This window comes from Carcharodon carcharias, chromosome 21 (genome assembly GCF_017639515.1).
Source record: "Carcharodon carcharias isolate sCarCar2 chromosome 21, sCarCar2.pri, whole genome shotgun sequence".
NCBI classification, from domain to species: domain Eukaryota; kingdom Metazoa; phylum Chordata; class Chondrichthyes; order Lamniformes; family Lamnidae; genus Carcharodon; species Carcharodon carcharias.
The window spans coordinates 34781925-34926103 of NC_054487.1; the positions used below are offsets into that span (position 1 = coordinate 34781925).

General features: G+C 43.0%; 1 protein-coding gene across 4 annotated transcripts; it reads right to left on the reverse strand.

The window, feature by feature from the left end:
- Positions 1–2049: 2049 nt before the first annotated feature.
- Positions 2050–107627, reverse strand: prr5b (proline rich 5b (renal)). Of its 4 annotated transcripts, XM_041215836.1 has the most exons (10): positions 107242–107627; positions 94695–94755; positions 63549–63662; positions 58933–59013; positions 55951–55999; positions 47229–47286; positions 45752–45843; positions 38880–39020; positions 6929–7067; positions 2050–5117 (listed from the first exon to the last, which is right to left on the reverse strand). In XM_041215836.1, exons 3-10 carry the CDS (start codon positions 63650–63652, stop codon positions 4525–4527), a joined length of 1257 nt encoding a protein of 418 aa, XP_041071770.1. In that variant the 5' UTR covers positions 63653–63662; positions 94695–94755; positions 107242–107627; the 3' UTR covers positions 2050–4524. The 4 variants fall into 4 exon arrangements, with proteins under 4 accessions (XP_041071770.1, XP_041071769.1, XP_041071771.1 ...); XM_041215835.1 differs by lacking the exon at positions 94695–94755 and having other exon boundaries at positions 107242–107626; XM_041215837.1 differs by lacking the exons at positions 94695–94755; positions 107242–107627 and adding an exon at positions 84686–84770.
- Between the last annotated feature and the right edge of the window lie 36552 nt (positions 107628–144179).

The window sequence follows — 144179 nt, forward strand, 5'->3', positions numbered from 1 at the left end:
ATTCACATGCACCCTCATCCTTTTGCCCTCTTGCGCTCATGTCTCACGGTCACCCTCCACAAATATTGTCCTTCCCTGCTACCTATACAAGCCATCTTTAACAGTCATAAATCTCTGCTTTCTCTCCTTGCAGAAGCAACACATAACCTCAGGGAGAAACAGAGACAGGGAGGAATGAGGGATGTCATGCCCTCCAGTGGCAGTGCATGCCGACCTGTCCACTGGGACGGAGGTCTTGTTCCAGGAGGCTGCAGATGTTAGCATCTTGCCATTTAACCCCAAGTCTCCTGAGGTGGTGACTCACACATGTCAAGTCGGTTTGTTGACCGTGTTAGGGGATCTCACCACCTCCTTGGAGTTTGATCTCTGTGTCCATCCCAACTCCACTGGGCAGATACATGTGGCTGAGCAGAAGGCAACTGCTGCTATAGATCTGCTGTCTGTTTGATGCAGAATCTTTGGATAAAGCAGGAGTTAGTTGCTTGTTATAATATTTAAATACCTTACCTGGCAGCCACAGGGGGTCCCCTGTTCATCTTTAATCCCACCCTGGTGAAAGTTGAAAGTGGCAGGACGAAATCAGATCCCAACCTAACATCACTTTTAGGTAATTTAACTCTTATGTACACACCCTAACCTGCCTCGCCTTCACTGGGAAATCTCTCCCCAATGCTTAATGCCACTTACGTTTCATTAGAACTGGAAGACATTAAGAGACTCAACAGTTTTTTGGCCTAGCCAATGACACCCACATTCTGTGAACGGATAGAAAAGAAATAACTTTTTAAACCAATAAAGTGCCAGGGAAAAGGGTGGGGGAGAAGTCAAAGAAGAAAGAAGGTCTGTGATAGGGTGGAGGGCAGGACTTATGAAATGATAAAAAAGCAATGGCAAAAATAAGTAGTAATGCACCCAAAAAAGGAACAAAAGACAGGCTCAGAGTAGATAAGTGAATTTGGCAGAATTGCATACTGGGAGAGAAGCATGGACAATCTAGCAAAGGCTCAAGATGGCTAAATTCCCAGGCTGGGCATCACTGGCCAGGTACCAATAGGGGATTCCAACCTCAGTGGCTGTGGTGCAGCTATCCAAATTTGCATAAGATCACAAATGAACAGTAGCTACCTGGCAAGATAGTGGAGAGCTGCAGGTACGCGTAAAATGATACCTCTGGGTGAGTCATTCCCTTCAGGAAAAGTCAAAAGTGACAATTAAATAAAAATATAAGCAAAATAAAGCCACTTGGGAGTCTTCACTTTAAAAATTGTTTTTATGTCAGTTGTGGATTTTGCTATGCTTGTTTCTTTTTTAGTTTTAAGTAAATTGCTTTTGTTTTGCCAGTTTTAGTGACAGTTTAGAAGACATGAAGAATGAAGGGAGCAGGAGTGTAATGAGTTTATAGAGGGGGATACGAATTTTAGTTCCAACAAGAGAAGTTCATTCCGATGTAGTTCACATCTCCTCCTCCAATCACATTTCCCTGACAATGCCGTCAGTATCTACTGTTCAAAGAAAATTAAAGATTGAAGTCAACAAAACAAACATCAATAGAGGAAGGTTGGTAAGATTTTTTGTGCGTGTTTAATTAACACCCTTTCTGTAGTAGTGATACAATTAATTGATCTCAGTGTTCCGAAGGAGGGGAAAGAGCATCCAAAATTCCTGTTCCTCATTACTTTTCAATGATCAATGTTGGACAGAGTGCGTGTGCGTGTGCGTACGTGCCCCCCCACAACTAAATAGCCTATCAACATTCTCTGAAGACCACTTGCTTGAGTAGAGGGTGCCCATGGAAATTTACACTCTAACATGAACCATGAAAGGGGGAAAAATTAACATGCATCCAGCAAATAAAGGGGGATATCTTTACTTGCATCAGTGCAAGCTCTGTTAAATAAAAATAAATCTTCAGACCATTCCAGCCTAAACAATAAACTTGCACTTCTGCATGATAAAATAACATATAATACAGGTAGGACATTTCAATAGCAGCCTCATATGAAGTCAGTTGTCTAAGAGTGTATTGATCAAATAGACTGTTCTTAAATGAAGAAAATTAAGATTTACTGTTCATTAATATTCATGGATCTTGTGGTATTATATCTACAGAACAGTTTACAATTGTAAATACAAGTATGTAAGCCTCATAATGGAGCGCACCCACGTTAAGGAAAACACACACATATCCTATATCCAATGGTTCTATTGAACAAATCTTGTAGAATGCAATGGGAATAAACAAAGGTTCCTTAAACTATTATTTTCATTAACAGTGTCTGTTAACTGGTCTCTACTGCATTTATTTATTGTAACAGATTTCTACTGAATAGGATGAGTGGTAGGTCATGCAACTTCAGTGTAGTAGAATAAAATAGTGTCAGACAACAGAAAAAAATAGTTGCCAAAATCTAAGTGTACGCCTACACGGTGCAGTCAACAATGGCATCAAGACTCCATTACCCACTCTACTGATGGCTCAGCAAGTTTAACCAGTGAACAGTGCAGTCAGACGAGCCAGGAGAGTTCCAGGTTTGATTTGCAGTCTCAGCTGAGTTAAATGATTTTAATTGGTGTAATTGTATCCAGTTGGGATTAGCACCTCTAGATTGTGTTCTTGATTGCCATCTATACCTGGTGAGACAGCGATGGGGTTGGTGGTAATGCCTCCATTGTCAAGTAGGCTGAAATGAATTATGTATCAGAGGCTGCCTGGCACTGAGAAAACAGTCAACACCTTCAGAGAGTACAGCGTAGGAGGTGAACAGGATAAAAAAGAATGATTAAGAAATGAATAGGGGTTCCTGTTTATAACCTTTAGAGGCAAAAAATGATAAAGCAAGTTACGGAAAATTTTGAATGTAGAGTCTCCAAGAAAAGGATGAGATGGTAAAATGCTATCTCTGTGTGGCATGGTAATCAACCCACATCCCTTCCCAACTGCTCCCCACTGCTGAATTGACAGACTTAATTATTGCTTTAGTAACTGCTCTTATTGGTTGGTGCACCAGAATCAATGCTTGATTGTGTTCAGGTTTTCTGTATTGCCTTATGGATTAATAAATTATCCAGGTTATCTTTATATATTGGCCTTTGCTTTGGGGATGGCTGAGCAGGGTAAAACTGGACTGACCCATTTCTAGATTCTTGCTCAAAATTCCGTGAACAAAACCTGTGTGGGGAATTGTTCTCTTTCCTCACCCTTATGTTACATTCAAATTACAAAGAGTTTTTTCACGTGGGTAATCCATGTGGGATCCCTCAGCACTGAAACAGAATCTTCAAACTACAGCCGCAATGAGATTAGCACTTCAAAACAGGAGAAGCCGATTCTATTGATTTCTTCTGTAAAGAGAAATATCAGAGCACATATCAGCATCTTTCAACCCCCCTTGTTACTGAATGGCTGGTTAAGTCTGGAACACTCAATTTGTACAGGACTTCCTTTATGTTAATTCCTCAGTCCGACAGGTCCCATTCGTGAAGCTGGTGTAAAGCAAATCATGATGTTGCCCTCAAGCAGCTTCTAACCAGCAATTTAAAAGTTTCAAACACTAACAGCTCAGATATCTCTTGGTGTAAGATTTCCCAGGCAGTTCAGTAGATTTTAATCACCGGCTCAGCACTCAGTTTTTTCTTAATAGTCACAATTCACGCAATAGGTTTATCCAGATAGATGGCTACTTAAATTTATCGCATAAATCACGAGCATTAAAAAAATCCACAAATCAAAGATCTAAAGCATGAATCATTGCAGACTATGTGAAATACATGGTAAATGAGGGCATCTTTTGTGATTTGCAATGGGTAAAGGAACGTGACATGTGAATGCACATTGTTCACAAAATGTCTAAATTGGGAAACATCATCTGAATATTATTTTTAAAATCAACACCATTGGCTCTTAGTACTCAATGGTGCTATTATTGAGAAGTAGGAAATTTAACTCTTTGAATCCTGTTTTTTAAAAAATTACTTCATTCATATTTTCACCTCTTTCTGTCACTTAAGATCTACTGCTCTGCTTCTCTGTAAAGCTGCCATAAGCTGCAAATGTAGCAACAACACAGATCCAGAGAAAGCAATAACTCATGGTAACCTAAAACAATATTATCAGAGACTGTGTACTGCAGAAATACTTCTGCAGTCTTTAGCAGCCCTGCAAAGCCAAAGATTAATGGAGTGTCGAGGGGAAAGAAATGAGAAAATGAGGAGTTTGCCCCTCTATGTTGGATCAGGCTGGATGTGGTGCTGCCATTCAATATATAAATTATAACAAGTGTATCTTAAGCGCAAGTAAATTTGCTGCAGACATTAAATGTTGCTGGTCTTAACAATACATTCTAGGATTCTAGGTTCATACTTCAAATTCGGATCATATATCAGAAATGTTCCTTCCCTTCAATTTGATGAATTTAAAAACACTTCAGCGTTTAATAACTGGCAGTGCAACAGTTACAGCTTGGCTGTGATTTTGGGGGTTTCTTTTATTGCAGCACTACATTATTAGTTTTGCTGTTTTTAATGTCACACCACACTTTGTCTGCTCATTTCTCTGCTGTATGTTGGCGTCTCTGAACATCTATGGCCAAAATCAAGAAAAATCCCCTCTGAGTCTGTACCGACTGATTCCAAAATGTTGTCTCCTGTGCTTTCAGGGCTGGATGATGCTGCAGGTATCAAGGAGGGGCTACTTGACAACTCAAAGGCATTGTCTTGGTCATCTCTGGGATCCTGAACATGGAAAAGATCCTGCTGTTGGCTGATGATGGGTTCGCTCATAGTCTTGCACTGGAGAAGTTCACTTATTGTTCGTATGCTAGCTCGCTCTTGCTCTCCAGGCAAGTGGTTCCGTGCTGCTGTGGCAGTCATGACAGACATTGGGTCTATAGTGGGGGTAGTGACACAGGGGCTGAGATTTAAAAAGCCTTCAGACTCGATGCAAGTTGTCATTTCTGATACAGAGTGCCTTCTGATACTTGTGCCATTGACCAGACTTCCTTCGCTTTCATATTCTGCAACTGGGGTTAACATTGGATTGTTGTAGCTCTTTGAGCGCACCACTGGATTCTTGGTCAGAATTTCATTTGATTTCGAACAGCGTGGATAGAATCGTTTCTCTGTTAAAGAGAAATATATAATTGTTATTTTAACAACAACAACAAAATCAGTAATGGCAAACAAGGCCGCTGCCAAGACTGAGATCTAGGAGGAGAAATAACTAGCAAACCTGACTGCAAACTCACTTAAACATACACAGTTGTGCCTACTGAAATAAATCAATTCTGACAGCCAAAATGAATGAATGCCAGTTCAAATGAGTGAGACCTAACAGGTCTCAGAAGTACTTCAGGTTTCAGTGAGGCCTATTGAAATAATAGTTTGTTCTTGTGTTATATTCACTCAACAACTCAATTTTATTAACATAAAATGGCAAGTTTCTTATTAAAAGTATCATCTCCAGCTTGCTTTTCACTAGGTCTCCTCTACATTTGCTCTGATTTTTGGAAGAGGTTAGAGGACCAGATTATGGTTATCTATTATAACTTGCCTCTCACAATGAATACAACACCATTAGCATGTTAACAGGTGAGTATAACATAAAACAGAATGGCTTCCAAGAGCCAAAGGTGAATAACATTATCATGTCCAGATTATTCAAAAATAATACCTTTATTTCACCTTTTTTAAAATCTACTTTTGATGTAGGGGATAACATATTACCACGGATAGAAGATTGGCTGGCTGGCAGAAAACAGAGTATGCATAAATAGGTTTCTTTCTGATTGGCAGGATGTGATGAGTAGAGTCCTGCAGGGATCTGTGCTGGGGCCTCAACTTTTTACAATTTATATCAATGATCAATGATGAGGTGAATGAAGGTATGGTAGCTAAATTTGCAGATGACACAAAGATAGGTAAGAAAGTACGTTGTGAAGAGGACATAAGGAGATTGCAGGTGGATATAGATAGGTTGAGTGAGTGGGCAAAAATCTGGCAGATGGAATATAATGTGGGAAAATGTGAAGTTGTTCACTTTGGCAGGAAGAGTAAAAAAAAGAGTATTACTTAAATGGAGAACAGCTGCAGAATTCCGAGGTGCAGAGGGATCTAGGTGTGCTAGCGCATGTGTCATAAAAAGTTAGTATGCAAGTACAGCAAGTAATTAGGCAGCTAATGGAATACTATCCTTTATTAGGAAAGGAATTGAACATAAAAGTAAGGATGTTATGCTTCAGTTATTAGGGCATTGGTGAAACCACATCACAAATATTGTGTGCAGTTTTTGTCTCCTTATTTAAGGAAGGATGAAAAAGCGTTAGAGGTGGTTTGGAGGAGGTTTACTAGACTGATACCTGGAATGAGCAGGTTGTCTTATGACGAAATATTAGACGGACTGGGCTTGTTTCCACTGGGGTTTAGAAGAGTGAGGGGTGATTTGATTGAAGTACATAAGATCCTGAACGGACTCGACAAGGTGGATGTGGAAAGGATGTTTCCCCTTGTGGGTGAGTCCAGATCTAGGGGGCACAGTTTAAAAATTAGGGGTCGCCCTTTTAGGACAGAGATGAAGAGAATTTTTTTCTCTGAGGTGATGGAGGCAAGGTCATTGAATATTTTTAAGGCTGAGGTTGATAGATTCTCGTTAGGCAAGGGAATCAAAGATTATCGGACGTAGATGGGAATGTGAAATTTGAAACACAAACAGATAGGCCATGTTCTTATTGAATGGCAGAGCAGGCTCCAGGGGCCGAATGGCTTACTTCTGCTCCTATTTTGTATGTTCGTATTAATACCTTTTATCTAGTGAATGGTTTTGTTTCCTTTTCCAAACTTCACGCCCTCCAATTACATTCAACAGAACCTTTTGACACTTTAAATGATTTGTAGTTTGTAATTTGAGTGGAAAACTGGTTATGAATGTTCTTACCCAGAAAACATGCTGAGTGTGTAACATGTTCGTCCCCTGTGTGCAAACCGTATGTTCCCAGGTATGGAGCCACCACCTTCTGTATCAACAACTCCAATCGCAGATAATCTCCTGACACTCCCTTAGATTCATGAACTCCCTGGAATAGAAGAAGTCAGTTCATTAACCTGGTCATGCTAGAACAATTACTATTCACAAGCTCTGAACAAGAGAAAAAGAACTGATATTTGAATTAGGCTTTCCGTGTACATATTTAAGTTAGTTGTTGCTGTTGAGAGTGGAGGAGAAAATCATTGTTTTTGAAAGCCCAGGATGTATTGTTTACAATGCCTTGTATCACAGTTCTGTACAAATTTATCTTTATCATTGTCACAAGGATTTTTTTTTTGGTACAATTTCTAATGTCTTTTTTCTGGCTGGATTTTAATAAACTATAAACCCATGAAAACAATGGAAAGAATGCAAGCCAGCAGAATATACAACTTGAATTCCAACCCAAGTGGGATGCAAAGGAACAGGCTCTCAAACCACACCCCCGAGGGAGCATGAAAGACATCATCTCCTGTTGATTTATACACTATTACTCTTCAAAGGTTTCTGAGATGAGACATCAAAAATGTGATTACCTGTTCTACAACACATCAACTGTAAACGTAAATATGTCGAGTGAGGACAAAATTGAGCTTTATTGTGTCTTTTATCAATATTGCAATTCACCCTCCTTTTCCCATTTCCCTGACCTTTCTAAAAATCATTTGGCCTGAAATATTTAGCTCTCAACCATGTCCAGGTCTCTGTAATGGTTATTACATTGTACACTTTAAGCTGCATCTGTGTACACAACTCTTACTTGGGAAGCTGTCCCCATTCTTCTCATACATCCTGCTGGCGTTTTTCTCACACTTCTGACTTACTGTGTGGGTTTTCCAATGCTGTGCATTTCCAGCTTTTGTTTTTTTTTCTGCTTTTCGCTACTGCTTATAGTTGATGAGGGAGTCAGATAAAGCAAAGAAGATTCACTGTTTTGCCATTTGATGGAGAAAGGAATGTAAATAGGCTCAATGGGAAGAGGTGACAAAGGAAAAATATTGTGACAAAGTCCCAAACACAACTGCAAAGTGATCTGGAGTAAACAGCCAAGAGAGGAACGCTACTGTGGAACACTTCAAGAGAAACAGTAGCTGCACAATATGAGGGAGTCAACGTCCCAATGAAAAGGAAGTGGCGAGATATCTTTGTTCCTGTTGAAAAAGTGTTTTGCAGCTTTTTGTTGAGTATAGCCGAGTGCAGCAAAACCAAAGAAAGATGACTCACCTGAAACTTTAAAATGTGGTTGACGTTACTGAATTAGGCTTTGCTCTCAAGATAGCTAACATTGGAATGGACACTGATGGCATGAATAATTTTTAAGTCACTCTATCAAGTCACTACTTCAAAATAAAGATAACTACTGGGTTGAATTTTCATTTTTGGAACAGCATCCTGATGTCAGGATTATTTCTGCATTCTGACCTTGCATTGTATTAGCGCCTGACACAATTTACCAAGAAGATGGCCAGTTAACAGCCAAATGGCATATTTGCCATCCAATTAAGGACGGTGAGCAGGATTCCAAGGCTGCAGGGCAATAGGTAGCTAAAAGATCAGCAGCCCCACCATCCGAGGTGGGCCTTGCTGGTGTAGGTAGATGAAAGAGATGGTGCCTGAAGATGGAGCCACTGCCTGAAGAATCTTCAAAATGCTAAAATAAAAGGTGGCCACAGATGCCAGACCATCACTGCAGAGGGAGAAACACCTTCACAGGGTGCCCTGTGGCTGCAGCTGTCCCCTATGGTTATTGCCACTGCTGGTTGCCAGGTGGGGGATCACTTTAACCATGGAGTGTTGGTCTCCTCCCCACCCCTGACTGCCGGCCAGGAGGCTGCCTCCTTGGTTAGGTTTAGGCTTCAGCAGGGAGCTCGCATGCTGACTGAAAAATTCTGCCTGTTTCTGTCCAAAATGTATTTATTCCCTCAATTTTCTAACTTGCTCTTTCCTGCAATTTGCATGCAGTTGTGGTCCTTACTGCTGTTTACAATAACGTGAGTGTGAGTGAGTGAGTGCGCGCCTGGAAGAGTATGAAGCTCGAATCCACCACTCCACAAAAATAGGTGTATAATCAGTACTTGAGTGGTGAAGCTGCAGGTTTCTGGTTTCGCATGTCCAAGCAAATGCAAATTCTGTTTATCAGGGCCAAAAGCAGACTTTCAAACAGGTGTGTCTCATTAGCGCAGCGCTAATTAATGTCTGTTTTCACCCTTTGGCCAAAATAACCCTCTAAAAAATCTCGACAGAAATTTAGAAGAGAAAAGAAATTAATTAACAAAAAATATTTTGCTTCATCCGGACAAATCAGAGTCACCACTGATTTGTGATTATGTATTGCACTGAATTACACTTAATCACAACACCACCAATTTTAAGATGATACTTGTGTTGAGGGCTGTACACATCCAGTGAAGCTAAATAGTATTTAATGTGCATGCACTTTACTACCTCACACTTCTTTCAGTGGAGACGCAATTGTTTCACCATAGAAACGGCAGCAAAGCCTATTCTAATGGAGGAAGGCTTTGTACATAAAGAACAGAAAGCTGAACAGGAGAGAGAGGGAAGTGTTAAGAAACCTAATTTCCTTGGTTCCGCACAATGGTTCCTGTGTGAGAGAACAGTGAGGGGCCTGCAAACATTCCCTCAATCTCTGCCAAGCTCCTTCTGAGACTAATTGTTAGGAGCAACGTGAAATGCAGCTCAAAGACACTGATGACTTTTGCTGGTTTCATGCTCATCATGGTAGCTGAGCTTAACACTACACAGACCAGGGTGGGGGAAAGAGGGGAAATGCTTGGGAGGGCAGGGGGGGGGGGGGTGTGGGGATTTGGTGGTGAGAGGCTAAATGGGCAGAACCCAAGTGGTGAACACCATTTAAAATCAGGTCCGGTAGTCCATGGTGCAATGGGTTAACAAGTTGTGCCTCCATGTTATTGAAGTTTTAACATAAAACTCAAGATTTTACACTTCGCACAGCGCTCGCTGCTGACCTCAAGGAAAGCGACCCACAATAACCTAGTGATCTCTGTAGTGTGGATCTCCCTTTGCCCACTGTTAGCTTGAATCCAAGGGGATCAAGACAAGGGGATCTCACGCATCCAGCAACAGCGATGACATCATGCAAGATAAGCAGTTAATCACATTGAAGTATTCTCAAAGACAGCAAATCAGTAAGTAAAATGCACTGATTATCCTTCACTTTTTCATAAAATTTAAAGAGGAGATAAATGATTAGGGCATGTACATTAGAAGCTGCAATGTCATAAACAAACTTTTAAAAACTTGGAATTGTGTAAGTACATACAATTAGTTTTCCAAGGCTAGAGAAATTCTTTAGCAGTAATTAGGGCGTTGTATACTATTTTTAAAAAGTTACACCTCATTAACAGGGTGTCATAGGGGTTTCAACAGCAGTATTACACTAAAAAAGGAAGTTTAGAATCACTGACAGAAACTTCCAGATTTTTGCATTTGACTTGCATGTCAGACTCTAGAAGTTGCTGTCAGTTTCAGAAGGGTAATGATGGTGAATGCGTGACAGTTTCACTGTCACGATAATTGCAAAATATGATCCACAATCTGTGCATAAATAATAAAAATGTTGGCTTCACTTGGGACTCCTGAGATCCACTGAACAGAAATGTTACATGAAATACAGCTGTGATATTATACTATTGTAATCTTCCTGCCCCGCTTGAACTAACAGGATACATGTGTGCGTGTGTGAGTAATGAGGTAAGGGCCTCCTGAGAACACTACAAGGTGTAATGAAACAATAAAGTGTACATGCAGTAATGGAGTGACTAAATCCTCCACTGGAATATGGCACCTTGAGAGCAATTGACTCCAGTTTCTTATCACTATGTGATGTTTAAGTGAACAGATCAGCAGAAAGCTGAGGATGCAGGCAGGCAACTTGCGCCCAATCCTCAGCCAATGCCACTTTTGAGGTGGCAAATACATGACAGTAGCCTTGGCAGTTTTTTATCCATCCTCCCTGATCTCTACCTGGCCCTGTTCTGGCTGTTCACATGAAAATACCTGAGGAAAAATGTGTCAGGGCATCAGTACATTATGACACCTCGAAGTTTACTCAAACTCTATGTAATGTCAGACGAGCTGTTCCCCACTATCCAATCATGCTGACTCACTTACATGCTACTCCATTGCCAATGCCAATATTAGCACCATTCTGGGATTCACTCATGATAGAAGGCTCACTCGTAGTGGTAAGTTCAACTTTGTCTGGTGTTCGACCCACTCATTTGAGCACTGAACGCTGCTATATTCTCTCTGGGAAGGAATCACTTGAATGCACTTTCAGGTAGACCATAGGTTTTCAAACTGACTAGTGCAATCCTAGCAGCTTATCAATGGTATCCTGGGGGGTGAGCAGATTTCTGGAATTTTCTGAATTCAATATATTTCCCGCAGTTATAGCACTGTTTTCCTTGTGGCTAGCACTGTTTCCTGTGCAAGTCCAACAGATATGGGAATTCCTGTCATATACTATTAATATAGCTCAGCAATATCCAAAATGCAGGTCCACCTGCTACAAACCCCCTCCTTGGCCCTCACTCCAATCCCTCAGCCGACAGCCAGAAAGTACTGAGTAAACCTCAACATTACAGACAGGTTAAAACTTAAAGACACAATCTGACCTCCAGCCTGTGGGTTAATCCCACCCCTCCAACCCAATCCCAACCACCCAGGAGGCCTCTGGCTGTGGGATCTCAGGGCAGGCCATGGCATCATGTTTTTCAGGCATCCTGAACTAGGACACGCAGCCAAAGGCCCCACTTAAAAATGAAGTCAGGAACAATCCATTGTGCCTCATTGAAAGCGTCTGACGGATCAGCTCTAAACCTGTTTCATTCCACCCCCAGAAGAAAAACCTCGGGGATAATGCAGAATGGGTGGAAAACTAGCATAACACACCTTGATCCTACTTTCTGATATTTGCACCTGGGGGGTCTGTGTGTTATGTCAGGAAAATTGTCCCTGTGATGTCTGGGATGAAATTAAGACAGTTAGTCATAATATTTAGCATATCTAATTATAATTCATCCTCCAGTAACATTAGGAAGCAATGTGGCATAGCTGCCCAAGTCCAACAGTCTCCTGAAACTTATTATCCATGTTAATGTGTGAAAAATGACCATGTACTAGCTTGCTAGTGATGCCATTGACTTGTTTTGCACTAGGAGTCGCCACACTCAAGGTAGGCCTGGTGAAACAAGAAAACAGAAAGAAATAATTGATTAAATTATTGCCTTGTTTTAAAATTAACAGAAAACCTTTGCTGGCTGTGCAGAATCTGCATGTTCCCAGGTTGCAGCCTTCTACCACCTTACATTGTAATCATTCTCCTCTGTTAAGAAACTAGCAACCCATGAAAAGGGAGAGAAAAAAAATCAGCACCTAGAAATAATCACCATAGTTCTTCCATTCAGGGAAGCTTGTCAATCTTGGTTATTTAGCTGTTTGCTTGTGGTGCAGAAGGTAATGAGTGACTAAAGACTTTAAAGAAGCGTACTGAGATTATGAGTGTAGATGTAAGAAAACGTTCACACCAAAAGGCATGAAATGGTGCATTTCTCTCAACCCATTTCTTTATGATGACTCTTGAACCTGCAGGTTGCAGCTGCCAACTACAGACCACCTAAACAGGTTTGCATATTCCACCAAGGACCAAATCCCAGTGGAATTCCAATGGTTCCGCCAAGAGAAACTGCTCCTGTGTGTCTATCAAAGACCACTGAGGTGCATTCTGTGGGATCCTGTAGTTACTCCAATGTGCACTCAAAGCAGAAAGAGAATTCTTTACAATTTTGATTGAAAGATATGAATGAAACTGCAACATGAAGTGAAGATTGAGTTAGCAAATTCAGCTGACACAGTATCATTACAGGAGCACATCTCAATCACTCAGGTTCAAAAATAACTGTAGGCACTTATGTTTTATTTAAGAGATTATGGATTGGATTTTGTGCCCCCCCAGCTAGGTGTGTTTTGGGGGCGGGGGGGAAGGGGGCACATCAAGTACGAGTGGCTAACCCACCACCTTCCTGCCCAACCTGGCTCTCATAAAATGGCAGGTGGGCCTGCCATTTAAAAACAATTAATGCCAATTGAGTTCGTTCACAAGCCAACTGATGTGAATATTATGTTGCCCATGTCATAATATGGTTGGCGTGGGCAGGAGTGTGTAGGCCATTTTTTAAAAACCCAACTGGTTAAAAGGTGGGAAGGAAGGGGGTGGGAGTACGTCCTTCATGGGGTGCCCAGTGTGTTTCAGGGCAACCCATATGAGATGATACCCTCCTATTATGCTTCCCCACTTGGTCTCCAAATCCCGTCACCCTATTCCACCTCGCCCACCCCCAACACCTACGGTGCCCGATCCCTTCTCACTTTAAAATCCTGGGACTTACCTTAGTCCACTACTGAGTTCTGACACTGCTGGGGCCGCTGGAGCTGTCAGCCAATCAGATTGGGTGGCAGCTCCTGAAGGCAGTACCCTCCCAACGAGGGGCTGAAGTCCTATTCTCTGCTTGTTTTGCCCACCCGCAGTGTGTTATTGCTGTGGGGTTTGAAAACAACTTTTGTAACAATTGTTGGGGGGGTGGGAGAGAGGCTGGCTGGGCAATACCACCCTGTCTCCTGTAAAATTCAACCCTATAATTTTCCTAGAGTGCCTGGGCAGAATTTCCTATTCCCAACTCAGGTTCTGCCCAATGGTTGGAGAACTTAATTGGTCAGTGTCAGCCCTTCCCGGGATTTAGGACCCTGAGGCAGAAATCTGACCTGCTGAGAGCTGCTGGATAATCTGGCTGCACTAGTGAAAATGGTGGATGCTGCAGGTAGTGCCCCAGGGGCTTCACCAGGGATTGTCACTGGATCCCTGGACTTGGGTGAGGGTGCGATGGGGATTGCAGGGAGGGGGTCGCAGGAGGATCGGAGACAAGGGCCAATTGGTGGCTTTCAGCCACCACCCCCCCTTCCTGATGCCAAGTCCCTCAATTAGCACCGAATGCCTAACCATGAGGGACTGCTCTGCTCCTATTAGGCTGCTGGTGTTTGCTGGATGGTCTTTGGGAGGCTTGGGAAAGCCATGGAACTCCCATTTAATCCCTGGGTCACCACTAACTTCTGTGGGGCTCAGGGATAAATGGTGTCAATTGGCTCACAATGAGCCTAATTGACAATCTCGCTCAAGTGGGTGAGTTTCCTGCATGGCCTCCTTCCTGCCTTCAACTTAATTACAGGAGGTTTTCCTGTCGCAGGGAAACTGAAGCGTGACCTCTCCTATGATTAAGTGGGCACAGCTGCCATTTTTCCCACCGTGACAGGCTGTGATAACCAATGAGTTGCACTGGATCAGTCAATGAATTAGAGGCAGGGCAGGACTTACGGTAGGCCTCTCAGGAAATTCTAGTTTACTCAATAATCTGATACTGTTTAAACAGCATGCTGCAGCAAACAAGTCCACAGAGTCTATTTAAAAAAGTCTCCAAGGACTATGGCAAAAAAGGCTCATGAATAAAACTGCGACAGTGTCTTCCAATAAAACTAGGGTGATTTCTTTGAAAAACTGCAGTGAATGGAGATAGTTTAGACAAATTCTTTGCCCAGTCACATACAGCAGTGCAGTCTCCAGACATGTGTGATGAATTCTGCAGTTTTCAAAAAGCCTGAATTTTTGAGACAGTCCCTAGAGCCAAAAGTGAAGCTTAGCCTCTGAAAAGGGATGTGTAATTAGAACTCCTGGCTGTGAGGTCTTTTGTGGGAAATGGCCTGGTACCTTGAGGTTGATATTGAAATGAAAGCTAGGTAACCAAAAAAGGCAAACAACAACTAATTCGGAACATTGGATTTCAGCCTGTTGTGCTGCAGTAGAACATGATGTTCAGGAGAAGCAAGCAGAGCTCTCTATGATAAAGATCAGTTTTTCTATCTGGCCGGAAAGTGGACATAAAGGAGCTTTTGGTGAGGCAATGTACAATCTGGCAAAAAGAGGCTGAAACCTAAAAGCGATGAGAATAGCTCAGGCACACTAACGAGCTAGATATTTATACCAGAGGGCACCAGACCATGAACCGAGATATTGTTGGTTGGTCAGCTGAAAAGGAACTTTGGAAAGCTATGCCATGTGACAGGGGGTTTGTTGAAGTGCGCCTTGATGTTGTTAACGGTATCTAGGGAACGCAGATGGAATAAAGCTGCTGGTGAAAGTGACTCGAGGGAAAAAAAAAGCGAGTGGGAAAAGTGAAACCCTCTATGTACTAGAGGCAGGGTTTAAAGGACTTTGAGACCAGCATGTGGTGCCACATGTGTGCTGGAAGTGGTGCCGAGACATTTGTGAGAAGTATCTTTGTTTCATTGACTATTTAAAGAGAAATTCATTATTACTATTGAAATATCATTTGTCTGTTTTAATGCATGCTTAATTTATGTTGATTTTGGGTTTGATTGTTACAGTAGAGGTTTTCAAATGTGAAATCTTGTCCATTGGTTCCTTCCTTTGGGGTCATTTGGGGATTTATTTCTTTTAAGGTAATTGGTCTCTACTGGCATGATAGCACGATTGAAGGGGAATTATCTGATCATCTCCATTCTGGCTGGGAATACTAGTCTCAGACCCATTCTTCTCTCCCTCAAACTGAATGTAAAATTCAATCATATTATGATCACTGCTACCTTGGGGTGCCTTCACTCAGAGCTCATTAATTAATCCTATCTTGTTGCTCAATACCAGGTCAAATATAGCCCGGTCTGTTTGGTGTCAGTGCTGTTCTAAAAAACTATCCCAAAAACATCCATGAATATCTCATCTAGGCTACCTTTGCTCATCTGATTTTCCCAGTCTATATGCACAGTAAGCTCCTTCTCCCTGTCCAGTGACCCCTGTGTGAGACAGAGAGGGTAAATCATGAGTTTGCCCTGCTCCACTTTGGGGTGCTGAAGCCAATTCAAACAATACAACTGTTAACATAGCAGAAATGAGCCCATTAACACAAACAGGGATATCCTATCTGTGATCTTCCCCTTCTTATGGCTTATCCTTACATCAGAACACTAATTAGCTACAGAAGATTAAGAGGCAAACTTTAAGCTACCAAAATAACAGCAAATTAGTACCAAACGCCATTGCTGAATTAACTCAGTATGCCCAACAAGTGCAAGGTAACAGGAGGCAAAATAAGCTTGACACTGGGTTATATTCTCCTCAATAATTGAAGTTCAAATCCCCAGAAGTGATTCTCAAGCTTTCCGATGCTCTGTTTAGGCTGCCCCTGGAATACTGAGTGGAACCTTACTCACTGGTACACAAGTCCTTGAGGTAGTGTGGATAAGAACAATGAAGTGAATTCCCCAATGTTAAAGTAATCAGCTAGGAGGAATAACGCGTTAGCTTTCACTACTCGGGCTCAAAATAAGGGGTAGCAAAAGGTATCTTATAGGTTTTAACAGGATAGAGAAAATCAAATTTAAAACGGATATGCCAGAGTACCAGGTTCATGGGTGTGAATGGCAAGGTTCAGGACTAATGTCAGGAAGTATTTCCTTACACTAGTTGATCACTTCATGTGCATAAGGGTAGTTGAACTCAGATCACTGGACAAATTTAGCAGTAGGTGTATTGGGGAAATAAGATGGCTGGCAATATGTAAGCAAGTCAAAGGGGCTGCATGGCCTTCTTTATCTTGTGAATGACAGAAATCCAGGATTTAAGTGACTAAATCTGTTTTTGTGCATTTGTCATGGATTTTTTTCCCTTTATTGATACATAAGGTCCACATTTCATGATGTGTAAAATAAGTTTCATTCTTCCGTCAGCAGTGAGACAGCCTAGCCTGTGCATGGCATGGTATATGTCAGGAACTGAGTGGAGCGATTGTTTCACCCCGTCTCCAATTGATCTAATGGTCAATGCCATTGTGCAGGCAAAAATTTTCATCTTTTAATGAATGTAAAGGGGTGTGTAAAGTTGAAGTTTGCTCAACTTTTGAACCTTCTGATCAATGAGGTAGAAAGCTGGATTACAACTGAAGGATGACCGCCAGTGGAACTGTATAGCAAGGTATTCAGGAGAAAAAGCCAGCACATCATCTATGTGGGGGAAGTGAAAATGTGGAGTTCCTCAGGAAGGGGAGTGTACATGAGCTACATGTCCCAGCCACTCCAAATAACCCAACACAATAAATCAAATTCAGATGGTGATGGACGGCAAGTTGAATTTTACATCCATGGTGTCAGGTCTGTTGAATTCCAATTAGCAACTAACTACACAAAGGAATTTCTGACTGTGGGAACACTGAAAGAAAGCAACATTTTTTTCATTTTCAAACACCACTTCTCCCAATCACCAAAAAATACTTTTGTTTTTGCTTTGTTCCATTCCTAGTTTTACTGCCCATGCCCAGTGATTTCTTCCCCTTTTTCCTAAGTCGCATGCCAGACCAAACGTTTCAGTCATGCCTTTTCAGGATTAATTTTCTATGGTTAACAGTCAAAGGAGCAAGTTTGTACTCATGAAGGTAAGTTAAGAAAAGAAACCTGCTCACCTGGTAACGATTTAAAAGAATTCCTAACATAGCTTTGTCAGTAAGCTTGATTTGTGGGAGCATCATTCACATACTTGGGAACACAAGTGAGTTCTGCCAATTTACTCGAGTAAAGGGAAAGCCTTAGGTTTAGGCAGGGATTTTCTGGCCCCGTTGTGGGCAGAACCCGCCGCGGGTGAGGCAGTGCCTCAGCCAGAAGTTCACTGACTTGTAGTGGGACAAGAAAATCGTGGCAGTGGGCGGGTGTGGAAAATCCCACTGTTAGTGTCCCGTAGGCACGACAGACCCTGGGTGCAGATGAATCTCAAGCTACACCGTTCTTACCAATTTGAGAGTTCCAGAGTTTCTTTCTGGAACGTTCCAGAGTCTCAATGAAACTTATGTCTGTGCAGGCCTGTGTCAGGACATCATCATTACAGATTTAACTTGAAATGCACCAATGGCTGAATGAGGACTGCAGAAATATTATCTGAGGACTGCAGTTAGAGAAGAATAGAACATTTAAATTAATTCAACAGAAAATGGGCCAGGAAAATACTCTGTGTTAAGTATTATTTTTAATTTGGTACATTTTTAAATGGGTGGCCCATTATTCTGAAACTAATCCTAGATTCCTCTATGAGGGGAAACATCTTCTCCGCACGTACCCTGTCAAGTCCCCTCTGGATCTTATACGTTTCAATAAGACCATGTCTCATTCTTCTAAACTTCAATGAGTATAGGTGAAAATATGGTCTGTGTTTTGACAATATTTCATTAATCCCCATCCTGTCCCATTCCATCCTTCCCATGCCATATCTCTCATGTCCCATCCCTTTCCTCCCTCTCATATCATTCCCCCCCTCCCTGCTGCACCTCCATGCTATTTCCCCCTCATCCCATCCACGCCATCCCTCCTTTCACTCACAAATCCCTCCAGCCAAAATAACTGTTGCTGGGCTTCCCTTACCTTCTGCTGTTCTTTCTCTCCACCACCACACACCCATCCTGCTCCAGCCACATGTGCCTCGCGCTCACGTCCACGCTCCTTAGGCTCCACACAACAAATAATCCACTGACCAATCAGAGAAGTAACAACTGCATGTATTATTACAGATGATCTTTCTTCCCCCAGAGGAAACAACTTATCCAACCTATAAGAATTGGCAATTCTGGTCCTGTTTTTGAATTACTCAAGCAATAAACAGTTGACACTTTGGGCACCATTCACCCACACTTTCGTTGCCATTGATATTGTGCCTCCCTGAACACTTCCCAGCTGCCATGTCTCAGCAGGATGCTCTACTGATACTTTCCCACTACTTTACCTTATCTGGCTTGATTCCTGCTTTTCATCTTTTCTATTGAATTGTAAATTTATTGTACATGTCCTAAAACATAAAAGGTAATTTTCTAAGTACTGTACACAATGATGGCAGCTTCCTCACTACCCAGCTGGAAAATGAAGGTTATATTCTTCTCATTAGTCTGTTAGAGGTTGACAAATACTTGGCAATCTGAAAGTTGTTTTTCAATGTGCCCAGGAATAAACTATCTTTAAAATATGAATATAAGTTCTGCAAGAATAGAGGTGCCCTTTCTTAAATAAATCAGGAGATGAACATTCCGAAGAATGACTCCAATCTTGACAGGGGTGCATTTACTAAGCCAGGGTTAAGGGTGAAGATGTGGTTGTAAAATCCGGAAGTCTGAGATTTTCCCCACCGCCGTAGAGTTTTAATTCTGCAGTCTGTGTCTTTGTTTGTCAGCAGGGTTCCCTGCCTGGAAGTCAACCTGGTTGGAAGCCTTGGCTCCATCTGTTGGGGAATGTTCCAAAGGAAGCTTCACTTGGGATACCGATATCATAAGGCTGGGGGTTCTCTTTCTTGAAGTGGGGACGCTGGGTGAGGGGGTGAGATGGGTCAATGGTCCTGGAGGTGGTCAGGTTTGGCAGGGAGCCCAATCGGTGAAGGGAGCAGGGCTAGGTGTGACCCATTAGATCAAAATGCAGGCAAAGAGGCTCTATTGATAGGTAAAGGGCTCTAGAAAGGAAGAAAATGTTACTGGTTAACTTACCAATGAAGGACAACTTATTAATACAATACTTGGAACTCCAAGGACAAATGCATAGTACAAAGCCTGGATTGGATATGAATATTGTTTGTACAGACGCACTGAGACATTTATATGAATGTTGCCTTTGACAGACGTCCAAAAATGTTTGCAAAAAGCTTGTGCCAGATTCATAAACAAATCATATATTGGCTATAAAGTCACCAATATGAATGAATTGAGAATGTATTGCCAACAATTATTCACTGTGCCCTGTAACCCTACATTCTGTGCGCTGTCAGTAATGCTTATTAATAAAATAGATTTGGAAAGCAAGTAGGAGTATGTTTCACTGAGATTCAGCCAATTATAAATACTGTTGATAACATCTTATGACACTAATAAAACGTGAACAAGGAATAGAGGCTAAAATAAGTTCAACCTAGTACACATTACTATAAATTTACCCACCTGGAAACATCAGCAAAATCTTACTGTCCTTTCCTCTAATCAGAATTTGTATAAATGTCACAATGTCTAGTAGAACCGAGGAGGTTTAATTACCTCTTTCCATTACTTTTCATATTGCAACAACATTATTCCAGTAAAGCAAGAAATCCCAATATTTGCTAATATTATTCACTAATGTAACTAATATTTCTGCATATTTTAACAAAATCAAATTTAGTGAAAAGATGTTTACATTTGAAAAGTCTCAAATTCCTACCTCATTATTTAAAATAAAAATGTATACTATTGAACAATTTTTGATACATTTTGCTAATTACTCTTTAAAGAATCATCAGAAATCTTGTTAAGTAACAAGAATTGCTATCTATGTACTGTGAAATGGTGAAAATTTGAACTTTGATGTGTGTTGCTGAGAGAGAGAGAGAGAGAGAGAGTGAATGTGTGTGTGAATGGGGACTGACAGATGGGGAGAGACAGAGACAACCCCAAGAAAGACAAAGGTAGTAGATGCATGAGAACCCACCACTTACGAGTTCCCCTCCAAGTCACATATTAATTTGACTTGGAAATATATCATCATCCCTCACTGTCATTGGGTCAAAAGCCTTGAACTCCCTCTCTAACAGCTCTTTGGGTGTACCTACACCACACAGACGCAAGCGATCCAACAGGTGGCTCACCATTACCTTCTAAGGGCATTTAGGAATGAATACCAAAATAATACTATTTGGATATAACTAACCTTGCTTGAAACCTTTCTTGTTAATTTAGCTGAAATGTTAAACATTAGGCAGGAGATTTTCAAAAAATATCACACAATGATTTCACTCAATGATTTTTGTACTTTTGGAACTGGCAATTATACATTTCCTGAAGGTGATGATAATTGGCAGAGGTGTGGTTCTGCAATATGGCTGCCCTCCAGAACATCACTATCACAGAGCTGGATTTTCACCTATAGGTGGCTAGCGAGAGTCGGGAAATTTCATAGCTCAGCACGCCTGGCTTGGGAAAAAGTACCTGCAAAGGCAAAGTTCTCATTCCATGGTTTGGGGTGGGGGCTTGCTAACTGGAATTGGGCCTGCTGGCTCTGGAAACAGTTCGAAGGCAACCACAGGAGCTGCCAAGTGCCAAGGTGGACTTGTGAAAAGGTCTGTCTTGGTGCTTTGGGACTTTGTCCCAGTTATTTTATTTAATATTCAGCCCTTAAGCTCTCACGCCCCCAACATATACCCCATGCCCCATCCATGCAAACACTTGTGATGCCATGGCAAGGCTATGGGCCTAGTGCTGGAAAATGGGATTAGAATAGTTAGGTACTTGTTTGACTGGCGCAGACCCGATGGGCCGAAAGGCCTTTTTCTGTGCTGTAGACCTCCATGACTCTAAGACATGCCTCGCCATCCACCTCCAATGGCCCCTCACACCCTCCATGCCAACTCATGCCCTTCCACCCACCTCCAATGGCCCCTCACACCCTCCATTCCAACTCATGTCCCTCCACCCACCTCCAATGGCCCCTCACACCCTCCATGCCATGCTATGGCACTTCTATGTTCATTCGCCATACACTGTACAAAACCAATAAACCCTACAGTGACAATATCATATGTGGAAAAGCTTTAAACAAGTCATTCATTCATAACTTTCTTTCAAAAACTGCTTATACTTGTTAGGAAATAGAGATAGTTTAAGTAAGTTATATTTGTAGTTGTTGGTGTTAGGAATGAGTTTTAGTCTTAAAGTTTCAGTTTGATTTGTATTTCTGTGGCCAGGATTTTCTGGTGGTCCGGCCAGGAAAGCGACCATCGCCCAACTGCGAGACGTGTGCTGCAGCGCTGCCTGGGGTATGGGGAAAGAGGGTGAGCATGGTAGCTCGTGAGTGTGCGTGCAGGAAAAGCTTCCTGAGGCTCAGAGCTGCCTCAGGGAGATGAAGATTTTTGAAAATAAAAAAGAATGATTTGAAAAACCTCAATAAGATGTTCCCTCATGTGACCCTGTCCCATGAGCACTGACATGTTAGAAATTAGTTTGAATTTCTTTTTTTATTTAAATGATTGATCGAAACCTCATCCCACCAATGAATGACGTTTCACAAAAAAATCCAAAGGCCGCTTAGCCTTTTTGCCTGCCAGCCAACCGTAAGGTTGAACGGGCAGTGAAAAGTTTCATGTAATTAGATCATTAAAGGCCCTAATAGGCCTGTTAATTGGTCAGAGAGGCATCCTTAATAGGCCAGGGAAGCGGCCTAGAAGAGACTGATAGCTAGCTCCAAGTTAAAGGTGGTTGAAAGTAGCTGCCAGGAGAGATTGGAGAAGAGGACAGATTGCCAGTCCCAAGTTAAAGAAAAGACCCTAAAATCCAGGAGTGGAACACAAGAAAGTCTCAAGAAGACCTTCTAGTCAAAGGAAGGACAGGAACCTGGAAAAGATCCTGTTAAGTGAAGCTAAGAGTGAGAGGCAGAGAAAGGCTCCAAGCTTCAAGTTTAAAGCTTCAAGCTTAAAGAAATAAAGGCTTGAGAACAGGCAAGAAGGTCCAGGGAGACAATTGAAGGTCTGGAACTCTTTGCTATGGGCATTTGAAGCAGTGGTGTACCATTGACAGTTGAGTCAGTGAGAGAGAGAGAGAGAGAGAGAGAGAGAGAGTGGGTGTGTGTGGAAGACAGCTTGAATGCATGTGGTGACCCAGGGAAGAGGAACATCAGAAGGAGAGTATGAAATCATGGAGGTGAACCCTTGTGGAAGGCATCTGAGAGAAAGTGTCATTTTGGGAGAAGATTCCAAGGCGAGGTCTTGGAGACTGGAGATTAGAAACCCTCGTGTGAAAGACGGAGTGCAGTGAGACTGGTTGGCTCACAGTGTGACAAGCACCTGGGGGAGTTGAGGAGAGATCCATGGCATCTGGTTGAAGTGGCATCTGTCACTTGGTTTCAGAGTGTGGTGCGTCTGACCACAGGGTGCCATAGATTTACATGGATTGTGTACTTACTGTGAACAGTAGAGTATAAGAGATAGCTTTTGTAACTCGTGCTATCCTTACCAATCTGTATAATTGTGGGTGAAGGAGTATTGTAATATAGTTCATATTTTCTTGTTTAATAAATGTTTTGTGTTTTTGTTAAAAGTTCATCAGTTGACTCCTGTGAGCTACACTCCACGTATCTAAACAAATAAAAGTTAGGATCTGTCAAACTGGGCTCCATCCTGGGATCATGCTTGCCCAGTCATAACCTCAGCTGGGGATCATAACATACTGCAGCCCTATAAATGTGTCAGTCACCCAGACCTTTAAGGTATCAATAGCAGACACAAGTACTTGACACCTCTTTATCTTGTGTAAATAAACATTGTGCAATTGACAAAACAGGTTTAAGAGAAAGAGCTGTCAATCAAGCAATGTATCCCCTTGTGTACAGCTGTTTCAACAAACTAATGGATGCCTGGGCTCTCAGCCAAGAATGCATGAGATTGCCCTGGTGAGATCTGAACTCATCTTCCCAGTGCATTAGTCAGAGCCTCTGGATTACTAGTCCAACAACACCTACCTGAGAAGGCAGACAGGGCATCAGCTTAATGTCTCATCCAAAAGACAGCACCTCTGACAGTTTAGCAGATACTCAATGCTGCACTGGAGTGGCAGCTGTGATTTTTGTGCTCACGCCTTGGAATAGGACTTCAACCTGTATCCTTATGACTCAGAAGGAAGTATGCTACCAACTAGGCCACAGCTGATGCATGCACTAGAATGTTAGTGGAGCCACATTTATCCTTGATCTGTGATTTGTCTAATATGTCTAGATCATGTCTGCATTCGTGAATTAGTCTAGGCTCCTACAAATAATTGCCTATTTTCTTAAAAACATTATTAAAACACTCTGTATTGAGTATTACAATTTATCTTGGAGGTCTGTGATTATTAATCTATTTGAAAAGCGGCCCTTAAAATAAAGATATTTGAGAACAGTGGAATAGGATGTTGAGGTTGAAAACAATCTAATTCAACTAGAGATAACGGCTAAGCATGGGGGCTAGAATCAGTGCGGAGGATGTGTGTTTTTTGGCGGAGGTCAAAGCCATGACTTTGGTTGTCTTAATATTTAAACTGGAGAATTGCAGCTCATGCAAAACTGAATGTTGGACAAGCAGTCTAGTAGCACAAAGGAAGTGGTGGTGGGAAGTTGTAGGAGGGGACAGGGCGGATAGGATAGGTGTTGGAGAGATTGAAATGGGCATCTTCAATGTACACGTGGAAGCTGACTCCATGTCTGTAATGTTGCCCAGCATTATTATTTGTAATGTATTCAAATGCACAATTAGCAGCCAAAACCATCTATATATACGCTATTTTTTCTTACTGGCTTGATTTATTTCGAAGTGATGTTTTGTTCACATTGACATGCCATGAGTAATCAATGAATGCCATATTTTAAGCTCTCAAATTTTACATTCTATAATCTTTTTTAATACTTCATTTCTATTGTATTTGGCATCAATTTTGTTGCTCTCCTGTGTTTTGGGATAACTTTCCATATTCCTTTGTAATTTAAAAAAAAAAAATCCTCTCTATGTTCCTGGCTTGGTTGGAAGATCTGCTCTCAGGTGATGTCAGTGCCTCTGAGAGCTGGTAGCCAGGAAGCATCAAGGAAACCCTTGTTTTCCCCCAACTACCACACCACCAGCCCCCCCCACCACCCCCCCCCCCCACCCCCCCCCCGCCCCCGCACCCCCACTGCAGCTGATCCTCCAATTCTCTCCCTTTCTGTCTGCCAGGCTTTATTGGCTTGCATTGCACCCGAATGGCACACCAGCATTGGCCCTTTTGTGTGGCACTTTCTTCCAAATGCAAATTTCACTTGGAACGTCTTTACGTTTTGGGGCTATTCAATAAAATAAAGCAATCGTGACAGACTAAAATCTCCTCCTACAGGAATGTATCTAAGGAGCCAGCGCCAATATTGGATTTCCGCTTCAGTGTGCATTCACAGTAAGTAACCAGTTAGGTGGTGTAGTGGGGTTGGGGGGGTGGGGTGGAGAAAGAAGCTTCAATTGCAGAAGCCTGATGAAGCTGGCTGCAAACTGCTGCGTTCTGGCCTCTTTCCCATCTACACCGAGCAGCTGACAGCTCCACTGGGCTCTGACCCAATTTACAGACTCGCTCAAACTCAGCTTAAAAATGTCAATGGGAATTTCCTGCTGAGATGAAGGAAGACAAGCTCAGGCAAGCAAGAACAGGCCTTACATTGATGAAAGCTATTAATAAATAATAAGGGTCTGCCAGCATTTTAAAGGTGACCTTAACAACAGTTTCCTTCTCCACTACTTGAGATTTCAATTCCGTTTTCAACAAAGAGCAAACACCTGCAACGAGTGAAGATTTTCATCCGTGCACAGAATTCTCCCTCTCAGGATATAAGAAAATAAAAAAAAGGCATGGTATACTATCTTTGAAGATGTGCCTCCCCCACTTGGCCAATTCCATCCATTGTTTTATTCGGAGATAAGGAGAATAAAAGATTTTTCAAAAACACAGGAAAGCAACAGGGATACAATTCAAACATAAAAGTCAGCATTTTTCAGTATGCACCCAAATTGTAACAATACATGGTTCAGGGTTTTTAGAGTGTTAAGATACCCAAGTCTTGGATGAGCCTCTTAACTGGAGGAGTAGAAATTCAGCCACACCCATCCATCCACCACTACCAACACCCTCCGCACTCAACTCCCAATGATGCTGATCATCTTCTAGGGTCACACATGAAGAATGACCACTTGGGTGGATGGTACATGAGATGAGCTTAGGAATCACTGTAAATTCTTCTGTAGGGCTGAATAAATTTCCAATGAATCACAGAATTGGCCAATGGGCTATAAATTTCATCCTGACTAACAGTCCCAAGTGGCTCAGAGCAGGATGAACAGTGTATGGATATTTGACTAAAAATGGGCCTTGCATACAACATAAGGTTTGAATTATACATCTATTATGTGGTGGAGGCTGGTGTGCACAAATCCACACTTGCATTCAAATATGAATCCATAGACCACAGAAGCCATATTGCTACTAACAATATGGCTTCCTTTATTTGAGACTGGAACCAAAGTATTTTTAAAACATGGGCCTCAATCTCATTCTTCAGGCATGTTCTGAGGGAGTGGAATTAGGACCTGAAACCCAGAATTACACACTTCTCAAATGTCCTGCATTTTTTAAATTGCAGAAATCTTAATTATTTTCTGTAGTTTTTTTTCCCCCACAGTAGCCTGATCAATAGGCCACTTGCCTGTTAGGCTGGAGAGCCTGCAGCTCCCCCACACACCCTTTATACATGGACAGAACAGAAAAAATTAACAAGACCTATTATTGGGCCATTCTTAAACACCTCCTCTGGGTCTGTTCAGTATTATTGGTTAGCTCCCCAGCTGCTTGAGCTCAACCGGGGCACGTCTGAAAGACTGAGGGGAAAATGGGAGGTGTATAATTTTCTTTAAAAGTACAAATCAGTAGGTGCAGGTTCTGGACCTTTCATCTGTCATCCAAAATCCCAAAGGACCCAAAAACTGGCTACATTTGAAGCTGGCACCCTGGGAAACAATTTGAATAAAACCCTTTTATTCTTTATTTTTCATGCTTTATTTTTTGTATTATGAGTACATGCTAGGCCTAGGACTTAAAACCTATAAAATCCCCAAATCTGGCACACGTCTGGTCCTGAGCTTCCCAAATACAGTGTCCTTTACCTGTATATAAAATCATTTGAAAAAAGAACATTGGATTGAGAATTGGATATTTTTTATTGGAATAGATTAAAGGGTCAACATTGATTCTCATTCCCAATGGAAATAAAAGGATTTCTTCATCTTGCAATCCCTTTATTCAACTGATTTATTTACTGAATGAATATATACCTTTGGAGGAGGAAAGCAAGGCAAACTGCTTCCTCACTTTGTTACAGCTTTAATTTGGAAGTGACTCATTTCATTTTCTTGGACTAGACTGGTAACATTTTAATTCTTCCTCCAATAGAGAAAAAAAAATCTTGCAATTAATCAGTGGCTTTCATGAACTCAGGAGGACTTAAAGCATATTATTGCCAATGATAGAATTTTGAGTATTGCTGAAAGGACAATGTTTGGCAATTAGCTGCCAGTCACCATCAATTAGTGCATTCAACAAGGCAATGCCTTTACTTGCCAACCAATCTGCACTGTCTTCTCACATAGTGTAAATACATTATTGTTTCTTCCAAATTGTCCTGATGAGTGCAAGATGAAAAGTTGACAAAAAATGTCTCTTTTTTTCAACAATACTCAAGTTCTGTACTACCAAGTGACTATTTATACAATTTTTAATTGTAGTCACCGTTGTCATGTAGGAAATGCAGCAAGTAATATGCCCACAACAAGGCTCTACAAGCGGTAATGTGATAATAACCAAAGAATCTGTCCTGGTGATGTTGGAGGAGGAATAAATATTGACCAAGTCACCAGGGAGCACTTCCTATTCTTCAAAGTGGTGCCACCCCATCTTTCATGTCCAGGGGATGATACTTTGCTCCCTCCAATCAGGCATCGATAGCATGCCTGCCTCTTCAAAGTTCACTTGGCCTCAGTATGAACCTGTTAGACCTCCCACTGAACCAGATAACTGTTTGCCAAGCTGTTTCACTGCAACCACAATAATGGCTTAAAGCCAATCAGAATTTTATTACCGTGGACATTGATTTCTCTTCTAAAAACAAGATAGAGCACACTGTGGAGAAAAAATACGCACAGTGGATGCTGTTAAGAAGTGAAAATAAGTCTAGATCTGGAAATCTGAAAAAAATATAGAAATTCTCAGTGGTCTAGTCAGCATCTTTAGAGGGAAAGCAGAGGGTGTGATATTTTGGCTGTTTATCTTTGTTTGGAACATCTTTCCTCTCTAAATTCTGACCCTTTGTGGATTACCCACATTTCCTATTTTTATTATTATATTGATACATGCTGTAATACTTATTGAATGTTACAAACTGAGGCCTTGAGAGGGAATGATTGAAACAAAAGTTACTTTGAAATGCAGTAACTATCGTTAGGTAGAACATAATGATCCCACAGTAATGAGGTGAATGATTTGTTAACATCTTTTAGTTGTGTTGGTTGAGGGAGAAAACATGAGCCAAGTAACCGTTGAGCAAGGGAACTGTAAGATTGGAAATAAGCTGCAAGCAATTAAGTGGTTTTTAAAGGCTTGGTGTTTTAACTTAATAAATATTAATGCATAAGGGAATTCAGGGCTGCAACAAGCCAGAAACTGTTTCTGAGATGCAAAAATAACTCAGAAACTCAGAAATGCAAGCTCCATGGTTTAGAACATATTCCTCTAAAGAACCAAGTGCTCACACAAAGCCTTCAATTGATGTGGCTTGTGTAATTATTTCTTTACTGACACCAAACTTAACATAAATCCATGGGGTTCCTTTAACCAGAAACTCCAGGAGAGATCAAAAGATGTTAAACCTCAAAATCAATACCAGAGAACTGAAAATCTTTTCTCAAGCTAGGAGGAACCAAGCCCCACCCAAACCAAAAATGACCCTAGTTTGGTGTTTAATGCAGGGACGGTTGTCTTACAGATTGTTGACTTCCAAGTCAAAAACTCTTTCCTTCGAAAACAAACCACCTCAATAAGCTGTGTGTTTTCTAAGATCATTCCAGAAAGCACAAAGTCTGAAGAATTGAATGATACACACAGTCTTCATGCAGAAGCATCTCTACAGATTGCTCAGAGTTAAATTAAAGAAAACGCTGCAGAAATCAAAGGGCTGAATGCAGAAGGTTTGCCATACGCCATGTTGACGAATGTGAAGTGTGATGCAGGCCCAGTTTGTGTGATACCAGCTTAAATAGGGCAAAGTATTTCTGTAACTGTTCAAACATTTACAGCCATCTTCAGCCAGAAGCCAGATGGATGATCCATCTCGCCCCCCACCACGCTCCCCCACCCCCTCCCCCACCCCTCCGGAGGTCCCCAGCATCACAGATGCCAGTCCTCAGCCAACTCGATTCACTCCACGTGTTATCAAAAAACGGCTGAAGGCACTGGATATTGCAAAGGTTATGGGCCCTGACAATGTTCTGGCAATAGTACTGAAGACTTGTGCCCCAGAACCAGCTGCGCCCTTAGCCCAACTGTTCCAGTACAGCTACAACACTGGCATCTATCCAGCAATGTAGAAATTGCCCAGGTATGTCCTGTACACAAGAAGCAGGACAAATCCAACCTGACCAATTACCGCCCCATCATTCTACTTTCAATCATCAGTAAAGTGATGGAAGGCATCAGCAACATCAAGTGGGACTTCGAGCAATAAACTGCTCACTGATGCACAGTTTGGGTTCTACCAGGACCACTCACCTCCTGAACTCATTGTAGCTTTGGTCCAAAGGAGGACCAAAGAGCATAACTCAAGAGGTGAGGTGAGAGTGACTGCCCTTGACATCAAGGCAGCATTTGACCGAGTGTGGCATCAAAGAGCCCTAGCATAACTGAAGCCAATGGTAATCAAGCAGAAAACTCTCTGCCGGTTGGAGTCACACCTTGCACAAAGGAAGATGGTTGTGGTTGTTGGAGGTCAATCATCGCAGTCCTGGGACATCACTGCAGGAATTCCTCAGGGTAGTGTCCTAGGCGCAACCATCTTCAGCTGTTTTACCCATGACCTTCCTTCCATCATAAGGTCAGAAGTGGGGATGTTCGCTGATGATTGAACAATGTTTAGCACCATTCGTGACGACTCATACTGAAGCAGCCCATGCAGCAAGATCTGAACAATATTCAGGCTTGGGCTGACAAGTGTCAGGCAATGGCTATCTCCAACAAGAGAGAATCCAAACATCTCCCTTTGACATTCGATGGCATTACCATCTATCAATATTCTGGGGGTTACTACTGACCAGAAACTGAACTGGATCAGCAATATAAATACCACGGTTACAAGAGCAGGTCTGAAGCTGGGAATTCTGTGGCGAGTAACTCATCTCCTGGCTCCCCAAAGCCTGTCCATGATCTACAAGACACAAGTCAGGAGTGTGATGGAATTCTCTCCACTTGCCTGCAGAAGTGCAGCTCCAACAACACTCAAGAAGCTCGTCACCAGCCTGGACAAAGCAGCTCATTTGGGCTTGAACTCAACAGCAGCGCAAATTTATTTAAAACCAGTTTTAAATCAGGCAAACTGGCTCCAAACGTAAAGATAGATTTTTGAATCTATCCATAGATAGAGGGCCCAAACACTTTTGACATTATTAAACAGAATCCTTTACAACCTTTGACATAGACAGCATGGACTCAACTATCAATGAATTCACATTATTGTAACAGGGAAGTCTTTGACTTTCTAACAAAGCTATCACTTGGTCATTTACATGATCTTTGTGAAAGTTTCTGCACAAGGTTGTTGACAATTACTGAAACCACACAGCTATTTATTTTATACTTTGAACTACCCTCTCTGAAATTCACATTCTTCCAAGAAGCTCAAACTGGATATCTGCACATCACAGTCCTGAGTCATTTTTCTTCTAAATCAGATACAACATATTGAAAATTAAATGACAAACACAGCAGTGAGTGTACTCATTAAAAGGTTCATTGGCATTTCTGGGATGGTGAAAACAACAACTATTCTTTGTGTGTATCACACGCAAAGGCGACAATATTTTTCCAATGTGAATAATATTTTCATAGCCGCCTCATTTCTGCTTTGTATCTCAGAAGCCAAGACACTTGTGTGGTGACAGGCACAAACACAAGGACAACCCTAGTGCATTGTGCCCATGGTGCACAGATGTCCTACATCCAATTTGGAATATATAGATCTACGCTGCAGTTAATAAAGCATAAAGGAACAAATGACCTTTATCATTTCAAACAGCTTTTTCAAGAGGTTAGAGATTTCTTTGTTCCTTCTAAAGGCCATCTATTAAATAAACTGAGCTTTTCAAACATTAAATGCATAGCTCTGCTGCTTTGCATAGAGTTTACATGAACTCAAGTGCTTGGGAATGTGATTAACCAGAATGAGTATGCAGGATCTATTTGCACTGCTCTTGAAATGGTTACTGTAACTAGTACAGAGTGCCTGGTGTGCTGCAACAGCTTCTAATCTTATATGCAGAACAGAAGGATTGCTGAGAATATTTCACTAGGGACACATGTTTATTGTACCCTCATTAAAGTGTGAACTACGTGTACTGAATTTAAAAACTCAGTGGGAAACTGATTGGCAACTGGATTAAGCCCACAGCCCTTTCACCTCTAGGACCGGATTCACATCCAACTCAGACTGATGAGATCAGAGCCATCTTTCAGTTCTGTTGAAAGGACATAAGGACTTGAAACGTCAACTCTTTTCTTCTCTGCTGATGCTGCCAGACCTGCTGAGTTTTTCCAGGTAATTCTGTTTTTGTTTTGGATTTCCAGTGTCCGCAGTTTTTTGTTTTTATTTCCATCTTTCATTTGTTAGGTGCAAGGATCCAACGTGAATCGAGTTTGGGCAGTCTCAACCCAAGTCCCAGCAGGCAAGAGTCTGCAATTTAAATCTGCTCCTGTCAATCTCACCCAGAGATTCAAGGAAAATAGAACTGCAACACTGATGCAGAGAGTATTCTTCTGCGCTCAAGGCCCAAAGGGCAATGTTGAAACACAGAAGAACGCTGCATTTCACTATGCAATACCTGACTCAAAAACACCTGAGGGCAGAATCTTCTCGACTTAGTTCCTGCAGGAACAGCCGGATCATTTTCACGTTGGAAAACCAATTTCCTAATAAGGGCTTTGCCAAGGCTCTTTCCCAGACAATGGGTTTAGTATTCAGCCTCTGGATTCCCCCACCAATCAGGGGAGGTGGGCAACATCATGAATTTTGTCAAAGGAAGGATGTCTAACTAAAAGAACAACGTGGAGTACAAAAAGATAAAAACAAAAAACTGCGCATGCTGGAAATCCAAAACAAAAACAGACTTAACTGGAAAAACTCAGCAGGTCTGGCAGCATTGGCAGACAAGAAAAGAGTTGACGTTTCGAGTCCTCATGACCCTTCAGCAGAACTGGGTGAATCCAAGGAGAGGGGTGAAATATAAGCTGGTTTAAGGTGGGGTGGGGAGAGAGAAGTGGAGGGGGGTGGTGTGGTTGTAGGGACAAGCAAGCAGTGATAGGAGCAGATAATCAAAAGATGTCACAGACAAAAGAACAAAAGAACACAGAAGTGTTGAAGTTGGTGATATTATCTAAACGAATGTGCTAATTAAGAATGGATGGTAGGGCACTCAAGGTACAGCTCTAGTGGGGGTGGGGGGCATAAAAGATTTAAAAATAATGGAAATAGGTGGGAAAAGAAAAATCTATATAAATTATTGGAAAAAACAAAAGGAAGGGAGAAGAAACAGAAAGGGGGTGGGGATGGAGGAGGGAGTTCAAGATCTAAAGTTGTTGAATTCAACATTCAGTCCGGAAGGCTGTAAAAAGTGCCTAGTTGGAAGATGAGGTGCTGTTCCTCCAGTTTGCGTTGGGCTTCACTGGAACAATGCAGTAAGCCAAGGACAGACATGTGGGCAAGAGAGCAGGGTGGAGTGTTAAAATGGCAAGTGACAGGAAGGTTTGGGTCATTCTTGCGGACAGACCGCAGGTGTTCTGCAAAGCGGTTGCCCAGTTTACATTTGGTTTCTCCAACGTAGAGGAGACTGCATTGGGAGCAACGAGTACAGTAGACTAAGTTGAGGGAAATGCAAGTGAAATGCTGCTTCACTTGAAAGGAGTGTTTGGGCCCTTGGACGGTGAGGAGAGAGGAAGTGAAGGGGCAGGTGTTGCATCTTTTGCGTGGGCATGGGGAGGTGCCATAGGTGGGGGTTGAGGAGTAGGGGGTGATGGAGGACTGGACCAGGGTGGCATGGAGGGAACGATCCCTACGGAATGCCGCTGGGGGATGTGAAGGGAAGATGTTTTTGGTGGTGGCATCATGCTGGAGTTGGCGGAAATGGCGGAGGATGATCCTTTGAATGCGGAGGCTGGTGGGGTGATAAGTGAGGACAAGGGGGACCCTATCATGTTTCTGGGAGGGAGGAGAAGGCGTGAGGGCGGATGTGCGGGAGATGCGCCAGACACGGTTGAGGGCCCTGTCAACGACCGTGGGTGGAAAACCTCGGTTAAGGAAGAAGGAGGACATGTCAGAGGAACTGTTTTTGAAGGTAGCATCATCGGAACAGATGTGACGGAGGCGAAGGAACTGAGAGAATGGGATGGAGTCCTTACAGGAAGCAGGGTGTGAGGAGCTGTAGTCGAGGTAGCTGTGGGAGTCGGTAGGCTTGTAATGGATATTGGTGGATAGTCTATCACCAGAGATTGAGACAGAGAGGTCAACGAAGGGAAGGGAAGTGTCAGAGATGGACCACGTGAAAATGATGGAGGGGTGGAGATTGGAAGCAAAATTAATACATTTTTCCAAGTCCCAACGAGAGCATGAAGCAGCACCGAAGTAATCATCGATGTACCGGAGAAAGAGTTGTGGAAGGGGGCCGGAGTAGGACTGGAACAAGGAATGTTCCACATACCCTATAAAGAGACAGGCATAGCTGGGGCCCATGCAGGTAAAATTTATTAATTTTGCTTCCAATCTCCACCCTCCATCATTTTCACATGGTCCATCTCTGACACTTCCCTTCCTTTCCTTGACCTCTCTGTCTCAATCTCTGGTGATAGACTGTCCACCAATATCCATTACAAGCCTACCGACTCCCACAGCTACCTCGACTACAGCTCCTCACACCCCGCTTCCTGTAAGGACTCCATCCCATTCTCTCAGTTCCTTCGCCTCCATTGCATCTGTTCTGATGATGCTACCTTCAAAAACGGTTCCTCTGACATGTCCTCCTTCTTCCTTAACCGAGGTTTTCCACCCACAGTCGTTGACAGGGCCTTCAACCGTGTCCGGCCCATCTCCCGCACATCCACCCTCATGCATTCTCCTCCATCCCAGAAACATGATAGGGTCCCCCTTGTCCTCACTTATCACCCCACCAGCCTCCACATTCAAATGATCATCCTCCGCCATTTCCGCCAACTCCAGCATGATGCCACCACCAGACACATCTTCCCTCACCCCCCCGGCGGCATTCCGTAGGGATCGTTCCCTCCGGGACACCCTGGTCCAGTCCTCCATTACCCCCTACTCCTCAACCCCCACCTACGGCACCTCCCCATGCCCACGCAAAAGATGCAACACCTGCCCCTTCACTTCCTCTCTCCTCACCGTCCAAGGGCCCAAATACTCCTTTCAAGTGAAGCAGCATTTCACTTGCATTTCCCCCAACTTAGTCTACTGCATTCGTTGCTCCCAATGCGGTCTCCTCTACATTGGAGAGACCAAACGTAAACTGGGCGACCGCTTTGCAGAACACCTGCGGTCTGTCTACAAGAATGACCCTAACCTTCCTGTCAATTGCCATTTTAACACTCCACCCTGCTCTCTTGCCCACATGTCTGTCCTTGGCTTGCTGCATTGTTCCAGTGAAGCCCAACGCAAACTGGAGGAACAGCATCTCATCTTCCGACTAGGCACTTAACAGCCTTCCGGACTGAATGTTGAATTCAACAACTTTAGATCATGAACTCTCTCCTCCATCCCCACCCCCTGTTTCTTCCCCCTTCCTTTTGATTTTTCCAATAATTTATATAGATTTTTCTTTTCCCACCTATTTCCATTATTTTTAAAACTTTTATGCCCCCCCACCCCCACTAGAGCTGTACCTTGAGTGCCCTACCATCCATTCTTAATTAGCACATTCATTTAGATAATATCACCAACTTCAACACTTCTGTGTTCTTTTGTTCTTTTGTCTGTGACATCTTTTGATTATCTGCTCCTATCACTGCTTGCTTGTCCCTACAACTACACCACCCCCGTCCACTTCTCTCCCCCCACCTTAAACCATCTTATACTTCACCCCTCTCCTTGGATTCACCCAGTTCTGTTGAAGGGTCATGAGGATTCGACACGTCAACTCTTTTCCTCTCTGCTGATGCTGCCAGTTTTTCCAGGTAATTCTGTTTAACGTGGAGTACAATCTCTCACCAGCATTTGGATTTTTGAGGCTGCAGCAGCCACAGGAACAGATCGGTGATCTGGTAAGGTGATCCTGCAGGTCTTACACTCTAGCCCAGAGGTCAGGCTGCAGAATCTGAGGGGCTGCAGTGAGATGATCTCTCCCAAGGACAGAAGAAAGGGACAGCCTTGCAAAGATTGCAGGTGTGGATGGAAATGGATAAGGAACTTAGCAGCAGAGCTGTGATCTCTCCAACCCGGGGACAGAGGACCAGGAAGATCCAAGGCTCGGAAGAACATGACAGGAAAGTGGCATAACACTGCTATGCCAAGCCCACACTCTGACTTGCCCAGCATTCTCCTGCACAGCACTCCTCAGGCTAACACACCTTGCAGCTCCATTCATTCCTCTCCCTGCAGCCACTTTACATTCCGACCCAAACAGCCAGCAATGACATGCACCCTTATTTATTACCTTCTCATACCCATGCCTTAGTGTCATGCTCCATAAATGGTGTCCTTCCCTCCTCTCTACACAAGCCATTACAAACATTCATGCCTTTTTGCTTTCTCTCTTTGCAGAAGTAAATGCACAATTTGGCGAGAGGCAGAGACCTGCTGGGGAGGTGGTGGTCAATTGGGGCGGGCGCTGGCTCTCCAGTGATGGGCACTTTGGCCATGGCAATGTGGGCCCACCTGGTCTACTGGGAAAGAGGTCTTGTTGCAAGAGCCTGCAGATGTCAGCAGCAACTTGTCATGATAGCCTGAACATCCTGATGCACTGGTGCTCAGGCATGATGAGAGAGCTGATCCTTTGCCTGTAGGCCCTGTTATAGGGGGTCATACCTCCCTCCAGATGGATCTCCATTCCATTCACCTTGTGTAAGGGTATGTGGCTGAGGAGAAGACAGCTGGTGCCGTTATTGCCACTGGTATAGTCTCTGCTCGTGACCCTCAGCAGAGGTGAAAGGTGCATAAGTTGTCCCCATGCCATGCTGGCAGCAAAAAGTGCAGCTGAAGGTTACTGAAGTGCTAGACAGGTGAAGTGTTTTCCAAGAAGTTGACAATCACCTGACAAGCAGTGAAAGCACTCTCTGAGAGGAGAGTTTTGAACAGCAGCCTCTCACCTGGCCATGGCTGCAACTCTTCATCATAACTGATCAAAGCATTCACAGCTTGTCAGTTTTATTGAAGAGGCTCTTGCTGCTGAGCACTCACCTCAATGACCCAGACAAGGTGCAGATAAAGTGTAGAAGCCGTTTGGAAAGAAGGAATTCATGGTTAAAAAGGCTCAATTACCTTTTTAATCACCTCGATTGCTTTCCTGCAGACTTACAAAGTTTCTCAACTAGGAACCCGCCCTGAGGAAAGCCAGAAATGGGCAGGATGATGTCAGCATCCCAACCAGCCGCCATTTTCCAGGACTTGACCACCCTGCGCGCATCCCACCCTGCACCGTGCCCCGCCCTGCACACGCTGCATCCCACGGCGCGCAGCACGCCCCACAGGGCGCGCACCACCCTGCACGCCCCACCCTGTGTGCACCGCACCCCAACCCCACCCTGTGTGCACTACCCTGCACGCACTGCGCCCCATCCCTCACCTGTGCGCACCGCCCTGCACCCGACAGCGCATACCGCGCTCCACCCTGCACACACCGCGCCCCACCCCCACCCTGTGTGCACTACCCTGCGCTCACCGCGCCCCACCCCCACCCTGTGTGCACCACCCTGCACCCCACCCCCCACCTGTGCGCACCGCCTTGCACCCGACACAGCGCATACCGTGCTCCACCGTGTGCACCACCCTGCACGCACCGCGTCCCACCTCCACCCTGTGCACACCACCCTGCACGCACTGTGCCCCATCCCCCACCTGTGTGCACCGCCCTGCGCCCCATCCCCCACCTGTGCGCACCACCCTGCGCCCGACACAGTGCATAACGCGCTCCACCCTGCACACACCGTGCCCTACCTCCACCTGCCTCTGAAAATTCTGCTCCAAGTATCTGATACGCGGAAACATATGCTTTTCCTTAGATAAGCACAAAAAAACAGCAATTATAAGTTAACTTGAGTAGATTACGTACAAGGTTACACACTTCCAGGTTATTACATAGCTCCAAGTCAACTATTTATGATTGTACTTAAACTATGTCCCCGGTTTACCGAGCAAGCGGTTTCCTTACGTCAGTAGAGATGCAATGATTAACCCAAAATACCTTGTGATTTCATTTGAACATGTTCATTCTGCTCCCACACTCTGCACAGCTTCCCAGAATGTCAGCCACAGTCAACATTGAAAATAAGTCAGCTTTCTTTCAAATCATTATTTGTACACGACCTTTTCAAGAAATTAAGTGCTGATAGAGGGATTCATTCTTGAAGAAAAAGAGCCATTGCAAAAATTGAAACCTCAACTGCATACCCAGTAAGCAAATTACTGTCTGGTGTCTGTGCACATGTACAGTTCCTCTCCCCACCCTCCCCCAACTTCCCCTTCTTTTGTTCATTTTTAACTGCTGAACTGGAACACCTTCCAGTTCTGATAAAGGTGTCACACTTGGAGTGCCGACAGATGCCTGATGCACTGCTGAATACTTCCTGCACTTTCTATTTCAGATTTACAGCATCCTCTGTATTTTTACTTTATAATTACATCTACAATGGTTTTCCAGAACTTTTTTTTTTAAATTCTCCCACAGGATTTGGGTATCGTTGGCAAGGCCAGCATTTGTTGCCCACCTCTAATTGCCCTAGAACTGAGTGGACATTTCAGAAGGCAGTTAAGAGTCAACCACATTGGTGTGGGTCTGGAGCCACATGAGAATATGCTGACATGCAGGTCAGACCAGGTAAGGATGGCAGATTTCCTTCCCTAAAGGACATTAGTGAACCAGATGAGTTTAATTAATAATAGTTTCATGGTCATCATTACTGACCACAGCTTTCAATTCTAGCTTTTATTAAATTCCACCAGCTGCCATGATGGGATTTGAAACCATGTCCCTCCCAATTACTAATCTAGTGATGTTACCACAATGCCATCATCTCCCCTAAACTATTCCATTATATATGATACACATCCCAATTTGACTGGTTGGTCATAAAAGTTCAACTGCTTCAATAAATAAGGTTATGTTAAATCTTAGCTTGGTCATGGCTCTACAGTGTTTGTTCTCCTGTTTTAGTTAATTCACAACACAGAAATTAACAGAATGCTCTAGACAGGAGTAGTTGGCTCCATTTGCTTTTAGTGCAGCATTAATCATTACAATCAAACAACTTTGCAACAGGTTTGGGCATAGTGCTGATTTGATATTTCAGAAATCATGGTGTTCTAATTAGATGAGATGTATTGAGGCTATTGCAGTGAGCTAGAGATTTGCAGTTGAGCACTAAATGTTAAAAATAATTGGAGTACGTTTTCTTGGGAGCTTGTGCCAATAATATATATTGTTTTACAAAATTAATGCTGTTTCCAATTACCAATAGCCTTGGGTTTGTTTTTAATTCAAACCATTGTGTATTGACTATATAAATGTTAGGTTCCACATCACTCAGTTTTACCACATCCGTAGTTAAAAAGAAGATTGCATGAGACTATTTAAACCACATGCTAATGTGCAAAAGGTCAGAGACAGAAGAATTAAGAGTTTCATAATTCATTTCAAACTCCCCTTTCCAGACAGTTAAAAGATTGAGTTCAAGGCTACCTGCAATATAAGCAGCATCTGAATGAGTGAAGGTGGGACCCTTGCACGTGGCCGGGACAAAGCGTCTTCTAGTTTCACGTTTAACGTGATCACATTCCTGAAATGCAGCAGAGCTATCTGTCGGACAGTGGGTTCCTTTCCCTGTAATAGCAAGAAAAAATGTAACAGTTAGAAGGAAGAATGTAGGATGAAAAACAAAGGGTTAGCTTTATTTGACCACACTAAATATTTTTGTACAAACCTGAGGCAAGATTTATACCAGACTCTCAATTGCACCATGTAATGAAATCAAATATCACAACATCCCCAACGTAGTCCTTGCTCCCAGTTTAGGATGCATTTTCAACCTTTAATTGTTCAAAGGATCAAATAAGGATATGTAATGTGCTACTTCCCGGGCTCTGACAAGTATGTACATGGTTATATGAAAATCTGCAACCAAGTTGTGGGTTAAGCCACTTGATAACAAGTATGTGACTCGACGATATGTTTCAAACTACAGTGAAACCATATCAGCAAATCCACATTACAGTGATGATTGTTTCCCCAAAAGGCAAGGGCAATAATGCAGCTCAATACACAATGGCTCCAGGTTGCTCATCTCCAATAAAATCTTCCTGACATGATCATCTGTCAACCTGCACAACTCAAAAAGCCATTTTTTAAAAATTCTTTAAGGAGCGTGGGCATCGCTGGCAAGGCCAGCACTTGTTGCCCATCTCCAACTACCCTCGAGAAGGTGGTGGTGAATGATACAGATTTCTAAGATAGTGGGACAGGTTTTTATTGTTGGATGGTAAACTCAGGGTTCAGATCAGACACATATTATCCATCCTGCCAAAGTCAATGGAAAAGATGGTCACACAAGGTGTAAAATAGGTCAGCTGATCTGTCAAATGTACCACAGTGCGAACACGGAAATCTTCCCCCAATAAGTACTGCCTAATTTAATCAAAGCTGACAATTCTCCCTTACTACTATTTAATATACAGTAGTGCTATAATAATCATCTCAATCATGGTCGACTTATTTTTAATTCATTCATGGGATGGGGCATTGCTGGTAAGGCCACTATTTATTTCCCATGAAAAGATGCTGGTGAGTTTCCTTATTGAACTACTGAATCCATTGTTGTGTAGGTGCTGTTGGTAGGGACTTCCAGGATTTTGATCCAGTGACACAGAGGGAATGACAATCTATTTCGAGGTCAGGATAGTATGTAATTTGGAGGATGGGGTGTTCACATGTGCCTGATTCCCTTGCCCTTCTAGTCAAGGGCAGTCATTCTCACCTCAGCTCTGGAATTCAGTTCTTTTGTCCATGATTGGACCAAGGCAGTAATGAGGTCTGGAGTGGCTAATGTTCAATCCTTGCTCTTTGTTTTGTACTTCAGAAGTAGACATTAATCTGGAAGTTCAAACTTGAATTCTGTCATCCTTTATAAATGAGCCCAAATCATATAAAACAAAATCATCTTCAATATAGTTAATGTTAATTTTAGCGATGTGGGAATCACATCCAGCAATTATTGTTCATCCCTGATAACCAAGGAGATGGTAGGGAGTCTTCTTCTTGAAGCAACTGAGTGACTTGCTAGGTCACTTCCGAGAGCAGTTAAAAGTCAACTATGCTAGTGTGCGGTTGGAGTTATGTATAGGCCAGATTGGCACGTTTTCTTTCCTAAAGGGTATTAAGGACACCAGTTGGGTTTTTACAACAATTCTACATGTTTGTAATCACCGTTAATGATGCCATCTTTTATTTGAAGATGTTTTATTAAAACTGAACTCAAACCTTCAAACTTCAGTGGTGAGGTTTGAATTCCATTTTCTGGGTTATTACTCAAAGCCTTTGGAATACTAGTTCAGTAACATAGCACCAACAATCAGATGCCCCTAACATCTCCCTTCATTGTACTTGTAAATATATGACACAAAACTTTGTTGGGCATTGCTTATTTTGCACCTAAGGTATAGTAACTTTACAATAATTCCTATGAATCATACTTCACGTTTAAGAAGACACAAGTAGCCTAGGTGAATCATTTGGATTGAACAGATTGAGACATATGATAACGATATAGGATGGTGAGTCTGGAGGTTTCTTCATAAAGTTTACAGCAATCAACAGATGGAGTCTATGAAATGACAGAGCTGTGCCTCATTATCCCGTTTGCTAATTATTTGCCCCCAGTATTGTTAATCCTGATCCAAAGTTGCGAGGGCACTGAAAAGTGGTAATGACACCTAAATTTGTAGAGTAGGTGTCCAAACTAATGCCCTAAACCCTGGGAACTCTGTTACATTGTTTGCGACTGGTTGTACAGCACTGTAGCCTCAATGGTGGATAAATCATTAAACAGAACTCCTAGATGGTGGCAACAACTCGAGATCAATCCAACTGAATAGAACATGGATTTAAACCTTTTAAAAAATGGCTTCTATGATTTCTAGGTCCCTGGGAAGGCCTGGAAAATCAAACGCTAAGCATTAGTGGAAAATAATCCCTGCCCAAAACCAACATTTCAAACTTCTCAGTGCATACACATTTGGATGCAAAGTGAATAATATCTTTTATAAATATTTATTTATATAAAAACCCAGCAACATGACCATTGCTACTGCTAAAGTGACACACCCAGCCCTTTTTTTAAAAAAATTTTCTTTTTGGGATGTGGCTGTCAGTAACACATTTGTTGCCCTTGAACTGCTTGCTTGTCCATTTCAGAGGGTAGCTGATAGTTAACCACATTGCTATGGGTCTGGAGTCACATATAACCCAGACCAGGTAAAGATGGCAGATTTCATTCCCTAAAGGACATGCGTGAATCAGATGGATTTTTACGACAATCAACAATAGCTTCATTACTGAAACTAGCTTTAAATTCCAGATGTATTAATTGAACTTAAATTCCACCAGCTGTCATGGTGGGATTTGAATTTGTGTCCACAGATCATTAGCCTGGGCCTTTGGACTTCTGGTCCAGTGACACTGCCAGTACGCCACCATCTTACCAGCCATGACACTGAGGTCGCACTGGTCAAGAAGGGCCCTCCCTCTCAATCCTCCGAGCTCCTGTGCACAAGCCTGGAAGGCCTCAGGCTTCGGCATAACGAGCACTGCAACTCCGCATGGCTGGGAAGTGCACCCTCTACAGTTGCAGTATCACCAAACACAGCCATGAAAAAATAGACACTCGGGACTTTGAGACCAAGAGCATGCTCAATGGACAAGAACCTGGCCTGATTCATTAACAAGTTCAACAAGAGTCAGCTAGCATCTATTGTTGGTATCATTTCCTACATTTACATCGATCAAAGATAACTGGATAGTGAGGGCAACTCTCTGTTTGAAGTATTAACGCATTCAATTATACAGATTGGAGAAATAGATGAATTTATATTCTCTAATGACTACACCATCAAGTTGATGTTTGGGAGGAAGACAGTGTGAACACTAATACTTGTGACATAGAGAACTATTTTGTGTAAATCCCTCACCTAGCTGCTTAATTTGTCCCAAATAGATCATCTGGATGTTGTGGGCTCCCAAAATTGAACTGTGAACTGTTTGATTTTTTTATTGGGAATTACAAAAATATTTCATTCAGGAGTCCTGCAGAAGAAATATATTCCACAAAAAATATTCTAATCATTTGTAGACTGATCTAGATTTATTGCCTTAAATACTATACTTAAGTCTTTGCTATGAACTATGCTTATATGTAATATCTTATAAATCTATTAGTTTTAGCCCATGTGCATTGGTCAGAATGGCATATTTACCAATTTATGTGAACACAGGAGAACATGGTGGTCAACTCACACCATTATGGCATACTATCCCACTTAAGATATATTGCAAGGGTGAGGGTTTTGGGTCATAAGAGACTTTGACTAGTAACTGGCAAAACCAATGGATGAAAATCAAGCAAGTTCTATGATGGGTGGACAAACCACTCCACCAACTTACTGGCCAAACTGTAAATCTAACCCTTGGTTTACATATGGAGATAGCCTTTAGGAAGGAATCTTAAATGATAACAATGTCTTCCTCTCCTCCCAATACTGCTCATTGTGACCTCTTCCCAAGGTTAAAGTATCTTAATTAAACAAATATAACAGTCCTCCATTCCCCACTCCTCAAGCTAGGGTATGATTTCTTTTTCATTGAAAATCTATGTATGTTCTATCAATAAGAGAGGAAGTCAAACTGTGTATAAATTTCATTTTGTGGTTTAGCCACCATGGTGCTCACACCCAAAAGGTATCTGCAAAATTCTTCACCTTCAGTGAACCGGCTTGATGCTACAAAGAACAGGCCCACTCTTAGGGGCTCATTTTGCTGCTCCTAGAGGGCATGCATTTCCATCAACGAGCAAAGCTGACCAGAATTAAAGTAACGGTCTTCAATGACCAATCTCAAAAGAAAAATGTACTAGCCTTCCTTATCCACAGAGTGCACACACACAACCCAATTAACTGATTGAGACCAAGAAGTTCACAACATACTGGGTTGGTCTGGCTCTACTTTTCTCCCATTCCTTCTAGCACAGCAACACACAGAGTTCAGCTCTACCCCAAGTTTCCATTCAGATAGAACACTTGTAGCATTCCCCCATGGATCCACAAAACTAAAGAGAAACAGATAATGACCCCATCTAATTGGCTAGTGATTGAAATAGAATTTAACAGACTTTAAGCCCCACAAATCCTCCTCCAAATTTAACAGTTGGCCTTACAATCACAGCTACTCATGGGAAGGGCCTACAACATTCTCCAGACTGACTACATTCCAAATGTTCAGAAATATTCTAGCTCCTACACAGGGCATGCAATTAAAATAGCAATTCTCTCTTTAGGGATCCCAATTTCTTTACCTACATAATAAACAAAATCAGCTTCAGAATAATAATGTACCATGAGGTTGGCCCACTGCCTTGCTTGAGAAAGCAGGGAGGCTGAGGGGACTGGAAAGCAAGTAGTTTGCTTGGGCAATTCACTCAAGGCTGAGAGATTTGGTATAAGCCTACCAGTGGCATTTTGAATAGGACACCAAGAGATGCACAACTGCAGCCAACAACAGACTGTGCCAACATGGCTCCATTGGTAGTATTCTCAATGCCAGAAAATGCTGGAATCCAAGCTATACAACAGGACCCAAGCACAAATTCTATACTGAGAGTCCAGCATTGGCAGAAGTGAGATCCTTGGGATGAAACAAGGTTTAAGGCCTGTCCAGATTGACCCAGGAAATCCTAAGACACTATTTGAAGAATTGGGAGGTCTCCCTGTATTCTTGTCAATATTGCTTCATCGGCGAGCACCACCACTTTGTCACTGGACTAGTGATCCGGAGGCCTAGGCTCTGGGGACCTGGGTTCAAATTGCACTTCACTGCAATTATTTACATTTGAACCACTTTTGAGATGTTTCAGAGTAATTGTTAAGGCACTACATAAACGCAAGTCATCCATTCTACTCCTTGATTTGCTTTCCCATACTTCCTCACCCCAGACACACCAAAGAAATCTGGCTAGCAGCTCAAATTTAATGGAACATGTCAATTTGCTACATTTACTGGCAATATTGTTTCAACCATTGCAAGATAAGGGGGTAAGAATGATCTGGCTAGTCCCACTCTCCTGCTCTTTCCCCATGTCCCCATTTTAACTCCTTCAAGTATATACCCAATTCCATTTTAAAGGCTACTATTGAATCTATATCCACCGCCCTATCAGGCTCTGCGTTCCAAAGTCCAATAACTCTTTGCGTAAAAACAGTTTTTCTCATATTGCCTCTGGGTCTTCTGTCAATCACCTTAAATGTTTGTCAAGCAAAAATAAAGTGAACAGAAACCAAATGTAGCTGCAGGCAATGGATTTTGTGGGCATCATAACCAAGCAGTGTGCCAGCATCTCATCCTTTGAACACTAGAAAAACAGGTGCTCTGCTGCTCGACAGGTGCCAGAAAGACAGCTACATTTGACACTCCAGGGTTATCGGGAGGTAATAGTTAGGCTCCGTGTATCCAATAAAATCATTCTAATAAAATCGACGCCTGCACTATGATGCTACCTCCTGGAAGCAGTTTTGCGCCCTGTCATGTTGATGGGGTAGATTGTGTGTGCGGACCAGAAGTCAGGTGACCAGTAATTTAGCCAAGACGATACATAACCCATGCAGATGATTTACTTACGTAATCCACTCAAATAAAATAAAACAATAAAGAAATGAGCAGAACCAATAAAAGTAAAAATAGATCCAAGGAATATTTGAATTTAGCAAAGCTTAAAAAGATACATTCCTAAACTTTACCTACAATCCCCTTCTGCCCTTATTGCAAAATAAAACCCTACTAATAAAATAAATACTTTCTCATCTTATGATGTCCATGCTCCATTCTGGAAGTTGTCATTCTCATAGATACTGCATGATTCCATGGTTTCAGCATCATGTAGCAAGGCCAGATTAGAGGTTATATCCCCTCCCCATGACACAACTATTTTCATATAACAATTCCTCATTTCTTACAGTCTTTGAACCCACTAAATTACTTCATGTGCTGCATTAGCAACATGCTTAATGTGCTTTGAAGCTAAAACACATCTGCCACCAATTTAGTTTTGTTTTTTCATTTCAGAGCCACTTAGGGAGTTAGGTTTTTAGCTGCTGAGTGTTAATCTGCCTCTGTTGAGAAGTGTAATGTTAGTTATTCATCAGCACCAGAATAGAATCACCATTTCTCCTTTTCATGATTCCATTTGAGAGATGAATTTAAGCAACTAAAAAATGAAATTGACAAGACTGTTTTGGAAGTGAGTAGAACAGGAGATAGGAACATTTTATTGAAACAAAGAACAAACAGCCTACCTGGACAGGGTAAAATATTGCCTGGAGCATAGGAAGGATGTCACAAAAGAAGAAATCCCAAATTTCAGCTACGGTGTCGAGTAATTTCTGTCCTATATACAAAAAATGCATAATCTAAGAAATAGAAAGGATTAGCAGTACAAAAAGTTCCTCATCGTTCATCAGTTCCTTTGGCTTTAATTTATTATCTACATGTTACCATGGTGAACGAAGTCGTACTACATCTACACAATAATCCACATTTGTTTACACAGCAAGATATATCCCCATTCAGTAGTGTTTAGTATTTATAACTATAAACTGCAAAAGTAATGTGTGAGCATTTTCAGAGATATTTGGTTATAATAAATTGTCTTAAGGCAAAATATAGTTATCATAATGTCTTATTACCAATGTAAAAGTTGTGCATTGACATCTGGGCCAGGATTTCCCCGTTAGCAAGCAGGGGGCAGGGCCTGCTCACTGACGCGGGATGACGTTGGGCGGAACTCCCAACATCACCGCATCCCATTTCAATTTTCAGGTTGGCGGGGGCTCAGGGAATCCCCCCACTCCCCACCCTCACAGGGAGCGCATCACACTTCCTTGTGGAAGTCACGCTGGGTGGGCCTTAATTGGCTCGCCCATGTAAAATGGTGGCAGGCCCCCAATTGGGGGTGCCGATCAGAGGCGTGCCCGCTCCTGAACTTCCCCCCTCAACAGGGGGAAAACTATGCCCCTGATCTTTTCTATTCATTAGAAGGTTCATTCAACCAAACATTTGAAAATGTACAGGCTTTTTCAATACTGGATGCTATCTGATGAATGACTTCCCAAAAATATCAGCAAAATTTTGTCAAAGAACATCTTCCAAAATATTTAGTAGGCAGAAAATATAACTCAATGAGTAAGGAATTATTTCTTCACACTCTGCTGCACCTTCCCGCTTCCCTTCATTTTGATTCTCCCCAGCTAATACAGCAGGTGGTAGATAGGGTTGTACATGCATTTATGGTGGTACATGATTTAGTAGCTCTAGTTGTAGCATCATGCATTTTTCATCAACTAACTCAGAATTGGAGCAGTGGAGAGGGAAAGGGGGAGTAACGCTCACAGGATCACATCTAATTCAAAAGCTTCATTTCCATCAATCAATTATCGAACAATATTAATAGTTGCTACGGTAAAGTCCACACCCAAGACTGCACCCTCCTGGTTTTTGGGATGGGATAAGGTAGTGGTAGCAGTGTTGGTGTTTTAAGTATAGCAGGAGTAGAAAGGTTAACTTGTTTATGCACACCATGGTCTGATTAGATATTTTAGTCAAAGGCATGGAGGCTACCCTGTGTTTTGATTAGGAAGCTTGCTTCAGAAGAGGTCTCAGTGAATATTTCCATCTGGCATCAGCAGCAATATTCTCAGTTGGTCAGGAGTAGCAAAACAATTTCTGAATGATGATGCACACACAACAAAGCGTTAAAGTAAACTGTCTTCTTACCTTCATAAAATCGAATTTTGTCCCTCAAAATCACCATGCCTTTGGTTAGGAGCTGATTCTACACAAGGAAATAAACAAAAAATCTGCCAAAGTTCACTATATTTACAAATGCACTGATTCCTATATTCAGGATCACAATCATATGTTCCATCATTTGAATTCCAGGTTTCAACTGCGCCACATTGAGGAGATGCTGAGTGTCAGCCAAGCATTACTCCACGGGGTGGGGGGGGGGGAGAAAATCAGACAGCCAATCACCCTAGGATTGCTCCTGCGCACCTCTTAAATGTACCTGTATATTTGCGTCCAATCTTCAGAATACTGATGCTCAAATAGAGGCCATGATCTCTGGTGCCTCATTCCCCTAGTTTTAACATTCCTGTTTACCTTCAGCAATGTTAGCAAAGGCCTAAGATCAAGTGTCCAGCCTGTGCTTTCAGTTTGGGAAAGTGCACTGTGCGGATAGAATATCAGAGGAGAAAAACAGGAGGCAGAAAATAATTTCTTATTTTCAAATCTGTTTTTATAAATGAAAAATAATGATGTTTCTTTTGTTACTGCTAAACAGAAAATGGGTTCATGGGTACAGAAACACTAGATTGGAAGGGTTAATTAAGTAGACTGTGATGCAGCAGAAATCAATATAATACAGACATTAATCTGGGGGACTTTATCTTTCACTAACAATATCAAAAATGTGGCTGTTTTTGGATACAATGAAGCCATATACAAAATAATGTGCCATTGTATAAAGGACAACCTAAGGAGTTTGACATACTTGATCTGTCAACTTTTTGGAGTCAGTCTGATGACAGGTGATTTGTAGTAGCTCTCAGACACAACTATTTAATAACAAATCAGGTACTATCTGCTCCACTGGTAACTAAGCACTCAGCTACAAAGCTGAACCCAGCTGAGCTTGGGCTTGGATTAGTTAGCACAGATGGAGTAGCACCTAAAGGAGCAGTCTCAGACCTATGAAGCACCATGTAAGTAAGGCACTTAATATTTAGCAAGAGTGTGCATATATTATACATTTCTGATACAAATATTGAGATAATGCAACACAAAATATCAGGGAAACATCTGTGCTGCTGTTGCTTGACTTAACTCTCCCAACCCCATCCCCCACCCCCCCCATCAGTAACCATGGATACATTTTATGGAACGTGCCAATAATTGCCTGCTCTAGAAAAACTGGAGAAACTGTAAAACTGTTTACAAAGACACAAATCCTCATTTCAAAAACAGCGAGGTTTAGGGATCTTGTTAAAAAGGCAGAGTCTCTATTCTTCCAATGAATAAAATCTGTGATCTGGGGATTGAGGGAGGATGGACATTTTTGCAGTGGAACCAAGTCCTGGTTCACTGACTCGGCTGCTTCTGCAGTTAAACACGTTGCTTAAATTTGTGAACAGCCTGTGTGGAACTGAAGAAGTCCAACAGTGTCATGATTTAGTAACAATCCTCTCCAGAGTTTTAAACATAAATGTGAACAGATATTTTCCTGGGCATATCCTGTTCATTGTTGGCATCCAGTGTCATTTAGCAATTGTACACGTTGAAAATACATCAAACTCAGTGTTGTTAGGATCAGTGTTACTTTTTAGTAGTTTAACCTAATGCATTTTGAATATCAGGTTTATATCATGCAAAGGAATTAGCAACTTCTGCTTTTATTGTGAATCCATCAAAGTACTTAAATACAAAAGCAAAAGGCAACACTAGAATCCCCTAAAAGGTGCTAAAATATTCACTGAGGTTGAAACTATGCTGTGTAATTTAAGCATTTTAATGTGTTTCTATTAAATTTCTTTGTTTGCTATTTTAACAAAAGGTGTATATGTGTTAGAACATAGAGCTTTACAAAGACCCATTTGGATGTCCTGAGGCACTATAAAAATGGAAGCTTGTTTCTTCAATCAAGATAAAAGTGAAGCATTCTTATCTAAAATTTAGAACAGTATTGAACTCTTTTAATACAGTTACTGTATACAAGAGGTTATAAACCAGCTTCACTCTCAGATATAATGTGCCAGCTTAGCTCAATATAATTGTTGTAACAATAGCTTAATTTGTAGGATGCTGGTTCATTAGACAGAGTAGAAAGCACGCCATTTAATTGAAATACAAACATCTTTTGGGATGGTCAAACTTTGCTTTATAACACTTGTTTGTTCCAATGTGTTTTTGTTTACAGCTTATTTAATTAACAGTTATACTCATAGACGTTTACAGCAGGGGAGGAGGCCATTCAGCCCATCATGTCCGTGCTGGTCAACAAAGATCTGACTACACTAATCTCACTTTCCAGTGCTTGGCCCATAGCCCTGGACGCTATGGCAATGCAAGTGAATATCTAAATAATTCTTAAATGTTAAGAGTTTCTGACTCAACCACCCTTTCAGGCAGTGAGTTCCAGTCTCCCACCATCCTCTGGGTGATAAAAATTTCTCCTCAACTCTGCTCTTAGCCTTCTACCTTTTACCTTAAATCTATGCCCCCTGTTTATTGACCCTTTCATTAATGGAAAAAATGCCTTCCTATCCACCCTACCTCTGCCCTTCATACTCTTATACACCTATATCAGGTCTCCTATCAACCTGCGCTGCTCCAAGGCTCAGGTTCTCCAGCCCAGGCAGCATCCTGGTAAATCTCCTCTGCACATTCTCCAGTGCAATCACAGCCTTCGTATAATGTGGTGACCAGAACTACGCACAGTACTCCAGTTGTGGCCTAACCAATGTTTTATACAGTTCCAGCATAACCTCCCTGCTCCTGTATTCTGTGCCTCGGCTAATAAGGGAAGTATCCCATATGCCTTCTTAACTACCTTATCTACCTGCCCTGCTACCTTCAGGGATTTGTGGATATGCACACCAAGGTCCCTCTGATCTTCAGTACTTTCCAGGGTTCTACCATTCATAATGTAATCCCTTGCCTTGTTAGCCCTCCCTAAGAGAATTATCTCACACTTTTCCAGGTTGAATTCCATTTGCCACTGCTCTGCCCACCTTACCAGTTTATGGCTATCCTCCTCACTATTCACCTCCTACCAATTTTTGTGTCATCCGTGAACTTCTTGATCATACCCCTTACATTAAGTCCAAATCATTTACGTACACCACAAACAGCAAGGGCCCCGGCACCGAAAGGACCACAGGGGTAATCTGTGTGTGGACCCAGAAGACGTGGGTGCTGTCCTCAATGAATACTTTGCGTCGGCCTTCACAATGGGAAGGGACGATGCAGGTATAGACATCAGGGTGGAGGACTGTGAAATATTAGAGGAAATTAACAGAGAGAGGAGGTACTAGTGGGTTTAGTGGCCTTAAAAATGCATAAATCCGCAGGACTGGATAATATGTATCCCAGGCTGTTCAGGGAGGCAAGGGGCGGGTTTGGAATCCCACTGGAAACAGACTTCCAGTCACACCCTCTGCTTCCTGCCTCTCAGCCAATTTTGGATCCAACATGCCACTTTGCCTTAGATAGCATGGGCTCTTATTTTCTTGACTAGTTTGCCATGAGGGACCTTATCAAAAGCCTTGTTAAGGTCCATGTGGACCACATCAAACGTAACACGCCTGGTTACCTCAAAAAAATTGGATCAAATTTGTCAAACACAACCTTTCCTTAACAAATCCATGCTGACTATTCCTGATTAATCCATGTCTCTCCAAGTGCAGATATATTCTGTCCCTCAGAATTATTTCTAGTAACTTACCCACACTGAGGTTAGACTGACTGGCCTGTAATTTCCTGGTCTATCCTTTCCTCCCTTTTTTAATAATGGGACAACGTTAGACGTCATCCAGTCCTCTGGGACCTCACCTGTGATCAGAGGGGATTTGAAAATTACTGCCAGGGCCCCGATATCTCTTCCCTTGCCTCCCTCAACAGCTTGGGATACATTTTATCTGGGCCTGCAGATTTATCCACTTTTAAGGCAGCTAAACCCGCTAGTACCTCCACTCTCTGTCAATTTCCTCTAATATTTCACAGTCCTCCACCCTGACGTCTATATCTCCATCGTCCTTTTCCATTGTGAAGGCCGACGCAAAGTATCCATTGAGGACTGTACCCATGTCCTCCATGTCCACACACAGACTACCTCTAAGGTCCCTAATTGGCCCTACACTTACCCTAGTCATTCTCTTGCTATTTATTTTAAAAAAACCCACGGGTTTTCCTTTATTCTACCCACCGATGCTTTCTCATGCACTCTCTTAGCTTTCCTAATTTCCTTTTTAAGTCCCCCCCCCCGCACTTTTTATGCTCCTGTAAAGACTCTGCTGTATTGAGCCCTCTGTATCTGCCATATGCTTATCTTTTTTTCTTAATCCTAACCTTTCTGTCCTTTGATATCCAGGGTTCTTTGGACTTGGTCCCTCTTTTGTCTTTATGGGAACATATTTGCCCTGTACTCTCACTATTTCCTCCTTGAAAGCCTCCCATTGCTCTGACACAGTTTTCTGTGTAAGAAGCTGCTTCCAGTCCACTTGGTCCAAATCGTATCTCACCTTAGTAAAATTAGCCTTTCCCCAGTTTAGAACTTTTATTCCCAGCCCAACCTTATCCTTTTCCATTAACTATCCTAAATCTAACTGAGGTATGGTCACTATCTCCAAAATGCTCCCCTCCTGAGATGCCTTCCACCTGCCTGGGCTCATTTCTGAATATTAGGTTCAGAACTGCCCCCTCCCTTGTTGGGCTTTCTACGTACTAGCTAAAAAAGTTCTCATGGATGCAACTTAAGGATTTTGTTCCCTCCCTTATTTTGCATATTAAAGCTATCCCAGTTAATATTTGAGTAGTTAAAATCCCCTACTAATACTGCCCTATTCTTCTTATACTTCTCTGAAATTTGATTACATATTTGATCCTCTATCTCTGCCTGAATGGGGGCCTATAGTACACACCTAACAGCGTGTTTGCCCCTTTTGTATTTTTTACCTCTCCCCATATGGCCTCATTTGATGATTCTTCCAAGATATAATCCCTCCTCACTGCTATAATTGATTCCTGGATCAACATTGCAACCCATCCCCCCCACCCGCCCCACCCCCCAACTCTATCTTGTCTGAACACCCTATAACCAGGAAAGTTGAGCTGCCAATCTTGCTCTTCTTTTAGCCAAGCCTCGGTCATAGCTATGATATCAAACTCCCACATGCCTATCTGTGCCTTCGTCTGTCTTGTCCCTCAGGCTCCTTGCTTTAAATTTATTCTATTTAGCCTTGCTAAACTCACTTCTTTCCTTATCTAGCCTATGTTTCCTCTGCCTTCCAGACTCACTTACTAGCGTTTTAACTTCTATTTCCATCTCAGCTTTTCTCCCCTCATCTTCAATACTCATTAATCTCTCGTTCAAATGAGTTTGTCAAAAGCTTTCAAAGAGAGTCAGCCAGGTGACTTCCATAGGTGGTAGGAAAAATAATGAATCATTGCACAAGAATATTATTTACATCATACTTAGCACAGCAGTCACAAACTACTTAGTTTCTATTACATGAGGAGCTAGCTAAGCTCATCAATGATTGTGTTATTGCTACTGTTCACTTGTTCCTTGACAACTTATTAAATTTGTTTGGCTGTTAAAGATAAAATCAAGTGCACCCTAATGTTATTCTACACAACTGTTGAAAACAAGGATGATCATGCGGAAAGCATAAAATCAAAACAGTAGCTGAAACAAACAGAACAGGGCACTCTGTTCCCTTGGCATTAACCAAAAACAAGTCTCTCTGGGTTACAGAACAGCACTGAATACAGAAGTCAAAAATATCTAGAGTACAAGAGCAAAGAAAACCCCAAATCAAACACTAACATCAAACAGTATGAATTTAGTAGAATAATATGGTTCAGTGACCACTTATGGTCTGCTTTCATATTTGTTGTCTTGGGATTTCCATGATTTAACAGGCCCAAAACCTGGCCAGTGATTACAGAAGGTCAGATGTTTTGAAATTTACTTCACTGCTGACAAAAATTAAAAATCTTGATAGCTTCATAAGTTACTGCCTCCACATAATGAGTCTATTTACAAAAATATAGATTTTCATAGTTCAGTTTACCTCTTAAGCATTTCCACACAACACGTTTAAACTGACAAACCTGTGACCATCAATGATAGAGACTCCAACATGAGAAGTTATCAGAGTTCAAATTCAAAATTGATTCCTTTGTTTATTTTCATGCTCATGAAATATGTGAACAATATCCTGTTAAAAAGCAGGGCTACATAAACCTCCCTAGAATAAGCAACAAGATTTATACAATAGTAGTAGAAACAACTTGCATTTATATAGCACCATTAATGTCATTAAACATCCCGAGGCACTTCACAACTGGCTGCAAGAAAGTAATGTGCCAGAAAGGAGAAATTAAGAGGGTTGGTTTAAAGCTTGGTAAACAGATGGGCTTTGAGGATTATATTAAGATGGAACAAGGGAAAGAGGGCGAGATTTAGATGGGACTTCCAAACAGTAGGATGAAGATGAGTAAATGTCTTGTCACGAAAGATAGGGCAAAGAGGGGGTGAAATTCATTGGAAGCCGGAGTCAGAGAACAATGTTCAGCAATGGATATAGGACTAGACAGAGTTGTATGTAGGATGAGGCAAGGTCATGGAGAGATTTATAAATGAGGACCTCAAGGATTTTTTACTGTGATATGTTGGGGAATTGGGAGCCGGGATGGTTTGTCAGCTAAACAGCAGTGTCCAAAATGATATGTACAGCAGTGCCTTTGACAAATTGGATTTTATGAAGGGTGGAGGATGGAAGAACAAAAACAGTGTTGCAACTCTTAGGTGTAGAGATAGAAGAAACGGGTGGTGAATGTCAAGAAACTGCTGTGAGAAGGTTGACAAAGAATTGCAAAGAGACGAATGTCCTGTGATATGGAATGGATAGGAAACTACAGAAGGCAACCAAAATTCATGTAGCCCACGAAGTATACTTGAAGCCATCTCAGGAGCTCAGTGTGTAATAAGTTATAGGTACACATCCAGATTCCAGCTCCCTGCATTGAGGAATTCCTGACTGTGGCCCTGATGGAAAACAATGCAGGCCATTGGACAGGATGTTCTGTATTGAGGAAACCGTAACCTTCCTAAACCATTTCTATAAGCAAGAAATGAACCAAGAAAAGCTGATAAAGTGGTACAAATATGCAGTGTTACAGAGATTTCTTCAGTGCAATTGTGCATTTGTCAAAGGAAGGTTTTCTTTTTTAAAATGTGTAAAAACAATGTTAATTGCATAGTAGTTCTTCTCTCACACAATGCCATCAATTTGGAAAATTCCCAGTTCCTGAAATAATTTCCATTCACAATCTATAATGAGACCTTCTGGAGAATAGCTATACTTCCTCCCATCCCTCCCAATGTGCTTCACTTCTCTTTTATCCTTCATAATATGTACAAAATGTCACAATAAGCTCAATATTACCAACACGCACGCAGTGTCACTAAAGCCTTGTGAAGGTTCTTGAGGAACCCCAGGTTTCAGATAGTAAAACCACTTCCTCCTCACCCTCAGAAGGGGCCATGTGTACACTGTTGCTAGATTTTGACTTGTTTCATATGGGGGCAGAGATCACAATGACAGGAAATTGTGACTGAGTGAGATCTAACTATAACTTCACCAGCTAACCAAAAATATACTGAACTGTTTAAAAAGAACCAGCTTTTTAAAAAAAAAATTCATGAAGACACTGACCAAAGATGACTACCACCTGTCACCTGGGAATTTCCTATATGGATTGCACCTCAGACCTGCCCTGACATGTTGCATGGAATTTCACACCTGGAGGGGGCGTCAATGTCCACTTCAAAAAGGGACTCTTGAAAGGAGGGCGTAAAAGTGCAGAATTTAAAATCAACAGTAAAGACAATGGGAATCATTAACTAGCCAGGTCACACCCAATGCCAGGTCACACCCAATAAGCACTCAAAGCTCCATTGTGGAGGACAAGATAACCCCATCTCTTGTTGGTTTCTACCATCTTGAAATGTATCAAAGGTTTCTGGGGTGAAAGATCAAAAATGTAAGTACGTGTTCTACAACAATGACTGCAAGACACATTAGTTGAACTCTTTTCTTGGAATATACAGACAGGAAGTTTAAGAACTGGTTTTGCCAAGCCAGATGCAGAAAGAAGACATCAAAGTCATCTGGAAAAATTGCTGAAGGAAGCAGTAAGGAATCTCTCTCTCTCTATCTGAAGCTAAGATTGGCTCCAGCAAAGTGCAGTTACCTGAACTTCAGTACAACTCTAGGATTTTAAAGGAAACCAGCCAGTTTCAAACTGCCACAATGTTCAACAAGCTACACCTCAAGGACAAGCAAAGGACTTAATTGCATATGCTTAGCTTTTATTTGGACTCTAACTTTTCTTACTTCTGAGGTGTGTTTGTGTGATCACGTCATTTGTTATTACTTCTCGGATTTAGTAACTAATAAACTTGCTGTTTGATTCAAGAAAACCTGGTTTGATTGGCTCCTTATTAAAAAGTAAATACATCTGGCTTGGAAAAAACATTCACGGGGGAGCGGGGGGGAGAACTCAAAAACCTTTGTTGTGACCAACTGAGGAAGTTGAATAAAGGGAAGCTATTCACTCTTCTTCACCTGGTCGTGACAAAATGTTAAAAAAAATCCAAGTCTGTACATTAACATTTCAGAATGGTGACTGTGGAAAAATACATGATACTGACCTGAAGATATTCAGTGAAAAATGATCCAAGCTCAGTTTTCAACAATTGCCTATACCAAGAAAGAGAAGGAAAAAATAAGCAAGATCAGAAACAAGTTGGGGCAGTCTAAACCGGTTGCTACTTGGCACGGATCCACAGTTCAAAGCTGCCCGTAACTAATAAGTTCACTCAAAGGCCATATGAGGATGGTGTGAGAAATAAACAATGTTACATTGGTACGGCAAGTGGTGCTTTTCTAAGTTTATGGCCAAGACCCATTTTCTGGGCAGAGTAGGGTGTGCGTTACTTTGCTTCTAGCTATGATATACCTGATCTTAGGCATTGTGGATCATTTTAATCATACTTGCCAGGAAATCCATTGGGTGATTAAAATTGGCAGGGTGTAAAAGCAGTGTTGCATTTGATCCTGTCAGTTAGGTTAAAATTGTGCCACCTTTTCCTGCCACCACTGATGGTCTGAAGTTGCAAGTGTTCCCACACAACAGGGTGGAAAACCTAAATGAGTAAACAATCATCAGCTTAAAAGTCACTCAGGTAAAAAAAAATACCACTTCAACCTAATAGGGACACTATGTCCCTGATTCAAGTTGCCCCATTTTAAGTCATTCCACTTTAACATTGAGGATATAATGGGGCTGACATGTGCACTTTCTGCCAGGATGTCCATTTTATTGTTGTTTCGTGCCAGGCTAATGTATTGATACTTGGCCCAATCGGTGCCATTTTTGGGTGGCCTCTCCCACTTGCTGCCCATTCTGCTTCATCACTGACCATCTCACTTGCAGCTCCCCTCACTCGCTTCCTTCTTCTCACCACCCAGCTCACTGCAAGGGTTCGGGAGAGGGAAGCAGTGCGTGTGAGGGTCAGGAAGTGGGAGGTAAGTAGAAAGAGTTAGCACATTTTTATATTTTAAAATTTATTTTATTTTACAATTTATTTCATTTACAAATATAGGAATTTAGGAATGTACAGCATTTTAACTTATAGCATATAATGTTTTTTTTCCTGACGAGCAAGGTTTGACCTAACTACAGCTTTTACATTGATTGGAATGGGAAAATCTGATTTGCTTAAGGTTGTTTCATTTAAAGTTGCACTTTTCAGGGCCACAACAACAATATTAAGCAAGGACTTATTGTAGTCATTTAGCCCCTTGAGCCTGTTCTGCCATGCAATGAAATAATGGCTGATCTGAATTTAGTACTGCTTTAAAAGAAACAAAAACAAAAAGATGGACTGAAGCAGGATAAAGTCACTGAAAACCAGCTACACACCAAGTGCAAACACACAATGCAGTAAACACAGTTCAGAATGTGTTGAAGAACACAACACAGTGTGGGTTTCAGGTGGTTTTGGACAAATCTCCCAGTGTCACTTTTATGGTCTAACACAATTTTAACCTCCTGGTTTGTTACTGTCATGTGAAACACTCTGCTGTGCTTTGCTTTGTATTTATCAACTGTCTTTTGTTATTTCAGTCTCTGCTTTCTAAATATTTCAGCTCAAATATCAGTTACTAAGGAACCTCCAACAAGTGTCTGATCATACAGAAAAGAAAACTGGGAAAAAAAATAACCATAACTGTTTATGGTACAATCTAGAGTTCAAACTAGGGTTTGAAGTGACTGTCGAGCTCAACAAAGTGCACCTTTACTGAAGTTAACTTAATAGACAGGTCTTAAGTTACATGACTTTAAGCATTCCCATATCAGTTCACCAGTATTGTCATCAGCACTGTTTAAACTGAATACTCTAAGAAAACAGACAGTAGAGCAGAACAATACGTATTATTCATAGTTTGTAAGTGTTCACTTTCCTGTGGATAAAAGGACAATGAGGTGTGCTTGTGAATCATACAGCAGGAAGGTCCAGGTTCAGTCTATGGTTAATGCTGGGTTAGTTGACCTGTCAGGGTATGACTAATAACTACAAAGGTGGGGTAGTACTTGGCTAGGAAAGCATAAATAAGTTGTGCAGTATTAACTGGCAGTGCTGGAATTCATTTTTTTTTAAATACAGTGCAACAACAATATTTTCAGAGATGAATCCTACTGATTTGACATAACCCCTCTGCAAACCTTGCCCCACACACACCATTTGATGGCAGGTTGAAAGCTCTGCTGGTGGACTGACAGAGAATTATGATTTGGAATATCACAGAGAAAGGAAACAAGTCCCATTCCTGGTACATGTTGAGTTGTCCCATTTCAGCCAGGGGTGTAATTGAAACATTAGAGTTGTTGTGAGGAAGCATTCATCATTCCTGCCCTGCTTGTTATCTGATTACTACTGGAAATTCAGTGGTGGACATCAGAATCTAGTTTAGCTGTGAAGAGCCACTGTCAAATGGTTCACCTTTCCACATTACCCAAGCTTGACTTCTTTTTTTAAATTGCCATTTTAGATGAGTTACTGAGGGCACATAGCTGTCTTCAGAGCATATCCAAGTAAGATTTGTTATCTTGAGAATAAGAGGGGTAGGATGAAAACAGGTGGAAGAAATATGTATCTTTAAAGGTTAATGTACCAAAATGTTCCAATTTGGACACTCCCCAGCCTTGATTTCAGAGTAAGAAAGATTGGCGACCAGCATTGGTCCCACGAAACAGCTTTCTTGATACGTCTCATGGATGACACAAGTGAATCAGTTAATAGGCACACAGAGACTTGAAAATATTGGTCACTGGGAGAAGGGGAACAGACAATTAAAGCTCTATTACTCTATGCCACATAGGTTTACTTTATTTTTACATGCCCTAGCTGGAGATAGTACTTAATTGTAGCAAGCACCATTTTCCCTTACTGAAACTTAGCTTCTCCATCAAAAAGAATTCCCCAAATGATTTGCTGATCAGTGGATCAATTTATTTATAGGAATTGTTTATTTTGGGTCCTTCTTAAATCAGGCACACTCAATTAAAGAGTCCAACATTTCAACAACAAAAAGGTTCACTTCAAAGACAGAAATTCTTGCCTGCTCACCTGACTCCCTCGTTGAGATTATAAAGTTCATTATCGGGTAAACCTTTCCGCTGGAACACAGCGATTACAGCATGCTGTATGCTGGAAAACAAAGATTCAGCATTTGTCTAAAACTTGACCAATTTAATATAGTCATGAGACTTCATACTGGTACTGCCTGTTAGGATACTGCAGTGACTGGTGATCAGTCAGACGTTTGCATTTCAGGTTAGTAGTGGACAGTAAATATTAAATTTCACCCAGGCTCATTTTATAAGTTATTTGTCCTCTCGACTTCAATCAAATTAAACCAATCTTGGAATTGTGTGGAAGGTGGCAAAGCAGTTGCCAGCTGTGGGTTAAAGTGCAGTTAATTTCCTTTATTAATAAAGATCTGGTGGTTTCCACTAATTAGTTTAAAAGGGGTGACGAACATTACAGTAAATAGACCAGGGCTAGATCACACAATAAAGACAGACCTTAACTTTGGAAGAAGGATTCTGAATATACTTCTACAAATGCCGGGTGGCAGTAAACAAGCTTTGCATTAAGTTGTCTTCTCAAATGTGCTGCTTCTCAACATTAATAATGGTAGGAAATTATTTCACTTATTTAAAGCAAACTTATTGCAAGCATTAGATTAATAGTAAACACCTGCCTTTCATAAACACATGTCTCAGAGTTTAAATCATTATTCTACAGAGAAACTAATTCCAAAGCACCTGTTACTGGCCCTGGATCAGGGGGATGCTGATCTCCCTGGCTGGAGGTGACAGTCTCCTCGGTATGGTTTACTGGTGGTGGAGAGGCTTTGGGGAGTCAGGAGTTGAGTTACTTGTCACACAACTCCTAGCCTCTGACCTGCTCTTATAGCCACAGTGTTTATAGGGCTGGTCCAGTTCGGTTTCTGGTCAATGGTAACCCCAGAATTTTGAGTGTCGGGGATTCAGTGATGGTAATGCCTTTGAACATCAAGGGGCCATGATTAGAACCTCTCTAATTGTGGTCATTGCCTCACACTTGTGTGGCATGAATGTTACTTGCCACTTGTCAGCTGAAGCCCAGATATTGCCCAGGTCTTGCTGTATTTGGACATGGACTGCTTCAGTATCTGGAGGAGTCACAAATGGTGCTGTCTGTTGTGCAATCATCAGTGAACATCCCCACTTCTGACCTTATGATGGAAAAAAGGTCATTGATGAAGCAGCTGAAGATGGTTGGCGCTAGAACACTACCCTGAGGAACTCCTACAGTGATGTCCTGGAGCTGAGATGACTTGACCAGCAATAACTACAACTATCTTCTTTTGTGCTAGATATGAATCCAATCAGCGGAGGGTTTTCTCCCATTGACTCCAGTTTCACTAGGGCTCCTTGATGTCACACTCTTGCCAAATGCTGCCTTAATGTCAAGGGCAGTCACGCTCACCGTACCTCGGGAGTTCAGGAGGACTGGAGAATGGCCAATGTTGTTCCATTGTTTAAGAAGGGTAGCAGAGATAATCCAAGAAATTACAGGCAGGTGAGCCTTACATCAGTGGTAGGGAAATTATTGGAGAAGGTTCTTCGTGACAGGATTTACAACCATTTGGAAGCAAATGGGCGTATTAGTGAGAGGCAGCAAGGTTTTGTGAAGGGGAGGTCGTGTCTCACTAACTTGATCGAGTTTTTCGAGGAAGTGACAAAGATGATTGATGATGGAAGGGCAGTGGATATTATATACATGGATTTCAGTAAGGCCTTTGACAAGGTCCCTCATGGCAAACTGGTACAGAAGGTAAAGTTGCACAGGATCAGAGGTGAGCTGGCAGGATGGATACAGAATTGGCTTGGTCATAGAAGACAGAGGGTAGTAGTGGAAGGGTGCTTTTCTGAATGGAGAGCTGTGACTAGTGGAGTGCTGCAGGGATCAGTGCTGGGGCCTTTGCTGTTTGTAGTATACATAAATGATTTAGAGGAAAATGTAACTGGGCTAATTAGTAAGTTTGCAGACGACAGTAAGGTTGGAGGAGTTGCAGATAGTGAAGAGGATTGTCAAAGGATACAATGGGATATAGATCGGTTGGAGACTTGGGCAGAGAAATGGCAGATGGAGTTTAATCCGGACAAATGCGAGGAAATGCATTTTGGAAAGTCTAATACAGGCAGGAATTATACAGTAAATGGCAGAAATCTTTAGTGCATTGACGGGCAGAGGGATTTGGGTGTACAGGTCCACACGTCACTGAATGTGGCAATGCAGGTGGATAAGGTAGTCAGGAAGGCAAATGGCATGCTTGCCTTCATTGGCAGGGGTATTGAGTATAAAAGCTGGGAAGTCATGCTGCAGCTGTATAGAACCTTGGTTAGGCCACACTTGGAATATTGCGTGCAATTCTGGTCGCCACATTACCAGAAGGATATGGAGGCGTTGGAGAGGGTGCAGAGGAGGTTTACCAGGATGCTGCCTGGTCTGGAGGTTATTAGCTATGAGGAGAGGTTGGAGAAACTCAGATTGTTCTCACTAGAGCGACAGAGATTGAGGGGCGACTTGATAGAAGTTTACAAAATTATGAGTGGCATGGACAGAGTAGATAGTCAGAAACTTTTTCCCCGGGTGGAAGAGTCAATTACTAGGGGGCATAGATTTAAGGTGAGAGGAGAAAACTATAGAGGAGATGTGTGGGGCAAGTTTTTTTACGCAGAGGGTAGTGAGTGTCTGGAATTCGCTGCCAGAGGTGGTGGTGGAAGCAGGTACGATAGTGGTGTTTAAGAGGCAGCTTGACATACATGAATAGGATGGGAATAGAGGGATACGGACCCCGGGAGTGCAAAATGTTTTAGTTGACGGGCAATATGATCGGTGCAGGCTTGGAGGGCCGAAGGGCCTGTTCCTGTGCTGTACTTTTCTTTGTTCTTTGTTTGTTCTAACTCGGGAGACCCACGGTTTTCAGCATGTCCCACAATTTAAAATCTGTATGAGGAGCTCTGACATGAATGATCCAGCTGCAGATTATGCCAAAGCTAGCTGTACACAGTCAATGATCACTGCTTTATAGACTGTTTACACAAATCATTTGCAAATTAGGTGCTATTTTTGTATTTACATACACAGCCTTGGGTTATTACTACATGTTTTATGATATGCATATATTATATAAATTCTATAGCTTCTTTGCAGATATTGCTTAGTAAATAAACAGTGTAGCTGACACCTCAGCCTGAATGTTTCCTTTGTGGGTGAGGATGTCTCCATCCAATAAACCTGACTACCATCTGGTGATGCAGATTACTGCTCTCAGACTAAATCCAGAAATGTAAAGAATCTCTACAGTTGAGGACATCTTTCTGAGAGAGATTGGAGGTGCACACACTCCACAGAAAGTGGGGAAGGAATGTTAACCTAAATTAGGAATGAGTCCATATATCATGGGACAAGAGCAGACAAACTGGCATTCAAACAGTGAGAGCAGTTGGGAAGAAATCGAGAGTTGTCAATATTGCAGAAATGAAATACTGTACATCAGTAGAGTTGTCTCACTTTAGCCCAATAGGTGTAATGTTGGTGGGCTCAATGCTGGATGCTCAATGGGCTGGATTTTACTACTCGCTCGAGGCAGGCTGGGAGGCAAGGGGCTTTGTAAAATGGTGGCGAGAGGCAGTGGGAGGGGAGCCCGAAGTTTTCCTATCACCAAGGGGTATTTTCAATGGAAGGAACAGCAGCGGCACAGCTGCCCACCAACTGGAGGCAGACAGCCAATTAAATTATTTAATTAACAGTCACTACCTGCCCCCGCTGGTGTCAGGACAGGCACACCCCGCTGCATGGGAGATCACTAGGTAAACCGTGGGTCCAGTGGGTCCCGGGGTGGGGGTAGGGCTAGAGGAGCCTTCCATTCAGGCTGCTCCATCTGTGGTGGCCTGGTGGGAACATCTGCCCCGCAGCTCTGGTGCTGCTGCTGGAGGGTTCACCCTTCCAATCACCGTGGCCTGCTCTCCTGGCTCCAGCACAGTAAATAAATAAAACATGTTTATCTGGCTTTTAGTGCCTCAACGTGGAGGTACTCTCCCCACAGCCACAGAAGTGGCCTTTGATATCACTGGCACGGCCTAGACTGTTGGCCAACTGGTTGGCTTGGTCCCAGGGGCGTGACAACCTGGGATTTGAAAACATTCAGCCCAATATTGCTTTCCATTGACCTCAATGAGTGTAAAATCAGCAGTGCACTGGATCCAGTCAGTTCCCAACAGGCAGTTTAGATGAAAATGGGATAAAAGCAAAACATTGGAAATCTGAAGTAAAAACAGGAAATGCTGGGAAAACTCAGCAGGTCTGGCAGCCTCTGTGGAGGGAGAAACAGAATTAACGTTTCCAGTCAAAGTGAAGAAGAGTCGTATTGAACTCGAAATTCTTTTTCTCCACAGATGCTGCCAGACCTGCTGCATGAAAACTTCCCAATTTTATTTCAGATTAAAATGGGCCCCTATTGGAGGTTGGTTGCAAACTCATTTGAACAGACGGAGTTTTTTTATATATATTTACACATTAACATGCATTGCAGAGGTTAGATTTTAAATGCAGAGCCAGTGTCAAAGCGGAGGTGCCAGATCCATTTGGAAACAGTATGAGTGGGGGTGCAGCTGCTGCCAGCCCTTTACCTGTTCCAGGTGGCGTTGGAGCCGGCGCGTCTCTGCTGGGTTCCCCGCTCCTCCAAGGCTGCTTGCTCGCTCTTGCCCAGGTCGCTGAGGCTGGGAGAACTCATGAACTTCGGTCTGCGGAAATTCCTCATGATTAGTACAAGAACCCACACGGCAAAGTAAAAGAGGGAGGCGAGAACCCCGGCTGGGTGTTGGGGGGAGTTCAGTGCCCACAGTTATAGTGACCTCAGGAATCACCCACACATTGATAAAATCAACTCTTCTTAAGTAGTTTTAACACAGTCTCGATGGTTAACCTTTCACCACAGTTTGTTTCTTTTTTTAACAATTGCCGATCAAACTCAAGGGTGATCATGTTAAGCTGCATTCCACATGGTAGTGACTGCACACACTGCTCTAACTCTAAGCAGCAACCTCCAGTAAGTACAGGGGAAACTAATACACGTAAACACTGCACATCCCACACACTGGCCAGCGGATCTGACGACGTAACTCCACCCGTGCTGCTTTCCGAAGGATTAGTTTGGGGGGTGGGGGGAAGAAGGTGGGAGAAAGTTTGCAAATGGCAGTAAGTATTTTTTTAAAAATCTAGAACAAGAGGATATGCGAACAGTTCCATTGCAGAAAGAAAGTGTGAAATGCAACTGTGTGCGAATGTTCCTGTCGCAATTTCCATAAAAAAAACGAAAAGAAAATCCATTTTTATGAAGACACTTTGCACCTTGTACTGAACAGTTTGGTCATCAGCTCACTTCCTGCTATGGAACAGATTGATCACACGGTTTGAGCTAATTGCTAAAATAGCAGTTAAAAAAGTTTCCACTGACCCATCACATTTTTAAGTGTTTATTTTAAGTTAAAAGTAAAAAAACATACATTTAGTTTATTTCTAATTGAAACCTCACACAGTAAGAGTTCATGGCCCCTACACCTTAATGGAAACAATGATTCAGATCTAGGCACAGGATTCAAATTGAATTAAAGTCACTTCCCATTCAGCCTTGGCTCAGTGGTAGCACCCTTGAGTCTGAATCAGGAGGTTGTGGCTTGACCCCTTAATCCAGAGACTTCAGCACATGAACAAGGCTAAAATGTTAGTGCGGTACTGTAATGGGAGAGTGCTGCACTATCAGATGTTGGGTTGGTTTAATTGTTTTCATTTAAAAGATTATCAGATGTTGGGGGTGAAGTCCTTCTTGGACAGTGATGTGGCAGCAGATTTTATACTCCATTTATTGCCTATTGAATAACATGTTAAACCAAGGAGCCAGGCTCCCTGCTCAGGTCAAAGAGAAAGACCCTATACCATTATTTGAATTGGAGCGAAGGAGGTCTCCAAGTGGGCCAAAATTTATCTCAGCCAAAACCAATAAAACACATTATCTGGTTATCAATGTCATTGCTGTTTGTGGGACCTTTTTGTGCAACTGGGCTGTCATGTGGGCCAACATTACAAAGACTAACCAGTACAGACATGATGAGCCAAATGGCCTCCTATGCAGTGAATTTTTCTGATTTTGTGACCAAACTTCAAAAAAGTACTTTGGGATGGCCTGTAATGTGAAAAGCACTATATAAATCCAATTTTTAAAATTTCACTTGCTGCTATAATAAGTGTTAAAGGGCAATGAGGGATGGACAATAAATGCTGGCCTAGCCAGCGATGCCCACGTCCCATAAATGAATAAAAAACTGAAGGATGAAATGAGAAAAGGCCATTCAGTCACCCAGTTTGTTTCTTTTGCAGATTGTGTGGAATTCCTCACATTTATAATTTTCCCAGACCATCTAATATCTCGAGGAAAGGTTTTATAAAGACCCCTCCATCCCATCAAAGTAAGTGAACAAAGCTCCAGAATATATATCTAACCTCCGGGTGCTAACTCAGTGGTAGCACTCTCACCCACAGACAATAAGTCATGCGTTCAAGAATCACTTCAGAGGCCTGAGCACATTAACTAGGCTGACACTGCAATACAGTACTGAGGTCATACTGCATTGCCTAAAATGCTGTCTTTCAGATAAGACAAGGCCCCAATTGCCCTCTCACATGGATGTAATAGTTCCCATGGCACAATTTTGAAGACAAGCATGGGAATTCTTCCCTATGTCCAAACTTCTGGTTATCCTTCAACCAACATCACCAAAAACACACTATCTGGTCATTATCGCATTGTTGTTTGTAAGTTTGCCATGTGCAAACTGACTGCAACATTTCCTACATTACAATGGTGAGTGCATATAAAAAAGTATTTCATTAGCTGTAAAGCACTTTGAGATAACCTAAGGTCATGAATGGTGCAAAATAAATGTAGGACTTTAATTTTTCAACCTCTGTGACTTGTCACTATCCTTAATGTAATAATTCCATACTCCTTAAATCTCTGAACTTATCCTTATGCCCTCAATTCTGTTTCCAACCACATATTCACAACTATGTTTTCAAAGGTGTCAATCAAAATGTTAAATAGTCTAGCTGGGAGCACACTATTCAAAAAGGAGGAAGACAATCTTTATATTCTCAACTACTGGCAAGTTCCTGACTGAAAGATAATGAGTAAAAGCTAGAAATTACTGTTTGCAATGTTATCATCATCAGCAGCAATCCCTCTTGTGGTCAAGAATGATTCTTTCTTGCAAATGGCTGGCTGGAAGTGAGATGTCAGTGTTGGCTGTGAATTTGCAGCTTGTTTATGAGCCCTATCTTAGGCTGGCAGGCTCTCCCAGTGAGGACATCAGTTGTCAGCTGGTAGAGGTGGTGGTGGATTGTTGTTTGGAGCAGCTGCCCTCTTTTTCCAACTCTCTCACTGTTCTCTCTCAGTGGCTGCTCTTGTTGATTGGAAGATCTTGACAGCACTTTTGATGATAGATTGTCATTTTGGTCATGATTGAGCATCAGCTTCCCATATGTGGATGGTAATAGAGCAGACCTTCATGGAGGCTTTGAGATTGTCATGAAAATGTTTCCTTTTGCTCCCGTGTGAGTACAGCAGCTGAGTAGAGCAGCAGCTTGGGCAGTGTTAAATTGGACATTCTGATGACATGACCCACCCATCTCAGCTGATGTGAGATTATCATTGCCTCTTTACTTAACATATCTGTGTCTTCGAGGATGCTCATCAAAATCAGTTTTTTGGGATAGATAAATTCCAATATATTAGAAATGAGGGACATTTTCCAACACTTCACCATGAATCTCAATTAAGTGCTTTGGATTTGATACATTTGCTGTGGGTTGGTAGAGAACTTTGGTCTTCCTGGTATTCAGGGCAAGTCCCAGTCTCTTATAGGCTTCGGTGACTACATCAACTATCTGTTGCACTTCTTCTTCAGCGTGAACACTAACTTGTACATCATCAGCATACATAATTCTATTACAGGAGTGGTTGTTGGTTTGGTTTTGGCCTTCAGCTGGCAGATATTCAATAGTTTATCATCAGTGCGATCAGTTGTTACCACACCGGGGGAGCCTGTCAGTAGTAAGCTGCAGTATGGCTGCAAATAAGATTGAGAATAGTGTAGGTGCAATGATACACTCCTGTTTGACACCTGTTTTGACAGGGAAGTGTTCTGTGGTGGAGCCATTGCATTGAACTTTTATTTGCATATTGTCACGTAGAAGATAGATGATGTTTGTTAAATTAGCTGGGCATCCATATTCACTGTAGCACCTTCCAAGGGGCAGTTGACTGAGTAGAAGGGTTTGTGAGATTAAAGGCTGTTCCTGCGGTGGATTGGAAGCTGTACTGGAATTCTGGAAGGGTCTCCTCTGCAATTGTCGGGAGGCAATTAAGAATTATCCTAGCTGGGACTGTGCCAATAGCTGAGAGCAGTACAATACCCCTCTAGTTACTACAGTTTGACTTGTCTCCTTTCTTGAAGATTGTGATCATCATGATGTCTCTAAGGTTACTTGGAATTTCTTCATTTCTGCTAACCCTAATTGATAAGGCATTTAGTATGCCAGAGGAACAGAGAGATTTAATGGTATGGATAGATATATATTCTTCATGTTTCAGCACTTTTGCAGGGATTTTGCCAGGACCAAAGAGGCTTTGTAGTTTTTCATTGATTGACAGCAGCCATCACTTGGTTGAGTTTTAGACCATTGTCTAGCTCACTTCTGATGGTGTGTTGGGTAGGTTTTCCAGTAGGCGCATGTTCACCATGAAGTTTTGATTGAATAGTTCTACAAAGTGCTTTTTCCAACAGTTGTTGATACTCTCTGTATCTTTGAGGTGAATTTTGTCATCTTTGGATCTTACCATGTCGGTCGATGTGTTGAGGGCTCATCTTTTTAGGTGCTTTGAAAAAAGGTGTGTCATGCATGCCAGCAAGGAGTTGAATTTCCTTAGCCAATTTCCTATTGCCAGGCTTGGAATTGCATTTTTCTGTACTGCTCTCATCAAACCAGTTTTGGTGTCTTTTAATGATCTGTCTGAGGATTTCTTAAATAATAAAGCATTGATATGACTTTCATTATAAAGTAGGCTTTAACCCACTTACAATAGACTAATAGCATTACATGTCAAAAAATGAATGTAGGAGTGTTATATATTAAATAATATGCCAGTATCACTGACTGTTGCTTCTAAGCATAAGTCTTCATCCAGTAAAAAATTTTTTGCTGTTGTTAAACTTCGAAATACTGGGAAGGCACATTGGGATATAAACAAAGTCTTGCAGTTTTCCATGTTTATAAATGATTTTCGACATGAGAACAAGAGGAATTATGTTAATGTTCTTCTAGCGATACTGAATTTGGGAAGCATAGCAAACTGAGGAAGAATGCAGAAAGGGCACAGGTAGGTTAGCAAACTGGGAAGTTTAGGTGCAGATGGAGATTAATACAACTAAGTATGATGTAATATACTTGGATCAAAAGGACAGCAACAATTAACCCTAATTGATAAGGCTTTTAGTATGCCAGAGGAACAGAGAGATTTAATGGTATGGATAGATATATATTCAAAAATAGGAGTGCCACTAGGAAGACGTGTAAAAAAGCAAATTGGATTATTGGTTTCATACTTAAGACATTCAGTATAAAATCAAGCAAATGGTGCTGCATTTGTGCAAGACACAGTTGGAATATTGTGCGTAGTTCTGACTGATAGCATGTATCACTTCATCGAATGTTGGATCATCATCTAGTCCATTTAGAAATGAAACTAGAGTCATTGAAAGAGTACAGGAAAGATTCACTGGAATGAGAAATTATAATTGGGAAGGAAAGCTCAAAATCAGAACAGGGAATATTAAAGGTGGGGGGGGTGGAATCAATGAGAGATTTTCAGAATCATGAAAGGCTTAAAAGGGAGTTTATGGTGAAAGATTATTTCCATTAATTGGAAAATAAGTGTTGTAGAGATATGGGTGGAATTTTCGGAACATAGTCCTGCCAGAAAGATGGGACCATTAGTGGGTCAGGAACTTGTTGACAGCTGGAGCAGGCTCTGTGGAGGTGCTTTAACTGAGCTACAGCAGTTAGCATCTCTCTTCTAGGTTCCCCGAACAATCAGGGAGGGCGGGTGAGATGACACGCTGGATCTATCAAAAGAAGGATTTCTATCTAAAGGGACCCCAGCGTGGGTCACAATGGCTTAATTGGACATGGACTTCTGAGGCTGCAGCAACCACAGGAATGGAGAGGAGACCTGGTAAGGCTGTTCCTTGTGGGTCTCACTCTTACACAGAGAAACTGCTGCAAGATGTGAGAGATTACAGTGAGATGGTCTTTCCCAAGGAAAAGGACAACCTCACCAACTAATGATTGATGGAAGTGGACGAGGTAGTCAGCAGCAGAAATGTTGTCCCTCAAATCTGGGGACAATGCATCTGGAGGCTCACAGATCTCAGGGGCGAGGGAAAGGTGAGTGGCATAACACACAGGTCCCAAGCCCCACACTCTGACTTTCCCAGCAGTTTCCTGCACAGCATTCCTTAGATTGACACATCTTGCAGCTCCACTCATTCCTCTCTCTCCAGACACCTCCTCACATCTCCATCTGTGCAGCCAAAACTCACAAGCACCATCATTTTATTGACCTTTTGCACCCACACCTCACAGTTACCCTCCACAGATGTTGCCTTGGCTGTTAAAATGGAATCGAGGGTTAAAACAGTTAGCCATTACAAAATTTAAAAGCCTTATCCGACAGCTGCATGTGAGTTCTCCGCTTGCCTTCAATCCCACCCAGGTGAAACTCTAGAAGGGGTCGGGATAGTGTTCGGATCGAGACCCAACATCATTTTTTGTTGATTTAACTCTGCATGCAATCAAACTAGCCTCTGCTTGACTGAAACTTCCACCCTCCTCACCCCTCCACCTCCACCTCCACCACCCACCCCCCACCCCCCCCCCCCCCCAACCCAAACATGGATTCAAAATTGGAACTAGAAGAACAAAGGAGCCAGGAGCTGCTTTTAAAAAAAAACACAGGTTATTAGGACGAGAAATGTTTTGCACATAAGTAATAATTGAGGTAAAAACTATCATATAAAAGGGACTTTGATAAGCATTTCAAAAGAATAGAAAAAGATATGGGAAAGGATAGGGACATCACTCTGGTCAAAGCACTAGTACTGACTGAAACAGTAATGGCCGAGTATCCTCTATTTCTGCTGTAATTTATATGATTCAATGTAAATCAGAGTTGTAAGATTCATGATCACTTAGGTAAATGTATGAGTATTGTAAAGTGATTCATACATTGTACAGAAATTCTAAATGGGAGATTGCAATGTTACACTAATAACATGATTAATTATTCCTTTTTCATATGCAGGGAAAATTTTCTTTTGCTTATCTATTTTTGAAATTTATAAATCCCTGTACACTGAATGCCACATCTGAGTGTGCCCTATTATTTGTCATTTATATAAATGACCTAGTTGACTATGTGGGGGGTAGGATTAATAAGTTTGCGGATGACGCAAAGATTGGCCGGGTGGTTAACAGTGAGGTTGAGTGTCTTGGGCTACAGGAAGATATGGACAGGATGGTCAAATGGGCAGATAAGTGGCAGATGGAATTTAACCCTGAAAAGTGAGAGGTGATACACTTTGGAAGGAGTAATTTGACAAGGAAGTATTCAATGAACAGCATGGCACTAGGAAGTTCTGAGGAACAAAGGGACCTTGGCGTGTGTGTCCATAGATCTCTGAAGGCGGAGGGGCATGTTAGTGGGGTGGTGAAAAAGGCATTTGGGACACTTGCCTTTATCAATTAAGGAAAAGATTACAAAAGTAGGGAGGTCATGTTGGAGTTGTATAGAACTTTGGTGAGGCCACAGCTGGAGTACTGTGTGCAGTTCTGGTCAATATATTATAGGAAGGATGTGATTGCACTGGAGGGGGTGCAGAGGAGATTCACCAGAATGTTGCCTGGGATGAAACATTAAAGTTATGAAGAGAGGTTGGATAGACTTGGGTTGTTTTCGTTGGAGCAGAGAAGACAGAGGGGTGACCTGATCGAGGTGTACAAGATTATGAGGGGCATGGACAGGGTGGATAGGGAGCAGCTGTTCCCCTTAGTTGAAGGGTCAGTCACAAGGGGGCATAAGTTCAAGATAAAGGGAAGGAGTTTTAGGGGGATGTGAGGAAAAACTTTTTTACCCAGAGGGTGGTGAAGGTCTGGAATGCACTGCCTGGGAGGGTGGTGGAGGCGGGTTGTCTCACATCCTTTAGAAAGTACCTGGATGAGCACTTGGCACATCATAACATTCAAGGCTATGGGCCAAGTGCTGGTAAATGGGATTAGGTAGGTAGGTCAGGTGTTTCTCATATGTCGGTGCAGACTCGATGGGCCAAAAGGCCTCTTCTGCACTGAGATTCTGTGTGAATTGTTTTGTAGATTTGCACCAAGTATATAAAATACACAATGTGGTGCATTCCTCACTCTCCCTTAGGCTCTGTCTACATCTATTGTTCTTCATTAGCATGGTAGACTTTCACTCTGAATTGGCAGGAAACATTTTTTGCCAATGGAAATTAAGGGATAAAAAAAATCACATGCATGTATAATGTAACAAATAATTGAGGGAAGACACCTCAAAGCTTATACACTTGGGGCTCACAGGTGTACTTGTGGATTCACAAGTTGCGGTCAGTCTAGCCTAAAACAAATACACTTTCTACCTGTGATCACCTGTTATTCTGATTTTCCCTCCATGGCTGGACAACAGAAGTCGAGACCGTTTCCGCGCCCCGAAGCCATCCAGGAGGGGAAGCAGTCACTGCCCCTGAGTTTCATGAGGCCATAACTGGCCTGGGGATGGGTTTGGTGGCCAAATTGTGGCTGTGAGGGCAGAAAAGGTGGCAGGACTGATCAAGTGTGGGCTCGATTTAAACAGACCATGGCAGCCATTACAGGAGCTGCTGTTTCACTGAGGTAGAGGAGAACAAGAGGCCTGGAAAACCCTTTGAATTTCAGTTGCAGACACTTCAGATGAGGTCCGCTTAGAGGCGGTAAGAGAAGGGTGGCTGGCAGGAGAAGAACATAAAAGGCCCTATGTGATTTTCAAAGATGATCCCAGTGTTCTAGCCAATATTTATCCCATGACCAACTTCACTTAAATAAATCATCTGTTCAACATCTCATTGCTGTCTGTGGGAGCTGGTTGCGTGCACATTGCTGCCATGTTTCTTAAGTTATAACAGTGAATACACTTCAAAAAGTACTTAACTAACTGTAAGGTTCTGTGGGACGTCCTAAGGTCATGGGAGATGCTGTACAACTACAATATTCATTTCTTTAATGCTCTACAGTAATAGAATTTAAAGACAGTTTGAAATGCTACAGCCACTTGCTATGGAAGCTGTCTGTTTCCTTTGAAAGGCTATGTGTTAGGACATGCAGCTGTTATATCAATGACCTTTGACACCTTGGCTAGGAAGCTGTCATTGTTTTGGAGCCCATTTACAACAGGGTGATTGTTGAGCATACAGCAGCATAGTGGTTTTTTTTTTACTCGTTCATAGGATGTGAGTGCCGCTGGCTAGGCATGCTGGTGAGCTGCCTTCTTGAACCGCTGCAGCACATGTGGTATATTTACACCCACAGTGCTATTAGGAAGGGAGTTCCAGATTTTCAACCCAGCAGCAGTAAAGGAATGGCGATATAGTTCCAAGTCAGGATGGTGAGTAGCTTGGAGGGGATCTTTAGGTGGTGGTATTCCTGTGCAACTGCTGCCCTTGTCCTTCTAGGTGGTATAGGTCATTGGTTTTGGAAAGTGCTGTTGAGGCATCTTGGTGAGTTGTTGCATTGCAACTGCTGCCACTGTGTATCAAAGATGGAGGGAATAAATGTTTAAGTTGTTGGATGTGGTGCCAATCAAGCAGGCAGCTTTGTGCTGGACGGTGTCTTCTTGAGTGTTGCTGGAGCTGCACTCATCCAGGCAAGTGGAGAGTATTCCATCACACTCCTGACTTGTGCCTTGTGGATAGTGGACTGGCTTGGGGGAAATCAGGAGGTGAGTTACTCTCTGCAGAATTCCCATCCTCTGGCCTGCTCTTGTAGCCACAGTATTTATATGGCTGGTCCAGTTCAGTTTTTGGTCAATGTTGACCCCCAGGGTATTGATAGCAATGGTAATGCCATTGAATGTCAAGGGGTGATGGTTAGATTCTTTCTTGTCAGAGATATTTATTGCTTGGCAGTTGTGTGGCACAAACATAACTTGCCACTTGGCAAGCCCAAACCCGGATATTGTCCAGGTCTTGCTTCATATGGACATGGACGGCTTCAGTATCCGAGGAGTCACGAATGGTGCTGAACATTGTGCAATCATCAGCGAATATCCCCACCGCTGAACTTATGATGGAAGGAAGGTCATTGATGAAGCAGCTGAAGATGGTTGGGCCAAGGACACTACCCTCTAACTGAACTAGTAACCCAGAGACCAGGGCTAATGATCCAGAGATATGAATTCAAATTCAACAAAGGCAGCTGGGGAATTCAAATTCAATTCATTAAATAAATTTGGAATAAAGAGCTAGTATCAGTAATAATCATTGTGAAACTACCTGGTTGTCATATTAAAAAATCTGATTCATTAACGGACCTTAAGGCATTAAAATGTCCCTTATCCAGGGCAGTGAGGAATGGGCAATCAATGCTGTGAATGAATAGAAAAGCATAGCCATAAGAGGAAGTAAATACAGTCTACTCTCAATTTGATGTTACTTAATTCAAATTGAATTCATTCAAAAATGCCTTCCATTGACAATGTGCCATTCCATTCGAACCTCCTCATACAATATACTGGGGAATTCACTTTTCTACCCCAAATGGGTTCTGACCAGTGAAATCTGCTGCTTAATCTGAATTCAAGCTGGCAGGGGCAGCGAACCTTTCATTATTCTGATCAAGTCTTGTTGGAAGAGGCAGCTGAATTTGTCAAGAGTTTGTAGCTGACCCTGTTTCTGCATCATGGATCAGATACTGTACTTGAAACATCACCACACAATCAAAGTCCAGATCTACACTCTAAAAATCAAGCAATGTTCCCACAGAAGGATGTTGGGCCCCATGATAAACCTGCTGGTGATTGGAAATTTCAAATGCCCTGATGCTACCCTGCATGTAATCTGCAAAAATAACAAAAAGATGTGAATGGCTTGTGCTTTCTACACAAAAATGGCTGTGTCACATTGACTGAAACATGGCATCACAAGGCTGATAGCTGTGGACTTGTGTGAAGTAGTGATGAACAGGATCTAAAGTAAATTCACCCCATCAGCAGGGGCAGCAAGTGCATGTTACACAGGTGAGGATCTCACACAGATAGCAAGAGCTGGCTCTGAACATGCAAGCACTCCATAGTGTCCCCCAACACTCATGAAATCTGAATGTATCATTAGTGGTGAAAAGGAGACTCCAATGGCCAGATTGTTGACTGGCACGGAAATTAATGATGTTTGGGAGAATATTCCACTAGTGGGAATGAGAGTAAAGGAGCCCCAGCGAGAGAATTCATTGAGCAGAGGTAAAGAAACCTGCCCTCAATATGGCCAAGGCATCCAAATTTGTTAAATTGCTGATGAAATGGCTGATAATTAAACAGGATGTCTTTGCTGAATCTTCTCTATAGTAAGTACTTTGTGGATGAATGTACTTTCAGCAGGAAGCTAACCACAATCTTAGAGCAGTTTGTGAAGTGACTGAACATTGTGTTGCACAGCTTGTACAGTACTCAAATTTTTGTCACATGCTTTTCACCAATTGCTTTGATGTTTTCCCCTGTGTTATTTCATTAAAATTGCTTACTTCAAATTATTGGGTAAGCCAAATATTCATTGAGCAAAAAAGGTATTTGAATGAACAGAAGTACACTGCATGTTGTTAGTAGGCATTGCAGCCTGTAGTGATTATAGGTATAACCTTTCCTGCTGCCTTTAGGGGCCACCTGATTGTACTGACGAATGAGCCCTGAGCGTGGATAATCCAAGGGGCGGAGTTTCCTAGTTGTGGACCTAACTCAAGCATGTAGCTTCTAAAAGAGCTCTGTAATAAAGGGCAGAGTTTTCCCCCTGTTGTGGGGGGGGGAAGCTTAGGAGCGGGCATGTGCAGGCGTGCTTTCGATCAACGCCCCCAACTGGGGGCAAGCCGCCATTTTATGTGGGTGGGCCAATTAAGGCCCACCCAGCGTGTCGTTCACAGGGAAGCGTTATGCGCTCCCTGTGCGGATGGGGAGGGGGATTCCCTGAGCCAAGAGTGCACTCTTTCGCGCATGCGCGATTAAGAGCGCACTCATCTCCCTGAGGCTAAGTGCTGCCTCAGGGAGATCGGTTCCACAATAAAAAATTTGAAAAATAGAAAAGAAAATTCCCTGACATGTCCCTTCACGAGTCACATGAGTTGGTACATGTCCATCACTTTTAAATACACTTTAATTACCTACATGAAACCTCATCCCACCCATGGATGAGGTTTCATGCTTTTTCTAATGCCCAGAGGGCATTATAAAAGATTTTTAATCTTTTTTACCCAGAGGGTGGTGACGGTCTGGAATGCGCTGTCTGGGAGGGTGGTGGAGGTGGGTTGCCTCACATCCTTTAAAAAGTACCTGGATGAGCACTTGGCACGTCAAGGCTATGGGCCAAGTGCTGGTAAATGGGATTAGGTAGGTAGGTCATGTGCTTATCACATGTTGGTGCAGACTCGATGGGCCAAAGGGCCTCTTCTGCTCTGTGATTCTGTGATAATGCCCGCCAGGGCTCCTGGCCTGCCTGCAAACCTTAAGGCTGGTTGGCAAGTCCATTAATTAGTTTAATGACTTTGTCAATGGCCTCAATTGGCCATTGACGGGTCATCAGGCGCACAGCTCATTCGGCTGTGCCCCCGCTGACCTAAAAATGGAAATGACGCGGTATACCCCAGTCATCCTGCGTCATTTTACATGTTGGCGAGTGGGCCCCACCCCCCCGCTCGCCGACTGGGAAATCCTGGCCAAAGTTATCTGTTTCCAGTAAGAAAACTGTTCGGTATATCAAGTTCATTACATTTGGTGACGAGGGTAAAATAGCTCCGACGCTGTACCTCACCTTTTGAATGTGAGTACATCAGATCTTAAGGAAAGAATGAAAATTATACTCACCAATCATGCCACTCTTCTGCAGAATCGATCCTTATGATGTGTCCATGGAAGACTGGAGCCAGTATGTAGAGCGCCTAGGTTTTTATTTCATGGCGAATGAAATAAATGCGGAGGAGAAGCAGAAAGCGATTTTTTTGAGTGTGGTAGCAAGACATATAATCTCATCCACAGTCTGATGGCCCAGAAGGCACCCAATTCTAATCCTTTTAATGAGTTGGGTCAACTCGTGAAGACGCACTTTCAGCCAAAGAATCGGTAATTATTCAGATGTTTAAGTTTAACTCCAGAGTAAGGGCCCCTTATAGTGAAGTTGAGGCAGTTGACTGAGCACTGTGACTTCGGACACCCACTCAATGACATGTTGCGGGACCGGTTAGTTTGTGGCATTCACGATGACGCCATTCAACGCTGTTTACTGGCAGAAGTTAACATCGATTTGAAGTGCATCATTGAAATAGCACTAGCTGTGGAAAGTGCAGCGAGCAACTCGCAGGCTTTACAGAGTGTGCAACATGGCAGTGTTGTTCAGTTAGGGCAGGAAATTACACCGAAAACCAGAGAGACAGCCGTGAAGGGGGAGACACTATCTGCTGCTCAAAAGATGAAAAGGCCTAGTGGAAGCATTTCAGCAGTGACTCCGAAGTTAATCTGTTACAGGCATGGGGGTAACCACATACTGGAAACCTGCAGATTCAAGGAGGCAGATACCATTATTGCCACAAAAGAGGGCACGTAATAAAGCAATGCAGGGCAAAATTGAGACAGCCTGTAAGGCGAGATGTGAGGTAAGAGTGACTGCCCTTGACCTCAAGGCAGTATTTGACCAAGTGTGGCATCAAGAAGCCCTAGCAAAACTGGAGTCACTGGGAATCAGGGGGAAAACTCTCCACTGGTTGGAGTCATACATGGCACAAAGGAAAATGGTTGTGGTTGCTGGAGGTCAGTCATCTCAGCTCCAGGACATCCCTGCAGGAGTTCTTCAGGGTAGCGTCACAGAATCACAGATCACACAGTGCAGAAGAGGCCCTTCAGCCCATCGAGTCTGCACCGACATGTGAGAAACACCTGACCTACCTACCTAATCCCATTTACCAGCACTTGGCCCATAGCCTTGAATGTTATGACGTGCCAAGTGCTCATCCAGGTACTTTTTAAAGGATGTGAGGCAACCCACCTCCACCACCCTCCCAGACAGTGCATTCCAGACCGTCACCACCCTCTGGTTAAAACATTTTTCCTCACATCCCCCCTAAAACTCCTGCCCCTCACCTTGAACTTATGTCCCCTTGTGACTGACCCTTCAACTAAGGGGAACAGCTGCTCCCTATCCACCCTGTCCATGCCCCTCATAATCTTGTACACCTCAATCAGGTCGCCCCTCCGTCTTCTCTGCTCCAACGAAAACAACCTAAGTCTATCCAACCTCTCTTCATAACTTAAATGTTTCATCCCAGGCAACATCCTGGTGAATCTCCTCTGCATCCCATCCAGTGTAATCACATCCTTCCTATAATGTGGCGACCAGAACTGCACACAGTACTCCAGCTGTGGCCTCACCAAGGTTCTATACAACTCCAACATGACCTCCCTACTTTTGTAATCTATGCCTCAATTGATAAAGGCAAGTGTCCCATATGCCTTTTTCACCACCCCACTAACATGCCCCTCCGCCTTCAGAGATCTATGGACACACTGGACAAGGTCCCTTTGTTCCTCAGAACTTCCTAGTGTCATGCCGTTCATTGAATACTTCCTTGTCAAATTACTCCTTCCAAAGTGTATCACCTCACACTTTTCAGGGTTAAATTCCATCTGCCACTTATCTGCCCATTTGACCATCCCATTTATATCTTCCTGTAGCCCAAGACACTCAAGCTCACTGTTAAGCACCCGGCCAATCTTTGTGTCATCCACAAACTTACTAATCCTACCCCCCACATAGTCACCTATGTCGTTTATATAAATGACAAATAATAGGGGACCCAGCACAGATCCCTGTGGTACACCACTGGACACTGGCTTCCAGTCACTAAAACATCCTTCTGTCATCACTCTCTGCCTCCTACAACTAAACCAATTTTGAATCCACCTTATCAAATTACCCTGTATCCCATGTGCATTTGCCTTCTTATAAGTCTCCCAATTGGGACCTTGTCAAAGGCTCTGCTGAAATGCATATAAACTACATCAACTGCACTACCCTCATCTCCACACCTGGTCACCTCCTCAAAAAATTCAATCAAATTTGTTAGGCATGACCTCCCTCTGACAAAGCCATGCTGACTATCCCTGATCAATCCTTGCCTCTCCAAGTGGAGATAGTTCTCTCCTTCAAAACTTTCTCCAATAGTTTCCCTACCACTGACGTGAGACTCACTGGCCTGTAGTTCCCTGGTTTATCTCTACAACCCTTCTTAAATAGCGGAACCACATTAGCTGTTCTCCAGTCCTCTGGCACCTCCCCTGTGGCCAGAGAGGAATTAAAAATTTGGGTCAGAGCCCCTGCAATCTCCTCCCTTGCCTCCCTCAGCAGCCTGAGACACAAATCATCCGGACCTGGAGATATGTCCACTTTTAAGCCTGCCTCGGCCCAACCAACTTCAGCTGCTTCATCAATGATCTTCTTCCATCATAAGGTCAGAAGTGGGGACGTTCGCTGATGATTGCACAATGTTCAGCACCATTCACGACTCCTCAGATACTGAAGCAGTCCAGGTTAAAATGCAGCAAGACCTGGACAATATCCAGGCTTGGGCTGACAAGTGGCAAGTAACATTTGTGCTACAAAAGTGTCAGGCAATGACCATCTCCAACAAGAGAGAGTCCAACCACCACCTCTTCATCTTCAATGGCATTATCACTAAATCTCCCACTTTCAACATCTTGGGGCGTACCATTGACCAGAAACTGAACTGGACTAGCCATATAAATACTGTGGCTACAACAGCAGGTCAGAGCCTAGGAATCCTGCGACGAGTAACTCACCTCCTGACCCCCCCAAAGCCTGTCCACCATCTGCAAGGCACATGTCAGGAGCATGATGGAATGCTTCTCATTTGCCTGGATGAGTGCAGCTCCCATAACGCTCAAGATGCTTGACACTCTCCAGGAAAATACAGCCTGCTTGATTGGCACCACATCCACAAACATTCACTCCCTGTACCACCGATGCACAGTAGCAGCAGTGTGTACCATCTACAAGATGCACTGCAGGAACTCACCACCCACAACTACTACCATCTAGAAGGACAGGGGCAGCAGATAGATGGGAACACCTGGAGGTTCCCCTCCAAGTCACTCGCCACCCTGACTTGGAAATATATCGCCATTCCTTCACTGTCGCTGGGTCAAAATCCTGGAACTCCCTTCCTAACAGCATTGTGGCTGTACCTACACCACATGGACTGCAGTGGTTCAAAAAGGCAGCTAACCACCACCTTCTCAAGGGAAATTAGGGATGGGCAATAAATGCTGGCCCAGTCAGCGAAGCTCACATCCCGTGAATAAATAATAAAAAAAGGCAGCAATCCAAAATGATTGAAGTGCACAATATAACAGAACCAGAAGCTGCTGATACTGATGTCTATTCCCTATACAATATCAAAGCAGTAAAAACTGAACCAATTACTATCACTCTTGAAGTGAATAGGAAGCCTCTAGTCATTGAGGTAGACATAGGAACCTTGACACAGTGGTGGGAGAACACACATTTAAATAGCTAAATCAAGGTGCCCAGCCACTGAATCTAGAGCAAACCATATCTCAAATGAAGACATACACTGGAGAGTCAATACAGGTAAAGGGCATCGCCTCAGTACCTGTGTCCTACAGGCAACAGACAGCCCAGCTTCCAGTGATCATAGTGACAGGTGAAGGACCTAGTCTTCTAGGTTATGATTGGTTACAAAAAAAATTTAGCTCAACTGGTCAGAAGTATTCCAAGTGAGAACAGGAGTGATTCTTGAGCCGTTAAGAAAGTACAACGTGTATTTTGTTATGAATTGGGAAAGATGAAAGGCTTACAAGCAAAAATATATGTAGATTTGGAAGCAACACCCCAGTTCTTTAAGGCCTGACCTGTGCCTTATGCCCTAAAGGAGAAGGTGGATACAGAACTGTGCCACTCAGAGAAGCCAGGCACAATCCAGCCAGTCCAATTTTCGGAATGGATGGCGCCCATGGTTCCTGTGATGAAACCAGATCAAACTATTCGCATCTGCGGAAACTACAATTAACTGTGAACTAGGCTGCTAAATTAGATAAATATCCTATCCCAAGGATTGAAGATTTGTACGCTAAGCTAGCTGGAGGAAAATCTTACACCGAACTGACATGAGCTATGCATACCAACAGCTAGAGCTGGACAGCACATATAGAGGGTTTGTAACCATCAACACGCAAAAGGGCCCATACCAATATAAACACCTACCCTTTGGTGTATCATCTGCATGTGCAGTCTTTCAAAGGACCATGGAAAGCCGATTGAAAGGACTTCCCTGAGTAGTACTGTACCTGGATGATATCCTGATAACAGGGTCAACAGAAGCCAAACATTTGGCCAAACTAGAAGAGGTTTTAAGAAGATTTTTGGAAGCTGGTGTACGATTAAGAAAGAGAAATGTACTTTCCAAGTGACTGAAGTCACTTACTTAGGTTACCAAGTAGATGCCCGGGGAGGAGAATGCATCCAGTGGAGGAGAAAGTCAGGGCAATTAAAGAGGCACCCTCTCCTACCACTGTCACTGAACTCAAGTCTTTTTTGAGCATGATCAATTATTACAGTCACTTTTTGCCAAACTTGTCAACAGTGTTAGCACTTTTACACTTACTATTGAAAAAGGAACATCATTGGTCGTGGAATTTGCAACAAGAAGAAGCCTTCATGAAAGTTGAGAAGCTGTTACGCTCATCATGTCTACTGGTACATTATGACCCATCAAAATAATTAATATTAACTTGGGACGCATCTCCTTTCGGGGTGGGAGTTTTGTTATCACACAGGATGGAAGGGGGTTCCAAAAGGCCAATAAGCTATGTCTCCAGAACCCTCTCTGCAGCTGAGAAAGACTATTCACAACTTGAGAAGGAAGGTTTATCAGTGATATTTGGAGAGAAGAAATTCCATCAATATCTGCATGGTTGACATTTCACCATAGTGTTGGATCATAAGCCACTAATGGGTTTATTTAGTGAAGATAAAACCATTCCGCCAATAGCCTCATCAAGAATTCAATGTTGGGCTTTGATTTTATCTGCACATGAGTACACCTTTATGCACCGTCCGCTGAGCAAGACACACTCAGTCATCTCCATTACCAGATTGCATTATACATGCTCCAGTGCCACAAGAAGTTGTGCTTGTGTTGAATTTCTTGGACTCTTCTCCAGTCTGTGCGAAGCAAATAAGGAATTGGACAAACAGGGATCCAATTTTGTCAAAGTCCGAGACCAGGTATTGCAAGGATAGTCGAATTCACCAGTGTCTGAAGAGATAAGACCATTCTATGCCTATAAAGCTGAGTTAAGTTGTCAAGATGGAATCTTGTTGTGGGGATCAAGAGCCATCATCCCTTCGCAAGGAAGAGAACCACTCTTGACAAAGCTTCACAGTGCACATCCAGGCACTTTGAAGATGAAGATGCTTGCTCGAAGCTGTGTCTGGTGGTCAGGTATAGACAGTGATAAGAAAAGAATGGTCAGGCACTGTCTCCAGTGTCAGCAACAACAGAAGTTGCCATTTCAGCTCCACTGCATCCGTGGGAGTGGCCTGTCAACCCTGGGTTAGACTACATAAAGACTATGTAGGACCATTTTTAGTTACCATATTTTTATTGATTATTGACGCGCATTCTAAGTGGATGGATGTGTATGACGTTAGATCACTGACATCGTTTAAAATTGTTGAAAAGCTGCGCCAATGTTTTAGTGTACATGGCCGATCAGAAACCATTGTTTTGGATAATGAGACTGTATTTATTAGTACAGAATTTCAGGGATTCATGTGTTTAAATGGAATTAGACATATTAAAACAGCAGCATATCATTCCTCATCAAATGGGTTAGTTGAAAGAGCAGCGCAAACTTTCAAATCAGGAATGAAGAGATTATCCGAAGGTACTCTAAAAACTTGGCTTTCACAGCATCATGGCCAAGTGCACTCTCTCCTCCATTGAGAAAGTGGCGACTCTCAAAGAGAGGCAGCTCGAGGGACAGAATGAGGGCTTCCTGGGGTTGTGCTTGGACCTGCAAGCCCTCACACAGGCACTGACCTCAGGTGGTCAGATGGATGAGGCACCCAGTATCCCAGCTAGGTGCCTGTCCATCAGTGGTGAGCAAGGAGGTTCAGAGCAACCTAACCTTGGTGCATGAGCTGCCTGTCATCTCTGCGGGCTCCTCTCAGGGCGCTCTGGATGATGGCAGCAGCTCCTCTGCCCCTCTGCCAGTGACCGTGGCATCTGATGAGGTTGCAGTGACTGGGGAGATGCCAGTCATGGCGTTGGTTGCTCCCTCCTAGGCAGGGCCAACACAGACTCCATTGTCCAGCGGATGACCATCAAGGTCATTAAGCCCAACAAGACACCAGAGTCAGCAGGCTGTCTCCAATGCCGGTGCCAGTCAGGGGGAGCACCAAGACGTGGCACTCGCAAACGTAAGTTTAAGGCACCATGAGAACAAAAGGGATTGGTGACGGGTGATCTTCTGTTGTGCAATGTTTTATTTATGTCTACTGGTCTGTGACTGAAGACCAGAGAAGGTTCTATTAATTTGTTTGGACTGTCGAAATGAGATTTTGTTTTGTCGTAATGGCCCGAGTACACTTCACCTTTTTTATTTATTTGGTGCAGGGTACGCCAATACGTAATGCTGGACATGGGTGGCTCTAAACTTTATAACACAAGCAGTGGCTCTACTTTGGGGTCAAAGGAAAGGGTCACTTCAGACATCCTGGGTGGTGGCGGTAGCCCTGGCATTCAGTGGAAGCACTTATTTGGTAGCCTAGCTGAAGGAGAGTTGGATCAAGGCATCCCTGGTGTCCCTGTCTCCCTGGAGGTTACTGAGGTCTGCCTGCATGCCCTCAGCGTTCTCCTCACTGTGCTCCTCTTCTGACTCACTACTTGATTCATCCTCTGTGGCCTGTGGAGCTGTGTCAAGATCTTCTTCCTCCTGTGGGTCCCTCCTGCCAGTGCCAGACTGTGGGCAGCATGTGAGCACTATCAGTGATCAGGGTTTATTGCAGTGCACCCCCTGAATGGTCCAGGCATCGGAAGCGCATCTTGAGAAGGCCTATGGTTCACTCTACCACCGCCCTTGTGGAGGCATGGCTTCTATTGTAATACTGCTCTGCCTCTGTTCTTGGTGGTGGAGAGGCATCATGAGCCACCTTTTCAAAGGATAGCCCTTGTCACCCAGAAGCCAACCATCCAGCTGGGCTGGAGCAGTGAAGAGCCTCATAACCTGGGAGTGTCTCAGCATGTACAAGTCATGAGAGCTGCCTGGGTACCTTGCACAGACTTGTAGAATCAGCATCCTGTGGTCACACACTATCTGCACGTTCATGGAGTGGAAGCTCTTCCTGTTGATGAAGGCACCCAGCTGACCTGCTGGGGCCTTGATGGCCACATGTGTGCAGTCAATTGCACCCTGGATGCGGGTGAAGCCAGCAATGGCCGCGAAGCCTCTGGCTCACTGTGCCTTACCGTAGGGTAAAGAATAAAGGTCAGTACCCGCCTGAACAGAGCTTCTGTCACCAGCTTAACACAACTGTGGACAACTGATTGGGAGACGCCACACAGATCCCCCACTGACCCCTAGAGGGAGCCGGATGCATAGAAGTTGAGGGCCACTGTGCCCTTCAGAGTCACTGGCATGGGGTGTCCACCCACATACTCGGAGCTGATCTCAGGCCCAATCATCTGGAAAATGGAGATCATAGATCCCCTTGAGAGGCAGAGCCTCCTTTGTCACTGCACCTCAGACATATTGAGGTAGCTACTTTGCCGCCTGTAAACCCTGGCAGCAGGATAATGGCATCTTCTGCGGCCCCTTTTGCCTTGGGATAGCTGCTGGCCTTGCGCCTCTTGTGCCTGCGCCTCTCCTCCCACAAGTCCCTCCCCTGGAACCAGCATTGGGACACCTGGCCTCCTCTCTCTTCTGCCCTTCTCTTCCTCCTCAGAGGAAATGCCTCCAGCAGAGACCACAATCCGCTTTACCAGCATCACAGAAGGCTGTCTGATACCTGGAAGGGTCCGCATGGCCTGAATCCTCCGGGGGCCTTGGAGACACCAAGGAGACCTAAAATGAGGCCTGGAAATGCTAAGAATGAAACCTCGAACAGAGATGAAGCTGCCACGTACCAATAAGCAACCAGCAACTCCAAAACTCCTCACTACTCACACTGGCAGTATTGCTGACCTTTTTTATCCCGCCCTTGAATGAGGGTTTCTAAATTGTCAGCTGCCCGCCTGCCCGTTTTGCCCATGCAACGAGTGCAAAATTGCACAACAATGAAAAATCGGTTTTAATTACCTTTTGAATTACCTTAATTGATGTTGGGTGTGGCTCCAACACCCTTGCGCACCTGCCTACCGATTTATCATGCCAGCGCGGGATGGCATTGGGATGCTCGCCCGATGTTATCTCGCACTATTTTATGTCCGATGGTCAGTGGAAAATTCTGCCCCCTGTGTAAATAGTAAATGTAAAAAAAATCTAAATGGGGAGGGAATGTATATTTGTAGATATAACCTTTCTTACTGCCTTTAGAGATCATGTGATTGTACTGACGAATGAGCCCTAAGTACGGATAATTCGAGGGGTGGAGTTTCCTAGTTGTGGACCTGGTTCAAGCATGTAGCGTCTAAAAGAGCTCTGTAATAAAATTATCTGTTTCAAGTAAGAAACATGTCTGGTACATCAAGTTCATTTCACAGCCAGTCAGGTATCGCTGAATATTCAGATTATTGATTGTAAGTATCAAGTGTCTGAACTTAAGAAAATACTAGATGACTATAAGAAACTCAGACTAAACTTCAAAGTACTTAATTGGCTGAAAAGTGAGATTGAATAACCTGGGGCCATGAAAGGTGCTATATAAATGAAAGTCTTTCTATTTCAACAGTTCTTCCTATTCTAGCAATATCATTTACAGAAGTATTCCAAGCAGATACTGTTTCTAGAAATTTGTAGCTTAAATTTGGAAATTCATCTGCACAAGCAGTTCCTCCACTTGGTGCCCTCTGAAATAGTCACATGGTTGTTTCCATTAGGTTTTTCCCCAGTGCTTTATAAATTAATTTCCAGGTAAAATTCAGAGAACAACAGTTTTTCTGGTTACACTTTCAGAAGTAAAGGCTTTCTGAAGTATACATTCATATATCATGACATAGTATCCTTGTTAGAGACATCCCACAGCACTGCACAGCCAATTAATTACAATGAATCTAATGTTGAAAGATGTAACTATCAGCTTGCATGTGGCAGGATCCAACAAACAGGAATTAGATGGAATTAGAACAGTTAATCTGTTTTTAATATTGGTTGAGGGAAGAATGTTGACCAAGACACTATCTTCTTTGAATACTGCTAGGAAACTTTTAATCTTGGAATATGTTTTTGGTTTGCATAATTTCCAAACCTCTGGAAATACAGCACTGGACAAAACGTTCACTATTACAAAATAGAAAAATAAGTGAGCCTTCATAATGTACAAAAACATCATTTTATATACGCAATATCTAGTACGTAGTATTCTTGGGTTGGGCAGGATGCACTTGTTACTATAATTTACTCGTTTGAAATGTCATGAGCCTCTCATATCTTAATCTTCAGGTAAGGGAAGAAAATCCATTCTGTGTGAAATGTGGATATTAAGGTATCATCTACAATCTGGGTTTATTACAAAAAAATTAAAACAGTAACAAGAAGTTGGAACAATGTACAACTTGCAATGCCCCTTGCAAAGAAATCAAAGATGCAATGGTCACTAACTGCCTTAATACAATGAACTTAGACAAATACCCTTAACTTATATGTTAGATTGAACTCACTGCAATGGACTTTGAAATGTTCAATCTTTCATATGCAGCATGGAAACCTTATGTGAGGTGGTGAACAATCATCATGGTCAGCTTGACCAATGGAATAACCATTCAAGGACAGCAAAAAAAAAACACAAGCCCAATTAATAATGAACATCTCCACCAGGCCATGTCATGGCTAATGCAAGCAACACACAACCAAATTCTGGGTGGGGAGCAGGGATAGGTCCAGCATGCCAGGGTGCACAAGGCAACATCCTCATCAATTATTCTGATGAAGTCAAAGTACCAGTAGCAGCTACTGGACACAAACCTGGAAGCTGCACTAAGATGGGCTGTGTCTGATAGATTTATGTCAGAATTCCAGACTCTGGGAAAGAAAAGATTGCAAAATTTTGCACTGAGTAAACGGTGGTAGATAAAAGCAAAAAACTGCAGATGCTGGAAATCCAAAACAAAAACAAAAATACCTGGAAAAACTCAGCAGGTCTGGCAGCATCTGCGGAGAGGAGCACAGTTAATGTTTTGAGTCTCTATGACTCTTCAACAGAACTAAGTAAAAATAGAAGAAAGGTGAAATATAAGCTGGTTTAAGGTGGGGGGGAGGGGGGGTGCAGTGGGACAGGTACAACTGGATAGAGGGCCGGTGATAGGTGGAGATAGACAAAAGATGTCACAGACAAAAGGACAAAGAGGTGTTGAAGGTGGTAATATTAGCTAAGGAATATGCTAATTAAGGGTAGAAGTTTGTTAACAGGTGAAGTACATCTACCTGCACTGTGTGTAAGACATTTTCTACAAAAATTAGTGACTGTGGTTGCAACAGTGTAGCCATAGTCTCATTTGCAGCCAGTCGGTGATTTCTATTGAACAATACTGACATTCAGGTGAAGAAGATCAGGCCCTTTTTGATGTGTAAGATGCAATTAGAGTGACTGTGTGCTAAGAGAAATTTGTTTTGTTAATACTGCAGGTAAGCAGTTTGAAGAGGGGGTATCATCATTTAAAAAAAAACATTTTATTAATAATTTACTTTTATCTGTTTTTAAACTTCAAATGTTAATTGTTCCTGGTACTATTGTGAGGGAGGTCAGACATGTAAGGTTGATACCTGATCATCACTGGGCTTATGACTGCATGCTTACTAATGTTAATTCCGCTCTTTAAAATTGGGTTGAATTATTTTCCATTCTTCCCCAATAAAACACTTATATTTAGACATAAACATCTTAAAAGACTTTACAGAAACAAGAGAACAAAGCATTATCCTAATGCTAGTCAGTATTTTATTTTTGAAAAGCAATCCTGATGGTCAGGTGAGTAAGGGTTCAATCATCGATTTCCATGGTGTGTTCTTGATGCTTTTCGTTGTTAAGGTTATGAACATTATTGTAGTTAATGTCTTACTTGCAGTTATTGTTCAGGTGGGTGCTGAAGCATCAGTTATTTGAATACTGCTGAGGGAAATGTTTTCATCAACTAAACACACACTAAAGTAATAAATGCTCCTAGATTTAACCTGAGATATTAATCCCTTCACTGGCCCATTGGCTTTGAATGTCAAGGCTTTCATTTTTTTCATTTCAGGTAATTCTTCATTGAATTCTGTACAAAATGGAGAATGGCACACTTCCCATCAATACCTGTGGTATTCTTCATGGGCATCAACAACATCATAAACAAGTAGGCTTTGTCCAGGCTCTGCCCAACAGCCTGATCCATTTTGGATTTGTGGAACTCGGTGGCAATTTGGTTACTGAACAAAGATTGTGATTGCACATTCAACATGTGTTCAATAGCATGGATCCAATGATGCACCATTGAATAATAATGTAGATTACAAAACTGTGGAGCTTTGGGGAAAACAACCCACAGGACACCAACACCAGATGAACTTTGTTTTTATGAACAAGTTTCCAACAGAAGTGCTCAGTCCTAAAATGACATCCAGGTAATTTTTCTTCATCAAGTGTCCTGTTATTTAGTGTGTTTTACTTAGTGCCTGAGTATAGGCCAGTGAAGTACCTGACATTGGTACTACTCCAATAAAATTACAAGTGTACATTTAGATAACATCCCACCCATAACAAAGTGCATCTCTGTCATTTTTTCTTCTTTGGTTCATTGTTGTTTCATATTGCACGAAACTATGGGCAGAATTTTACCATTCCCCAACTGATGGGGTAATACAGCCAGGTTTGACACTCTAAAACCCAGAAGTATATGGTTGGCTCAGGATCAGAAGACAGCAGGCATAGAAATAAAGATAAGCATTTTACTTTCAAGTTCTGAAGTGGCCCTCAGTTTGTTTAATCTTTTCTTTCCAAGGTCGACCTTTCTGCTGCCCTCCCACCTGTCTACAAATTTACAAGATGAGGCCGAGACCTGGGGCAGCCCACCCTCGCTCCAATTGAGGCCCTTAAGTGGCCAATTATCGGCCGCTTAAGGACCACTTCCCACCCGCATTCATATTTTGAGCCGCAAGGTCTGTCTCCCACGGGAGCTCTCTTCCCCCCCACCGGCCCCTCCATCAAGAACCCCCCCCTACCCCCTATCCCAACCCCAGACCTCATCTCTCCTCCGTGCTGTGAGATCCCCTGCCCTTAAATGGTCCTGAACTCCAGGATTTAGAACCTGGGGACTGCTTGTAGTCCCAGTCCTGACCACTGGTGTTGCTGGGATTACAGAGCAGTTGGCCAGTGAGATTGGCTCCAGCTCTCTGAGGCAGGACTTCTGTCTGACTGAGCGGTGCAAGTCTTGTATCCTGCAAAAATGGCAGTGGGACTGCTATGATTGGCCGGGATGTGTTCCCCTGGTGGTGGGGTGAAAAATCCTGCCATTCAAAATTTCCTGTTACAAATACTCCCTATTAAATGACTATTAATGTTAAAAGTCTTATTGAAAAAAGGTTTGGCCCATATTTTCATACAGGGAAAGAGAGAAACCACCGTGGTGATTTCACACTATGGCATAGACTTTAAACCCTCCTTTTGCCAGTGTGTAAGTTTTATAACTCATTGTTCATAATATGTTGCCTATATAAATGCCAGGATGTTGCCTTTATAGCCTAATGTTTGCCCAGGAGTAAGGCTCTACAGCCTAACATTAGTTCTAACCATTCTAGTTCTTCCTTCAGGAGTACGTAGCCTCCATTTTGCACTATTGGATCTCACTTGACCCAGCCATGTGTTAAAAGCACCTCAGCATGGTGTCAGAGCCTCACAGTGAAAAATGCTGTGTTATGAATATTAAACAATATTTCCCCTCAACTCATGTTCAGTCAGGATAAAGAAGTATTCAAACAGCTCATAAGCCAACAGACTAATTCTCCAAACCACAAATGTTTCCCACCAGACATCACATAGATAAATACAAGAATGGATATCAAAATGGAGGGCTGGCTCCCTGTGTGACATCTTGGGGATGCATTTGATGGTTATAATTGACTTCACCCAATAAAGCAACATGAGATTATGCTTCGCACAGGTTGATACAAGGTCCATTCTGTACTACTTAAGAAACAGTCAATTTGCAGGCAGCATCATTGACGATGGCATGTTGCCTGGACCATTTGAGGTCCAGATCTCCTTACATGTTGTTTCCTACTTGGACCTGAGCATTATAAACATGAGAACATAGGGGAGAATTTTTTCCCGGGGGGGTGGGGGGAGGGGGAAGTTCAGGACTGGGCACGGGGAGGCGCGCCTCCAATCGGCGCCCCCAATTGGGGGTGCGCCGCCATTTTACATGGGCTCGCTTCATGACAATTGTTAAGCGTGATGTCCACCAGGAAGCGCTATGTGCTCCCTGTGCGGGCGGGGGAAGGGATTCCCTGAGCATGAAAGAGCGCACTCATCTCCCTGGGGCTAAGTGCTGCCTCAGGGAGATCAGCTCCAAATGTAAAAATGCTAAAAATAGAAAGATAAAATTTCCCTCACATGTCCCCTCATGTGACACTGTCACAAGTTGGGAAATGTCCATTGCTTTTAGTTAAACTTCTATTAAATTTTTAAAAACCTGCATGAAACCTCATTCTGCCCATGGATGAGGTTTCATGCTTTCTCTGAAGCCCACCAGGGGTCCTGGTCTGCCCGCCAACATTAAGGTTGGAAAGATAGGTCCATTAATGATATTAATGAGTTTGTCAATGGCCTCAATTGACCATTGACAGGTCGGTGGGCACACAGCTGAGTTGGCTGATTCCCCACCAACCTGAAAATTGAAATGATGTGGGTTGATGTCGGGAGTACTGCCCGACGTCATCCTGTGTCATTTTATGCATCGGCGAGCTGGAAATCCTGCCCCTAGGATGGACCCAAGTTGTCATGTCACTATCTGTAATTTTTTCCTGGGGGGTTGAAGGATATTTTTTTAGGTATGTTTTCCCCTCTTGCTTTTTTTGTTAATCCCTATTTATCACTTTAGCTTGGTCCTGATAGACAAAGAAGCCCATGCATGGTCAAGATAGCTCAGATAACGGAAGGAACATTGGAGTGTCCATTTCTGCTTCAAGGGATGCCGTATTAACTTGAAAAATCTATCTTTCAATGTTTAGCATCATTGGCAATTCGCTCTTTCATGACCATTACACACCGTGTTCCACATCTTCATCGCAGCTTTGTAAGTGTTACTTTTACAGTCATGGAGTATATTTTTGTTGCCTCAAGTACAGGATATCCTGAGACTCTCACCTCCTACAGCAAACCCATTTAGAAACGAAAATAAATCAGCTGCATTCCCGCATTATCTAGATAGAAAAGGAGGACTTACACACTTTCTTCCATTAGTATTAATGAAACAATTAATGAATACTTAAAACCCAGTATCAAAAAGGCAATATATAACCACCTGTACAATCTGCAATATGGTTTCATGACAGTTATTAATTTATTGACATGAGATGAAAATACTAAACACATCATGTTCAGAAATTTTGAAATGCCATATCCAAACTGGCCTATGGAATACCATATCCAAACAGGACCCACAGCTTAATTGCTTCCCTTGAAATTAATGTACATTTTAGGATTCTTAAAGGTTACTACCTTAAATCTGCTATAAAAAGACCATATCTGAATTATCATCCAAAATAGGTGCTAGTTCCCTCTGAGGCTACCGGAAATCTGATCTGCCTATATAATCGGGGACAAAGATGTGAAGCTATACTTCACCCAAATAATTACTACCACTACGTGAGTGGCCCAGCATGAAGGCATTGCTGAGATGGACACCATATCGAGGAGGTTTTAAGTGTGCAGCTGCTTTAAGTTGCTGTTATTTTGCTTGAATACTGACCTCTTTAGCACTTTGGAGGTTCAATCAGGACTTTTGCTACTAATTTCATTCAGCTCAAAATGCTGCTCTGCACTGGGAATGCAGTTAATCCAAGGGAATTTCTCTATTCAGTCAATGAAGAACAAGGAGGAACAGAGGGAAATGGGGAATATGAAAAAAGTCTAGATTAGAGGCTCCTATAGTGAGGCATCTTTGAAGGTGTCCCTCCCCCATGCGCTCATACCAATCCACAAGTGCCAATAAACCAAGGAGGCGTTAATTAGAATTTTTTGGCTATAAGTGGCCTTCGAAGAATTGTTTCCTCTAAGTTCCATGGCTGCACAGCAATTCAAAAATTCCCGCACATATTGTGTGCAAGTTAGTCTCTTTAACACATCTCACCTCTGTAGCCATACAAAAACATTTAAAGGGCCTGTACACTCAAACGAGTCAGCTGCACACTGAAAAAAAATTGGTGCATTGCTCAGAAGGTTGTGCTTCCTCTCAGAGATAATTGGAGTGATATGTCAACTGTGCATTGTAAACCTTCAGCCCATTGTCATTATGATGTGCTTTTGGGAGAAAAATCTATGTTTTATGTTGGGGGAATGGTCCCTTTAAGATGTAGATTTCTCTGAAAAATTTACTGTAAAGTACCTGGCTTCCTGGAACAGATCACGTGGCCAAGCTGTCAGGGAGATAGTCAATAGAAAAAGAGTCAACAAGAAGTTAACTATAGGAGTGAGCAGATTCCTGTCTGTGGTTCTGTGTTCAAACAGTTTGGGTTCAGTTCAGAACAATCTGTCTACAGAACAAGGAACATCCCTTTCCAGTAGAATTCAGTTGAAATTCTGGGAAACATGAAGGATTCCTAAGGGTGAGTTACAGTTCTGGGATAGCCAAGTGAGAAGAGAGAGAGAGGGAGAGTTCTAGATATAAGATTCCAGGGTTAAAAAATATTAGAGCCAGAGAGCTCTGAGCCAAGGTGGCAACACTAAAGATGCTCGAGATGCATGCGCTGAATGGGGAATCTACAAATGTAGTTTGGTTGGAGAATTGAGGGGAAAACCTGACCGGAGGTCAACAGTGCAATGAGACCCACTCCACTACAAGAGGTTTCAGAAAGCAGACCACAGGAATTTTTAAATCCCATTTTAGATGCCTGAATGAATCTGGTGGAGTTTGACCATACAGCCCTGCATGTCGCTTGTTGCTATCTGCATAATATCATAATTGCTGCCTCTAGAAGCTAAAGGCAACAACGCAGAGAGGGCCAGAAGGATTCCCTTCCCAACAGAATGAGGCGAGTGCACAGGAATTAAGAAAGGGAGCTTATAAACTATGATGTCCAGCAGCCAGAAACAGGATCATACAAATGACAGCCCTGTGCTTTCAATAAATAAAGGTTAGCTCACCAACTAAAGTCAACTCACACCTGTCTATTCATGAAGTATGTCTGATGAGTGAGGGTAGAATCAGGTTTTGCTATGGAGATCCTCCATGGGTTTAACAGCCTGATAATGCTCATCATCAATGATAATGCCTATTTGTGTGAAATACAGAAAACCAGCTAACACAAGTAAAACCACACCTTAGCAGGAGTCAGTTCTTCCGAAAGAGAAGGAAGACAATTTAAATAATGAGAAAAGTAAGAATGACCCAGATCTAATCATACACCTCTATAATGCTCAGTTTCAGACAGGCAAGATGGTAAAGATCTGGAAGAAAGACACGGCTCCTCTTCAGTAGAGGTGAATAGTGACAGAAAGAAACAAAAGGAAAAAGGCTTGCATCGATCTAGCATGGTTTACAATCTCAGGAATTCACAAAACGCTTTACATCCTATGAAGCAGTTGTGAAGTGTCGCTGTTGTCATAGAGAGAATGTGACAGTCATTTTGCGAATAGCAAGCTCGCAATTGCAGCAACAAAATGATGACAAAATCATTTTGTTAAGTGATGTTATTTAAGGGGTAAATATGTGCCAAGACACCAGGGAGAACTTTCCACTCTTTTTCAAAATAATGCAACAGGTTCTTTTACATCCACCTGAGGGGATAGACGGACTTGGCTAACATCTCTTCAATATTATAGTATCTCAGACAGTGCAGCACTCCCTCAGTATTGCACTGAAGTTTCAGTGCTGAAGTCTGTAGAGTGGGACTTGAATGCACAACCTTCTGACTCAGAAGAGTGCAACAATTTAGTCATGACTGATACAGAAAGAAGAAGAAAAAGTACAATAATCATGCTTATTCAAACTGATAATTTGGTTGTAATAAGTGCAGCATGATTGAATTATCACTAGGTGCTTCCAGCAGTTTGAAGGTAATATAATACAATATTTATCAAGTCAACTGGCAATATCTGTGGGCAGAAAGATGATTCTGCAATTAAGTGTTTGTTTGTTTTTTACTATAATCGTGATAACAAAGAAGACCAGCTGCTAAGAACAAAGATCATTTAACACCAACAATTTGCCTTTGAATTCATTCTGAAAGAAATAATTTCAGGCAGTCTTAGCGGTGCAATGTTGTGGCATAAGCTATTCATTCTTTATATTTATGATCACTCAGGTTATCTTGGGATACGTAAGCATCAAGGAGTGCATTCAGAGATGTCCTTGTCAAGTTGGGGATCTGGTGCATTATTGTCAGGATAGTTCAGAGAGAACATGGCTGTAGAATGTGGGACCACCTTCCATTTCCACTGACATTCTTCATTGTGATAAGCAGGATAAATCATTGTGCTATTTCCCATCTCAAAAATCTAAAGCTTGATGGAATCCACTGCAGATAAATAGGAGGGAGCAGAGTTTCTGAAAACATCTTCCAATTTGTTGGTATTTCTTTAGGGAAGTTACTGGAGAAGACTGTGAGAACTCCCATGGAAATTCTGGGAGATTGAGGCAATCCAATAAATTACAAAGGTTTCTGTTAGAATAGACTTCGCAAAACACTTTTAGTACTTAACAGTTTGGACTCCACTCACTTATCATTTGTCTGGAATTCATTTCAAGAAAGAAAGTAAGGTCACCGTTACACAGGAATCTTAACTTGTGACTTGCAGGCTGACTCATGACATAAGTAGACAGTTCCCCTTTCTGTTCGCCTACACAATCTGTATTTTGGTTTTATTAAAACATCACCTTGCTCTTTCGGCCAGCTTCAGCTGGCTTTCCAGTTTCTCACAACTGCAGTGGGGTTTATTCTGATCTGGATAAAATTTGTTGCTTACCTTACTCTTTACCAAAGGATACTGAATAGACAAAATATAAAATACTGCAGATGTTGGAAATCTGAAATAAATAAAAAGAGAAAAATGATGGAAGCATTCAATAGGTCAGGCAACATGTATGGAAAAAGTCATAAATTTAGGTTTAACTCTGTACAAAAGAAGCTCAGTAGTTCTGAAATCTTAACCTTTTCCCTCTTTTCTCCATAGGTGCTGCCTGACCTGCTTTACCAGTATTTCTCTTCTTTTGCTTTGGAAAGAGTACACATTGGCAACAGCATTTGCAGTAATTCATAGATAACAAGCTTCCAATAGAGAGAATGTGTTTAACTTCTTTTGTACAATTCCTAAATATTGTACAAGAGCATGATAAAATACATGAGAAAAAAAATTGTCCTTTCAACCCATTACTTTCAAAAGTGTTGTGCAATGGGTTCTACTCAACTTATTTAACCTCCACAAGGCATCCACAAACATAAAAAACTGTAGAAAATCTATCCTAGTCCTTGAGGTAATTGAAAAAAAAACTCCCAAAACCTGGATGCCAATTCCAAGGCAAGCCCCCCATCTCACAGAAAATATATCAGAAATTCACAGATTCATTATGAGATTGAATCAGGAAATATTTTCTAAAAGCTGGACTTGCTGGACTTTGTTCCTGTTTAGCTGCAGCATTTCCTACTTAAGCACTGCATCAAGAGATGTGCTTCATCCATGCTGAAAAAACAATTCACAAATCTATGCTGCACTGCCAAAATATACCCGAGAGTGAGTCGTCAGGCAAGTTCAGCGGAACATCCTGCCACTGACAATCATGCACCCGAACTAGTCTCCAGAGTTACTTGCAAGCTACTTCTCAGGTACTCTTCTTTCACTCTCTACTTACTATCTCTTATTAATGAATGTTATATATGAAAATATGTTGCAATAAAAATAAAGTGCCATAAAACCAAACTGCCTGGTTATGTTCTGATAAAAAAGGTTTACCAAATTTCAAATTACTTCTGTCTGTATTATCAAGACTAGCCAAGACAGCTTCCATATCACAGGTTTTGTAAAGTTGCAAGTATAAAAACACACTTTCCTGTGATCATGAATATGACAGTGTTAGGAACAGAAATTTGATATAGCAGCCAACATCCAACTTGACTGAAGACTATAGACGTCACATCATTAAAGCAGCATTGCCAATTTTGAAAGGCTTCAGACAAGCCTTTTGTTACTGTTAAACAAGTGATGCAACAGCATCTACATCAAAAATCACATGTCTATTCATTTTGATAGTGTTTTTCTCAATACTCCTTTTCAAAAAGTTCTGCTTACTTCAAAATGTTTTATTTTAAAAGTTACTCTATTACATTGTGGTAGTTAGATGTATTTCAAACATGTTCAAATTCAAACATGACTTAATTTTGAGTTTACATACTCCACCATATGCCCAACTAAGGAGAGTTTCATCAATTGTGTAAAATCCTTTTCTGAAGGACAAGTTTACAAGCTTCTTTGCAGTTGTTAATTACTAGACTTATCTCTTTTCAGACTTTAGGGTAATCCTTGCTGACCTTTCTAACACAATTATAGCCCGACAGTAAGAATGTTCAGACTGATGATTTGACTGTAGTAGTTTCAATGTGCATTAGAACATTCAGAGACACCTCGTCTGAGTTGGCAGAATTACTGCTTGTGTTTCCTAGGCTTATAAAAGCCTTCAGAATCAGATCCTGCAGATCTGGAACCTCTCTTGAATACAGCACATGTTTTATAACCTTTACCTCCATTTGGTGACATATATCCTGAGCACAGTCCATCATCTCCCTAAACAGGCAGCTGCCATTTATTTTTTTAGATCCCCATTAGGCTTATTGGCTGGTTCCTGGAGGCTTCACCACACACCTTCCTGCCTTTCGACTATCTCCCTTTCACTCCAACCATTCGTTGCCTAACATGTCCATCCTCATGGTGGATCATTCTCCTCCTCCAATCAGAAAATGAATAGACTCTTCAATACTGGATTGGATGATTTTTCAAAGTCAGCCAAACAGCTTATTTTCTATATGTCTGATATTTTTGTAAGTAATGAAGAAAGGTATGCAAAGAAAGTGAAAAAAGCATAATTTATTTAATGCCCCTAAGATTGTTCTCTTGGATTGCTTACAGCAGTGACCTTCACATTAGTATTTAATGATTGGAGCTTCCAGGAAAATCCTTAAAGATTGTCATCCCTATCCTCCATTCATGTATAATAATGGCCTTTATGTGTGAATACGCCTGAGGTTTGAAAACAACAATAATAATTTGCATTTACATACTACTCAATGAATATGCCAAGACTTTGGTTGGAATTTCATGGGTGGGTAATGGGTGGGTGCATACTGCTTCCATCCATTGCCTCACACCCTCCCCCTGCCCCACTACAAGACTTGCTAGCAGCCATCGGACCCCAAAAACCCTGCCCTGCAGCCATAATGCACTGCCAGTGGGTTAACCAAGTGAGAGTGGGACTTCTGCCCCTCAGTGGGAGAAAATCCCGCCCTCAAGAGCTGCCAGCTGACCTGATTAACTGGCCAAGAGCTCCAGCAGTCCCAGCAGTGCCAGGGCTGAGTAATGGGTGCTGCTGGGACTGCAAAGAGGCCCAGGAAGAATAGTAGGATGCTCGAGCCAGGTAAGTTGGGCCTTTTTGGTGGGAGGGATTGGGCAGCATGAGGAGGGGAAGGATTGGGCAAGGGGGCTGGGGAAAAGGTTTTGGAGGCCAGGTGGGAAGGCACAAAGATAGGGGGAGGGGTAAACATCTTGGCAGGGGTCCCCCCCTCCAATTTGCAAAGGGTACTCCCTGAAGGATGTCTGTTACAAAAATTTTAATTCAAAAATGGATTGCCCACTCCCATCCGCCTGCCCATGCCAACCATTTTGTGGCATGAGCGGCATGAAACACAGGGTCAATTGACTTGGTAACAAGTTCAATCGCCCATTAACTATTCATTAAGAAATGGTGGGTGGGCTGCTGATTTTGGCACCAGTCCACTCGCCCATATCATGGGCATCCGATCGGGGGTTGGTGGGAAGGCAGTGCACTCGCCACCCCTCGTATTTTACATACCACACCCTACCCCGCTGAAAACACACCCGGCTGTGGGTGGTGGGCATAAAATCCAGCCCATTGAATAGAAAAGTAATAAATTCCTGGGGCAGGATTTTCCGGTCATTGGGTGGGCGAGCGAGCCCGGGAGCAGCCGGGAAATGGTCCACCACCTGTGATCGGCCCCCAAGTGCGATTTCACGTTGGCTGGCATGCCAGTGTGAAAGGCGCACTGAGACACTCATCACTGTCGGGGCGGGGGAGGGAGGAGCATGAGGCCACACATGCACGGCGGGAGCGTGCACTAAAGCTCCCTGTAGGCACGGAGCTGCCTCAGGGAGCTGAAGAATTATTGAAACAAGATTAAAGCGTTAAAAAGTGAGAGAAACATTTCCCCACATATGACTCAGTCACATGGACAGGGGCATATTAAAAATTATGTCTAAAAGTTTTTTTTAAAATCATTGTTGGAAACCTCATCTTGCCTGTGGATGAGGTTTTATAAAAAAATCCAAAGGATGCCTGGCAATTTGCGCACCCGCCAACCATAAGGGCAGCGAAAAATAGCTTTCAATTAATTGATTAAGGGCCTGAATTGGCCTCTTAATTGTCGTCGAGCGCGCTGCCGACTCTCGTGTGTACCTGCCGACTGAAATATCGCACAAGAGCACATTGCGATGCTCGCCCAATGTCATCGCATGCTATTTTACGCCTGATTGGGTTGGGCGTGTGACCACCCGTGGGACATAAAACCCTGCCCCTGCAGTTTTTCCCTGATCTTGAGGCTTCAGGCTAAGGAGCGGAACCAACTAATCCAGAGAACTTCCTACAGTAACTGTAATTAGCTTCTAATTGCCGCTGGCCACTCCCATTAGGGCCATTTCCCTACACAAAGCATCTGAAACCTAACCTCAAAGGGTCAGTGAAGGACAGAAGCTAAACATTATGGCAACATTGCAGACCATCAGTGAGCAGTGTGACAGGAGATGAGCTTGTATAATATAATGACTTTAAACAATCCATTGCTAAGGGAGGGAATATTACATAAGAATCCACACTTTCGTGAAAAGCTGTGAATTACAATGGTTATAAATAATAATAATTGTATAAAAAAAGGTTAAGAAGTTTGATTGTAATTACAGATACTTTCAAAATCAGACAAGTTAACAATGGATGTTATATATAGCAGAGAACAATTAATAATATCAGTTTTAATTCAGCAGGAAATTATAAGCTCTCTCCAATTCCTGACCTACACACCAGTTCAATATTTTAAAATACATTGGTTCACCAGAAGGAAGTAGAAATAACTTGGGTAAGTGCAGCTGCTTGGATACTACACACTGGGAGCTAAATTGGATCGGCTCTGAACATGGGTATGGGGATTCCATTGCATGATTAACCCATGCTGTTGATTGTAATGCGGAAATATACTGATTTCTACATGTAACCAGCACTGACCACATTGTTGATTGGATGCATATTGCAGGCAGTCAAAGGCCAATACTTCTAGCACTAAAGTTAAAGTTATGCTATACCTCCTAAAGGGGAGGTGCATTCTGGCTTAAGTGTTGGGAGTTGCGCTGGAAATGAAGCTGTCCTGTGAAAGAATGAGGGATGGCCCTACTTGCAGCATAGAGTGGACACCAAGGTTTTCAGACATTTGGAGGTCTTGGTGGAGGAGGCGGAAAGGAGGAGAGATGTTCTGTACCTGCGAGGGAACAGGACAGCCTATAGACACATGGTTAGAATCAACGAGAGCAGATAGCTGTGCAGTCAATTGCAGGAGTCAAGAACTGAGAATCAAGATGTGGGATCGCAAGAAGTTCAATGACCTCACATGAGTGTTTAAGGTCAGTGAATGCAACTTTAACTGTGATATTCTACCAAATGAACTTTTAGCTTCAGACCTTGCTCACTTCACCACACCCTCATCCCTCACCTGCTAGCAATCTCTTATCGATCAGGACTCATATAACATCCATGTGCTTCACTACACCCTTACAAACTCAGCACTGCTACAAGCTTCCCAACCACAACCCACAGTTTGCACACACTGTCAGCTATTCAACCATGATAGCCACATGACCCAAACAAATTGCATCACACTTGTTAACACAATTTCTTCCCTCTTTCTTGCAGGAGAAGGTGATGTACAACAGGAGACAGCAGGAACTAACTGGAGGGCTAAGGTACATCTCCAGATCCCAACCTCCATGAAAGAGATCAGCTGGTCATTACTGAAGCACGGTCAGCAGTGGGGCCAAATCAATGAGATAATCCTCATACCTAATTCTCCTTCTCACATCCCACTTCTCCCTCATCCCAGACTCCCTTCTGATTCACGAGCGGCAGATGGTGGAAGTGTAAACTTTTTACTCCTTAACCCCTCTCACCACAGTAAAAGGTACAACCTGGTCAGGCAGTGGAGGAACAGTAAGGAGACAGTGATGATGAAGGTACAGCACAGTCACTTGGCTTCACACTTGCAGCCCCCAGCTCAGACACTGATACTGCATTTAACTTAAGAGGATAGGGTAGAGGCAGGATCTCCACATGGTCAGACACTGGGCAGATTTGCACTGCGGTAAGGGGCAGGATTAGCTCAGATGCCAGATTGCCAATGTTTGGTCCAAGTCCATGATGGGGTTTGGAGTTGGCTCTGGTGGAACCCAAACTGTGGATTGTTGGGTAGGATATTGCTAAGTAAGTACTGCTTGATAGCACCGTCAATGGCACCTTCCAACATTGCTGATTATTTGAAAGGACTGATGGAGTGGTAATTGGCCGGATTGGATTTGTTCAGCTTTTTTGTGGACAGGATACACCAGAACAGTCTTTATTGATTGGTTTTAAACTCTTCAGCTACCTGAGGCAGTTCTCTACCTTCAGGGAGCTTTCGTTCTGTGGTCCCCCACCCCTGCGCAGACTTCAACGCATGCTCTCCTCCCACCCCCACCCTGGTATTGCTGAGCATTTCAGCGCATATTTCACGCTAGCTGGTCATTAATTGGCCAGTATGAAATTGCGGTTGGGGACTGATCATGGTCGGTGGTCCATTCCCTGGCTGCTCCCGGGCCCGCCAATCATGGCCGCCTGCTGACCTGAGAATTCGACCCTAAAAGTTAGTTCCAATAATTGTGGCTCTCCCAATGGATAATGGTGCATCCCAACATGGAACAAAGTTGTACAAACAAGGAAGATTCTTATAGAGCGTGTGTTATTTTTTTTTGCACCCAGATAGGTGGATGTGACTTTGGTAAAATGCAAAATTGGGTGCAGTTGTGAGTCCCTCCATGTCATTAAAAAAAGGCTGCCAGCACTCACAACTTATATTCACATATGAAGGATGGTTATTTGGAAGAGTAACTAGGGGACTGTAAGCAGCTATGGGATTTTATGACAAGGAATATATATCTTGTCAGGAGAGAGCAGAAAATTCGGGGGAAATGATAAAAAGTAGCACTTGGTCATTTGTCTGCAACTTTTAACTCCTGGAATGCTGTAACCAGATGACTCATTTTAGCAGCTCTCTGCTCAGCAAGTGAGTCAGCAGTGCCTGGTGTTGTACTGACAAAGACTTTAAAGGATCATCTTAATCATGCCAATGACATGACCAGTTTGATTTAATGCCCTTAATGATAAGAAAGGCTGGTTTTGGAACAAGCGCTCAGTCAATCTGCACCTACTTTTTGAGAATTAGTCTTGATTTCCAAACCAATTCTTGGACCTCAGAAGCACGGGAAAACTGTAATATTGCCATTTAACCTTCTTTCTGTGAGCTAATAACATTTATAAAGGTCATAATATAAATTATTTAGAAATGACATGTGTGCTCATGGAAAGTTTTAGAATATGCTTTTTTAAGAACAGTAGCACTATGTCATAAAAATGTCTTATTCTGCAGTTGTGTGCAAGTTGGACTGTTTTAAGATCACAAGACCTAGCTGCTGTAAATAGGTACACCTTGAGGTCACCTTAGGTACTTTGTGAAACAATTTAAAGAGCGATTATTTCTCTGAAGATATAACTAGTTTTCTTCCATAATTTGAAAAACAAATTCTGAAAACTTTGTGTACATAATAGCAACTCTGCTGTAGCATTACTTGCTAAGATGTGCTGCTTTATCATGCCAGTGTTAAATCATGTTTTGCATCATTCACAATTCCTCTACTAATGAAAATACCTCATTATAGCACTTAGCAGGACCTGGAATAACATCCGGGCTTAGACTAACAGATGATAGGTCACATTCATGCCAATACATGCCAGGTAATGGCCATCATGAACAAGAGAGAGAAAGGCCAGCCATCTACTTGTGACCTTCAGTGGCACCACTATCACCAAGTCTCCACCATCAGCATCTTTGGAGGTTACCATTAGTCAGAAGCTGATTTGCACCAGCCACATTAACATCAAAGGTACAAAAGCAGGGCAGGGTACACTTGCAACAAGTGGCTTACCTTCTGATCTCTTAAAGGCCCTTCATCATCTATGAGGCTCAAGTCAGAAGAACAGTGGAATATTCTTCACTTGCCTGGATGGGTGCAATGCATCAACATTCAAGAAGCTGAAAGCATCTAGGACAGAGCAGTGTAATCGCTCATCACCCTACCAATGGAATCAATATTGACCCACCCTTCAATCTCTCAATAGCATCCTTGTTGTAATATTATTGTTTGTTACAAAGTTACAGTGCATGAGTTGAAATCTCCAAAACTTGGCTAGCAAAGAGAACCAGACATTCATGTGAGCTATTGGCAGTTTAAGAATTAATCACAAAACAAACAAACAAAAACCAGCAATCTTGTCTGGTGTAATTTTTTTCAAAGTGCTAAAGTACAGTGAGATCAATCACAACTTCAAAATCTAAAAATGTGTTACTTTATTTTAAGCTGTAACACATTAACTTACCTCTGAACCTGAAGGTCAAGAACAAAAAAAAACATTGTTTTAGAAATTTCTGTGAATTTACAGATTACTTTCAGTTGAGCTTTGGAAGGAATTCTAATGGAGGTGCCTTTCACAGCATCACCCTCAGGAACAAATCAGCCACAGTGCAACAGAACTTTGCCCCAACATTCGTGGTGCAGAATGGAGGAAGGCCATATGCAGAATGATTAGAGAGATGTCTTGCTAAGACAACCACAGCCTATATGACATGGCCTTCACATTACTTTTTTCTGATAAAACAGATAATTCATAGATCCCTCATTAAAGAAACCACATCAAACAACATTGCCGCAACACTTCATAACAATGTGGAATACCTTGTATAAAATACACGCTAATTATGCCTCCCTCATTTAAAACTGTATTGAGCCCACTTTCTTTTACATACTCTATGCGATTAGGTTCTTTCACATGACTTTTGTATGTAAAGTTTGTAAACAGTTTCTAATTTTCAAGATTTTGCACCTTAGGGAAGCTTGCATTTGCTAAATGAACCAATCTGTTTTAGATATTAACAGTTGAGGAAAGCATTGACGACAGATGGGAGGAAGAAAAAGAAAGCAAAAGACAAAAAGAGAGTGACAGAGAGAGAGAGAGAGAGTGAGACAGACAGATGGTGACAAACAGATAGAGAAACAGAATCAGATAGAGGGAGAAAGAAGATTGATTGGGAGTCTAATGAACACAGCCATTCAGCTGCTTTTCATATGTTGAAGGTTTTTTTTGTGAACTTGGTTACTGTACAATGCTAATGTAAGGGTGACTTACCTATATTTTAACTATGCTCTCACAGCAATCCATTCCATTCAAGTAGCCAGATGTGGTGGCTGCACATGGCTGGTATAAATGAGTGAACATCCAATTCCCCCAAGCCCAACAGCCCGCCAACCATAGATTTGCAAGCATTCATTTTTGTTTATTGGTTTCAAAAAATAAATGTGAGCATTACTTAATTGTTTTTGCCTCAATTTTTCTAGACCATGCATCTTCTTCAGCTGGGGAGCTATTCTTTCCCTCTCCAGTCCAGGTCTGTAACTGGACACGAGAATTCGCCAAGGCTCCTTTGACAGTACTTCCAAACCCATGACTACTACCATCTAGAAGGACAAGGGCAGCAGATAAATGGGAACACCAGCACCTGGGAGTTCCCCTCCAAGTCACTTATCATCCTGACTTGGAAATATATCGCCGTTCCTTCACTGTCACTAGGTCAAAATCCTGGAACTCCCTCCCTAACAGCACTGTGGGTGTACTTACACCACATGGACTGCAGCGGTTCAAGAAGGCAGCTCACAACCACTTTCTCAAGGGCAATTAGAGATGGGCAATAAATGCTGGCCCAGCCAGTGAAGCCCACATCCCATGAATAAATAAATAAAAACTAGAAAATGCACAAACTGCACCTCTGCAAGACAGTATGATTAAGATAAAGACTCACTGCAGATAGGCAAGAGAGTGGTAGTGACAGCCTTAGGCCAATGCTGCAGGTATTTTGTTGTTAAGTGCTTCACATTATTAAAAGACCTTCAGGCACGTATGGAATGTATCCTTACATTTCACTTTTACTAAGATGATAATGTCTAAGTAAGTTTACCATAAGAAGTACACATTGGTGCAAACTGCAGAAACACGGTGGAGCAGAAATGTAAATGGATTTCAAATTTGGATCTCCAGCACCCAGATTGATGGATCATGCCATCAAAAATAATTTTTTTAAATTTTGAGGGGATTGCTCATGTGTCCGCATGCATAGCTATTCTGTTGTGGTTGAGTACCTGAATTTCCGTATGATAAATACATTTATGTAAGTTATTGCTTTTACCTTTATAGTATTTCACTAATTTGCTCTCTTTACAGTGGGGTAATTGTTTTAAACAGATTATTTTATGACAGCAATATTTTGATGCCATGCACCAAATGCATTAACATCTTCTGTTTAATTTTCAGTAGCCAGCTTCATTAAACATGTAGTACTAGTTTGGCATCAACATTACTGGGGCTATGTGGGGGTTTCGAATAGAAGCTTTCATTGGAATGTAAATTTAAGATGTTTAGGCACTGGCTTGAGCAGGCTTTGATATAAAAAAGACTCCTTTGAAATGTATAATCAATTGTTATTATTTCAGAAAATAAGAGAACAAGAGCAAGAGATAAATGACCAGTAAATCTGTTGCTGATGTTATTCTTTGAGGGGGAATGTTTGGCAAGACATGTTCATGATATCTTGGTGATTTTCAAAAGTCCAAACTACAATTCAGAATTTAGAACTGTGATATGGAAAGCTGTCCTCTGCACACACTCCCAGACTCCCTTGAATAGCTTACATGAGTGTGTAGTGATGCTAAAACATAATTTTTAAAAACATGTTGGCACAATTATTCAGCCTAGTATCTCAAATTAACCACCAGTTTTAGCTGCAACTAATGATATCACAATGCTGTAACAAAAAGAAAGGACTTGTATTTACTATATTTGCTGGGCTATAATACACATTTTTTTTCTGGAAAAAAGTCACCTTAGATTGCCATGAATTTTACAGTCTGAAGATTACACTCAAATATTTCCTAAACATTTCCTTTTAAATTTTTGTGTGTGTCTTGGCTTCGACTAATATGGTATGTAGCTCCATTCACACCAGGGCATCTCAAATATGGTATGTAGCCCCATTCACTCCAGGGCATCTTAAATATGGTATGTAGCCCCATTCACACCAGGGCATCTCAAATATGGTATGTAGCCCCATTCACACCAGGGCATCTCAAATATGGTACGTAGCCCCATTCACACCAGGGCATCTCAAAGTGCTTTACAATCAATTAAGTACTTCTGAAGTGTAGGCACTGCTGTGATGTAGAAAATGCACCTACCAATTTGCACACAGCAATATCCCACAAACAGCAATGAGATATTGACTATATAATCTGTTTTAATGATGGTGGTGGAGGGATAAATATTGACCTGATCACTGAGAAGACCAAATCAGTGCCAAGGGATCTTTTATGTTCACCTTAGAGTCTGTTAGAGGCTGGGTCTCTGTTTAATGTCTCACCCAAAAGACAGCACCACTGGAAGTGCAACACCCATTCAGCACTGCAACGGATGGTCAGCCTGAATTTAGCATTGCCAACTGAAGACTGGAGTTAAAGTTATAAACAGCTTAAGGAACAGAGTAAATCTGCTTTTCAAATTCACTCTGCCTTCATTATGCATCAATTGAGATGATTTTTTGTGCTCATGAAAGTAAATTGCCAGGAAACCAACAATTTTGTGATCAAATGTCAGTGGAAGTGCTCCCAGGTGAGGTACACGACAGTTTGATGCAGAAATAACCCCCACCTCTCAACAATCTATAACTTAACATCTCAGAACAGTGCCCCCTGCTGCATTAGTATAATATCGTCACATAGCTACCATCCTCGTGGTCTACGAGTTAGTATCAATTTAATGTTTACTTTAGTGCAATGCACTCACCCAGAACTGGCACCATATTGGCCAAATCTTATTTCCAGTTTACCTACAGCCAACAGAGAAATGAAACTTGGCTGAGATTTAAACTCAAGCTCTGAGAAATGAAAGGACAGCATGGTAACTTGCTGTGCCACCCAGTCTCCTGGAGTCACACAGCTGGATAGCTATAAATACAATTCTTGGTCAACCAACTGCAACATGCAGCCTAGTTCCATAAGACATTGGGGGCAATATTCATGCTGAAACAATTCCCACGTTTACAGATGCACATGGGCTTTTTAAACACTACATTCAGCTGCATTCATAGGGTGGAATTAACAATGACCTTTCAAATAAACTTTTCCCCAAAATGGCAGTAAAACAGATTAATTCTACAGTACTTATTCAAATTGGAAACTGCACACAATTGTATTTCAATGCAAAACTATAGTAATCCGAGTTTGTCCTAAAAATCTAGCCACAGAATCACAGAATCTTTACAGTGCAGGAGGCCATTCAGCCCATCCAGTCTACACTGGTGGCTCTCTGAAAGAGCTTTGTACCTGGTCCCACACCCCTGCCTTATCCCCGTAACCTTTCACATTCTCTCTTTTCAGAATGCAATCCAATTCCTTTCTGAATATCTCGATCGAACCTGCCTCCACCACCCTCTCAGGAAGTTCGTTCCAGACTCCAACCACCCTCCGGGTGAAAAAAATGTTTCCTCACATCACGTTTACGTCTTTTGCCAATTATTTTAGATCTGTGCCCTCTAGTTCCGGATGCACTCTTGAGTGGGGACAGTTTTTCACTATTTACTCTGTCCAACATTACTGCTCCCGACATTGCTGCTTTAAATATGGTTCCTCGTTACTTGGAAGAGGAGGAAAAGCTCTTGTGGCAGCATCTAATTTTCCAAGACAATTCCTACCCCGTTTAAACACCTCCCCGAGCTTTTATAGTAAGACTCAGTGGCCATCTACCTCTCGGGATTTCACTCGTCTTCATCATGCAAAGCAGCAATTAAAAAGCATTGTTAGTCCGCTGAAAAGATACATATTCCTTTTCACCTACCGTAATTTACAGCCGCTGCTGACAGCGACAGTGAGAGATGCCAACAGCAACAGTCATCAGGATCTCCTGCAGCCCAACTGCAAATATTTTATTCATCAAACGATGCAATTCACGAACTCGTCAGTTCCATCGCACCAAGGGAACAAATCCACCGAGGTCTCGGTGTAGAGAGGGTTCCCCTCTGCAAATGAACGTATGTTTTGCATGAGAACAGTTCTGCCTGTTGTCCTGTATTTTAATTATACTCTTTACTTCTGTCTTCTTCTTGCTCGTTTCTGCAGCCGTCCGGCATGTGTAAGATGTTTGGAAGTGGAGGGGTGGGGGTTTAAATGCACAACGTGCTTGCTGCAAACTGAACTGCTGGATTAAAGCCAGGAGAGGGGACTTCAAGGCAACATCCGCCCCCAGACCACAACAGCACAAACACAAATGGTACGTCAGAAGCAAAGGCCAAGATATGAATAAGTGATTAGCTTTCCGCTGGTTTCTTTTCTCTTGTCTTTAATGAGATAACAGGCTGTTGCCATAACAGCATTTTCGTTGTATTTGTGTAGGGGTCCACTAAATAAAAAGCAACTTGTATATGTACAGGCCTGATAGAGCACTGCTTTTTAAACATTTAATCTCATTGTCTTTGTAGAGGAAGGTTAACCCTGTGTCATTTTGCCACTTCAACAATAACTTGCATTTATGTAGCACTTTTAACCTCGTAAAATGTCCCAAAGCTCTTCACAAAAGTTGACAAGAGGCAAAGAACGAAGCAGGTGACCAAAACCTTGGACAAAGAGGTAGGTTTTATGGAATGTGTTAATGGAGGAGGAGAGAGAGAGGGTTAGGGAGAAAATTCCAGAGTTTAGGACCTAGACAGTTGAAGACAGGCTGCCAATGGTGGGGAAGGAATGGGGAATGTACACGAGGCCACAGTTGGAGTAAGGCAGAGGCCTCAAAGGGTTTTAGAGCTGGAGGAGGTTGCAGAGATAGGGAGGGGTGAGGTCATGGAAGGATTTGAACAGGAGGATAAGGATTTTCAAATGATGCATCAGTGGACCATTGTGTTTTGAAGAGGTTTAACCTAGTCTATGAGTGACCTCAGATAGGCGGTATATAGTTTTTCCAGAAACTATTTAGATGGTTCCTAAGGCACAGACTGTTCTGCATCTTTCTCTGTTGGAACCACTTGGTCATCTGACCCTGATGCCACCTTTACATCAGCACTAACATCATGGTTTCATTAACATAACCGTTAGCCCAGCACTGTACACAATGTGGATCAGTGAGTACAAGGCTAATAGGTGAATGGGACTTGGTGTAAGTTAGGAAATGGCAGCAAAATTTTGGATGAACTCGAATTTGCAGAGGGCGGAGAACATTGGAATAGTCTGGTCTTAAGGTAACAAAAGCATGGCTGAGGCTTTCAGCAGTAGATGAACTGAGGTAAAGTGGAGGCAGGCAGTGTCTAGGAGGGATCAGATGAGGTGGAGCTGGATGTATTTGGCATATATTTGGAACCTGTGTCGTGCCTTTAAATAATGTCTATGAGGAGCAACAGCATGTAGATGAGAAATAGGAGGCAGCCAGGGATAGATCCTCAGGGGAATCCAAAGATAATGGTGGAGGTCTGGAAAGAGAAGCCATTACAGCAGATTCTTTGGCAATGATTGAATAGGTAAAAGTGGAAGCATCTCAGGGCAGTCCCACACAGTTAGATCATGGAGGAGAGGCATTGGAGGATGATGGTGTGGTTAACCGTGTCAGACTGCAGACAGGGCGGGAAGGGTGAAGAGGGATCGTGCATGATGGTTGCAATGTCAGAAGATTCCATTTGAGACTTTGCTTTGAGCCACTGGGAGGGGTGGAAACCTGATTGGAGAGTATCAAGGTGGGAAAGGTTAAACATGGAGTTATGGGAAAGATAGGCAAGGATTCGGGAGGCAACAAGATGTTCAAGGGCATTGAAGAAGAAAGAGAGGTTGGAGAGGGGACAATAGTTTACAAGGACATGGGGGTCAAGAATATTTTGTTCTGAGGAAAGGGGCAAAGATGGTGAGGTGAGAGGACAGAAGCTGAGGAGAGGCAACTATTTCTGATAGCTGTATAGAAGCCAGGAGGAGAAGCATTTTGGGAATAGGGTTGAGAGAGAAGAGGGTGGCAGTCACAGACAAGATGAGCTCGCTGAGTGCATGAGGGAAGAAATGACACGGTTAACCACACTATCATCCTCCAATGCCTCTCTTCCATGATCTAACTGTGTGGGACTGCCCTGAGATGCTTCCACTCTTACCTGTGCAGTCATTGCCAAAGAATCCCCTGTAATGGTTTCTCTTTCCAGACCTCCACCATTATCTTTGGATTCCCATGAGAAAGGTATGAGATTAGAGCTATGTCAGGGGCAGGGGATGTGTGCAGCAGAAGCAGCTGAATGGATGGTTTCACTCTTAATGTCAAAAAGGTTCATGAGCTCCTCGCATTTATTATCAGAGGTGGGTGGGGGGAGACCTACATATACATATCCAAACAATGTTATAATGCACCACTTGTTGCATGACAGTCTTTCTTCAAGCATTTCGTTACCTGTGCACTAGATATGTTTCACATTCCTTGGCTGCGAGGAGCCAATCCTTGAGGTGATCAGCAAGGTTTAAGGAAATGGTTGGTTGTGAGGAAAAGAAGCCAGGAACCTAACTTTCCTTCCCAGTGTGGTCATGGAGCCATGTGCAGTTTGGCAGGGGACAGCAGGGCTCAATAATTATTGATATAGTCCAGTTAGATCAAGTGATGGATGGCTAAAGCAGTTGTTCAGCAGGTATGCTTACATGCTGCATCATTTAGGGGAGGTATACTGAGGCCTGAATTTTTGTGCAGATGGAAAGGCTCTCTGTCTTAGGAGAATTAGCTGCAGAGGCACAAATCCAGAAGTCCTGCCCCGAAACCTGTCCCCTGCCATTTTATGCAGGGGGGTTGGAATGGAGGCAGGTTCTAATTAGCACATTGGTGGTTCACAGACGTAACTGCACGTGTTAAAGTGCAGCTGCCTCAGTTGGATCTGATTTTCACTAGTGGGATGTCCAAAACATGACTTGTGAACTCTGGTAAGTTTAGACCTTCTTCTACCAGACCTAGAGTTCTTTGGAGAGGTAGGGACACCTTTGGGAGAGGTGAGGGACCCTTTGGAAGAGGCAAGGTGCCTTTTGGGAGAGGTCATTCCCTTTGAGATCATTAAAATTACACATGAATGTGCATAAAAAACGTGCATAAACTCATTGGAACTGTCAAGCTAATTGGAATTGTCAAGAAAGCTGTCCAGAGAACTGTCAAAGGGAGCTGTTAAGCTGTCAAGAGATTTAAATTTCCTGTTGTTTAAATATTTGAAAACAAAACTGCCTGTAGTGTTAAAAACAGTGCTTGCTATTTCACTCTGTCTGTTGACATAAGCCCAAGGACTCCCATTATAGCAATAGTACTGCATGACTGATTTCACAACCTACCATCACAATGGAGTGCCTGTCAGTTGATTGACAGCTCCAAGTGCTTATAAAGCCTTTGATGTGGGACCATGGATACAAATGCTTGTTTTAAAGCAGTTAAAAAGAGCAATTTTTTTCACAATGAGAGGTTTTTTGAAATACTGAATTAATCAATAGATTATGAACTTTATTTAATCTCAGTATGGGTTCTGAGGTCTGCCCATGGAGGATACTGGGGTGAGTTGACATGGAGGTATAAAGGCAAAGGTTGGTGGGTGGGTCGCATGGGTTGGCATGAGTTTGCACTAAGTTAGCATTGGGGCTATAAAGGACTATGGGGATGAGTTGAGGGGCATGGGTTGGCATGGATGTGGCATGGAGATTGTGTGGGGGTGAAGGGGTGTGAGGGGTGAGGGCGATTTTTATTTTATTCCTTTTTTTATAGCTTTGACAAAGTTCCAACAAACCTTTTGCCCAGCCTGCCTCTGCACCTGGCAACCTCCGAACTCTTTAGAGGGGCTACAGTGCACCCTGCACTTCCCCCACCCCCACCACCACAGAACAAAAATCCAAACTTCTGGGGCACTCTCTCCCAGGTTGTTGTTTGTGGAGCTCAGAACTGTCCTTGGAGTGAAAATTCAGGCCTGAGTGTCAGGAAGAGAAAGAAGCGGCAGACCCTGCGTAAGACTTTGGACCCAGGAACATGGAAAACCCACAAATGACTGCTGAAAAAAATGTGCCTCCAAAAGCTTTACCTGATAGCAGCCGAGGAACCCTTTTTAGTTATAATTCAAAATGGTAATTTCCCAGTTTGCCCCACTCTTCCTAGGTGGATAGGAGCTACTCAGCTAGGCAATGACTAAAATGGCACTGGGTCTAAATGACAAAATAATTGACCCCTATTTGCACGTATGCCTGAGGCCACAATGTCAATGCAGCCATGATTCAGTATGATGAGCTGTCACCTGCTTTTGGCTTCTCTTCTACCTGTCATAGAGCACAAGCCAGTAGTAGCAAAATGAAATCACCCCAAAGTTTTTGATTATTTTGAAGGTTACCTTTTTAAAAATGCAGCAATGAACCATTTGTATATTTTTATTTCAGAAAATTATATTCAGCGCTTCTGTTGTAACTGATGAATAAATGTGAAATAATGAATACCTGGGAAAGCCTTTGAAGTTTGAATTCAGCCAGCAAACTGATCACCTCATTACCCACAAATCAAAAGTAGTTTGTTAACTGTAGAGCAACTTGAAGCTGCTAACGAAACAATATTGGATTAAATGTCATCTTGTATGGCAAAGTAACCTTTACTATAGTGCTTGTTTGAAAAGTGAACTCGCACAATGCAAGCCAAGTGAATCCATTAATGTTTTTGTAAATCTCAGTAAACATCTGAGGGTGTGTGATTTACAGCTGTCATCTGATTTCATTACCATATGCAGTGAAATTGTGCATAGGCAAGTTGTACCTTCTAACAATCTCTTAACTATGAAGAAGGGACTTGGCTACCTGCACAACTTAGAAAGGCTTGACTTAATTAACAACTGTAAAATAGGGACCATGTGGCTTACACTTGAGTCATCATCCCTAAAAGATTTTTCTGCTTTTGCTTGTGGCATGCAAAACAAAGGATTATCCAGTATCTGTGGTTAGTGCACCATTGTTGAGTTTCCCATAATAAGTTATGAAATGCATGGGATATACTAAAAAAAAAGATTCAGTTCAACAATGCCACATAGATCTTGTGTAATTTGCTTTATCACAGATTCCACTCCACCCACTGAATTTTCTGAATAAATAAATACTACATAATTCTCAAAGGTAATCAAGCAAAACATTGGAACCTTTCTCATATCTTGGGGAAAAGAAATATTTCTAACTTGTATAAACTTTCTACCATAAGGTTTGTGGGGGTTGTAGAGTATATGTTGCTTACAAGGTGGGTGAAGAATTATTTGCAAGCTGACACTTGATTGTTATGTGTAGTTCAATAATCACATTGTAACTGGAGAGAGCAGAAGTAGAGAAACAGTGGAAGAGGGAGAGTTGGATTCAGCCTAAGGGGTACAGTGAAAAATACAATGAGTAGAGCTGCTGTCCTTGAGATGGAGAGAGGGAAAAAGATAGAACATGAAGTCCACCAAGATAAAGATGACTGAGGGAGAGAGAAACTGTTCATAAGGTAGAGAGAGGCAGAGTGAGGTTGGTTGTGAGAGGGAGAAAGATAAATGATGAGGGAGATCAACTGCACATGGATGAGAGAGAATACATTGAGAGCAGAGAGAGAGGTTATGAGGAAAAAACAATTCATGAAGTAATGAAAGAAACAGTGTGGGTGAGGGAAAGATGGAGGGAAGGAAAGGGATGCTGTACATGGAACCACTGTGTGAAAGAGAAAAACAGTGCAAGACAGAGAGAGATAGTGTATTGACTGTTTATGAAGGAGAGATGCATGGTTCATGTGAGAATCACAGAGCTGGAGTATAAAAATCTATACAAGTGCCAAACAGTTATGATGGCAGGATAGAAAAGAACCCATAAAAGGACATAAGGAAAACATGGAAAAGACATGCAGAGGAGCAGACATAATGAGAGAGAGAAAGAAAGACTTGCTGAGAGAAATAGGGAGAAAGGTACATTGGAGCGAGGTACATGGGAGCAAACAGAAGAGAGAATAGAATTAAAGAGAGGCAGTTAAAGGGACAGAGCATGCACTGAAGTGAGTTTTCAGAAGTACTCAGTAAGAGTAGGATATTTTTGGAAGATTAAGGGAATGGCACTGAAGGGTGTGGATGATTGAGGTCTAGATATTGGAAAGGGTTAGGAGAAATTTCTTTGTAAAAAGTATTGTTGGAGCATGGCCATAAGGAATATTTAAGGCATAGACCATGCAAATATTAGGGGAAAATTGGATAAATTGGAGGCTAACACCGCCTGCTTCCATTTTATTTTTGGATTTTCATCACTGCTCAGTGACAATACCATTTGATTTGTTGTAGCCATTGATTTTGCAAAAAAGCCCCAATTTTGATGAATTTAATTGGTTTAATGTTCGTTTTTTGATAGATCCTCCACAGTGTTCATAATTATTGAGTTCTATTTCCTCACTGATTTTATAAACATGAAATTTGAATGAATCAAGTGTCACACAGAAATTTTCATGAGCATGACATCAAAATGTGACAATGGAAGAGTGATGTGCAGTTGTTATTTTTAAACTATACAGAAAAGATAGGTAGATGTATATAGATAGATTGGTTTGACATAAATATGAAACATAAAGTGAATGATTTTCAGCGGCATGTTCAGGTGCTGACGGACTGCTGATATAACCAGAATGGGGTCTTGAGCTGAAAGGCTGGCTTAACCTGCATTTAGCACAAGATATCACCTTCATAAAGGAATGAAGCCTGCACTAGAAATGGCTGCTGGTGGCTCATTAAGGCGCTGATTGTCACTTGAAATGCCTATTAGAGCACTTAAAGGAGGCTGCACAGTAATTTGTTGTCTAGTGTTTGTCCGAATGCTCTCTTCTCACAGCGATCAATTGTTTGTGAGTAAAAAGGCGTTGAAGTTGATTTCAAGCACTACTTAAAAGGATACTCCCCATTTTATATTCATTGTTGCTCAACATGTGAAGAGGATCTCTGAAGCTCATCAGGAGACTTTCTGTGACATAGTGGCAAGACTTCACCAACACACAAGCTACATTTGTTCTGCGGACTCTGAGGACTCCACCTGAAAAGAGAAAGTGTCATGCTATTCCGCATTATTGGACATTTTATAGAAGTCTTCAGGAGAAAGCGAGCAATTGGTCATGGGCATCTTTCCAGGGGTCCCCTTTGCTCCAGAAGAGAAATGGGAGGAGGACATGAGGCCAGGCAGAGCAGCACCAGCAGCTTCAGGAAAGGGGAACAAGAGGATGAGGAAGATGAGGTGGCGTCTTTCTTCCTTCCTGCGAGTAGAAGGCACTCCTCCTCCTCTGGAACTCCTTCTCATTTGGAATTCCACCAGGACCAATAGTGTCGCACCAAGAGCCTGTGTGCCATCTACCTTGGTCTTGCACTGTGTGGTAGCCCACCCACTTCAGTGATAGTAGGTGAGAGGAGCCCTTTTTTTTAATTCACTCATGGGATGTGAGCTTTGCTGCCTAGGCCAGCATTTATTGCCCATCCCTAATTACCCTTGTTCAGAGGGCATTTAAGAGTCAACCACATTGCTGTGGGCCAGACCAAGGAAGGGCAGCAGATTTCCTTCCCTAAAGGACACTAGTGAACCAGATGGGGTTTTGCAACAATCGGCAGTGGTTTCATTAGACTTTTAATTCTAGATTTAAACCCAGGCACCCAAAGCATTACCCTGGGTCTTTGGAATACTAGTTCAGTGACAATACCATTATGCCATGCTCCATGTAAATTGCGTTTAATAAGCACTTGAATGCTAAAGCTGCAGGTTTCTGGCTTAGCACATACAGGCAAATTCAAATTTTGCGGTCAGCAACCTGGACCAAAATAATGCGCTAAAACCAGGCTTTCAAACAGGCATGTTTTATTAACTTGGTGCCGACTTAGTGCCTGTTTTCACTGTTTGGTCAAGGTAGTCCCCAACTATTTCAGATGTGTCAAGCCTCCACTGGTCTAGCATTGCACTATGTAATTACAATCTGCAAAACATTTAATAATCCCAGGGAACAGCAACTAGAAATACCTTATGAGCTGAGTTACAGTTGTAATGTTAGACATTATTTATTCAAAATAAAAATAAAATTAGAAGTAGCTTGGTAACTGAGAGGTTACGGCACTTAAACGTGTGAAGTAATTTTACCACCCCTAGCTGAGCAAACAAACCAAATCAGACACTAATGAAGTGCAGACAAATCGCCTGACATTACAAAATGCTGAATTTACATCTAAATAACCAATGAATTTGATCCATAGATAAGCTTCATTCTGAGAACATTCATTATTGACCTTGACAGATAAAAGAACAGATGTTCTACACTCTACAATCATGAGGAAATGAAGACGTGTCTCTATTTGATAGATTGTAGAATATGCTTAAATGCATTAAATATCCCTGCAGGGGACAGAGAGCAAGAAAGCAGATCTTAAGATATCATTTAATGTAACTTTGCAAAGCTACAGGTTAAAGTTTATAATGCAAGTGAGGGTCAAAGAGCACTGCATGTATACATTAAACAGAAATGTATACATTTATATTTTTTCAAAATGAGAAAAATACATACATAAAAATGTTTTAAAAAGTTACAAAGTGGGCAAGGTCACGACGGAAGGGTTGGTAATGTGATATGGAAGTGGTCATTTGACTGATGTATCAATGAGGCAAATCTCTACAAAAGCCTAAGCACAGAGCTAAAACTCTCCGTGGGACCTTTTAATTTTTGTCTTCATTTTTTCCTGGTATCTTAGTGGTGATTTGTTGTTATCATATACGCCAACCTACTAAACTAAGAAAAGCTGACAAAAGGCTTTAAAGAAGCTGACAGCACAAAAAAGGAAACAACCAAAAATAACCCTGATTAAAGGCATATGACCAAGACTACTGCATCAAAGTGTGTGGAAATTAAATTCCTCTTCATGACAATGGGTTTTAGGGTTTTTATTAGTGTTTTTTTTCAATGAAAACTGAAACCCAACAATCTGATGCAGAACATATTGTAAGACATATTAACAATGGGAGTGAGAGGGACATGAGCTTGTTATGATTTAACCTGCAACTGTACCCAATAGTTGTCACTATTGGGAACATATTAAACTAAATTACAATTGAAACAAAAGTGGTTTAGAAATTTTTGAAAAGATGAAGCAAGTTCTGATGTTACAAAATATATTTCTAGAGAGGTTGCAGGCATTCCCCTAGAAATTTCTAATTGCAATACTTGTTATGATTTCTGTAGAGACATTCTAGCTGAAGGAATGACATGCCTTTCAAGAATGACACAAAGGGTGAGAATTTTGATTAATCCCTCCTTGTTCTTTGTGTGTGTCAGCCATGGCTCCATTAGTAGCACTCTCACCTCTAAACCAGAAAGTTGTGATTTCAGGTCCCATGCTAGGGGTGGAATCTTGTGGAGGTGTCGGGGGTCTTGGCTGCCAGCTGGAGAGCCAGTGAGAGCCCAACATTGTCTCTTTTCGGGAAGGCCCATCGCATCTTGTGCCATTTAGGCACTTAACTGACGAGTGGTGGGCCTTCCCCCAGGATCCAGGACCCCAGGGGCAGAAGTCCCACCCACTGGCTGGCTGCTCTTCTACTTATCAGCGCCACTGGGGAGGTAGTGAGTGCTGCAAGTATTATATCCACCCATGGTCTCAGATTGAGGAAGGACCCAGGCATGGGTGAGTGATGGCAGGAAGGGGAACAGGGGTGGGGATTGTGAGGGAGGAGAAGGGAAGTCAGCAGCAAGTGCTTTCAGCGCCCCCTCCTTCCTGCAGCTGGATCCCTCAGTCAAGCGCTGAATGCCTTTAAACTAAGGCATCGCTCCCACCCCACCCCCCGCCCCATTCTGGGAGTTTGCAAGCAAACGTGCCAGGGTTTGCTTGTCATGGCCTGGCATGGTGAGCTCCCCACCAGCTACTGGGCTAATACCAGTGGCAGGGGGATGAGGCCCTTAAATGGACATTAATTGCCCATTTGTTGGCGGGCCGTCAAGGCCACCTACAGGCCTTCCCATGACAGACTTAATTGGGGTGGAAGTGGGAAGGTATGGGGTCCTCACACGCCACCCTCCCCCATGATTAATTGCCCCCTGTCACCAAACTCACCAAAGAGGAGGGCACAAGATTCCACCCTTGGACATAAGCATGAAAATTTAGGTTAGCAATCTAACACAGCACTGAGGGAGTGCTGCACTGTTGGAGTGATGTCTTTTGGATAAGGCATTAAACCAGAGCACTATCTTCCCTCTAAGGTGCTATTTTGAAGAAGAGCAGGGGGATTACCTTTGGTCCAGGCCAATATTCTTCCCCCAACCAACATCTCTAAGCAGATTATCTGGTTATTATCACATTGCTGCTTTATGGGAGTCTTGTGGAAAATGGTTACCATCTGATCTGACTAGACTTAGCTACTTTCTTCCAGCAGTTGGTTAGGTCCTCATCTCATTGCTTTTGTTCTGTGAGCGACCAGCCACTTCCTCATAATTTTTATTGATTACGGACATTGTTAGTAGTGCACTGCCAAAAATGAACATTGCTGGTAGCAGAATGTTGAGAAATGTGGGAAAGGGCAGAACAGGTGTTTCCTGTTGCATGGGAAATTAAGAATGCTTTTAGCTTTGTGGTTAACAAAAGAATCCAAGGTTTTCTCTCCATTAGTTGCACACCATTGTTGGTCAGACAATCAGAGAATACTGGAGCTGGGTCTACAAAGGCACTGTTGGGATAGGGGAGTTTATTTTAGTGAAGTAAATACAGGAGCCATTTAAAAACATACAAATATACAGATTAGGGGGAGAAGTAGATCACTCGGCCCCTCAAGCGTGTTCTGGCGTTCAATAAGATCATGGTTGACCTGATTGTAACCTCCTGTCTCCGCTGATAACCTTTCACCCATTTGTTTATCATGAATCTATCTAGCTCTGCCTTAAAAATATTCAAAGACTCTGCTTCCACCACCTTTTGAGGAAGAGGGTACCAAAGGCTCACAACCCCCTGAGAGAAAAAAAATTCTCCTCATCTCTGTCTTAAATGGTTCCTTATTTATAAACAGTGACCTGTTCACATTCTTACCCTGTCAAACAACTAGATTGCTGCATAACACAGTGGGGTCCAGGATGTCTGGTATGAGAATGTGAACTAAGCAGGAAGTATGCAAACTGCTTTCCCTATACAGGGAAATTGGGAAAATTGCAGTGTAAAAATGACTTAGCATTTTCAAGCACATTCTATGTACTTAGGTCATGATTTTACATCATTTACACATAATTTGGTTGATTTTATCTGTGTTCTTTAGGGAAAGGAATTGGGATGATGGTGAGGGAACCACTCTGGTTTGCCCTCAGTGTCATTATTGGGTACAAAACAAAAACAGAATTACCTGGAAAAACTCAGCAGGTCTGGCAGCATCGGCGGAGAAGAAAAGAGTTGACGTTTCGAGTCCTCATGACCCTTTGACAGAACTTGAGTTGGAGTCCAAGAAAGAGTTGAAATATAAGCTGGTTTAAGGTGTGTGTGTGGGGGGCGGAGAGAGAGAGAGAGAGAGAGGTGGAGTGGGGGTGTGGTTGTAGGGACAAACAAGCAGTGATAGAAGCAGATCATCAAAAGATGTCAACAACAATAATACAAAAGAACACATAGGTGTTAAAGTTAAAGTTGGTGATATTATCTAAACGAATGTGCTAATTAAGAATAGATGGTAGGGCACTCAAGGTATAGCTCTAGTGGGGGTGGGGAGAGCATAAAAGATGTAAAAAAAAAATAAATAATAATTTTTCTTTTTCTTTTTCTCTTTTTATAATGGAAATAGGTGGGAAAAGGAAAATCTATATAATTTATTGGAAAAAAAAGAAAAGGAAGGGGGAAACAGAAAGGGGGTGGGGATGGGGGGGGGAGCTCACGACCTAAAGTTGTTGAATTCAATATTCAGTCCGGATGGCTGTAGAGTGCCTAGTCGGAAGATGAGGTGTTGTTCCTCCAGTTTGCATTGGGCTTCACTGGAACAATGCAGCAAGCCAAGGACAGACATGTGGGCAAGAGAGCAGGGTGGAGTGTTAGAATGGCAAGAATGACAGGGAGGTTTGGGTCATTCTTGCGGACAGACCGCAGGTGTTCTGCAAAGCGGTCGCCCAGTTTACGTTTGGTCTCTCCAATGTAGAGGAGACCACATTGGGAGCAACGAATGCAGTAGACTAAGTTGGGGGAAATGCAAGTGAAATGCTGCTTCACTTGAAAGGAGTGTTTGGGTCCTTGGACGGTGAGGAGAGAGGAAGTGAAGGGGCAGGTATTGCATCTTTTGCGTGGGAATGGGGTGGTGCCATAGGAGGGGATTGAGGAGTAGGGGGTGATGGAGGAGTGGACCAGGGTGTCCCGGAGGGAGCGATCTCTATGGAACGCCAATAGGGGGGGGTGAAGGGAAGATGTGTTTGGTGGTGGCATCATGCTGGAGTTGGCGGAAATGGCGGAGGATGATCCTTTGAATGCGGAGGCTGGTGGGGTGATAAGTGAGGACAAGGGGGACCCTATCATGTTTCTGGGAGGGAGGAGAAGGCCTGAGGGCGGATGCGCGGGAGATGGGCCGGACACGGTTGAGGGCCCTGCCAACGACCGTGGGTGGAAAACCTCGGTTAAGGAAGAAGGAGGACATGTCAGAGGAACTGGTTTTGAAGGTAGCATCATCGGAACAGATGCGACGGAGGCGAAGGAACTGAGAGAATGGGATGGAGTCCTTACAGGAAGCAGGGTGTGAGGAGCGGTAGTCGAGATAGCTGTGGGAGTCGGTGGGTTTGTAATGGATATTGGTGGACAGTCTATCACCAGAGATTGAGACAGAGAGGTCAAGGAAGGGAAGGGAAGTGTCAGAGATGGACCACGTGAAAATGATGGAGGGGTGGAGATTGGAAGCAAAATGAATAAATTTTTCCAAGTCCCGACGAGAGCATGAAGCGGCACCGAAGTAATCATCGATGTACCGGAGAAAGAGTTGTGGGAGGGGGCCGGAGTAGGACTGGAACAAGGAATGTTCCACATACCCCATAAAGAGACAGGCATAGCTGGGGCCCATGCGGGTACCCATAGCCACAACTTTTATTTGGAGGAAGTGAGAGGTGTTGAAGGAGAAATTGTTCAGCGTGAGAACAAGTTCAGCCAGACGGAGGAGAATAGTGGTGGATGGGGATTGTTCGGACCTCTGTTCGAGGAAGAAGCTAAGGGCCCTCAGACCATCCTGGTGGGGGATGGAGGTGTAGAGGGATTGGACGTCCATGGTGAAGAGGAAGCGGTTGGGGCCAGGGAACTGGAAATTGTTGATGTGACATAAGGTGTCAGAGGAATCACGGATGTAGGTGGGAAGGGACTGGACAAGGGGAGAGAGAAGGGAGTCAAGATAACGAGAAATGAGTTCTGTGGGGCAGGAGCAAGCTGAGACGATCGATCTACCGGGGCAGTTCTGTTTGTGGATTTTGGGTAGGCGATAGAAGTGGGCCGTCCGAGGTTGGGCGACTATCAGGTTGGAAGCTGTGGGAGGGAGATCCCCAGAGGAGATGAGGTCAGTGACAGTCCTGGAAACAATGGATTGATGTTCAGTGGTGGGGTCATGGTCCAGGGAGAGGTAGGAGGAAGTGTCTGCAAGTTGACGCTCAGCCTCCGCAAGGTAGAGGTCAGTGCGCCAGACAACAACAGCACCACCCTTGTCAGCGGGTTTGATGACAATGTCAGGGTTGGACCTGAGAGAATGGTGTGCAGTAAGTTCAGAGAGAGACAGGTTTGAATGGGTGAGAGGAGTAGAGAAATTGAGACGACTAATGTTGCGCCGACAGTTCTCAATGAAATGATCAAGAGAAGGTAAGAATCCAGAGGGAGGGGTCCAAGTGGAGGGAGAATATTGGAGGTGGGTGAAAGGATCCGTTGAACTGGGAGAGGACTCCTGCCCAAAGAAGTGAGCCCGGAGACGAAGACGGCGGAAGAATAGTTCAGCATCATGCCGAGCCCGAAATTCATTGAGGTGAGGGCGTAAGGGTATGAAATTGAGTCCTTTGCTGAGCACTGAACGTTCAGCATCAGAGAGGGGAAGGTCAGGGGGTATAGTGAATACACGGCTGGGGTTGGGATTGGAAGATGGGGTGGGGACAGAGGGACAGGCCGGGGTGGAGGGTCCTAGATGGGTGTTGGTGTCGATGAGTTGTTGGAGCTTGCGTTCCTTAGCACTTGAGAGAAAGAGAAAAAGTTTCTTGTTGAGGCGTCGGATGAGCCGAAGGATAAAATGAAACTGGGGGCACGCGCAGCTTTGAAAAAGGGTATGGCGGTGCTGCTGGAGGGAGAGGTCGAGTGTGTACATAGGGCGGCGCATGGCACTGAGTGTGGATTTCAGAATGTGACGGGAACAGCAGTCCGAGAAACGTTTTATGTCCTGGAGATACCTGTAATCCTGGGTGGGTTCGAAACATGAGGGGTGGAATTTCAGTTGAAATCCACGTGGGGTAAGTCGGAGATGGAGACAGTCACTGAGAAAGGAGATGTGGCTGTGAAAGCGGGTTTTAGTAAACACCTTGTCAAACACCAGGAGGGAAATGGAAAGCAAGGAAGGTGAGCAGGGCAAAAGAGAGATACGGAGTTCCTTCACCTCCGTTGCATCTGTTCCGATGATGCTACCTTCAAAACCAGTTCCTCTGACATGTCCTCCTTCTTCCTTAACCGAGGTTTTCCACCCACGGTCGTTGACAGGGCCCTCAACCGTGTCCGGCCCATCTCCCGCGCATCCGCCCTCATGCCTTCTCCTCCCTCCCAGAAACATGATAGGGTCCCCCTTGTCCTCACTTATCACCCCACCAGCCTCCGCATTCAAAGGATCATCCTCCGCCATTTCCGCCAACTCCAGCATGATGCCACCACCAAACACATCTTCCCTTCACCCACCCCTATCGGCGTTCCGTAGGGATCGCTCCCTCCGGGACACCCTGGTCCACTCCTCCATCACCCCCTACTCCTCAACCCCCTCCTATGGCACCACCCCATTCCCACGCAAAAGATGCAATACCTGCCCCTTCACTTCCTCTCTCCTCACCGTCCAAGGACCCAAACACTCCTTTCAAGTGAAGCAGCATTTCACTTGCATTTCCCCCAACTTAGTCTACTGCATTCGTTGCTCCCAATGTGGTCTCCTCTACATTGGAGAGACCAAACGTAAACTGGGCGACCACTTTGCAGAACACCTGCGGTCTGTCCGCAAGAATGACCCAAACCTCCCTGTCATTCTTGCCATTCTAACACTCCACCCTGCTCTCTTGCCCACATGTCTGTCCTTGGCTTGCTGCATTGTTCCAGTGAAGCCCAACGCAAACTGGAGGAACAACACCTCATCTTCCGACTAGGCACTCTACAGCCATCCGGACTGAATATTGAATTCAACAACTTTAGGTCGTGAGCTCCCTCCCCCATCCCCACCCCCTTTCTGTTTCCCCCTTCCTTTTCTTTTTTTTCCCAATAAATTTTCTAGATTTTCCTTTTCCCACCTATTTCCATTATAAAAAGAGAAAAAGAAAAAGAAAAATTATTATTTATTTTATTTTTTTTTACATCTTTTATGCTCTCCCCACCCCCACTAGAGCTATACCTTGAGTGCCCTACCATCTATTCTTAATTAGCACATTCGTTTAGATAATATCACCAACTTTAACTTTAACACCTATGTGTTCTTTTGTATTATTGTTGTTGACATCTTTTGATGATCTGCTTCTATCACTGCTTGTTTGTCCCTACAACCACACCCCCACTCCACCTCTCTCTCTCTCTCCCCGCCCCCCACACACACACCTTAAACCAGCTTATATTTCAACTTTTTCTTGGACTCCAACTCAAGTTCTGTCGAAGGGTCATGAGGACTCGAAACGTCAACTCTTCTTCTCCGCCGATGCTGCCAGACCTGCTGAGTTTTTCCAGGTAATTCTGTTTTTGTTTTGTTTTGGATTTCCAGCATCCGCAGTTTTTTTGTTTTTATCATTATTGGGTACTCCTGGTTCGAATGTAGCATGGATGAGGTAAAGAGTGAAGTTTCCTCAACCCTACTCCAACTCCAACCTCAGAGCAGGTTCCTCGTCTAATGTGGGAATTGTGACTTTTCCATATCTCACATCAGCCATCCTACATCGGCCTTGGCTGGGGCTGGCATTGACCGAGCAGCCTGTTCTGATTTGAAATTTTGGTGCTCTGTGCAGTAAGGAATTAATAAGGCTACTTTGCTTTAAAATTATTACCACCTTCCAATGTTCAACATTTCAAATTTAAAGTTGAATTATTTAGTTAAATCTTAACAATAGTGATTTTTCCTCTGTTTTCTCTCCTCCCCTCTTGAAAATGCTGACACAGGTAGGACTCTGGGTTTAATGGGCACTGTGGACAGTTACAGGCTATTGAAATGCTGATTGTATTTCAGTGCCATTTCCAGCAGGAGTCAGTGGATAGTGAACAGTCGATGATGGGTGGGTATGAAAACCCTGCCTGACTTCACCTGCTCTTTCTAGCCCAGGAATAGAGGCCAAGGACAGAATTTGAATAAAGGCCAAAGAGCCACGTCAAGAACAAAAGACTGGGCTGCACTGAGGATAAAGCAAACAAAGCAATAGCAGGAAAATTCTAGACAGTAGCAGGTCCAGAGAAGCAGGCAGGCTCAAGGGTCCGAATGGCCTACTCCTGCTCTGAATTCGTATTTTCGATATTCAGACAAGGTCGATGGAATATTAAAGAACAACTTGGGAAGAAATATTATAAATTCCAATAAGTCTTCACTTTGGCATTCTAGTATGAAAATTATGAACAAATTCCAAATCCAGCTATTTTTTTGATGTGCGAAACCATGGCATATTTAAAGGTCTGTAAAACTCAGAGCTATCCATTTTCCAATGAGTTTTTCTTGTGTCTAGTGCAAAGGAAGACTTCCTATAATCTAGAAACATGGGGCTGAACCAGGTAGTGGCTGGGTAAAATGGAGCCCTACCTGCTGATGAAAATGGTGGTTTTCACGCCGTTGCATCACACTGGCTGCCTTTGAAAGATGGCAGCTGGCATGATGCAACAGCGGGTGATGGCGAGCGAGCGAATGAGAGCCCGCCTCATTATATTTTCACTCACACGAAATACGGCGTTTCCATGGCTCTTATTCACTCACTCGCCATGACCCTGCTGTTGCATCACACCGGCCTCCATCTTTAAAAGTCAGCCACCAGCAAAATGCTCATTGCCATCTGCTCACCACTGCTGCCCGGGAGACATGGCCTGCAAAGGCAAAAAGACTGCAGCCCCCCTGCTTCAATGACAGGTCCCTCGAGTGACTGCTGGATGCTATGGAGGCTCGCCAGGATGTGCTCTACCCCCGCTCTGGCCGCAGGATGAGTAGCAATGCCAACCAGGCTTGGGAGGTGGTGGCAGTGATGGTCAGCGCCAACTCCATTCAGAAGAGGACAGCCACCCATTGCTGCAAAAGGATGAATGAATTCCCCCGTTCTGCCAGGGTAAGTCACTCTTTTCATCACTCCCACACTCACAAACCCATCACACAATCCACAGGGCCCTCACTCACTGCCAGTGCAAGGGACATCACCATTCACTCTCTCACCCACACCGTCATTGTCCTCATCCCATCCATGGAATCTCTCACCATCCACACAGGCCAGGCATACTTATCATCTGGCCTGGCAGGCATCCTGACACACTCTCCTCATCTCTATCCATGCAGGACAAGCTAGCTCACAACAGGATGGAAAGGTTGCAGACAGAAGGAGGAATGCGGGACAAAGTTCTGACAGAATTTGAAAACAGAGCCATCCAGCTGGTCGGTGATGGCAGGGACCAGTCCTGTGCTGACAGTGAGGTTGGCGCTGCTCTACCAAGTGAGGATCCAGCCATGCAACATCCATCAGATAACCATACCATGAGTGATGTGTCCTCTTTTACAGGGCACTGCCATGCACTAATTATCTCCCCTTGTTTTCGCTGACACATCTGGGAAGCAGCAGACAGAGGCCATGACGCAGAGCCTCCAAGCAAGCACCGAAGAAACCTCCTAAGAGGAATCTGAAGGCACCCTCCCTGAAGTCCCATCACAGCGCTCACCCACACCTTCCACCAGCGCATAGACTCACACCTCGGTGGGATCTAGCTTTAGAGTAACCTCAGAACCACAATCTGGTGAGCACTTCACACTGTCTGATCCACAGCAGGCGGAGGCAGGGACTTCACAGGTACCTGGCACTCAGAGGACTGCTGGAGGCCAGAACGTTGCACAGCCTGGCCAAGGGTGTTAATCACTTGTACATAATGTTCACTATTGTCAATAAACGCCTAAGAATGTCTGGAAAAAATCAGCAGGTCTGACAGCATCTGCGGAGAGGAACACAGTTAACGTTTTGAGTCCATATGACTCTTCAACAGAACTAAGGAAAAATAGAAAAGGATAGAAATATAAGCTGGTTTACGGGGGGTGGGGTGGGGGGGGGGTGCGTTTGGGGGGGGTGGGGGGTGGGCGGCGTGGTGGGACAGGTAGAGCTGGAGAGAGGGCCAGTCGCCTCCGAGACTGGCTGGCCAGCACTTGGCCCTGGATACCCCCCACCCCTCTTCACTCGCCTCCAGGGCAGGGAATCAGTTCCATCCCCCCCAGTGCTCCTGAGGCCTGTAAACAGTGGGCGAGCTGTGGTGAATGCTGCTGCTCACTCACCTCAGTTCCCCCAAAGTGAAGGCCCCAAGTATGCGTCGCCTGGCTGCTGCTGTGAAACATGTCGGTGTGCTTTCCAGCCGATGTGTGTGGAAGATACGACGGGGTTCCAAGAGCCTGGTGGGATGGGCTTTTAATTATATGCTGATGGCAGGAAACGTGGCCCTGGGTGGGCTGAGCAGAAGATCGCGACCTGCCTTCACGCTGTCATGAAATGGGTCCCACCATATTTTCTGCGCACGCTACCAGCTGGCTCGGAAAATTCTGCCCATGACCTTGGCTGAGCTTCACAATTCCAGCATTTGATTTTCGAGTCATTCATTTTAGTGGACAGAAATTCACAGGCTGACAAGCTTATAATTGGAAAACCACAGCTCCAGTGCATACATTTGAGAGAGAGGATATGCAGGGCAAACAATGGACCCCTTATACTACTGATAAGCTCATTGAATGCAGTGCAAAGCACACTGTAACCTCCGGAGCTCTCAGATTGACCAAAAAATGATTAAACAAATCGTGGGTTTCAGCCTATAAATCAATTATATTTGAGAAGCAAATTTAGCAGGAAGAGTGAATAAAGTTTTCCTCAACCACAAAACTTGACCATAAATTACAGTCTCTATTCCAAGATAATGGACATGTCATCAAAGTCCTTGAGGACATTTGGAGCAGTTTCATTATGTGTATGTAATTAGGTACTTACACAACGTTCTAAAGTTTTAGCTGGACAATGTTTTATTATTAAATAACTTATATTTGAAGCATGTGCTTTGTAGTTAGAACTAACATTATTAAGATCTCAGACCAGACCCCCAAATGTTGTCAACAGTTCCAGGTGATGCCCCAAAATTTATTATGATTTGGTTAGGGACCTGTAACATTTTTTGTTAAAGTAGGTGAAATTCGAGATCCCAGGTGTTTACTCAGAGAATAAAGCAACAAAATTCCACAGTTTTAAACAAGCAGAAGAAATTTTACTATACAAGAGTCAACAAAGCAAACAATCAATACTATCTTTATTAAACTCTAATATACAAGATTGACATGAGGTAAGCATGATTAACAAGCAACTATGATCAAATAAACCATAAACTGCATGGTAAATGGCGGACACAACCAAGACAGGCTCCTTGAATTTCTCAGCAAACCACCTAGATGCCAGTCATCAATGTGAGTCACAAAAGTTCTTTAAAATTCTGCTTTCCTTCTGAGGGATTTTAGATCCACTCCTTCAAAGAGCTGGCCTGAACCTAGCCAACAACAGCTCTCCTTTACCCGAGTTACATAGACACAATTCTCAAACAAAAGGCATACTATTCCAGATCTTCCTCAAATGTGCTCCCAGACCTTCTTGGTCTTCTTTCACAGCTGAGTTGATCTCCTACGGAGACTATGTCCCCCAGTGTTGGCATGGCTACACTCCAGCATCTAAACACAAGCACGGTGCCAGCTTGTCGGCCACGCTGCTTCCAACAGTTGAATTTGGTCATCCCTGAGCCTCAGCTGCCAGCACCCTAGCAGAAAACCGCTGCTCACAGGACTTTTCAAACTGCCATCTCTCTAAGAGAAAACCGCTGCTCATAGGCTTTTTCAAACTGCCAGTTCTCCAACAGAAAACCGCTGCTAACAGGCTTTTTAAAACTGCCAGCTCTCAAACAGAAAACCGCTGATCACAGGCTTTTTCAAACGGCCAGTTCTCTAACAGAAAACCGCTGCTCACAGGCTTTTTCAAACTGCAAATTCTCTAAGAGAAAACCGCTGCTCACAGGCTTTTTCAAACTCCCATCTCTCTAACAGAAAACCGCTGGTCACAGGCTTTTTCAAACGGCCAGTTCTCTAACAGAAAACCGCTGCTCACAGGCTTTTTCAAACTGCAAATTCTCTAAGAGAAAACCGCTGCTCACAGGCTTTTTCAAACGGCCAGTTCTCTAACAGAAAACCGCTGCTCACAGGCTTTTTCAAACTCCCATCTCTCTAACAGAAAACCGCTGGTCACAGGCTTTTTCAAACTGCCATCTCTCTAACAGAAAACGGCTGCTCACAGGCTTTTTTAAACTTCCAGCTCTCTAAAAGAAAACCACCGCTTACAGAATTTTTCAAACTGCCATCTCTCTAACAGAAAACCGCTACTCACAGACTTTTTCAAACTGCCATCTCTCTAACTGAAAACCGCTGCTCACAAGCTTTTTCAAAATGCTAGTTCTCTAACAGAAAGCTGCTGCTCACAGGCTTTTTCAAACTGCCAGTTCTCTAACAGAAAACCGATGCTCACAGGAGTTTTCAAACTGGCATCTCTCTAACAGAAAACCGCTGCTCACAGGCTTTTTCAAACTGCCAGTTGTCTAACAGAAAAGCAATGCTCACAGGCTTTTTCAAACTGACATCTCTCTAACAGAAATCTGCTGCTTACAGGCTTTTTCAAACTGCCAGGTCTCTAACAGAAAACCGCTGCTCACTGGCTTTTTCAAACTCCCAGGTCTCTAACAGAAATCCGCTGCTCACTGCCTTTTTCAAACTGCCATCTCTCTAACAGAAAACCGCTGCTCACAGCCTTTTTCAAACTGCCATCTCTCTAACAGAAATCCGCTGCTCACAGGCTTTTTCAAACTGCGATCCCTCTATCTGGAAAGGGCTGCTTACAGGCTTTTTCAAACTGCCATCTCTCTAACAGAAAACCACTGCTCACCAGCTTTTTCAAACTGCCAGCTCTCTAACAGAAAACCGCTACTCACAGAGTTTTTCAAACTGCCATCTCTCTAACAGAAAACCGCTGCTCACAAGCTTTTTCAAACTGCCATCTCTCTAACAGAAATCCGCTGCTTACAGGCTTTTTCAAACTGCCATCTCTCTAGCAGAAAAATGCTGCTCACAGGCTTTTTCAAACTGCCAGCTCTCTAACAGAAAACCGCTTTTCACAGGCTTTTTCAAACTGCCATCTCTCTAAGAGAAATCCGCCGCTTACAGGTTTTTTCAAAATGCCAGTTCTATAGCAGAAAACTGCTGCTGACGGGCTTTTTCAAACTGCCAGTTCGATAACCGAAAACCGCTACTCACACGCTGTTTCAAACTGCCAGCTCTCGAACAGAAAACCGCTGCTCACAGCCTTTTTCAAACTGCCATGTCTCTAACAGAAAACAGCTTCTTACAGGCTTTTCCAAACTGCCATCTCTCTAACAGAAAACGGCTGCTCACAGGCTTTTTCAAACTGCCAGCTTTCTAAAAGAAAACCACCGCTTATATAATTTTTCAAACTGCCATCTCTCTAGCAGAAAACCGCTGCTCACAGACTTTTTCAAACTGCCAGTTCCCTAACAGAATACCGGTGCTCAAAGGCTTTTTCAAACTGACATGTTCTCTAACAGAAAACCGCTGCTCAAAGACTTTTACATACTGACAGTTCCCTAACAGAAAACCGCTGCTCACAGGCATTTTCAAACTGCCAGCTGTCTAACAACAAACCGCTGCTCACAGGCTTTTTCAAACTGCCAGTTCTCTAACAGAAAATCGCTGCTCACAGGTTTTTCAAACTGCCAGTTCTCTAACAGACAACCGCTGCTTACAGGCTTTTTCAAACTGGCAGTTCCCTAACAGAATATCGGTGCTTACAGGGTTTTTCAATCTGCCAATTCTCTGACAGAAAACCGCTGCTCAAAGACTTTTTCAAACTGGCAGTTCCCTAACAGAAAACGTCTGCTCACAGGCTTTTTCGAACTACCAGTTCTCTTGCAGAAAACCGCTGCTCACAGGCTTTTTCAAACTGCCAGTTCTCTAACAGAAAACCGCTGCTCACAGGCTTTTTCAAACTGCCATCTCGCCAACAGAAAGCCGAAGCTCACAGGCTTTTTCACACTGCCAGCTCACTAACTGAAAACCGTTGCTCACAGGCTTTGTCTTAGTGCCATGTCTCTAACAGAAAACCACTGCTCACAGGCTTTTTCGAACTACCAGTTCTCTTGCAGAAAACCGCTGCTCACAGGCTTTTTCAAACTGCCAGTTCTCTAACAGAAAACCGCTGCTCACAGGCTTTTTCAAACTGCCATCTCGCCAACAGAAAGCCGAAGCTCACAGGCTTTTTCACACTGCCAGCTCACTAACTGAAAACCGTTGCTCACAGGCTTTGTCTTAGTGCCATGTCTCTAACAGAAAACCACTGCTCACAGGCTTTTTCAAACTGCCAGGTCTGTTACCGAAAACCGCTGCTCACATGCTATTTCAAACTGCCAGTTCTCTAACAGAGAACCGCTTCTCACAGGCTTTTTCAATCTGCCATTTCTTTCACAGAAAATCGATGCTCACAGCCTTTTTCAAACTGCGATCTCTCTAACAGAAAACCGCTGCTACCAGGCATTTTTAAACTGCCAGTTCTCTAACAGAAAACCGCTGCTCACAGGCTTTTTCAAATTGACACCGCTCCATCAGAAAACCGCTGCTCACAGTCTTTTTCAAACTGCCATCTTTCTAACAGAAAACCGGTGCTCACAGGCTTTTTCAAACTGCCAGCTCTCTAACAGAAAACCGCTGCTCACAGGCTTTTTCAAAATGCCATCTCTCTAACAGAAAACCACTGCTCACAGGCTATTTCAAACTGCCTTCTCTCCAACAGAAAGCCGACGCTCACTGGCTTTTTCACACTGCCAGCTCACTAACTGAAAACCGTTGTTCACAGGCTTTTTTTAAGTGCCATTTCTCTAACAGAAAACCACTGCTCACAGGCTTTTTCAAAGTGCCAGTTCTCTAACAGAGAACCGCTTCTCACAGCCTTTTTCAATCTGCCATTTCTCTCACAGGAAACCGATGCTCACAGGCTTTTCCAAACTGCCATCTCTCTAACTGAATACCGCTGCTCACAGGCTTTTCAAACTGCCATCCCTCTAACAGAAAACCACTGCTCACAGGCTTTTTCAAACTGTCAGTTCTCTAACAGAAAACCGCCACTCACAGGCATTTTCAAACTGCCAGTTCCCGAACAGAAAACCGCTGCTCACAGGCTTTTTCAAATTGCCACCTCTCTAACAGAAAACCGCTGCTCACAGACTTTTTCAAACTGCCATCTCTCTAACAGAAAACCGCTGCTCACAGGCTTTTTCTAACTGCCAGCTCTCTAAAAGAAAACCGCTGCTCACAGACTTTTTCAAACTGCCAGTTCTCTAACGGAAAACCGCTGCTCACAGGCTATTTCAAACTGCCAGCTCTCTAAAAGAAAACCGCTGCTCACAGACTTTTTCAAACTGCCAGTTCTCTAACGGAAAACCGCTGCTCACAGGCTATTTCAAACTGCCATCTCGCCAACAGAAAGCCGAAGCTCACAGGCTTTTTCACACTGCCAGCTCACTAACTGAAAACCGTTGCTCACAGGCTTTGTCTTAGTGCCATGTCTCTAACAGAAAACCACTGCTCACAGGCTTTTTCAAACTGCCAGTTCTGTTACCGAAAACCGCTGCTCACATGCTATTTCAAACTGCCAGTTCTCTAACAGAGAACCGCTTCTCACAGGCTTTTTCAATCTGCCATTTCTCTCACAGGAAACCGATGCTCACAGCCTTTTCCAAACTGCCATCTCTCTAACTGAATACCGCTGCTCACAGGCTTTTTCAATCTGCCATTTCTCTCACAGGAAACCGATGCTCACAGCCTTTTCCAAACTGCCATCTCTCTAACTGAAAACCGCTGCTCACAGGCTTTTCAAACTGCCATCCCTCTAACAGAAAACCGCTGCTCACAGGCTTTATCAAACAGCCATCTCTCTAACAGAAAACAACTGCTGATAGGGTTTTTTAAAATGCCATCTCTCTAACAGAAAACCGCTGCTCACAGGCCTTTTCAAACTGCCAGTTCTCTAACAGAAAAGCGATGCTCACAGGCTTTTTCAAACTGCCATTTCTCTGGCAGAAAAATGCTGCTCACAGGCTTTTCCAAACTGCCAGCTCTCTAACAGAAAACCGCTTTTCACAGGCTTTTTCAAACTGCCATCTCTCTAAGAGAAATCCGCCGCTTACAGGTTTTTTCAAAATGCCAGTTCTATAGCAGAAAACTGCTGCTGACGGGCTTTTTCAAACTGCCAGTTTGATAACCGAAAACCGCTACTCACACGTTGTTTCAAACTGCCAGCCCTCTAACAGAAAACCGCTGCTCACAGCCTTTTTCAAACTGCCATGTCTCTAACAGAAAACAGCTTCTTACAGGCTTTTCCAAACTGCCAGCTTTCTAAAAGAAAACCACCGCTTATAGAATTTTTCAAACTGCCATCTCTCTAACAGAAAACCGCTGCTCACAGACTTTTTCAAACTGCCAGTTCTCTAACAGAAAACCGCTGCTCACAGGCTTTTTCAAACTGCCATCTCTCTAACAGAAAACCGCTGCTCACAGGCTTTTTCAAACTGCCATCTCTCTAACAGATATCTGCTGCTCACAGGCTTTTTCAAACTGCCAGTTCCCTAACAGAATACCGGTGCTCACAGGCTTTTTCAAACTGACATGTTCTCTAACAGAAAACGGCTGCTCAAAGACTTTTACATACTGACAGTTCCCTAACAGAAAACCGCTGCTCACAGGCATTTTCAAACTGCCAGCTGTCTAACAACAAACCGCTGCTCACAGGCTTTTTCAAACTGCCAGTTCTCTAACAGAAAATCGCTGCTCACAGGTTTTTCAAACTGCCAGTTCTCTAACAGACAACCGCTGCTTACAGGCTTTTTCAAACTGGCAGTTCCCTAACAGAATATCAGTGCTTACAGGGTTTTTCAATCTGCCAATTCTCTGACAGAAAACCGCTGCTCAAAGACTTTTTCAAACTGGCAGTTCCCTAACAGAAAACGTCTGCTCACAGGCTTTTTCGAACTACCAGTTCTCTTGCACAAAACCGAAGCTCACAGGAGTTTTCAAACTGGCATCTCTCTAACAGAAAACTGCTGCTCACAGGCTTTTTCAAACTGCCAGTTGTCTAACAGAAGAGCAATGCTCACAGGCTTTTTCAAACTGACATCTCTCTAACAGAAATCTGCTGCTTACAGGCTTTTTCAAACTGACATCTCTCTAACAGAAATCTGCTGCTTACAGGCTTTTTCAAACTGCCAGTTCCCTAACAGAAAACCAGTGCTCACTGCCTTTTTCAAACTGCCATCTCTCTAACAGAAAACCGCTGCTCACAGCCTTTTTCAAACTGCCATCTCTCTAACAGAAAACCGCTGCTCACAGGACTTTTCAAATTTCCAGCTCTGTAACAGAAAACCGCTGCGCACAGGATTTTTCAAACAGCCAGCTCACTAACAGAAAACCGCTGCTCACAGGATTTTTCAAACTGCCTTCTCTCTAACAAAAAACTGATGCTCACAGGCTTTTTCAAACTGCCATCTCTCACAGAAAAACGCTGCTCACAGGAATTGTCAAACTGCCATCTCTCTAACAGTAAACCTCTGCTCACAGGCTTTTTCAACTGCCATCTCTCTAACAGAAAACCGCTGCTCACAGGACTTTTCAAACTGCCAGCTCACTAACAGTAAACCGCTGCTCACAGGATTTTTCAAACTGCTATCTCTCTAACAGAAAACCGCTGCTCACAGGATTTTTTAAACTGCCATCTCTCTAACAGAAAACCGCTGCTCAGAGGCTTTTTCAAACTGCCGGCTCTCTAACAGAAAACCGCTGCTCACAGGCTTTTTCAAACTGCCATCTCTCTAACAGAAAACCGCTGCTCACAAGCTTTTTCAATCTGCCAGCTCTCTAAAAGAAAACCACCGCTTACAGAGTTTTTCAAACTGCCATCTCTGTAACAGAAAACCGCTGCTCACAGTACTTTTCAAACTGCCATCTCTCTAACAGAAAACCGTTGCTCACAGGAATTTTCAAACTGGCATCTCTCTAACAGAAAACTGCTGCTCAGAGGCTTTTTCCAACTGCCAGTTGTCTAACAGAAAAGCAATGCTCACAGGCTTTTTCGAACTGACATCTCTCTAACAGAAAACTGCTGCTCACAGGCTTTTTCAAACTGCCAGGTCTCTAACAGAAAACCGCTGCTCACGGCCTTTTTCAAACTGCCATCTCTCTAACAGAAAACCGCTGCTCACCAGCTTTTTCAAACTGCCAGCTCTCTAACAGAAAACCGCTGCTCACAGACTTTTTCAATCTGCCATCTCTCTAACAGAAAACCGCTGCTCACAAGCTTTTTCAAAATGCCAGTTCTCTATCAGAACACCGATGCTCACAGGCTTTTTCAAACTGCCATCCCTCTAACAGAAAACCACTGCTCACAGGCTTTTTCAAACTGCCAGCTCTCTAACAGAAAACCGCTGCTCACAGGATTTTTCAAGCAGCCATCTTTCAAACAGAAAACCGCTGATCACAGGCTATTTCAAACTGCCATCTCTCTAACAGTAAACCGCTGCTCACAGGCTTTTTCAAACTGCCAATTCTCTAAGAGAAAAACGCAGCTCACAGGCTTTTTCAAACTGCCAGCTCTTTAAAAGAAAACCACCGCTTACAGAGTTTTTCAAACTGCCATCTCTCTAACAGAAAACCGCTGCTCACAGGACTTTTCAAACTGCCATCTCTCTAACAGAAATCCGCTGCTCACAGGCTTTTTCAAACTGCCAGCTCTCTAACAGAAAACCACTGCTCACAGGCTTTTTCAAACTGCCAGCTCTCTAAAAGAAAACCGCTGCTCACAGGACTTTTCAAACTGCCATCTCTCTAACAGAAAACCGCTGCTCACCAGCTTTTTCAAACTGCCGGCTCTCTAACAGAAAAACGCTGCTCACAGGATTTTTCAAACTGCCATCTCTGTAACAGAAAACCGCTGCTCACAGGAGTTTTCAAACTGCCATCTCTCTAACAGAAAACCGCTGCTCACCAGCTTTTTCAAACTGCCGGCTCTCTAACAGAAAAACGCTGCTCACAGGATTTTTCAAACTGCCATCTCTGTAACAGAAAACGTCTGCTCACAGGCTTTTTCGAACTACCAGTTCTCTTGCACAAAACCGAAGCTCACAGGAGTTTTCAAACTGGCATCTCTCTAACAGAAAACTGCTGCTCACAGGCTTTTTCAAACTGCCAGTTGTCTAACAGAAGAGCAATGCTCACAGGCTTTTTCAAACTGACATCTCTCTAACAGAAATCTGCTGCTTACAGGCTTTTTCAAACTGACATCTCTCTAACAGAAATCTGCTGCTTACAGGCTTTTTCAAACTGCCAGTTCCCTAACAGAAAACCAGTGCTCACTGCCTTTTTCAAACTGCCATCTCTCTAACAGAAAACCGCTGCTCACAGCCTTTTTCAAACTGCCATCTCTCTAACAGAAAACCGCTGCTCACAGGACTTTTCAAATTTCCAGCTCTGTAACAGAAAACCGCTGCGCACAGGATTTTTCAAACAGCCAGCTCACTAACAGAAAACCGCTGCTCACAGGATTTTTCAAACTGCCTTCTCTCTAACAAAAAACTGATGCTCACAGGCTTTTTCAAACTGCCATCTCTCACAGAAAAACGCTGCTCACAGGAATTGTCAAACTGCCATCTCTCTAACAGTAAACCGCTGCTCACAGGCTTTTTCAACTGCCATCTCTCTAACAGAAAACCGCTGCTCACAGGACTTTTCAAACTGCCAGCTCACTAACAGTAAACCGCTGCTCACAGGATTTTTCAAACTGCTATCTCTCTAACAGAAAACCGCTGCTCACAGGATTTTTTAAACTGCCATCTCTCTAACAGAAAACCGCTGCTCAGAGGCTTTTTCAAACTGCCGGCTCTCTAACAGAAAACCGCTGCTCACAGGCTTTTTCAAACTGCCATCTCTCTAACAGAAAACCGCTGCTCACAAGCTTTTTCAATCTGCCAGCTCTCTAAAAGAAAACCACCGCTTACAGAGTTTTTCAAACTGCCATCTCTGTAACAGAAAACCGCTGCTCACAGTACTTTTCAAACTGCCATCTCTCTAACAGAAAACCGTTGCTCACAGGAATTTTCAAACTGGCATCTCTCTAACAGAAAACTGCTGCTCAGAGGCTTTTTCCAACTGCCAGTTGTCTAACAGAAAAGCAATGCTCACAGGCTTTTTCGAACTGACATCTCTCTAACAGAAAACTGCTGCTCACAGGCTTTTTCAAACTGCCAGGTCTCTAACAGAAAACCGCTGCTCACGGCCTTTTTCAAACTGCCATCTCTCTAACAGAAAACCGCTGCTCACCAGCTTTTTCAAACTGCCAGCTCTCTAACAGAAAACTGCTGCTCATAGGATTTTTCAAACTGCCATCTCTCTAACAGAAAACCGCTGCTCACCAGCTTTTTCAAACTGCCAGCTCTCTAACAGAAAACGGTTGCTCACAGACTTTTTCAATCTGCCATCTCTCTAACAGAAAACCGCTGCTCACAAGCTTTTTCAAAATGCCAGTTCTCTATCAGAACACCGATGCTCACAGGCTTTTTCAAACTGCCATCCCTCTAACAGAAAAAAACTGCTCACAGGCTTTTTCAAACTGCCAGCTCTCTAACAGAAAACCGCTGCTCACAGGATTTTTCAAGCAGCCATCTTTCAAACAGAAAACCGCTGATCACAGGCTATTTCAAACTGCCATCTCTCTAACAGTAAACCGCTGCTCACAGGCTTTTTCAAACTGCCAATTCTCTAAGAGAAAAACGCAGCTCACAGGCTTTTTCAAACTGCCAGCTCTTTAAAAGAAAACCACCGCTTACAGAGTTTTTCAAACTGCCATCTCTCTAACAGAAAACCGCTGCTCACAGGACTTTTCAAACTGCCATCTCTCTAACAGAAATCCGCTGCTCACAGGCTTTTTCAAACTGCCAGCTCTCTAACAGAAAACCACTGCTCACAGGCTTTTTCAAACTGCCAGCTCTCTAAAAGAAAACCGCTGCTCACAGGACTTTTCAAACTGCCATCTCTCTAACAGAAAACCGCTGCTCACCAGCTTTTTCAAACTGCCGGCTCTCTAACAGAAAAACGCTGCTCACAGGATTTTTCAAACTGCCATCTCTGTAACAGAAAACCGCTGCTCACAGGAGTTTTCAAACTGCCATCTCTCTAACAGAAAACCGCTGCTCACCAGCTTTTTCAAACTGCCGGCTCTCTAACAGAAAAACGCTGCTCACAGGATTTTTCAAACTGCCATCTCTGTAACAGAAAACCGCTGCTCACAGGCTTTTTCAAACTGCCAGGTCTCTTACAGAAAACCGCTGCTCACGGCCTTTTTCAAACTGCCATCTCTCTAACAGAAAACCGCTGCTCACCAGCTTTTTCAAACTGCCAGCTCTCTAACAGAAAACCGCTGCTCATAGGATTTTTCAAACTGCCATCTCTCTAACAGAAAACGGCTGCTCACAGACTTTTTCAATCTGCCATCTCTCTAACAGAAAATCGCTGCTCACAAGCTTTTTCAAACTGCCAGTTCTCTATCAGAACACCGATGCTCACAGGCTTTTTCAAACTGCCATCCCTCTAACAGAAAACCACTGCTCACAGGCTGTTTCAAACTGCCAGCTCTCTAACAGAAAACCGCTGCTCACAGGCTTTTTCAAACTGCCAGCTCTCTAACAGAAAACCGCTGCTCACAGGAGTTGTCAAACTGGCATCTCTCTAAAAGAAAACCACCGCTTACAGAATTTTTCAAACTGCCATCTCTCTAACTGAAAACTGCAGCTCACAGGCTGTTTCAAACTGCCAGTTGTCTAACAGAAAAGCAATGCTCACAGGCTTTTTCAAACTGACATCTCTCTAACAGAAATCTGCTGCTTACAGGCTTTTTCAAACTGCCAGGGCTCTAACAGAAAACTGCTGCTCACAGGCTTTTTCAAACTGCCAGTTCCCTAACAGAAAACTGCTGCTCACAGGCTTTTTCAAACTGCCAGGTCTCTAACAGAAAACCGGTGCTCACTGCCTTTTTCAAACAGCCATCTCTCTAACGGAAAACCGCTGCTCACAGCCTTTTTCAAACTGCCATCTCTCTAACAGAAATCCGCTGCTTACAGGCTTTTTCAAACTGCCATCTCTCCAACAGAAAACCGCTGCTCACAGGCTTTTTCAAACTGCCATCTCTCTAACAGAAAACCGGTGCTCACTGCCTTTTTCAAACTGCCATCTCTCTAACGGAAAACCGCTGCTCACAGCCTTTTTCAAACTGCCATCTCTCTAACAGAAAACCGCTGCTCACAGGCTTTTTCAAACTGCCTTCTCTCTAACAAAAAACTGATGCTCACAGGCTTTTTCAAACTGCCATCTCTCACAGAAAACCGCTGCTCACAGGAATTGTCAAACTGCCATCTCTCTAACAGTAAACCGCTGCTCACAGGCTTTTTCAACTGCCATCTCTCTAACAGAAAACCGCTGCTCACAGGACTTTTCAAACTGCCAGCTCTCTAACAGAAAACCGCTGCTCACAGGATTTTTCAAACTGCCAGCTCACTAACAGTAAACCGCTGCTCACAGGATTTTTCAAACTGCCATCTCTCTAACAGAAAACCGCTGCTCACAGGATTTTTTAAACTGCCATCTCTCTAACAGAAAACCGCTGCTCAGAGGCTTTTTCAAACTGCCGGCTCTCTAACAGAAAACCGCTGCTCACAGGCTTTTTCAAACTGCCACCTCTCCAACAGAAAACCGCTGATCACAGGCTTTTTCAAACTGCCATCTCTCTAACAGTAAACCGCTGCTCACAGGCTTTTTCAAACTGCCAATTCTCTAAGAGAAATACGCAGCTCAAAGGCTTTTTCAAACTGCCATCTCTCTAACAGAAAACCGCCGCTCACAAGCTTTTTCAATCTGCCAGCTCTCTAAAAGAAAACCACCGCTTACAGAGTTTTTCAAACTGCCATCTCTGTAACAGAAAACCGCTGCTCACAGTACTTTTCAAACTGCCATCTCTCTAACAGAAAACCGCTGCTCACAGGAATTTTCAAACTGGCATCTCTCTAACAGAAAACTGCTGCTCAGAGGCTTTTTCCAACTGCCAGTTGTCTAACAGAAAAGCAATGCTCACAGGCTTTTTCAAACTGACATCTCTCTAACAGATATCTGCTGCTTACAGGCTTTTTCAAACTGCCAGTTCCCTAACAGAATACTGGTGCTCACAGGCTTTTTCAAACTGCCAGGTCTCTAACAGAAAACAGCTGCTCAAAGACTTTTACAAACTTCCAGTTCCCTAACAGAAAACTGCTGCTCACAGGCTTTTTCAAACTGCCAGGTCTCTAACAGAAAACCGATGCTCATTGGCTTTTTCAAACTCCCAGCTCTCTACTAGAAAACCGCTGCTCACAGCCTTTTTCAAACTGCCAGCTCTCTAACAGAAAACTGCTGCTCATAGGATTTTTCAAACTGCCATCTCTCTAACAGAAAACGGCTGCTCACAGGCTTTTTCAAACTTCCAGCTCTCTAACAGAAAACCACCGCTTACAGAATTTTTCAAACTGCCATCTCTCTAACAGAAAACCGCTACACACAGACTTTTTCAATCTGCCATCTCTCTAACAGAAAATCGCTGCTCACAAGCTTTTTCAAAATGCCAGTTCTCTAACAGAAATCCGCTGCTCACAGGCTTTTTCAAACTGCCATCTCTCTAACAGAAAACCACTGCTCACAGGCTTTTTCAAACTGCCATCTCTCTAACAGAAAACCGCTGCTCACAGGCTTTTTCAAACTCCCATCTCTCTAACAGTAAACCGCTGGTCACAGGCTTTTTCAAACTGCCATCTCTCTAACAGAAAACCACTGCTCACAGGCTTTTTCAAACTGCCAGCTCTCTAAAAGAAAACCGCTGCTCACAGGACTTTTCAAACTGCCATCTCTCTAACAGAAAACCGCTGCTCACAGGAGTTTTCAAACTGCCAGCTCTCTAACAGAAAACCGCTACTCACAGGTTTTTTCAAACTGCCATCCCTCTAACAGAAAACCACTGCTCACAGGCTTTTTCAAACTGCCAGCTCTCTAACAGAAAACCGCTGCTCACAGGATTTTTCAAACTGCCATCTCTGTAACAGAAAACCGCTGCTCACAGGCTTTTTCAAACTCCCATCTCTCTAACAGTAAACCGCTGGTCACAGGCTTTTTCAAACTGCCATCTCTCTAACAGAAAACCACTGCTCACAGGCTTTTTCAAACTGCCAGCTCTCTAAAAGAAAACCACCGCTTACAGAATTTTTCAAACTGCCATCTCTCTAACTGAAAACCGCTGCTCACAAGCTTTTTCAAAATGCTAGTTCTCTAACAGAAAGCTGCTGCTCACATGCTTTTTCAAACTGCCAGCTCTCTAACAGAAAACCGATGCTCACAGGAGTTGTCAAACTGGCATCTCTCTAACAGAAAACTGCAGCTCACAGGCTTTTTCAAACTGCCAGTTGTCTAACCAGAAAAGCAATGCTCACAGGCTTTTTCAAACTGACATCTCTCTAACAGAAATCTGCTGCTTACAAGCTTTTTCAAACTGCCAGTTCGCTAACAGAAAACTGCTGCTCACAGGACTTTTCAAATTTCCAGCTCTGTAACAGAAAACCGCTGCGCACAGGATTTTTCAAACAGCCAGCTCACTAACAGAAAACCGCTGCTCACAGGATTTTTCAAACTGCCTTCTCTCTAACAAAAAACTGATGCTCACAGGCTTTTTCAAACTGCCATCTCTCACAGAAAAACGCTGCTCACAGGAATTGTCAAACTGCCATCTCTCTAACAGTAAACCTCTGCTCACAGGCTTTTTCAACTGCCATCTCTCTAACAGAAAACCGCTGCTCACAGGACTTTTCAAACTGCCAGCTCACTAACAGTAAACCGCTGCTCACAGGATTTTTCAAACTGCTATCTCTCTAACAGAAAACCGCTGCTCACAGGATTTTTTAAACTGCCATCTCTCTAACAGAAAACCGCTGCTCAGAGGCTTTTTCAAACTGCCGGCTCTCTAACAGAAAACCGCTGCTCACAGGCTTTTTCAAACTGCCATCTCTCTAACAGAAAACCGCTGCTCACAAGCTTTTTCAATCTGCCAGCTCTCTAAAAGAAAACCACCGCTTACAGAGTTTTTCAAACTGCCATCTCTGTAACAGAAAACCGCTGCTCACAGTACTTTTCAAACTGCCATCTCTCTAACAGAAAACCGTTGCTCACAGGAATTTTCAAACTGGCATCTCTCTAACAGAAAACTGCTGCTCAGAGGCTTTTTCCAACTGCCAGTTGTCTAACAGAAAAGCAATGCTCACAGGCTTTTTCGAACTGACATCTCTCTAACAGAAAACTGCTGCTCACAGGCTTTTTCAAACTGCCAGGTCTCTAACAGAAAACCGCTGCTCACGGCCTTTTTCAAACTGCCATCTCTCTAACAGAAAACCGCTGCTCACCAGCTTTTTCAAACTGCCAGCTCTCTAACAGAAAACCGCTGCTCACAGACTTTTTCAATCTGCCATCTCTCTAACAGAAAACCGCTGCTCACAAGCTTTTTCAAAATGCCAGTTCTCTATCAGAACACCGATGCTCACAGGCTTTTTCAAACTGCCATCCCTCTAACAGAAAACCACTGCTCACAGGCTTTTTCAAACTGCCAGCTCTCTAACAGAAAACCGCTGCTCACAGGATTTTTCAAGCAGCCATCTTTCAAACAGAAAACCGCTGATCACAGGCTATTTCAAACTGCCATCTCTCTAACAGTAAACCGCTGCTCACAGGCTTTTTCAAACTGCCAATTCTCTAAGAGAAAAACGCAGCTCACAGGCTTTTTCAAACTGCCAGCTCTTTAAAAGAAAACCACCGCTTACAGAGTTTTTCAAACTGCCATCTCTCTAACAGAAAACCGCTGCTCACAGGACTTTTCAAACTGCCATCTCTCTAACAGAAATCCGCTGCTCACAGGCTTTTTCAAACTGCCAGCTCTCTAACAGAAAACCACTGCTCACAGGCTTTTTCAAACTGCCAGCTCTCTAAAAGAAAACCGCTGCTCACAGGAGTTTTCAAACTGCCATCTCTCTAACAGAAAACCGCTGCTCACCAGCTTTTTCAAACTGCCGGCTCTCTAACAGAAAAACGCTGCTCACAGGATTTTTCAAACTGCCATCTCTGTAACAGAAAACGTCTGCTCACAGGCTTTTTCGAACTACCAGTTCTCTTGCACAAAACCGAAGCTCACAGGAGTTTTCAAACTGGCATCTCTCTAACAGAAAACTGCTGCTCACAGGCTTTTTCAAACTGCCAGTTGTCTAACAGAAGAGCAATGCTCACAGGCTTTTTCAAACTGACATCTCTCTAACAGAAATCTGCTGCTTACAGGCTTTTTCAAACTGACATCTCTCTAACAGAAATCTGCTGCTTACAGGCTTTTTCAAACTGCCAGTTCCCTAACAGAAAACCAGTGCTCACTGCCTTTTTCAAACTGCCATCTCTCTAACAGAAAACCGCTGCTCACAGCCTTTTTCAAACTGCCATCTCTCTAACAGAAAACCGCTGCTCACAGGACTTTTCAAATTTCCAGCTCTGTAACAGAAAACCGCTGCGCACAGGATTTTTCAAACAGCCAGCTCACTAACAGAAAACCGCTGCTCACAGGATTTTTCAAACTGCCTTCTCTCTAACAAAAAACTGATGCTCACAGGCTTTTTCAAACTGCCATCTCTCACAGAAAAACGCTGCTCACAGGAATTGTCAAACTGCCATCTCTCTAACAGTAAACCGCTGCTCACAGGCTTTTTCAACTGCCATCTCTCTAACAGAAAACCGCTGCTCACAGGACTTTTCAAACTGCCAGCTCACTAACAGTAAACCGCTGCTCACAGGATTTTTCAAACTGCTATCTCTCTAACAGAAAACCGCTGCTCACAGGATTTTTTAAACTGCCATCTCTCTAACAGAAAACCGCTGCTCAGAGGCTTTTTCAAACTGCCGGCTCTCTAACAGAAAACCGCTGCTCACAGGCTTTTTCAAACTGCCATCTCTCTAACAGAAAACCGCTGCTCACAAGCTTTTTCAATCTGCCAGCTCTCTAAAAGAAAACCACCGCTTACAGAGTTTTTCAAACTGCCATCTCTGTAACAGAAAACCGCTGCTCACAGTACTTTTCAAACTGCCATCTCTCTAACAGAAAACCGTTGCTCACAGGAATTTTCAAACTGGCATCTCTCTAACAGAAAACTGCTGCTCAGAGGCTTTTTCCAACTGCCAGTTGTCTAACAGAAAAGCAATGCTCACAGGCTTTTTCGAACTGACATCTCTCTAACAGAAAACTGCTGCTCACAGGCTTTTTCAAACTGCCAGGTCTCTAACAGAAAACCGCTGCTCACGGCCTTTTTCAAACTGCCATCTCTCTAACAGAAAACCGCTGCTCACCAGCTTTTTCAAACTGCCAGCTCTCTAACAGAAAACTGCTGCTCATAGGATTTTTCAAACTGCCATCTCTCTAACAGAAAACCGCTGCTCACCAGCTTTTTCAAACTGCCAGCTCTCTAACAGAAAACGGTTTGCTCACAGACTTTTTCAATCTGCCATCTCTCTAACAGAAAACCGCTGCTCACAAGCTTTTTCAAAATGCCAGTTCTCTATCAGAACACCGATGCTCACAGGCTTTTTCAAACTGCCATCCCTCTAACAGAAAAAAACTGCTCACAGGCTTTTTCAAACTGCCAGCTCTCTAACAGAAAACCGCTGCTCACAGGATTTTTCAAGCAGCCATCTTTCAAACAGAAAACCGCTGATCACAGGCTATTTCAAACTGCCATCTCTCTAACAGTAAACCGCTGCTCACAGGCTTTTTCAAACTGCCAATTCTCTAAGAGAAAAACGCAGCTCACAGGCTTTTTCAAACTGCCAGCTCTTTAAAAGAAAACCACCGCTTACAGAGTTTTTCAAACTGCCATCTCTCTAACAGAAAACCGCTGCTCACAGGACTTTTCAAACTGCCATCTCTCTAACAGAAATCCGCTGCTCACAGGCTTTTTCAAACTGCCAGCTCTCTAACAGAAAACCACTGCTCACAGGCTTTTTCAAACTGCCAGCTCTCTAAAAGAAAACCGCTGCTCACAGGACTTTTCAAACTGCCATCTCTCTAACAGAAAACCGCTGCTCACCAGCTTTTTCAAACTGCCGGCTCTCTAACAGAAAAACGCTGCTCACAGGATTTTTCAA

What these genes read in the sequence shown, in the direction of transcription:
- prr5b (XM_041215833.1), bottom strand. Translation starts at nt 63,679, where the DNA reads ATGAGGAATTTCCGCAGACCGAAGTTCATGAGTTCTCCCAGCCTCAGC. An exon ending in TCCAACGCCACCTGGAACAG is followed by an intron (nt 59,014 to 63,548) that starts GTAAAGGGCTGG and finishes TTTGTTTTCCAG; the next exon opens with CATACAGCATGCTGTAATCG. An exon ending in TTTTCACTGAATATCTTCAG is followed by an intron (nt 47,287 to 55,950) that starts GTCAGTATCATG and finishes TTCCTTGTGTAG; the next exon opens with AATCAGCTCCTAACCAAAGG.